Below are 144179 nucleotides of genomic sequence, written 5' to 3' on the forward strand. Positions count from 1 at the left end.
TTTAGATCCCCCCACTCCTACAGTGATAGCTAGATCATAAACATTCCATGGCTCTAGACAACAGTTTACTTATTTAGATCCCCCCCCACTCCTACAGTGATAGCTAGATCATAAACATTCCATGGCTCTAGACAACAGTTTACTTATTTAGATCCCCCCCACTCCTACAGTGGTCGCTAGATCATAAACGTTCCATGGCTCTAGACAACAGTTTACCTATTTAGATCCCCCCCACTCCTACAGTGGTCGCAAGATAATAAACGTTCCATGGCTCTAGACAACAGTTTACTTATTTAGATCCCCCCCACTCCTACAGTGGTCGCTAGATAATAAACGTTCCATGGCTCTAGACAACAGTTTACTTATTTAGATCCCCCCCACTCCTACAGTGGTCGCTAGATAATAAACGTTCCATGGCTCTAGACAACACTTTACTTATTTAGATCCCCCCCACTCCTACAGTGATAGCTAGATAATAAACGTTCCATGGCTCTAGACAACAGTTTACTTATTTAGATCCCCCCCCCACTCCTACAGTGGTTGCAAGATAATAAACGTTCCATGGCTCTAGACAACAGTTTACTTATTTAGATCCCCCCACTCCTACAGTGGTCGCTAGATAATAAACGTTCCATGGCTCTAGACAACACTTTACTTATTTAGATCCCCCCCACTCCTACAGTGATAGCTAGATAATAAACGTTCCATGGCTCTAGACAACAGTTTACTTATTTAGATCCCCCCCCACTCCTACAGTGGTTGCAAGATAATAAACGTTCCATGGCTCTAGACAACAGTTTACTTATTTAGATCCCCCCACTCCTACAGTGATAGCTAGATCATAAACATTCCATGGCTCTAGACAACAGTTTACTTATTTAGATCCCCCCCACTCCTACAGTGATAGCTAGATCATAAACGTTCCATGGCTCTAGACAACAGTTTACTTATTTAGACCCCCCCCACCACTCCTACAGTGATAGCTAGATCATAAACGTTCCATGGCTCTAGACAACAGTTTACTTATTTAGATCCCCCCCACTCCTACAGTGGTCGCTAGATAATAAACGTTCCATGGCTCTAGACAACAGTTTACTTATTTAGATCCCCCCACTCCTACAGTGATAGCTAGATAATAAACGTTCCATGGCTCTAGACAACAGTTTACTTATTTAGATCCCCCCCACTCCTACAGTGGTCGCTAGATAATAAACGCTCCATGGCTCTAGACAACAGTTTACTTATTTAGATCCCCCCACTCCTACAGTGGTCGCTAGATAATAAACGTTCCATGGCTCTAGACAACAGTTTACTTATTTAGATCCCCCCCACTCCTACAGTGATAGCTAGATAATAAACGTTCCATGGCTCTAGACAACAGTTTACTTATTTAGATCCCCCCACTCCTACAGTGGTCGCTAGATAATAAACATTCCATGGCTCTAGACAACAGTTTACTTATTTAGATCCCCCCACTCCTACAGTGGTCGCTAGATAATAAACGTTCCATGGCTCTAGACAACAGTTTACTTATTTAGATCCCCCCCACTCCTACAGTGGTCGCTAGATAATAAACGTTCCATGGCTCTAGACAACAGTTTACTTATTTAGACCCCCCCCCACTCCTACAGTGGTCGCTAGATAATAAACGTTCCATGGCTCTAGACAACAGTTTACTTATTTAGATCCCCCCACTCCTACAGTGGTCGCTAGATAATAAACGTTCCATGGCTCTAGACAACAGTTTACTTATTTAGATCCCACCACTCCTACAGTGGTCGCTAGATAATAAACGTTCCATGGCTCTAGACAACAGTTTACTTATTTAGATCCCCCCCGCTCCTACAGTGGTCGCAAGATAATAAACGTTCCATGGCTCTAGACAACAGTTTACCTATTTAGATCCCCCCCACTCCTACAGTGGTCGCAAGATAATAAACGTTCCATGGCTCTAGACAACAGTTTACTTATTTAGATCCCCCCCACTCCTACAGTGGTCGCTAGATAATAAACGTTCCATGGCTCTAGACAACAGTTTACTTATTTAGATCCCCCCACTCCTACAGTGGTCGCTAGATAATAAACGTTCCATGGCTCTAGACAACACTTTACTTATTTAGATCCCCCCCACTCCTACAGTGATAGCTAGATAATAAACGTTCCATGGCTCTAGACAACAGTTTACCTATTTAGATCCCCCCCACTCCTACAGTGGTCGCAAGATAATAAACGTTCCATGGCTCTAGACAACAGTTTACTTATTTAGATCCCCCCCACTCCTACAGTGGTCGCTAGATAATAAACGTTCCATGGCTCTAGACAACAGTTTACTTATTTAGATCCCCCCCACTCCTACAGTGGTCGCTAGATAATAAACGTTCCATGGCTCTAGACAACACTTTACTTATTTAGATCCCCCCCACTCCTACAGTGATAGCTAGATAATAAACGTTCCATGGCTCTAGACAACAGTTTACTTATTTAGATCCCCCCCCCACTCCTACAGTGGTTGCAAGATAATAAACGTTCCATGGCTCTAGACAACAGTTTACTTATTTAGATCCCCCCACTCCTACAGTGGTCGCTAGATAATAAACGTTCCATGGCTCTAGACAACACTTTACTTATTTAGATCCCCCCCACTCCTACAGTGATAGCTAGATAATAAACGTTCCATGGCTCTAGACAACAGTTTACTTATTTAGATCCCCCCCCCACTCCTACAGTGGTTGCAAGATAATAAACGTTCCATGGCTCTAGACAACAGTTTACTTATTTAGATCCCCCCACTCCTACAGTGATAGCTAGATCATAAACATTCCATGGCTCTAGACAACAGTTTACTTATTTAGATCCCCCCCACTCCTACAGTGATAGCTAGATCATAAACGTTCCATGGCTCTAGACAACAGTTTACTTATTTAGACCCCCCCCACCACTCCTACAGTGATAGCTAGATCATAAACGTTCCATGGCTCTAGACAACAGTTTACTTATTTAGATCCCCCCCACTCCTACAGTGGTCGCTAGATAATAAACGTTCCATGGCTCTAGACAACAGTTTACTTATTTAGATCCCCCCACTCCTACAGTGATAGCTAGATAATAAACGTTCCATGGCTCTAGACAACAGTTTACTTATTTAGATCCCCCCCACTCCTACAGTGGTCGCTAGATAATAAACGCTCCATGGCTCTAGACAACAGTTTACTTATTTAGATCCCCCCACTCCTACAGTGGTCGCTAGATAATAAACGTTCCATGGCTCTAGACAACAGTTTACTTATTTAGATCCCCCCCACTCCTACAGTGATAGCTAGATAATAAACGTTCCATGGCTCTAGACAACAGTTTACTTATTTAGATCCCCCCACTCCTACAGTGGTCGCTAGATAATAAACATTCCATGGCTCTAGACAACAGTTTACTTATTTAGATCCCCCCACTCCTACAGTGGTCGCTAGATAATAAACGTTCCATGGCTCTAGACAACAGTTTACTTATTTAGATCCCCCCCACTCCTACAGTGGTCGCTAGATAATAAACGTTCCATGGCTCTAGACAACAGTTTACTTATTTAGACCCCCCCCCACTCCTACAGTGGTCGCTAGATAATAAACGTTCCATGGCTCTAGACAACAGTTTACTTATTTAGATCCCCCCACTCCTACAGTGGTCGCTAGATAATAAACGTTCCATGGCTCTAGACAACAGTTTACTTATTTAGATCCCCCCACTCCTACAGTGGTCGCTAGATAATAAACGTTCCATGGCTCTAGACAACAGTTTACTTATTTAGATCCCCCCCGCTCCTACAGTGGTCGCAAGATAATAAACGTTCCATGGCTCTAGACAACAGTTTACCTATTTAGATCCCCCCCACTCCTACAGTGGTCGCAAGATAATAAACGTTCCATGGCTCTAGACAACAGTTTACTTATTTAGATCCCCCCCACTCCTACAGTGGTCGCTAGATAATAAACGTTCCATGGCTCTAGACAACAGTTTACTTATTTAGATCCCCCCACTCCTACAGTGGTCGCTAGATAATAAACGTTCCATGGCTCTAGACAACACTTTACTTATTTAGATCCCCCCCACTCCTACAGTGATAGCTAGATAATAAACGTTCCATGGCTCTAGACAACAGTTTACTTATTTAGATCCCCCCCCACTCCTACAGTGGTTGCAAGATAATAAACGTTCCATGGCTCTAGACAACAGTTTACTTATTTAGATCCCCCCACTCCTACAGTGATAGCTAGATCATAAACATTCCATGGCTCTAGACAACAGTTTACTTATTTAGATCCCCCCACTCCTACAGTGATAGCTAGATCATAAACGTTCCATGGCTCTAGACAACAGTTTACTTATTTAGACCCCCCCCCCCCACTCCTACAGTGATAGCTAGATCATAAACGTTCCATGGCTCTAGACAACAGTTTACTTATTTAGATCCCCCCCACTCCTACAGTGGTCGCTAGATAATAAACGTTCCATGGCTCTAGACAACAGTTTACTTATTTAGATCCCCCCCACTCCTACAGTGGTCGCTAGATAATAAACGCTCCATGGCTCTAGACAACAGTTTACTTATTTAGATCCCCCCCACTCCTACAGTGGTCGCTAGATAATAAACGTTCCATGGCTCTAGACAACAGTTTACTTATTTAGATCCCCCCCCACTCCTACAGTGGTCGCTAGATAATAAACGTTCCATGGCTCTAGACAACAGTTTACTTATTTAGATCCCACCACTCCTACAGTGGTCGCTAGATAATAAACGTTCCATGGCTCTAGACAACAGTTTACTTATTTAGATCCCCCCCACTCCTACAGTGGTCGCTAGATAATAAACGTTCCATGGCTCTAGACAACAGTTTACTTATTTAGACCCCCCCCACTCCTACAGTGGTCGCTAGATAATAAACGTTCCATGGCTCTAGACAATAGTTTACTTATTTAGATCCCCCCACTCCTACAGTGGTCGCTAGATAATAAACGTTCCATGGCTCTAGACAACAGTTTACTTATTTAGATCCCCCCACTCCTACAGTGGTCGCTAGATAATAAACGTTCCATGGCTCTAGACAACAGTTTACTTATTTAGATCCCCCCCACTCCTACAGTGGTCGCTAGATAATAAACGTTCCATGGCTCTAGACAACAGTTTACTTATTTAGATCCCCCCCACTCCTACAGTGATAGCTAGATCATAAACGTTCCATGGCTCTAGACAAGATCAGTTTAGGTCATGTAAATGATATGCTGGATCCTGTTGAGATGCATTCTATTGTACTTTACAGGAATTGTTTGTTTCCATTTGAGATTACGTTTCGCTTTTAGCCAGTCAGAGTAAGATTGGACTGCAATGTAGCTAACTAGAATTATTCTTTCTAGACATGGTAAACTACTGCACTGTGTTAAAAAGGACCCTTTCTCCTAACATATTTCATGACAAATTCCTGTTTTTAAAAGGCCCAATCTTGAATAACAAAACAAAATGATGTAACAATTTCACTAGAGAGAGAGAGAGTAAGGGCTAGATTCAATCCGGAATGTGGAAGTAGCGCGCTACAGCACGATTGAAATTTAAAGGCAATGTTCCCACGTTGCCAGAGGGTGTTTCTCAATATGCATACTACAATATGCATCCACACTCTCATGCTCCGAGTGCATTCTCTGACGACGTTCTCTTGAATGCGTTCTTGTGAGGACGAGAGTGTGGAGAACGCATAAAACATAACATTAGAGAAGCACTCACACTCCCCCTACTGTATTACCTCAGGCTAGACCTCCCCATTCACTGAACCTTCTTCTAGCCAGGACAATGGACAACAAAAGACTAAACAACATATACACAAAGCAACCGTTTTACTTCATAACTGTCAGTTAGCTGTATGTGAATCATAATAATGTAGCTAACCAGATAGTTTAAAAGGCAAAATGACCTAAAACTAATATTATGCAAGGTAGATGTAAATTCTTTGTGAGTAGCTAGTTAACAATTCTTCGTGGCTAGCTACTGTAACAGTAGTAGCTAGCCAGTTAGCCCTATTGACTTATTATGGGCTTGCGATCAACGGTACGTAGGCAGGTAAACATGCAAAACTGAACACAGCATGTATTCATTAACGTATCAAGATAAAATATTGTAGTCAGGCAACATATGAGATGTGAATAGGCAACATTTCATTTCAAAGTCAGAGTGTATTTTCTCTCGCTTCAACTCAAATAATGGCCGCCATTGATTTCAATAACATTTTGGTCCTTTTTTAAGTGGCTGCGTCATATTTCTTTGCATACTTTCCGTTAAAGTTTGCATCGAGGCATGATTCAAAATATATACAAACAGAGTACGTATTCGAGAAGTGCTCTCCGTGCTCCGTTTCAAATACTTTGGATTTGGACACATACTCCGACCCTCCCGTGCTCCAATTTGCATGCTCAGAGCACGATAGTGTGCATTTTGAGTAACACTCAGAGACTGCATTCATGGTAAAAGCTGCATACAGAATGTTGTCAGAAATTACCTTTACATTTCAATTGCACTATAACTCGGATCTTCCACGATCCGGATTGTATCCAGCCCTTAGTTTATCGTTTTTCCAATGGTAGATTTGCATCATTGTTGTTTATGTTCATGCCTTAATGTTCTTCTCCGTCATTCTACGAGCTAGGCTATGTGTATAAAGAGCTTTTTTCATTGGACAGTAGGCTACTGTGAAGTACCTCAGATGCCACTTGCGAGGAAATTATGCATGGTGTCTTTTATCTCCTTACAGGTATTGAGTGACAGACATTAATTTGTACATTCGGGAAGCATGATGACGGCGAAACAATAGTGGTTGTGATGAGTGGGCGAGGCTCCTCTCGTTGTCTAAGTAGAGCTACTCTCTCCTCTGTCTCCTCACACCACCACCGTGCCGAGCCAAAAGCACCCCACGATCCCCATAGGGAGAAACATGTGGAGGACAGCTTTGCAAGCCTTTCATACAATGAAACTCTCACAAGGTGTATCAAAGCACTACACTACTCCACCAACTGAGGACTGTACTTTGGTACACAAAGAGAAGATGTGTACATGCTTTGTATACATTTTTATCTGTTTTCATGACACGTTAGGTATCTTTGTCTTTCCACGCGGCATCTCTGAACAATGTTTGAAGGGAATTTAGGTTTTAATTGGTAAAACAACTATGAATTTGAGTCCATCAGGGCATACAGATGTTGGATCTTACTTTGATCACCCTGTTGCATGATAACTTTCTTGAAAATCAGGACATTTAAAACTTCCCTACAAAAATGTAATTGTTGCTGCAGGATTATTATCCTGCTGTAGAAAAATGGCTCAAATTAAGATCCTACATCTGTATGTACTTCTACATATACCAAAGTTGTTTCCACTTTGTCAAATCCAGTGGTAGATTTTTTTATTAAATTTGGTTTTACTGAGAAACCGAGGAGGTGTTTCCTAAAAGTATGATTGATATTGTGTGTTTATAATGTCACCTTCTTCTCCCCCCATTTTTCCTCTCAACCCTCTTGTTTAATCTCTTAGTTGTGCAGCCCTAGTTTCTCAAGCACACTGACTCAGCAGAAAAAAATTGCCTTAATAGCATGGACCCTAATTAAAAGGAAAGAACTTCTCCAAGCAATATCTGAAAGTTTGCTACACATTTAAAATGGAAAATGTTTAAAAGAGTTGCCAGAAAAAGATTTGCTTTTGTGTGCAATATAGTGATTAGCTAGCTAGAATATTTTGTTTGTGTTTATTTGGCAAATGGAAAGTATTATTTTTGCAAGAAATCCCATTTCTCCACCTCTAAGCATATGCATTCAATGCAGTTTCTTCATCAGAGTAAAACAAACACACTATTAAAACAGGCAGCAGAATCCCATTCAAATTTGATGATTTGATGCAACCTACCATTTTCCCCAAAGTAGTCAAACTATAAACAATCTTATTTATGACCCCGCATTTCTGTTCTAAACTGAACAGAGAGAGTAGTGCTAGACAGAAAGAATCATGTGAGGAATGAGAGAGTGTGCTCCGGGGACGGAGAGAGAGACAGAGGTTCAGAGGAAGACACCAGGGGATATCTGCACAGAGAAGCCTCAGTGGAGTGACTGGTGTGACTGGGAAACTGAGGCTCTGAGGTACGTGTTCATGCTCAGTGCTAGAACGGGTAGTATAGTTCTTACCTTGATTGAATCAATTGCTCTGTGTAACTAGCTGCTGCACCCAGCCTCCCCTGGGTGACAGGGAGGCCGGCAGAGAGTGAACCAATCCAGCCTGTCATGGCCGACCAGAAAACAGGGAAGATTAACAGTGTAATGCATCATAGCTGTGGGCGACCATTGATGTGTAGAAGACTGTATTTATTGACTCATTGACTGTATTGATTGTCTCAATTGATGAAAAGTCCAGAGACAGTAGTAAGACAGCAGACAGAAGCACACCAAGCTATGCAAAAAGGATGACGGTTCTTATTTCATGGAGTGAAACATAAAGTAACATTTATAGAAAAGCAGAAAAGGACTGTAAAACTCTGTTATTATAATCCGTGCCATGTATACAAACCTGGATGAAGATGAGCACAAGTGGGTTGCAATGCGATGATGTCCATAATGTTTCCTCAACAGGCAGACATATTCCAGTCAGATACATGATACTCTCAAAACAATATGGGTGATTTACTGGGTAAACCTGTGCATAATAACATTTTGTCTGAAGCAAATCCTCAATTTGACATTGACAATGATGTTCCAGGTTTACTTAATTAACCCATTTATCTCTTAATGACAGAAGACTGCGTGGCACCAGATGTTTGTTAACACCCTTCTGTTGGGTCCTCCTCTGTTGTTCTTCACCTCATCGACTTAACAATAACAGGAGAACCCCATTGGCTCGCAAATCTCACTGCACATTTTTTCCCTTAGTAGTTCTGTCACATTTATCATATAATAGCTCTATATAAAATAGTTTTTAGAATAGTTTTCCTCCATTTATAATATACTTTGTGCACACCTCAAAATACTGTTACTTCAGATTACTGGGCATAGGATACTTTGCATGGGTGTGACATTTACAGTAATCCCTTGATGTGTGTGAGAAATACATTTTAGTTGATACACCATATGCCAATTCCAGCTTCACAAATGATGATATACAGAAAATATTTGAAATATATGTACTGTACATTCGTTTAAAACATGTTACCTACGAGTGCAGGTCAACAAAAATATTGATTCTGAGGAAATTAAAGCTATGCTTTGGTAAACTTGGATTAACAAAAAAGGGATTGTCTCCATTTATAATACATACACGGACAACCTCAAATACGACATGAGTGTCACGTCAAGGGATAATTCTACTGTAAGATTCATTTCTTTTCTTTTATCTCTACAGAGTGTTGAAATAAATCATCCAGAATACTTCATGGCCTCAGTCATCTGGGTAGTATGACTGTTTTGTACTGTGCGCTGGTGGGTGTGGGTGAAAGGGCAACAAACTGCATGAAAAGTAAAGGGAGAAGAAGCAGGCAGAATACACCCTTAGGGCTCAGGAGGTAAGGACACTTAACTTATCGCATGCATGCATCGTCATAGTCGACATGATTCATATATCAGCTCTATGTTTTTAAAACAAAAGGAATAAAATCCTCTCCTCTTCACAAATATAAATATAATTTTATGTATAGTATGTACAATAATGTTTTAGTTTTGAGGGAGAGAATAGAAGCATATCGGTAAACTCTTTTTTCCTATGGATACAGACACTTTCTCAAAGACAGCCATGATTGATTGACGTACTCAAGCACTCTCTCAGAGGATGAAGCGGTAGGGACAGACAGTAGATGTGTTATTGAGAAAGGCTGGTGGTGTAGCTGTGGCTGTGACGTGGGGCAACAGTCTGTTAGTTCTGAGAGCCCCGAGAGTCACTGCCCTCTTCCAGCTCCCACTCAAAGTTCTGGCCAGTCATTTGGTAGAACATCATGTTAAAGGGTTTGAAGAATTTGTGCAGTCGGCGGATAACGTCCGGGTCAATTTTAGGGTGAGTTCTCCCTTTAGATTTGCCAAGACATCTCGGGGTGCTGCTGTCCTCTGGCTTCTTGAGACAAGGAAATCCCTTCGTTTTGTTGAAGTAAAAGTGTTTATCCGTGACGATCCGCTTGAGTCCCAGAAAGTCCTGTACCTTGCCCATCTCGCCAGCGGGATCAACAATAAGCCTCTCTCCACTGACGAAGTGCATCTGGGCGAGAGGGAAGTACTGCATCCACGTCTCCAAGTGGAGCGCGTAGATCCCTATACGTAGAGCACTCCACGACGCATCTATTAGGCCCAGCGTCCGGTTCTTAAATGCCAAAACCTCAAAGGTTGGGATCTCAGGTTTTTTGGACAGAGTCTGTGTGTAGTCTGAAATGGCCCTGGTGACAGGGTTGCGGACCACAATGATTAACTTGATGTCCCTGGCCATCGTGTGGATGCGTTTTGGGGCGTGGCTAGTCACAAAGTAGCTGGGTGTCTTCTCCATGGTGATTTGTCCCTCCAGCGTCGAAGGCATCAGATCTCTGTGAACACAAAGCCGCAGTTACCTCAGCTCTGTTAATACTGAACTCTCTGCACCTACTGCAACACAAATGAGGTACTCAAGGACAGGGTACAAGCAAATTTGGTATTTATGGAGCAATACATTATTTGAAATTACAAGTGAAAATAACTGTTATTATCACTGGACATTATGTAGCGAGGAGAAACATAAAGCTTATTTCATCCGTGGAGTAATATGTGCGAGATAAAATAAACAGAAGATGTAACGGCAAGTGAGCAAGTATGCTCATTGCCTAATTGGCTCCATCTGTGTTACTCCAGGAGCTGTTTTGGAACTTTAATAATGAGTTCACTGCATATCATTAATACCGCTGGTGCCTGGGGTATTGTTTTGTCATACATTTATTCGGTGTGCTCCACACTGTGTGCCTGCCTTGAGTTTCATTCCTTAGCATTCACTTCCACTTCTGCGTTGTGTGCAACACACTTATTCCTGCTCTTTCTTAAGGTTAGAGGCTGTTCATTGAAGGGAATAGTGATTAATTATACGATTCTTTGTGATCATTTGGAGTAGAACAGAAATGCCCCTGCCTTGGGAGATTTATCTCAGGGATAACAGGAAACCATTTGCCAGTGCCGCAAATATTATGTTCAACTTTGTCTCTGGGACTAAGTTGGGGGATAAATCAATGTGGAAGCAAATGTAATTCATACATACGAAAGAGAGATTAGTTCCTACAGTTTCTCTTTATTCCTCTATGGATAATTAGGCATTAAGTTTACCTCCAGCAAATCAATATTAAATGTTTACATTGTTTTTCATTGCAATCCATGTTCTATTTGTTTAGACATGATTACGGTCTAAATTGGCCATATTAAAAGCTGTTATAGCCTTTATATACTTACACCAAATAGAAACATGAAATGCAATACAAGTTTATGAACACTGTACTAAATGCTATTGATTTGATAATGTTTTACAATCTCCTTGCTGTATAAAAGTAATTATATTCTTAGTCATGCTATATTTTCTTTCAAATTTGTGAAATCTACATCTCATAATTATTCAATTCCTTCAAAATAAATGATTCCACTTTCACAGATACGGAGAGTACAATGTTTTCTCAATTTAGATTGTCATCAGCATAGACCTAAGATGGTACAATATAGCCACATCAATCGTTTGCATCCCGGACACATTCTATATGAACTGTTCTCTTTGCAAAGAATCCAATTTACTGGGAGAAACAAATCAAGTGTTTTGTATATACATATTGACTCCCCTCACACCACATGCACACACACATGGACACTGGCCCTCAAGTCTCACAAGTGGTCTGGTAATGTCATTTCTGTAACAGTATTGCACTCCCGATGGGTAATTTCCCCCTGGATTCTGTTTGGCTCAAGATACTATAGAGGCTGTGGCTATTTCTTAGGCTGTAATGGGATTTAAAACATACCTACAGATTGCATAGTGACTGGAAGGAGTATTAGTTTTCATTACATTCCATCAATGTTCCACACTTCCTCAGTGGGGTAATGAATGGCTAAAGATTGTTTTTCTCCCTTCAAGGTCTTCAGCTGATGGCTATTTAAAGTAAAGTCTAAAGCATGTTAGATGGTAGCGAGGGTGTGCCATCACTGTGTATGAGAACTAAAGGACAGAGAGAGGAAACTCAATAAAACGCACCACAATGAATCGCCTTGAAACAACATATGCACGGCACATCCTATATAGAACCATAAGCACAAAATAGCATGCCTCAACAGTAACGAGTCATGCCTCTTTGACGCAAACATCCCATTGACAGAACAGATAAATGATTCTCAAGGTGACCTCTTCTATATAAGTCAGCCACATAATACGCTACTGTCCTCATCAGGCTTAATTAAAAAAATATGGAGGTTGAACAAGCGCGCGATACCTTCATCTCTGATTGAGGTCGAACTCATTTTGATTGAGAATGAATCAGTCATGGATCGTGTACATCGGAAATGTCAGTGGAACAGAGAGGCGGAACAGAAATCACAATGCTGATAAACAAGCTAATTTCCCTGCATGCGCCAGGCAGATGACTCCTCTGGCCTTGCACTCTGGCGGAACTGAAGTAAACAAGAGCAGAGTTAACTCTCATTTCTCTACGCATCAGCTGTTGAGCTCAACGTGGGTCATTCAGGTGGGTAAGTAAATAAAACACAGAACGCTAAAGAGGCCCGGCGAACCATCTGCTGTTTACTCAGTCAGACCACATAACACATCTCTTAACATTTACCTCTGTACCATAACGGCAGATCCTCTAATTTATACACCAAGGGCTGGATTCAATCCCTATCGCTAATGTTCAGCGATATAGCGCGCTTGAAATGTAAATGTAATATCTGATTGAGCCAACATATGCAGCGTTTATCGTGAATGCAGTCTCCGCTAACGCGGGAACATTGTCTTTGCATGACAATAGGGCTACAATGCGGAACTTCGGCAATACGGATTGAATCCAGTCCTATCTAACATAAGTATAAGGACTTCACTTTTCCTGAAAGACAGTGAGTCACTCACGTCCTGCTCCTGAAGCATATGTGGATGCAGTGGTTATATGACAGAGTACAGTACATGGTGGTCGTGCTTGTATCAACTTAGACAGGAGAAAAAAACTATGACTACTATATATTATGACAACAAAGCTGCAGTTCTCAATATGAGAGGGTAGAAAAGGTCATTTCAATAAGTACTTTGAAAGCATGCTGTTCTGAAGTAGTACATTGTAAACAGGAAAACGTTTTTTTTAAATGCATTTTCATTTGCTGCTTTGAAGTTAAAAGCAATTGAATTGCTTCTCTTCATGATTTCTAATATACAGAGGAAAAAAAGAGGATGACAGCACTGATCATTTCTGTCAGGTGTTTCAAACTCATGCAAATGCAATGTCCTTTGAATCCTCCAACCAATGGAGAGCTACAGATGTTGGCCCAGACTCAGACAAACACCTATTGAAATATAGTTGCTTCGCCAGGTTGGGTGCCACTATCTGTGCACTGTGAACTAGGTATAAGTTCACCCCACCGACCATCATAGCTTTAAACCATTTCACATAGAGACAAAATGAATGCTAAATTCACACGTCTGGAGCAGTTACAAAAGATTCAGGAAATGCATATTTCCTTTCAATACGCAGACTACCAACAGTGCCATTTCATGACCATCTCTTAAACGCCTACTGAGGAAGTATTCTGCTACACTCACTGGACATGCCCATGCATTTTCCTCAATGAATATGTTTCATTACGCCCTGTCAAAACCATTAAAGAAGAAAATGTTGAGGCATGACGAGTTGGGGAAAATATTCATTTGCATCCCAGACACTAATAAGGCCAAGCTGTTTCTTGGCGTACAGAAAACATTGCTGCTGAGAGGCTTGGTCATTTCTAATAAAACACTGGCATAGTAATAAAAGCTGCTCCAATCTCTCATTTGGCTTCATCGTGGCACTGGTACTGAATCGAACTCACAAAGCCATGTCATGTCAATGGCATTTGTACATTCCCTGAGCAGTCCACACACTGTGGGTCCTATCCAGGGAGAAAACAACATTTGTTTTTTTCTTGTGAGGAATACTGTAAATGGACTTATTCTGTCTTTGTTGGTGGATGAAGGCATTCTTTTGAGAAGAAAAGCGGGGGCATGTTGCAGCTGTTTTCTGGCACACTTCCATCTCTCAGCTTTGGAATTTTACTTGGTACATGTAATGAGCACAACATTGGTGTACAATTTGCTGGTGAGAAAAGAGGGAGAGGTGAGTTTTTAATTAAAACATAACACAGCCTCCCCGCTGTAAATAAGCCCATTATACTGCAGAAGAACTGTGTGCTTCAATGGAACAGTTAAGGAGAGAACTGACAGCTGGTCCTGATCAAAACCTTTTCCCGCTCTCTTCTTGAGATCCCCTGAAGACCATTCCACTTCCAACAGTGGGGGAGCCAGGCACTTTCTCTACCCACAACAGCAGACTGCTGCGTTGAGATCTGAAGCAATGTTCACACTCTCTTTGGACATAGAACATCATGAAATAAAACAAAGGCAAGGGAAAAAAACTTTATGGATCCTTGGAACATCATAATAAACTGCATGATTAGGCCATTATTATTATACATTGGCCAGTAAATTAGCCTATTTTTCACAAGATTAAAGCCAGAGGAGGAGAATAGGAGCAATCGCATTTCAAGGATTCCAAAGATATTATCGGCAGCTTTCAAGTTCATTTTCTGTGTCACTCTTTTAAGTTCTGTGGCTTAGATCAGAACCGAAACCGTACTCTGCAGATCCATCCCTAAGAGAAAAATATTTTCAAACATTACTGTTTTTATCAGCACTCAAATACACAGGTCTACAATACTAAATGCCCCTCATTTGAATATATATGTTGTTATTTCTAAATGTTCCTCACTTGTGTTTGTTTATGTGCATTTGGATGAACTGATGAGAGTGCTTCAGGCTACACACATACAATTTGCTCACAATAGCCCTTATATTATACGATTGGTGTTGCAATTACAACAACAAGCAGATGTGATGGCCTGTATTCTGCTTCAGAGCACCACAGTGAATAGACAAGTACAAATTATCAGTCACCCTCATTGTCTCTCAATGTCATTTATTTACCTTACCCAAACACAGTCAAGAATATATTGGAATAAAATAAAAGTCCAAACAGTAATTGCTGGTCACACCTGAGTATGTCAGAAGCAAAGAGTGAAATGTGTATCCAGGGCATTTTTGCAGATCTGGTTCAGTTATGCAGAACCAATTAACAATATGACAGATTGAACTTGATAGATTTCCTATCCTGCATGGGAAAAACAGCTAGGAACACTCATCTGGCCACTTAGGAGATTTGGCTGCAGCTGACCATGGATGGAAGAATCTCCACACATCTCTCTCATACTAAGGCCTTTGCATGAGTGACGAGTGAAGGACATCTATTAGTGCGTGTATAAGCATGTGGGCATAAAATATATAAAACCACTTCACATCAGAGAAAGCCCCATATGGCTCACACCATCGTTCGAACAAAGTGACATAAAACCATCCATGGATAACATTCAATATGGGTTACCCATATTGTAAGACATTGTCATCAACCCAGAGTGCTGTTAGAAGGTACAGTGCACACTGTCATTGTACTATACAGTACATGTTTCACTACAGGAGGTTTTAGTTGGAATTCTTGATCCAGGAATCATGGAATCAAAAAAGCAAAGACTGAATGTTGATTAATAACTCAAATGGCTTTAGATTCTGAATTTGACATTTTAGTCATTTTACAGTTTGTGCATTAATCTTAAGATACTGTAGCTAGGTGGGACTAGGGCTGTGGCGGTCATTACATTTTGTCAGCCAGTGATTGTCAAGGAAATAACTGCCGGTCTCACGGTAATTGACCGTAATTAACATAAACACATTTAGCATCTCCTGACTTCCACGCATAGCCTACTGATGCAGATCTTTGGAACATCTACATTTTAAAAAGTCTAATAAATCAATGTAATATAGCCTACACCATCACAATAAATCCATGATTTATTTTAGACAGGTCTAAAGAATCATGATATGAAGAAAATGTAGTATATTTCAGAAGAACAGAATAGCATACTCTGCGTTGTCCTTATGTTAGGCCCTGATCTGGCTGTGCCATATGGCTGTGGGCAACACTAGTTCATTTAGCAGACAAGATTTGCTTAGAATTTCGTTGCATTATTTTCTATTATTTTATTGTATGAAGAAAACAATTGAACATAGCTGAATAAAATAGAAAGGACATTTTCTCCAAACTATTTGAGGGAGTGCGCACATGCGGCTATTCTGTTTTGAGCGGTTAACAAAGAAACAGGTACTCCTATATGCTTAATTTAGAGTTATTTAGTTGTGATACAAATGTTGGGCTATATGTTTGATTTTTAATACATTCTAAGGCTGCATGATGCAACTCTAATGAAGATGCATCAACTCTAAAAAGTTGCATGAAAGGCATGAGCTCTACTTTGTTTTTTGCACAGGCTGTATACACTTCATCAGTCTCTTGTTCACAATTTAACAAGCACTTGATAATGCCTCGAATTTCCCGGCTGAATCCCCTTTGTGTGGCCGTACTCCCCCTAAAATTATCCATGCCTTTTGCGGCCAGTGGCCGTTGTGCCCTTGGTCTGAATATAATAATTATAATTCCCTTCTCCCCACTGCGTTCTGAACCACCTCTCACTCACATGGCACTCAGTCACATGATCGGGTCTTTCTCACAGGCTACAAGTGAAGACAGACACATCTGGGACGCAACTGCGCACGTCCTTATCCAATTCCGAGACACATATTGAATATATTGGAAGAACTGTCCACATTTACTTTTTGTCAGCCAACAAGATAAGTAGGCCTAACGAACAGCAAAAGCACTAGCCTATGGCAATCCACTATCCCCCTTAGTACAAAAGTTGGCCTATTCTATTCTGTGGGAGAAATAAATATTCCAAACATAGTCCGGGACAGTTGTGGGAAGCGATAGAACCCAAATTAATACAACCACTAGCATCATAAAAACTGTTTTAAGCAATGAGCCTGACGCAACAGATGAGAACGTTTAGCTTTAAATGTTGATAAACTATTAGGCTATCACATTATAAGTGCAGCAATGTGCACACGGCAGTAGGCTATAAGCGCAAATGTTCCATTAGCAGGAAAACTCCATTCTTAAAAGTGACCACAAATGCGATTATACATGTTATGCTTTTATTATAAAGGTGCATTTTTATGGTGAAAATTATCTTCCCCAAACTTTAAACTCACGTGCTGCGTATGTATGCCAGTTAGGCTCTACACCCGCTGTAAAGCGGATTAATGCGTTTCATTTTAAGAAGTTATTTGGCCACTTTAGTTGTGATACAAACCTTATCAAAACATATAGGCTTATGGGATAGGCTACATGAGGTGTGCGACCATGATTTGAAAAAGTCGTAAAAAAAAGCATGCATTGCTTGCCTTTAGCTGGGCATCATTCACAAGTGATAATATATCATTTACAAGTGATAGCCTAATATTGTCACCCATCACACTATTCTTGATTTAATCTTGTCTTTACTAAATAATATGTGTGAGAAATTTGTTTTGATTTAGAATGGACGATTGTCATGCACCTTTCTCGAAACAGGGATAGTGGAAAAAAATACATGTAATCTATGCACTTAAATAGTGAATGAGGACGCTTTTCCCGGGGTTCATTTTCATGCCAGCTAGGTAGGCTATACTCCTGTTTTAAAGAGAAGCAATGTGCTTAATATTAGGAAGGTTGAGAAATAAATATAGTAGGCAACATGAGCTCATGGGCTCTCATGAAGTGTTTGATTCGATTTTCGATTACATTTGCATTGATGTCAGAGTGATTAGAGGAACAATAGAGTGCGGAGTACCAGGCAGTTTGCACGTTTGGTAGGACACTAATGACCATCAGCAGCATCAGAGCTTGGAGAAGCCTAATTACCGTGACTAAATGGTCACATGGAATTTGACTGCCATCATGACTCGTGACTGCCGGTGTGGCGGTAATGAGGTCACTCTAACAGCCCTAGGTGGGACAACCACATCTCAGTCATACTAAGTACTTTTTTTCATCAATAAAGTATCCATCAGCAAAGTCAGTGCCAGTAGGAAAAAGTCAAGTGTGAGTGTTAGCTCCCGATAAGCAAAGACTGAATGTCTTTTAGATTGTAGAATAACAATATTTTATTCATAGATTATTTATTTAACCTTTATTTAACTAGGCAAGTCAGTTAAGAACAAATTCTTATTTACAATGATGCCTACCCCGGCCAAACCCTAACCAAGACGACACTGAGCCAATTGTGCGCTGCCCTATGGGACTACCAATTACAGCTCGTTATGATACAGCCTGGAATTGAACCAGGGTCTGTAGTGATACCTCTAGCACTTAGATGCAGTGCCTTATATATATTAAAGTGCCTTATATATTTATATTTGTCCACAGCACTGCACTCCAAACTAGAATTTGGAGTTGGCCAAGACTCCACTCACGCTCTGTGACTGTCAATTTGTTGGTGTAATATTACCGATGTGATATATCCTCTCTCCCACAAACTTAATATCAAACACTTGTTTACTGTTCATAGTGTATGGATTTAATACAAACAATGCTGATGATATCCCTGACAGTATCTGCTTCAAGTTGCAGATAATTCTATAGTTATAAGTTTTGGATTTGTCATCATCTTCATCATCATCATCCTTAATCATCGGCCTTAATCATCGGCCTCCAATATACTGTACTGTCTTTCTTCCTTCCTTTTGTATTGTGTTGTAGTGGGTGTTGATGAGTGCTTACAATATAGAGGTTGCATTGCTTTGAATGTGAACCCACCAATGAATCTCCATTAAATTTATTTCTGACTTGTCAATTGTTCCCCCAGTCTTCAAATGAGCTCATGATTCAATGTACTTTCTTCGTCTGTGAGAAAAGAACTGGCCTGCAGGAACCTTCAGACATTTACCGTGTTGCTGAGGCATTATTTTTACGTTTAAGTTATGAAATCAGGACACGTCAAGTTAGAGAAGCTACTGTAGATTCCTTTCATTCGTGATCAATTTAATTGGAGGTCAGAATTTCACAGCATTTTTGTCAGTTTAACCTGGTTTATCCCTAATCTGACTCAATTTGTATAATCACACTCCAAGTATGATATTGAACCTCCAGTTTGCCTCTGGTCTCTTTCTGTTGTCGTTTTATTGATTACCCCAGGATATGGAGTCATTAATGGAATCACGCACATGGGACAATTCACAATACTCTTCCCTTTTTGGTGTCTGTGTGAAATCACACAGAGGTTTGTAGACACAAAAAGATCACGTAGAGTAAATGCCTGTGCAAAGAATGTGGAGATAATTCACTCACCTATCAATCTGCTCCATTAAACCAGCATGATCAGTTCAATAGAGCTCTGAATGACACTTGAAATATTGAAATCAAATCAAATGAGCATTATGAATAGGGTTTAAGTCATAGTTGTCTCTTTACTCTATTAGAGCATGTCATAAAACATTTAGAAATCCCTGAGTTTTGTATACATCATTTCTAAGTGTGGTATACTATAGCCTTCCCTTCAAAATCTTGAGCTCTTTTCTGCAACTATTTATAAAGTTACTCAGCAAAGGGCTGCCAGCAAGCCTTTAAACATGCAGTAGTAGGTGGTCACTTAGAATGAAAGCTATTTGCTGCAATCTGAAGATGTCAGTATGTGTCCACATTCATTACGGAATCTGAATAATATTTCAAAATCCTATGCCACTCACAGAAGCTCTTCATATGCAGGAGGCACTTCAAAAATATATGTTTGACTAAATTAAATATATGAATGGAAGGTATTTGTTTCTTAAGCAGTCCTGAGAGGAAGAGGGGTGAACCTTGGTCAGAAGATAATGACTTTTTATAATGCATTTCTGTTGCAGTGTCAAAACATGTCAGCACTGTTCAGTAGCTAAATCGCAATGTCTGCGCTTTACCTACCCACCTATTTACGTAGATTCTTCCTATATTATTTGTATTAAGAAAGTTACTTAGACATCTGTATGCACGGCTTAGTTTCCCTGTCACAAAAAGAGCACACCAGGCCTGGGTTTAAGGGGGAAAGCAACATGATTACACCCTGGTGTTTATTCCGGAACATCTGGCTACAAGGAAATAGGCTGCTAAGAATGTTATAATCATGTACAGAAGGCCTAAGCCGCTCCATTAAGGACTAAGCTGACCTATCAGTGGAACCTTTGCTAATCCAAATTGTGCTTTAGCTGGCACAGATTGCTCAATTCAACCAGTGAGCTGAAAATATCTTGAAATGGTGGACCAGGTTTGTGAACGGCTATAGCCATTTATGCAAATACTTATCCTTTCGATTATCTCTGTACACAAAGACCAGTCTTTTATCTTTTGATATACAAATGTTCTTTGATGGCATATACAGTCATTTCCAGAATTATTGGCAACCTTTATGAGCAAAAAGACTGCAATAAATAATACAAATACTGAGCTATATTGTATGCTAAAAAAATATATATATATATATTATTTTATACTAATACAATTGCTCAGATGAAAATATTTTGTTTAAAAAGCTCTATATTTTTTCTCTATAAATTATTGCCACCCCTGTTTTCAATACCTAACCTTGCGAGGACAACGGCACTGAGCCTTTTCCTAAAATGTTTTATGAGATTGGAGAACACATTGGGAGGGATCTTAGACCATTCCTCCAAACATAATCCAGCTCCATGATATCCTTCCTCTACACTTATGAACTGCTCACTTCAATTCAAACCACAGGTTTTCAAATCCATTTCAAGCCCGGAGACTGAGATGGCCATAGCAAAATAGGCTTGGGCGGTATACTGTACCATACACCGGGGTATTTGGAAAAAGCCATGGGATGTTTTTTTAAATACCGTCAATGCCGTCAAAACTATTTGACATTTGAATATTTGTAGCTACTTTTTAAGTTAATACCTGCAGTCAACTTGTGCAATACGTTAGGAGATAAAACAGATTGCGTTCATCATTTTACATTACGAAGCTTACAGTACCGTAGTCCCCCAGAACAGTTGAGCTAGTCGCATGTTTGTTTGTTAATAGAACAGCTGGAGAAAGCAGAAGCTAGTAAGTCCATAGCGTTCTATACAATATCTATCAGCGAGTCTCTGTTGTGCTGCGCATATGAGTTGATGAAGTTACACTTGAATGCAATTCACTACTACATGTTTGCCATAAGCTATCTTATACCGGCTTTCTGCCGTGAGAAGTCTGGGTGAAATATCTGTACACCTGCCATTTTTTCCCCTGTGCTTTTTTTCTCCTCCATTCTTCTCCCCTCTGCTCCGTGTACACATGCTGCTCTTCCTTCAGAAACAGCATGTTTTGTTCATTTGCACAATTTCTCTCATACACTTTCGCCTGTAAATGTCGACACTCATCGAAAATGACATCTGGTAGCGCCTAGCTATGCTTGTATAACTTTATGAACTGGATTCACCTGTCTTTGCAATTAGTTTATGTTCGCTTTCGCACGTTAGCATTTAGCTAACAACATCTATGTGATTTCGCTATTACTTGTGAGGATTTTGTTAGCATTGTGGTTAATAGTAGACCCCCAATAGGCTTCATTTTGTGTTTTTTAATGCCACCTTGTGTGCTGTCCGGCGGTAATACTGTAAATTCCGGGATAGCGGTATGATGTTATACAAATCTGAATACTGGCCAAGCCTATTGCAAAATGTTGATTTTGTGGTCAATTAACCATTTCTTAGTGGATTTTGATGTGTGCTTGGGGTTATTGTCTTGCTGGAAGATCCACTTGTGGCCAAGTGTCACCCTCCTGGTAGAGGCAACCAGACTTTTGGCTAAAATGTTCTGGTACTGGATAAAGTTAATGAAGCCGGTGACCTTAACAAGGGCCCCAGGACCAGTGGAAGCAAAATAGTCCCACAACATCAAAGATCCACCACCATATTTTACAGTAAGTATGGGGTTCCTTTCTGCTTATGCATCCTTATTTCGATGCCAAACCCAACACTGGTGTGCGTGGCCAAAGAGCTCTATTTTCATGTCATCTGAACATAGCACTGGTTCCAATCCAGGTGCCAATGTGGTTTAGCAAACTCCAGCTGTTTACATTTGTTGGATGACATGAAAATAAAGCTCTTAGGCCACGCACATCAATGGTGGGGTTTGGCGTCGAAATGAGGCTGCAATGCCCTATTATAAACTGCGTTCATTCATATAGACAATATTGCCGTAGTCAATAATGGGAATGAATGTTGACTGAATGATTTGTTTTCAGCTATTTAACGAAAGACAGAACCTATTCCTATAGAAGAGTTCTATAGGAATTCCTATAGTTTAATTCTTAATTTCTTAACTAAGTCATCAACATGCTTTATTGAAAGATAGTGTCAAGTCTACTCCCGCTCCCCCTCTCTGGCACTCATTGTTGCTAGTTTACTTATTACTACCCGCACCTGCACCCCATGAGACTCACCTGGACTCCATCACTTCTTTGATTACCTCCCCTATATCTGTTACACCCTTTGGTTCTTTCCCCAGGCAGTATTAGTTGTTTCTCATGTCCAGACGCTACTCTTGTTTTGTTCCATGTTTTTTTGTATTATTAAATTCACCCCCTGTACTTGCTTCCTGACTCCCAGCATCTGCGTTACAGATAGCTTTTTGTCAATTCAGATTCCCAGGTATTTACAGTATATGCGGGGACACAATCAATGAGGGCACCATACAAAGTGATTTGGAAAATAAGTATCAAGTATTGAAATGAAAACAAAGATTCACTAGAAGTTAACAAAACGTACATCGAGCCAGTTAGAGGCTGAGAGAAGGGCGGTCAGTCGATTGGCTGACTAGGGTAAATTAAATCTCCATTTCTTTCAAATAAAAAGCGGGTGACATCAAATGCTGATTAAAAGCATCACTTATCAAGTTTTTCTCAGTAATGATGCCCAAGTGTGACAGAACTTGCTTAGGCAGGGAAAGAGAGGAATTTCCATGCTTCAGTACATTAACTGTTTTCCAAAATGTTGATGGATCACCAGGAAAGTCTGAGATAGAACTTAGAAAGAATCTTGATTTAGCTTTCTTCATAGAGGAAGTGCCTCTATTTCTCAATTGCCCAAAAACCAGACAATCAGCTACAGAGTTTGTTTTTCTAGCGTGCGCACAGGCCTGATTTCTCATCATAACAAGATCTGAAAGTTCTATAGAGAATCAAGGAGACAAAAAAGTGTTACTTGTTAAACAAAATGTGTTTCTCTGAACTGTATTAGTATAAGATAATAGAATTTAACAAAAAAAATGTACATACAATACAGCACAGTATTTGTATTATTTATTTTATACAGTCTTTATAGCTCATCTATATCAAGGGTGCCAATAATTCTGGACCTGACTGTATCTATGAAATTTAGCATGCTATCATTTGGGCATTTCATAGTTCTTCCACAGCTGTGGTATAGTTACATCACACACGGATGTATTGAGCGACAGACCTTTCACAGGCACGATAGTAGAGTAAGTGAAGCACAGGAAATACATGCTTATATAAGAACGACAACTATGTTTACTTACATCTGGTTAGTGCAGGGATTGTTTTTCCTGGTAATGTCTGACAAAATGGTTTGAAATGGGTTTAAAATCATTCAATATGTATGGGCAGATGTGTTGTTGTACTGAGTTCTGGCCTGTCTTCAGGGAATAGTCTTATTACCATTACTCTATGTGGGTTGGTTTATGCAAGCCTGGCTCTTTATGGATGGGTTGATGCAGTGTTCAGTTTGAGTACATTTGAGTGAATATGCCACTGGCTACTTGAATTTTCTGTTGATATAATATAATTAATTGCAATCTGATCTCACAAAAACACCAGAGAACAACTTCATCTCAAAAGATTGCTTCTAAAGAAACCCTGTTTCTGATCCAGAATCTCTAAGGGAGGGACCCTTGTTCTACAACATAAGGCCAAGAGGGTTAACAACACTGTCAAAACAAACAACTCAAGAGAAAAAAATGCTATGGCCAGACCACTCAATTTAATGTCTCTCTCTACGCTGGACAGGGTTCACGTAACACAAATAGTGTTTTTTTCATTCTAGGTTATATTTTCATGTACAGTGCCTAGTGAAGGTCTTCACATTTTGACATAATGTTATGGGTATGCTTGTCACCGGCAGAGACTGTGGAGTTTATCAGGATCAAAATAAATATGAAAGGAGCAAAGCCTAGGTAAAAAGTGAGAGGAAAACCCGCACCAGTCTTCAGAAAACATTACCCTGGGATAGAGTAAAAATTTTCAGCGTGACAACTACACACATTTTAATGCCAAAGACACACCAGAATGGCTTTCCAAGAGGTGTTGAGTGTTCCTGAGTGGTCTAGTCTCAGTCCTGACTTAAATTGTCTTGAAAATCAGAGACAATGTTTGAATATTGCTGTCCATCAATGACTCCAAACAGAATTTACTGAGCCTGAGCAATTTTGACAAAAACAATTGATATATGTTGCCCTAAGAGTTGTGAAAAGTTTGTAGAATCTTATTCAAAATTATTCACAGCTGTAATGGCATCCAAAGGTGCTTCGACCAAGTAATTATAGTGCATTCGGGCAGTCTCTATGGGGGTACCACAGGGTTAAATTCTCGGGCCGACTCTTTTCTCTGTATATATCAATGATGTCGCTCTTGCTGCGGGCGATTCCCTGATCCACCTCTACGCAGATGACACCATTCTGTATACTTCTGGCCCTTCCTTGGACACTGTGCTAACTAACCTCCAAACGAGCTTCAATGCCATACAACACTCCTTCCGTGGCCTCCAACTGCTCTTAAACGGTAGTAAAACCAAATGCATGCTTTTCAACCGTTCGCTGCCCGCACCCGCCCGCCCGACTAGCATCACCACCCTGGACGGTTCCGACCTAGAATATATGGACAACTATAAATACCTAGGTGTCTGGCTAGACTGTAAACTCTCCTTCCAGACTCATATTAAACATCTCCAATCCAAAATCAAATCTAGAATCGGCTTTCTATATATAGACAGGCACACACCTGTCTATATAAGGTCCCACAGTTGACAGTGCATGTCAGAGCAAAAACCAAGCCATGAGTTCGAAGGAATTGTTCGTAGAGCTCAGAGACAGCATTGTGTCGAGGCACAGATCTGGGGATGGGTACCAAAATATTTTTGCAGCATTGAAGGTCCTCAAGAACACCGTGGCCTCCATCATTCTTAAATTGAAGAAGTTTGTAACCACCAAGACTCTTCCTAGAGCTGGCCGCCTGGCCAAACTGAACAATCAGGGGAGAAGGGCCTTGGTCTGGGAGGTGACCATGAACCCGCTGGTTACTCTGACAGAGCTCCAGAGTTCCTCTGTGGAGGTGGGAGAATCTTCCAGAAGGACAATCATCTCTGCAGCAATCCACCAATTAGTAATTTATGGTAGAGTGGCCAGACGGAAACAACTCCTCAGTAAAATGCACATGACAGCCCGCTTGGAGTTTGCCAAAAGGCACCTAAAGGACTTTCAGATCATGAGAAACAAGATTCTCTGGTCTGATGAAACCAAGATTGAACTCTTTGGACTGAATGCCAAGCGTCACGTCTGTAGGAAACCTGGCACAATTCCTACAGTGAAGCATGATGGTGGTGGCATCATGTTGTGGGGATGTTTTTCAGTGGCAGGGACTGGGATACTAGTCAGGATCGAGGAAATATGAACAGAGCAAAGTACAGCGAGATCCTTGATTGGAACCTGCTCCAGGGCGCTCAAGACTTCAGCCCGGGGCGAAGGTTCACCTTCCAAAAGAACAACGACCCTAAGCACACAGCCAAGACAACATAGGAGTGGCTTCGGGACAAGTCTATGAATGTCCTTGAGTGGCCCAGCCAGAGCCCGGACTTGAACCCGATCTAACATCTCTGGAGAGACCTGAAAATAGCTGTGCAATGACGCTCTCCATCCAACCTGACAGAGCTTGAGAGGATATGCAGAGAAGAATGGGTGAAACTCCCCAAATACAGGTGTGCCAAGCTTGTAGCGTCATACCCAAGAAGACTCGAGGCTGTAATCGGTGCCAGGGTTCAACAAAGTACTGAGTAAACGGTCTGTTTTTCAGTTTTTATTTATTTATACATTTGCAGAAATTTCTAAAAACCTGTTTTTGCTTTGTCATTATGAGGTATTGTGTGTAGATTGATGAGGGGAAAAAATATTTTAATCCATTTTAGAATAAGACTAAGGTAACAAAATGTGGAAAAAGTCAAGGGGTCTGAATACTTTCCCAATGCGCTGTATTATTGGGTGTGAAGACATCCACAATCAAGACATCATTATTTAAATACATAATCATAATTTATACTTTGAAAATGTGGAGTAGGTTGTGTAGCTCTATATGAAAACCTTCAATTTAATCCCTTTTTAGATTTAATTTTAAGGCAGTAAAATATGAAGAATCTACAAGGGGTGTGTAGACTTTCACTAGGCACTGTATATTTTATGATTCTCAGGATCAATGCCTAGCATCTGCAATCCAATTGAACTGTGCCCAAGTACCCCACTTGCAACCATGTTATAAAGAGAATCTTAGACAATATTCCATATTGGTAGAGCACTCAGTACAGATTGTTGTTGAAGTTCAGCATTGTGTCTCCCCAACAGAAAGCTGAGCCAACTCAATATAAAATCATTCTTTATCTTTGGGAAAAGGGACAGGGAACATGTCAGCTGTGAAATGGCCATCCCAAGTCATTGAGCAGACTCACTGGCTTGCAATGCTAAAGATGGGGGGAGATAGGTTTGTTATCCTGGAATAGATCTCAGTGCATCCCTCTGAGGCCAGCTTTGAGCCAATGAGCAGCACTTCCAATAAACCACTGTACACATCCTTAATCTCCTCAGCAGAGGTAGTCTGACACTGTGAGTGAATCTGCCATAAACACACATCGCAAATGCAGGATAATGTTTTACAGATATACAGATCAACTTGTGTAATCCGCACTGCCAAAGGGAGAGCTTAAAAAGGAACGTATCAAACGCTTATGGACAAAATAAAACCAAAATATTAAACCCTCATCTCAGCTCCGGGGGTTTTTCTTTCTCTTGTTGCTCTAATCTCAAATATTTTTCTCTTCTAGGAGTATCTGCAAGATCACTGACAAATCTTCTCCCTCTCAAGAGAACTGAAAATCTCCCTTTGCTGAAAAAGAGAGGAAAAAACGAATAGTTGAAGAACTTTACAGACTTTACCTTCAGTGTCCATGGTGACAAATGACTGTGATCCCGGGGTTAAAACAGTGCTAAGTATAAGCGGTGTTTCTCTGACCACAGCTGAAAGAAACTATTTAACAGCACTATTCACCAAGGTTATAGGGAAAAATGAGTGCTAGGGTAAATCTTTTCCAGAATGTCAGTGGGCTGGCTCACACTGCCGAGGCTAGACTGACTTATTCACCATCATCAGCAGCAGTGTTACAGTCTGAGATGTCGGACTATTATTCTAAATGCCTTTTGATGGATTTGAGTTGTGCCTAAATGTGCCTTTTTCACCAAATATTGCCGTTAAAAGGAAGTGAAGTGAGTAAAGCTAACCCAGCCAAGAGGATTTTTTCCCTAACTGGAAATAAGATACATCTCCAGACACTGATGGAGGATCCTGTCCTTCGATCCCCAGCTGCACAGCCAACCTTGAAAAATCTTCATTTAGCAGGCAGGGCGATATAAAATATTTGACTGCTAAACAACAGCCGACGTCACCTCAAAAATGCAGTGCTCCACCCAGTAAAATGTATTTTCACCTCAGAAATACATTTTACTGGGTGGAGCACTGCAGTGAAACAGAAACTTCAGGTGGCCTTCTGTACTAACGCAGATTATCTCTCATCCCAAAGTAGTTGCAGAAATACACATACAAATGTCTAATACTAAATGCGAACTGTTATGATTGCATGACTTTGTGGGCGGTGATGGTCCTGATTAGTTAAAGCAGGGGCATATCTCTGGCTCTGTGCCTGTGTGATGGAGTGATTGACCTGGGACGGTATGCAGCACAGTCAGAGCCTTTGAAGCTTGCCACAAAGAAGGCCTGCTCCACTTCAGAAATGGCAAGGATGTGGACTAAAAGGTATCTGGAAAATGAATAACCTCTTGGAGAGTTTACTGTCCTCACTTTTGTCCATATACTGCTTCAGTTAGATCACGTTTTCTACAGTAGCTCAGGAGAATAAAAAAAATAAAAAAAACTTTGAAGAAAAGTGAAATGGTACATTTACAATTTTCCATGACAGTTAGCTCCTTGAAAGGCTGGATTCATCTAGGAATGGTATAATAGAGGCAGCAGTTTTTTCTCCAAACGAGTATGAATTTGCTGTTTGTTTATTTTCCTCAGCTAGCTACAGTACATTACACAATTTCTATTTTATTGGCCTATATTCCGCTTCTGCAGATTTCTTTTTTTTACCTTAAAAACTGTTCCGAGTAAATGTGTTTCACCGATTACACGATGCAACTGAATGTCTGTACTTATCATCTGTAGAGTGTCAGTCCATGTCTTCTCCTGATATATACGGAACTTATTTACAAACTAACAGTTTAGCAACCAACCGCTGCAAATATTTGAGAAAATAAGACATCCTTTTAAATGAATGAAGATAAATTAGGAGGGGAAAGTCATCTTACTTGTGTGGTAATGAAATGATGGCCTTTGGCATCATTTCCACTGAGGCTGATTTCCCTTCCTATAATACATGCAGATATATTCCATGTAATAGTACAGCCTCCCTCTTATGCACCATTGTAGTTCCATCAGCCTCATTTTAACATTCGACCCTCAAACAACTCCCTCATGACCCACTTTAGTTTTCCTCAACTGCTGTGAGAGTCTCTTTTGTTTAAGGACGATCCACTGCCTGTCAATTAACCCGAGTGTCAGAATCACTGGATATAATAACAGATCTCAAATCTGACCAAAGATTGTTTAATGTGATCAAACATTATGAAGAATTTGATGACTTTACAAGTTTAAAAAAACCTATCCAAGAATTGTGGAAATTCTTTCTTGTTCATTACATTGTCTACCTGTGGTACTGAATATGTATAATTACATAATACCGCATTGGCAGGAATCATTCTGCTGATCAGATAAACCACTTCCAAAGCACTTCTGAATCATGGGGAGCAAGGAAGGTTCACTAGCAGCTTTATACTTTACACTTGGCACCTGAGAACTTCCTATAACCTCAGTCACCCCAGTGCCAGAGACGGTCCCTGGGCCCCATTAAGTTGAGCGAGACAGGGTACAAAAGGATGAAACATCCCAGTAAAGCCCTGGAAAGCTCCTGGGGACTGCTACCCGTGCTCCAGCTTGGTTACCAGAGAGCACTTAAGTGGAGGATACTCCACTCATCAGGAACATGTTCCCCATCTACACTATTGTTATAATAAGCCCCTGTTTCTGAGACCACAGCACATTGTCAAGACCTGTCATGCCGCGGAAGGTTAAAATAAAACATTTTGCATTCCATGAAAATGCAATAATAGTTCATCACCATACACCTCTGACTGTGGAAGGGCTGTTATGGAGGGTATCCCTCCATAATAATGATATCAGGCCTATTCCTCTGCAACCAAAGTATCTATCTATCTATCAATCACATTTATTTCATAAAGCCCTTTTTTTACATCAGCAGCTGTCACAAAGTGCTTATACCGAGCGGTACAGGGGGTTAAAGGGTTAAATGATCAAAATCGTTTGCTATGAACTGAACTGTATATTTGAATTACTTTGAATTTAGCCGGCTGACTATTCCTTGCTACCTGGTTCCTGAACAACATTCAATTAAGTACTGTGATCTGATGATTTGACACAGCAAACTGCATTGCGGCTTTCTGGTGTCTCCCCTACTGCGAGGAATCCTAAACAGATGTTATTTCAAAGAGAAGACTCTTTATAATGAGGGAGGAAGGAGGGAGTGGAGTCAACCTATATTGAGGAAGCATTTTCTTCTTTTCCCCTGTGAGAACTTGCAGACTTTAGTTCGGGATACATTTGGATTCTTCATTGAAGATTGATCATAATGAGGAATGGCAATACCACATTTCAACATGACATAGGGGGTGGTCTAGACTGTCAGCATGACTGGGTACACATTTGTCTGGTTGCGTTTAAATCTACGTGACCTCCAGCTAAACTATAAGACACATAGATAGGCCTACTCTACCTGAAAACAGAGCTACTCATCCTGAAACTCCCCATAAAAATGGCTTCACTGTCTATGTGGCTGAAAATAAAACACTCACTACAACAATGCCCCATGTCTTCATCAACACTACAGTAAGTGGTCCATCTGTACACGTCATTAACTGCTGGGCTTTTTACTGATTTATCATCTAGTAGAAACTATCATCTCAAAGCAACAGCCATTACATCAGCGGTAAGATGACCGGCCCTTGAACTCCTACTGAAAGCTGCATCTGACACAGGTGGTGTGTTGGATGCATTCCTGCTAGGAGAGGAATGAATAGTTGCTTTGAATAATTTGGTTGGGGCCATCGATCCATAATGCCTCACAGAAGCAACTGAAAATGTGGACCAACAAGGAAGTTAAAGGACATCTGCATAGCACACAACTTTGTATATTGATTGACTAGACTGCATTCGTTTGCTAGCAAAGAGTGGTGTGCAGCTAACAGCAAATAAGTGCACACACACACACACACACAAGTGAATTATTTAACCCAACAGTTAGCTAAGATGGTTAGCTAGCTTACTAAGTTGTGTACAGTTAGTTTCACAACCATTTTGCAATTGTGACACACATGCATGCATATTCACTTTCCATGTAATCAAAGTTTATCTGTGTACATTTTCGGCATCTGTGTACATTTTTCTTCAAAATTGGCTTAATTAATTCTGTCTTGACTCATATTTTGTATTGGAAACAGATCTCAAGCATTCACATCTACTGATGAATAACATTGGTGTTATTAATGTTTTTAATGGACAGTTTTTATATGTGAGCACAGCAGTTAAAAGCTTGTCGAAGGAATTTTCCAGGCAATTAATTCCCTGCTTGCTTATTTCACATGATCACATCTCAAATGAGCAGATTCAAAACTACAGGCAGAAATATCATCTGCTGTATACGAGTGGTAGTTGTTTGCACCGTTCAAGATGGAATCAACATACATAGAGCACTGTAAACTTGAATAATGTGTACATTGACTATCCAAGACCATGGTGAACAATTCACTTATGAAGAGGGTAGGAGGATGACACGTCCATGCAAGGCTTGTGAGTAAATGGCTTTGCTGTCCACCATGATGAGGTCCAAGCTCCTGATGGACTCATTATAAATGGTTTCTACATTAATTATTGCCTCACACAGGCAGTGAGCTATTACGAGCTTATTTTCTCCCTTTAACTGTTCATTATTTCCCTGAGCAAATGACGCCGGCATCTCACAGTCCTCCCAAGTGTCCTGCCTCCTCACATGTCCACAGCATGGTTAGGGTTGAAATTAGCATCATGCAGCTTGGAATTATTTCACACCATTATACCCAATGACCATGTGTAACGGAGTTAAGAACGTACCGTAGGCTCAGTCCACGGCTAGCTTGAAATGTCACCGAAGGAGCTATCGAATTAGATAGCTCAAAAAGTTGGTACGTTGTCAAGGAGGGAGATCACGTGTGTCTGCGAGCAGAGAAACACTGGTTTGAGTGCAGTATGGGGACAGGGACAGCGGAGGAAGCTCAACTGTTATCAGCACACTGACGTCCGTTTCACATGCAGCAATACATTACTTTCCATGGAAGGATTATCTCTCAGTGCGTCAGTGCTGCAATCTACACCAATATAGTGTCTGAATCTGTGGTTGTATTGAGGAGTTCGAATTCATAGAAATGTTTATTCAGGTGTCTTATTCAGGGCTCTAGCCTTTTGGGGGCCCTAACCGAGATTTGGTTGGGCCCCCTGTAATTCTACACATTTTGCCATAGGCCAGAGAGGATTTTATTAGAATTGTATGAAACATTTAGCCATGATTTATGCCATGCTAATGATATGAGTGAGAATGACTAACCAAAAAATTGAAAAATTGCTGATGCACAACCAAATATCGAACTTGCACCTTGTGTATTCGATTATTCTCTCTCAACAGTAGGTTTTTGGCTTATGCCTGGAGCTGGCTCTGTACATTTGTACCAGAGGAGGTCTGGTGAGAGGAGCTATATAAGGACAGGCTCATTGTAATGGCTGGAAAGGTATTAAATGGTACGTTATCAAACATATGGAAACCATGTTTGACTCGGTTCTATTTATTCCATTCCAGCCATTACAATGAGCCTGTCCTCCTATAGCGCCCCCCACTAGCCTCCTCTTGTTTGTACGGTACTCAAAGCCATTCTGTGATTTTATTTGCACATTACAACAAGAATACTGCAATGCGGGTTCGATGGCCTTAAAGACATTACTAGAGCAGCACGATACAAGCTCAATGGGAGGTCTGAATCTGCCTTTCATTATTGTGTGACAACAGCCCCAAGTTGAACAGTGATGAAATCAAGTTGCCCTAATGTGCAGCTGGTGATAGTCATACACAGTCAGACCTCACACATTCACTAGTGATGTGGTTTTCAAACACACAGTGGTGTAAAGCACTTAAGTAAAAATACTTTAAAGTACTACTTAAGTAGTTTTTGTGGGTATCAGGACCCCGTTGCATAAAACACTTTAAGGGGAATTTCCCCCTTAAATTAAGTGAAAAAGTTAAGGGTGCCCATGAGGTCCCTTAACTGCTTCACTCAGTATCGATATCAATGTAAAAAGCATTTGTGGAGGTGAATGTTGCTTTCATCTGATCTGGTTACAAAAGTAAAACCTCAACGAGCTAGCTACTTAGATAAACAATGGAAGGTGCACTATCCCTGGCTACAAAGATAGCTGGCTAGTTAGTTATACTGTAGCTACTCTGTAAGCTAGCTTGGTGTGCTAGAAAGTAATATAAACAAGTTGATAAGAAACATGGTTTATTATCTTCTGAAGCAATTTGGTTGACCTGTCTTGATTATATAAGTTCTATTTTTCCAATCTCACAAAACGAAAGAGGACTCTTTGAGGAGATGTTTAGTCAGTGAATCAGGCCATCTCCATGGTAGCCAGATACTCTTTCTGCCATACATGCTTTCAAACTACCGTAAAACCCCTTAAGTATGCCCTTACCTAAGGAAATATTTGAGGGGCTCTATGCAACGCCCTTAAACAATTCCCTTAGGTAAGGGAACATTATTTATTAAGGTAAACCCTTAAGGGAAACACTTTATATATTTTATGCAACCGGGCACTGTACTTTACTTTACTATTTATATTTTTGACAAATTTTGCTTTTACTCCACTACATTCCTAAAGAAAATTATGTACTTTTTACTCCATACATTTTCTTTGACAACCAAAGGTACTCGTTACATTTTGAATGCTTAGCAGGACAAGAAAATGGTCCAATTCTCAGACTTATCAAGAGAACATCCCTACAGCCTCTGATTTGGTGGACTCACTAAACACAAATGCTTTGTTTGTAAATGATGTCAATGTTGGAGTGTGGCTATCAGTACATTTTAAAAACAAGAAAATTGTGCCGTCTGGTTTATGCAATATAAGGAATATGAAATGATCTATACTTTTACTTTTGATACTTAAATATATTTGAGCAATTACATTTACTTTTGATACTTAACTATATTTAAACCAAATACTTTTAAACTTCTACTGAAGTAGTATTGATCCTCCTAACCGCACTCCTTAACACCTGCCCGCTTAACCCGGAACCCAGCTACACCAATGTGTTGGAGGAAACACCGCTCAACTGACGACCGACCTCAGCCTGCAGGCGCCTGGCCCACCACAAGGAGTCGCTAGAGCGCAATGAGCCAAGTAAAGCCCCCCCCCCAACCCCCTCCCCACCCGGCCAAACCCTCCGCCAACCCAGACGACGCCGGGCCAATTGTGCACCGCCCTATGGGACTCCCGATCACGGCCGGTTGTGATACAGCCCGAGATTAAACCCGGGTCTGTAGTGACGCCTCTAGCACTGCAACACAGTGCCTTAGAAAGCTACGCCACTCGGGAGGCCCTTGAGTCATTTGATATCAAGGTATCTTTACTTTTACTCAAGTATGACAATTGGGTACTTTTTCCACCACTGCACACACACACACACACACACACACACACACACACACACACACACACACACACACACACACACACACACACACACACACACACACACACACACACACACACACACACACACACACACACGCACACAGACCACATGCATGCACACATACAAGCTGTTGTCGCCCCATACTACCGCAGAGTGTAATTATTCATGCTTCTTAAGTGCTCTGAACCAGACATTGGAATCATTTGTTAGGTGGAACTTGCTTCAGAGAGAAAGTCAAGTGACTTGGGTATTTAGTTTCTCCATATAGTGAATACAATGGACTTGAAATTGCTGCTTGAGATGAGATCCAAAGAGAGAAACTGATTGAAAGAACAATTTTGGGGCACCTTCTCTTTTCTTCAAGCACCTGTTTAGCCTAAACATTTAATTTACCAGTCAGCCCAGACTCAAGAGCAGGACTGACTAAAAATATCCTATACAGATGTTGGATCTTCATTTTATCACCCTGTTGCAGGAGAATTTTCCTGCAATGACATTTTAAACTTGTCGTCTATTTTACATTGCCGTGGGAAATAGGGGTGTTGAGGGTGATGCAGCACCCCCTGCAAAATCTGAATAATACAAAAATATGTTTAAAAAAAAGAATTAACAAAAAAAAGACATATCTACATCACAAAAGTATTGCACTGGGCCTTTACTAGTATTTGCGGACCGATATAGCCATCTGTAGCGAGGACAAAAATATTTTTGCAGCACCCCCACCCCCAAACGTATCTACCCCTATAAAAATATCCATTAATTATAATCCACATAATAATTCACATTTCCTGTTGCTATAGGATTATTTTCCTGCTGTAGCAAACTGGCTCAAATTAAGATCCTACATTTGTAGCCTACATAGAACCGATTTCATACTCATTCTAAATCACAAACACATGTTCTGATAAAAAAAAAAAAAAATTAAAGGGAAAAAAACAACCCCACTTTAAATTGCAGACGCTTTAAATTTCACCAACATTTTATCACTTAAATAATATTCTCATTCAACAGCCTCACTCACAGGGACATTTCTGATCTGACAGCTTGCACGCATATTGCATAAACCAGCCATGGGCAGTTTGCTCATCATTGACCAAAGCCCCCATCTCACCCTCCCTCTCCTCCCTCCCCGCTCCCATATGAGATAACACCGCACAGGGCCCTATGGGTTCCTGATCCTGACACTGAAAGCTGAGTCACAGAAAACCCCAGCTCCTGTCTGCCTGGCTGGCTGTCACTGGCCCTGACGATGACAGAGAGGCATAAGGCTGTAGGCCGCTCACACATTCCCCCTGCACTGAGTCTGCTGCCTCAGACTGTGACAGTCCATCTCATGTGGGATGAGCTATGTTGGAAAGCCCTGGGAGCAACTCCTGGCTGTCTAAAATAGAGGTATGGGGAGTTTCTGAATACCTGTCAAGCTATGCCAAGCTGTGTGTCGTTCACTCTAGCAATTGTAACAACCCTAGACTTAACTAGCTGTATGTACAGCAGGGATCATCAACTAGATTCAGCAGCGGGCCAATTTTTTGTTGAGCGGATGGTCAGGGGTCCGGAACATAATTACAAATAAATAATTTGTAGACTGCAAATTGACCGCAAGAAGTCCAAACAGATATAATGTTTGACTAAAACATAATCATTTCAAACCTTGCTTACATTTCTATACGATCACATGTCTCTTTATTGTGCGTGGGAATACTTGGGAACAGATTTCTTAAATTAAAATAATTTGGAGCTGATTTCCTGGTGTTTTTACAGCCATTTATGTTCAACAACGAAAATGTACATTTTTTTTAAATTGTTTTTATTTTATAATTTTTTTGTTCAGAAATCTTAGGGGGGCAAATGAAACCACCCGCGGGCCGCCAGTTGGGGAACCCTGATGTACAGTAGGGTTTGGTCCCACACATCTCTATCCCATAATGTTGTTAGGGCCATTGGAGTGTCACCTGTGTTATTTCAAACAAGTTTCCTTAGTCCTGTTTTGCTGACAAACTATTAATAAAATATTTACATTCTATTTATTTTTGTCAGTGTCAGACACACAATACCCCATAATTTCAAAGTGGAATTATGTTTTTCTAAATGTCTACAAGTTAATTAAATATGAAAAGCTGAAATGTCTCTAGTCAATAAGTATTCAACGCCTTTGTTATGGAAAGCCTAAATAAGTTTAGGAGTAAAAATGTTCTTAACAAGTCACATAATACGTTTTATGGACTCTGTGTATAATAATAGTGTTTAACATGATTTTTGAATGGCTACCTCATCTCTGTACCCCATACATACAATTATCTATAAGGTCAAACACAGATTCAACCACAAAGACTAGGGAGGTTTTCCAATGGCTCGCAGAAAAAAGGGCACCTATTGTTAGATGGGTAAAAATAAAAAAGCAGACATTGAATATCCCTTTGGGCATGGTGAAGTTATTAATTACACTTTGGATGGAGTATCAATACACGCAGTCACTACAAAGATAGAGGCGTCCTTCCGAACTGAGTTGCCGGAGAGGAAGGAAACAGCTCAGGGATTTCAACATGTGGCTAATTGTGACTTTAAAACAGTTACAGAGTTGAATGGCTTTGATAGGAGAAAACTGAGGACGGATCAACAAGAGAGTGAAATGAAGTAAATCTGTACAGAATAAAACTATTCCAAAACATGCATCCTATTTGCATCAAGGAACTAAAGTAATACTGCAAAAAATGTGGCAAAGCAATTAACTTTGTGTGTTATGTTTGGGGCAAATCCAATTCAACACATTACTGAGTACCACGCTCCGTATTTTCAAGCATAGTTGTGGCTAAATCATGTTATGGATATGCTTGTAATCATTAAGGACTGGGGAGGTTCAGTCTGCTTTCCACCGGACACTGGGACATTAATTCACCTTTCAGCAGGACACTAACCTAAAACACAAGACCAAATCTACACTGGAGTTGCTTACCAAGAAGACAGTGAATGTTCCTGAGTAACCGAGTTACAGTTTTGGCAAGACCTGAAAATTATTGAAATTTGCAACAACCAATTTGACAGAGCTTGAAGAATTTTCAAAAATAATAATGGTTGCACAATCCAAGCGTGGAAAGCGAGACTTACTCAGAAAGACTCTCAGCTGTAATCACTGCCAAAGGTGATTGCAAAATGTATTGTCTCAGGGGGTAGAATACTTATCTAATCAAGATATATTAGTGTTCTATTTTCCAAATATATATATATTTTTTCCAAATGTTAGATTTGTTCTTCCACTTTGACATTAGAGTATGTTGTGTAGTCCTTTGACAATGAAATCCATTTTAATCCCACTTTGTAGCACAACAAACTGTGGAAAAAGTCAAGGGGTGCACTTTCTGAAGGCATTGAATATACAGTTGAAGTCGGAAGTTTATATACACCTTAGCCAAATATATTTCAACTCAGTTTTTCACAATTTCTGACATTTAATCCTAGTAAATATTTTTAGGTCAGTTAGGATCACCACTTTATTTTAAGAATGTGAAATGTCAGAATAATAGTAGAGAGAATAATTTATTTCAGGTTTTATTTCTTTCATCACATTCCTACATACACTCAATTAGTATTTGGTAGCATTGACTTTAAATTGTTTAACTTGGGTCAAACGTTTCGGGTAGCCTTCCACAAGCTTCCCACAATAAATTGGGTGAATTTTGGCCCATTCCTCCTGACAGAGCTGGTGCAACTGAGTCAGGTTTGTAGGCCTCCTTGCTCGCACATGCTTTTCCAGTTCAGCCTACAAATTTTCTATGGAATTGAGGTCAGGGCTTTGTGATGGCCACTCCAATAGCTTGACTTTGTTGTCCTTAAGCCATTTTGCCACAACTTTGGAAGTATGGTTGGGGTCATTGTCCATTTGGAAGACCCATTTGCGACCAAGCTTTAACTTCCTGACTGATGTCTTGAGATGTTGCTTCAATATATCCACATAATTTTCCTACCTCACGATGCCATCTATTTTGTGAAGTGCACCAGTCCCTCCTGCAGCAAAGCACCCCCACAACATGATGCTGCCACCCCCATGCTTCACGGTTGGGATGGTGTTCTTTGGCTTGCACGCCTCCCGCTTTTTCCTCCAAACATAACGATGTTCATTAAGGCCAAACAGTTCTATTTTTGTTTCATCAGACCAGAGGACACTCCAAAAAGTACAATATTTGTCCCCATGTGCAGTTGCCAACCGTAGTCTGGCTTTTTTTATGGCGGTTTTGGAGCAGTGGCTTCTTCTTTGCTGAGCGGCTTTTCAGGTTATGTCGATATAGGACTTGTTTAACTGTGGATATAGATACTTTTGTACCTGTTTCCTCCAGCATCTTCACAAGGTCCTTTGCTGTTGTTCTGGGATTGATTTGCACTTTTCGCACCAAAGTATGTTCATCTCTAGGAGACAGAAAGTGTCTCCTTCCTGAGTGGTATGACGGCTGCGTGGTCCCATGGTGTTTGTACTTGCGTACTATTGTTTGTACAGATGAACGTGGTACCTTCAGGCATTTGGAAATTGCTCCCAAGGATGAACCAGACTTGTGGAGGTCTACAATTTATTTTCTGAGGTCTTGGCTGATTTCTTTTGATTTTCCCATGATGTCAAGCAAAGAGGCACTGAGTTTGAAGGTAGGCCTTGAAATACATCCACAGGTACACCTCCAATTGACTCAAATTATGTCAATTAGCCTATCAGAAGCTTCTAAAGCCATGACATCATTTTCGGGAATTTTCCAGGCTGTTTAAAGGAACAGTCAACTTAGTGTATGTAAACTTCTGACCCACTGTAATTGTGATACAGTGAATGATAAGTGAAATAATCTGTCTGTAAACAATTGTTGGAAAAATCACTTGTGTCATGCGCAAAGTAGATGTCCGAACCAACTTTCGAAAACTATAGTTTGTTAACAAGACATTTGTGGAGTGGTTGAAAAACAAGTTTTAATGACTCCAACCTAAGTGTATGTAAACTTCCAACTTCAACTGTACATATCATGAAGTGTCACTCCCGGTAGACCTGTGCACATCTGGATTCATATCCTCCAGAGAGAAAGTTGCACATCTGAAGGACTCCCTAAACAATTAATTACCCCACAAACAAACTGACTTCATCCTCCCACATGGATAGAGGAACAATGTGTGTGTGTGTGTGTGTGTGTGTGTGTGTGTGTGTGTGTGTGTGTGTGTGTGTGTGTGTGTGTGTGTGTGTGTGTGTGTGTGTGTGTGTGTGTGTGTGTGTGTGTGTGTGTGTGTGCATGCGTGGGTGTGAACTAAGTTTACAACAAACAAAAGCTGGCATAAATGATTAATCGCAAAAAAAGCCTCATTGCGGCCATTTTCCAACCAAATAATGTATTTTGTGTCATATCTCTTGAACCAAACATGATAACAGAAAATGTCATGTCTACCCTTATGTTTTGATTATTCAGATTATTATATAATGGCGGACTGCCATGGTAAGCCATGGGAAGAAATCCATTGAAATCCCAGTTTCTGACAACGTACGCAATAGAATATTATTTCTGTGGCATACAGAGTCATACAGTTGCCTCCTGCTGTCGTCTTTCCCCTGGCTGTTAATGTGGATACTGGGTGACAATGTAAATTCATTGAACACAGGAAGGTCTTTCAAATTGTCTGGACACAAGGACTTGGTGATTTCATTGGCACATACAGTATGTACCTCAAGTGCATGTCGGTCCCAAATGCCACTCATCACCCCCTTAAAATGATGTTTCAGAAAATAACATTTCCATTTTGGAGCAATTCACAATTCTCTTTTATGATTGCACTAACAGTCAAGATAACATCAATCAAGCTCATTTTGAGATGTTCAAGAAGAAAGGATGAGAAAAGGTGCAGATCTTCCCACAAATGGAACTTTGGTGCAGCACATCAAAATCGATGAATACAAAAGTTATTTATATAGCCCTTTTCACAACAACGAGTGTCACAGAGTGTTTTACAACAACCTGGTCTAGACCCCCAAAGAGCAAGCAGCAGCAACGTTTGGAGTGCATATGACCATCTAGGCCAGACAAATTGTCAATTTAGGCAAGAGAGTACAGGTAAAGTATGTGACCATTAATTAACCAGTTGTTCATTTTTGGCAATATTCACGGCATGGATGACCATAGTATATCAGAGTGTACAAGACACTTTAGCCAGAGAGTTGTCCACATAGGCCGACAAACATCTCATATCCTAAATAGGCCTCAATCTGCTCAATCCACTTCATCCACATTGGGACATAAGTCCACAATGAGTCTAAATCTGGGCATTCTGAGAATGTGGTCAAGCCATCAGAGACATTTTGGCAACTGGTCTTCTTGTATAGCTTACTGTAGTGTATTTTATTTGTCCAGAAGACGCAGCAGATTCTCTTGAGACGTCCACTGCTAAAAGACTCCGCCCTTCTCATGTTGTTCTTGACAACAGGGCAACACTCCAAACAATACAACAGAACAGATTTGACATAACTGTTCTATTCTAGGTGGATATTTGTTTTGAGGCTGTTCTGCTAAGACATTCAAATCAAATTTTATTAGCCACATGCGCCAAATACAACAGGTGTAGAACTTACAGTGAAATGCTTAATTACAAGCCCCTAACCAACAATGCAGTTTAAAAACAAATATGAGTAAGAATAAGAAATTAAGGTAACAAGTAATTAAAGAACAGCAGTAAAATAACAATACAAGACTATACACAGGGGAGTACCGGTACAATGTGAGTCAATGTGCGGGAGCACCGGTTAGTTGAGGTAATATGTACATGTAGGTATAGTTATTAAAGTGACTGCATAGATGATAACAACAGGGAGTAGCAGCGGTGTTGATAGGGATAGGCGTCCCGTCAACAGGACAGTTGTAAATCATGCAGCGCCTTGTGTCACGATCGCAGATTTTAGAGAAACAACAAGTGTCGGTACATATAAGTGTCTTATATCGAATGAAAGCTTAAATTATTTTTAATATAACTGCACTGTCCAATTTCCAGTAGCTATTACTGTGAAGAAATGCCATGCTATTGTTTGAGGAGAGCTCCTAACAACAAAACACTTTTTTCACCGCGATAGGTTTGATAAATTGTGTACTTACATTCTGAAGTCTTGCTCTGATTTATCATCCAAAGGGTCCCACAGATAACACGAAGTGTTATTTTGGTAGATAAAATCCTTTTTCATATCCTAAAAAGGTCCATATAGCATCCACAATCGATTTTGTATTTCCACTCGTTCAATTTGCAAGAAAGGAATCTGTGAAAATCTAACCTTAAACGTTGTTTCAACCAGTGAAATCACGTTCGTATTTATTCCTCAGAGATCCTAGAACGTAACTAGACTTTACTATATCATTAGGGGTGTAGTATATCCTATAGGACACCAAATTTGGTCAGAGAGTGACGCCTTCATGGCACGTCGATGATGTGGGCAGTCTTCACTTGATCGACTGTAACTTTGTCAAATAAGCACCAATCAGGGTCAAACAAAGCTAGCTAGATAGCCAATGAGCTGGGCTGCTCAAAATGTAGCTGCTAACCTTGTGCGAAAGCAAGCCTTTTCCTTTTGGACAAAAATTATAAGAATATGGAGAGTTATGAAGTTATGAAAACTGGGTGTTTTGCAAATGTTGAACTTATAATATGGGTACTAATACTGGAAAAGCTAAATCAAAGTCCAAGTATACAGATTTCATGATATTCTTGCAGAAAAATGTAATGTGAATGTAAATGTCTCCTTCATGATTTGCCCAAATGTACCTGGGTGACTTCACACTAAATGTCATGTAGTTTGCTCATACTTCAAGTTATACGTCTGAACTTTGCACATACACTGCTGCTGTCTTGTGTACACCATCGGAATTACAACCACACCATCGGAATTACAACCAGAGTGATGGCTAAATGTGGGACATTTCTGTTGCATTTCAAAGATGTTTTTTTCAATGCATTTTCTTCTATCAGATCTATTGTTATATTCTCCTACATTCAATTCACATTTCCACAAACTTTTTTAGGTGAAAATTGGAAAAAAGGGGACAATCCCTAAGAGGGGGGGGGGGGGGGGGGGGGGGGGCAATGCAAATAGTCTGGGTAGCCCTTTGATGAGATGTTCAGGAATCTTATGGCTTGGGGTAGAAGCTGTTTAGAAGCCTCTTGGACCTAGACTTGGCGCTCCAGTACAGCTTGCCTTGCGGTAGCAGAGAGAACAGTCTATGACTAGGGTGGCTGGGTCTTTGACAATTTTTAGGGCCTTCCTCTGACACCGCCTGGTACAGAGGTCCTGGATGGCGGGAAGCTTGGCCCCAGTAATGTACTGGGCCATACGCACTACCCTCTGTAGTGCCTTGTGGTCGGAGGTCGAGCAGTTGAAATACCAGGCAGTGATGCAACCAGTCAGGATGCTCTCGATGGTGCAGCTGTAGAACCTTTTGAGGATCTGAGAACCATTGCAAAATCTTTTTAGTTTCCTGAGGGGGAATAGGTTTTGTTGTGCCCTCTTTACGGCTTTCTTGGTGTGCATGGACCATGTTAGTTTGTTGGTGATGTGAACACCAAGGAACTTGAAGCTCTCAACCTGCTCCACTACAGCCCCGTCGATGAGAATGGGGGCGTGCTCGGTCCTCTTTTTCCTGTAGTCCACAATCATCTCCTTTGTCTTGATCACGTTGAGGGAGAGGTAGTTGTCCTGGCACCACATGGCCAGGTCTCTGACCTCCTCCCTCTAGGCTGTCTCGTCGTTGTCGGTGATCAGGCCTACCACTGTTGTGTCATCCGGCAAACTTAATGATGGTGTTGGAGTTGTGCCTGGCCGTGCAGTCATGAGTGAACAGGGAGTACAAGAGGGGACTGAGCACGCTCCCCTGAGGGGCCCCTGTAATGAGGATCAGCATGGCGGATGTGTTGTTACCTACCCTCACCACCTGGGGGCGGCCTGTCAGGAAGTCCAGGATCCAGTTGCAGAGGGAGGTGTTTAGTCCCAGGGTCCTTAGCTTATTGATGAGCTTTGAGGGCACTATGGTGTTGAACGATGAGCTGTAGTCAATGAACAGCATTCTTACATAGGTGTTCCTTTTGTCCAGGTGTGAAAGAGCAGTGTGGAGTGCAATAGAGATGGCATCATCTGTGGATTTGTTAGGGCGGTATGCAAATTGGAGTGGGTCTAGGGTTTCTGGGATAATGGTGTTGATGTGAGCCATGACCAGCCTTTCAAACCACTTCCTCACTACAGACGTGAGTGCTACAGGTCGGTAGTCATTTAGGTAGGTTACTTGAGTGTTCTTGGGCACAGGGACTATGGTGGTCTGCTTAAAACATGTTGGTATTATAGACTCGGACAGGGAGAGGTTGAAAATGTCAGTGAAGACATTTGCCAGTTGGTCAGCGCATGCTCGCAGTACACATCCTGGTAATCTGTCTGGCCCTGTAGCTTTGTGAATGTACCTGTTTAAAAAGTGTTACACACATCGGTTGCGGAGAGCGTGATCACACAGTCTTCCGGAACAGCTGGTGCTCTCATGCATGTTTCAGTGTTATTTGCCTCTAAACTAGCATTGAAGTAGATTAGCTCATCTGGTAGGCTTGTGTCACTTGGCAGCTCTCAGCTGTGCTTCCCTTTGTAGTCTGTAATGGTTTGCAAGCCCTGCCACATCCGACGAGCTTCAGAGCCGGTGTAGTACGATTCGATCTTAGTCCTGTATTGACACTTTGCCTGTTTGATGGTTCATCGGAGGGCATAGCAGGATTTCTTATAAGCTTCCGGGTTAGAGTCCCGCTCCTTGAATGCGGCAGCTCTAGCCTTTAGCTCAGTACGGATGTTGTCTGTAATCCATGGCTTCTGGTTAGGGTATGTACGTATGGTCACTGTGGGGACAACGTCACTGTGGGGACGACGTCAAATGACTGAAGTGGTGTACTCCTCAATGCCATCGGAGGAATCCTGGAACATATTCCAGTCTGTGCTAGCAAAACAGTCCTGTAGCTTAGCATCTGCTTCATCTGACCACTTTTTTATTGATTGAGTCACTGGTGCTTCCTGCTTTAATTTTAGTTTTTTAGTAGGAATCAGGAGGATATAATTATGGTCAGATTTGCTAAATGGAGGGCGACGGTGGGCTTTGTATGCGTCTCTGTGTGTAAAGGTGGTCCAGAGTTTTTTTCCCCCTCTGGTTGCACATTTAACATGCTGATAGATATTTGGTAAGACAGATTTAAGTTTCCCTTCATTAAAGTCCCGGGCTACTAGGAACGCCGCCTCTGGGTGAGCGTTTTCCTGTTTACCTATGGCGGAATACAGCTCATTCAGCGCAGTCTTAGTGCCAGCATCAGTCTGTGGTGGTATGTAGACAGCTACAAAAAATACAGATGAAAACTCTCTAGGTAGATAGTGTGGTCTACAGCTTATCATGAGATACTCTACCTCAGGCGAGCAAAACTTCGAGACTTCCTTAGATATCGTGCACCAGCTGTTATTTACAAAAATACATAGTCTGCCGCCCCTTGTCTTACCAGACGCCGCTGTTCTATCCTGCCGATACAGCGTATAACCAGCCAGCTGTATGTAGATAATGTCGTCGTTCAGCCACAACTCTGTGAAGCATAAGATATTACAGTTTTGAATGTTCTGTTGGTAGTTTAATCTTCCGCGTAGGTCATCGATTTTATTTTCCAAAGATTGCACGTTTGCTAGCAGAATGGAAGGAATTGAGGGTTTATTAGATCGCCTACGAATTCTCAGAAGGCAGCCCGCCCTCTGGCCCCTTTTTCTCCGCCTTCTATTCACGCAAATGAAGAAGATCTGGCCCTGTTCCCGGGGACAAGTTTGGAAAATGCACAATGAGAGATTGTTGTCCAGAGATCTTCCAGCTGGGAGAACAGAGCCACTCAATACCGCTGGGTTTGTATGATTGGTTTTGGTCATGATCCAGTCAATGTTAATAAGGAAGAGGATAGGAGAGATGAGTGACCTGTCTCACTCCAGACTGTGCAGGAAACCACTTAGAGAGGGTACTGCAAAGAGAATATACATGAAGAGTTCTAGAAACTGCTTCTCTAATAGAAATCCTTCATCACGCTTGTAGGGATGTCATCGTTGGCTAGCTAAACCCATGCACAGAAACACATAATCAGGTCGGTGTCCCGCCGGTCTGCGCATGTGCAGGCCATCAAATCAAAGGCACTCCTTTGATATAAAGTTGTTTTTGACAAAAATGAAAATGTGTCAGTTTGTCACTTATGAGGTTGTAGTAATTGCATGTTCAGCTATTTGAGACATTGGCTTGAATCTAGGTTGTGCCTTCAGAGAAAAGTAACTACTGAGGAAGACAATTTCCATTCTGCCATTGACTCTCCTAACACCTGTCTGGTCTGTCGAGTCTGCTTCTCGAGACGTTCCCGGTAGTATTGGTCACTTGTAACTCTGGGTTTGAAACCTCTGTGATATTACCCTTGAGCTTCACTTTCAAGCATTATGTAAAAAAAATTATGTAATAGAATTTTCTCATCAACAACAGAAATAATACTATATTGGGTAGGTTGTCAGAAACGGCGATTTCATTGGATTTCTTGCTCTATAATAATCTGAACTGTTTATGGTGTTGTACGTGGTACCATTTTAATCTCTTACCATCAAAACATGGGGGTAGAAATAATTTTTTTTGTTATCATGTTTGGTTCAGCAGATACGATGGAAAATACATTGTCTGGTTATGGCGGAATAGCAAAATGGCCGACTGGTGTCATTTCTGATGTTGTGTGTGCGTAAAAGGACAATTGTGAAATGCTCAAGAATGGAAATGTTCTCTTCAGAAATATTATTTGACGAGTGGTGGGTCGCATTTGGGACCGACAAGCACTTGAGGTACAAATGTGCCCATGAAATCACCAAATACCTGGGTCCAGAAAATTTCTAAAACCTCCCTTGTGTTCCATAAATTTACACAGTGTCACACAGTATCCACATTCACAACCAGGGACAAGACGACAGCAGTAGACAACTGTATGGCTCTGTATGCCAAATAAATAATAATCAATAGGGTATGTTGTCAGAAACAACGATTTTATTGAATTTCATCCCATGGCTTAACTTGCCAGTCCACCATTAAATAATCATCTAAACTGTTTATGATGTTGTAAATGTCACGGTTGTAAACATTGACCATCAAAACAGAGGTGTAAACATCACCTTTTCAGGGTTATTATGTTGGGTTCAGTAGCTATATAAAGCAAAATACATGATTTGGTTATGGTGGAATGGAAAATGCCCAACAGGAGGCGTTTTTGAGATATGTGAAAATATTCAGGGCCCCATACTGTACAAGTGTACCAAGTTTCATGCTTTTATGAAAAAGTTAAATTTGGCACATATCGCCTGGACGACTATTTGGTACCATGCTGATTTTGGTGTCTCTTACTCTTTTTATTATCAAAGTCATACATGTTTATCTGGTGATTCTGTTCAACAGTCTTTAAGGGTGGAAATAGATTGTGGAAGAGCACTAATGATTTCTGCTCTCATAATTATGCTTGGAAATAGTTAGACACCATTACAGGTACAGTATACACAACCAGCTAGCCGTATAAATCATTTTGACATGTTTTCAATGGACTATTTAACAAATGTAGACTACAATTACAGTACGTGCACAGAGTAAAATGTGTTTAGCATGTGAGGGGAAATTGATTTTAGTCAGTATTATGGAAATGAAAGGATTACAGGATATTTCTGATTTGGGTGAATTTTTTGTCAAAATGTGAAAACACATGAGCACATGAGTAGCAATGCTTGTATCTACATAACTGACATCACTGCATACAATTGCCCTCTATGGATAGGAGAGAAATTCCTTGGTTTGCTTTCATCATTCTATGCTCAATACCATGTTATCTTTGCCTAATGTCTGTTGCAAATTATTGTACAGCTATTTCTAAAGCTTGCACAAAGAAGACTACTGCCAGAGGAAAAAGCTATTACCCACATAGGCAGAATTGTTTTGATGGGTGACTTGGTGAACTTGTGAAAACTTGTGAACAAAACTTGTGAATAAAATGGCAGTCAAAAGCAGTTAAATGTCATCTGAAAAAATGGCATAGATCAGGGCCCTAAAACTTTCTTGCGCCCAATTAAAGATAAATATGGCATGGATTGATATGAGAGCCACCAGGTTCAGGGCACTTCCATTTTACAGCAATTAGTTTGCAGAAGACTGGGAGCTTCTCCGACTGCTGAGCAGTTCAGCTTCACGTGAAGAGTTCCACAGACCTGTAACATGAAATCAGTTAGTTGGAATCAATGTCAATGACCTTTGCTACCTCCAATATTGCTGGCTTGTTCTGACAGAGTCCTTTATATAATTGTAGCGAGCACATATCATGGGTAGGGGTTGAACCAATGTGCCAATCTGCCAGTCAAGATCCCCCTTGCTCATTGCTGCCCTCCATGCCCTACAACACATGCCCTTTATAAACTGGCAAAATAAAGAAATGCCACAGATGAGCTTTCTGAGGCCTTGTCATGGACATCTAAATTGACCTGCAGACACTGTTATTCCTCTCGCCTCTTTTCTCCTGCACACAAAACAATTCCTTTCTGATGAGTCCCTTTCATATGCCACATTGCTTAGGCACAGAGAAGCAGGCTGGTGGGGGGGATGGGGGCCAGGAATTGCTCACATGAAAAGAATCACACAGATTGCCCCATGAAAAATGCACTTGATGTTGGATGAACTGATGCCAGAACTACCCTGGCTCAGGGTGGATGGCACTCTGGAGAAAAAGGAGAGACAGAAACAAACAATATCATTAAAAATGCATGATTTTCTTTTCTTCTAATATACAGTATTTGACCAAGTAAATGGTTCCTTTACATGGTAATCCAGAGAGACATAGAGACAGGGCTATTAAAGAGAAACAATGCACATAGAAGGAATACACAAGCCCTGGGAGAGTTGCAACTGAAGGAGAGCTACAAATGCATTTTAAGCCTTTACTACAACACAGGCATACTTTTGCAGTGTATCAGGAAGTTCAAAAAATGGAAACGGGTGATGAAAACATGAAATGAGAAGACCTTTTAGTCAGTGGGCTTCATTTCGTCTGGGGAAATGTAATGTCAAAAAAATTCAACTGAAATATTAGCTATACAGTATTATCAAGTCTACATTTCTGAGAACTAATCTGAGATTCTGTGCACAAACCTCAGGCACAAAACTGGGCCTCTCCGTCGCAATTCGCACAGCACACATTCAAAGTCACTTCTATAAGCCAGGTCATTTGAAATGCTACATCATTGAGGTCAGAATTCAATTTTCCTGCTTTGAAGGGAGTCAACTCTTGAATGGTTAATCAATTACAGTTGCTTTGCAATTTAATCCTCTCTACATAATGCTGTAGCTAACTGTCATTGCCTTCCTCCTCACTGGCACAAGAGTTGCTGAGCACTATGCGCATCCTTTAATGTCAGTGGGCAGCACAGGCTTTTGTTTGAAGAGGTTAGTTTATTTATTGCCACTTTATAGCCAACAATATCTCATATCCATTAATGCTAGATTTGTCAGCCATTACGAATCATAATTGTCGTCATCATCACCTTCATCATTATTAATGATAGCATATAGAACTAAACCTCACTATCATCCCATAGGAGTTAGTAGCTACCATCCAGTAGTAGCTACTTTGGTCATCTTCTGTGTTCTCCAATTTGCTGTATAATAATGAGACATGCTTGTTGTATTTTCCAATCAACTGCAGTTAAAAATACTCTTCCTCCTCATGTCATCTTTAACAAGCTTGACAGAAAACAACCTCGTCTCAATTAGTTTTGTCTCCTTATTTCTTGATCAACATTTTACAGTTGCACGCTATATGGCTTTTATATAAAGTGTTTCCCAGACAAAATCAAGCCTGGTTTCTTTCATCTCCGGAGGAGACATAACCCTTGTGCAGTCCTGCTTTCAGACACTGTCTGGAGTGTACAGAGCAGAGCTCCACAGAGCCGTGAGACGTATTTACTTCTCTCCTCCATCATCTACGTGTCAAAACCACTTTTCAACTCTTATCACTTCATCTGGGGAAAGAGAAATGAAATGGCGCTTCATTATGACAGCAGCGGCGAGCATGATAAAAGGCTGAGGAGCACACTGACATTTCCCTTGACAAGTGTGGCCTTGGAGTCAGCTAATGTTTAAAAAAGAACAATATACAGTATACTAGTTTTTTCCTGTATTTAAAGTCTCATCTCTACTGGGAGACAGAGAGCTATTCTGGGGACATGTTTACAGCAAACTTTCATCTGCTCAGAGTGGTCACCACGGTAATGATAAGGAGAGGCTCACATCACCAAAATATTGACCAGGATATCGGAAGAACTTAATCAAGTGGACCCAAAAACCATGGGGAAAGCAAATATAAAATGTGAGGTATCAATTAAATACGAAATGGTAGGACAATGACCACACAATAATCATAGTTTTGAATGTGTTTTTCTGAATACTGTTGATAAAGTCAGGTAACTGTGTGTCTGTGGTGTGTGGGTGAATTAGATTCAATAGAAGTATCAAATCTGTATTGAAAAGGGAAGCAGAGGCTAGTTGCGCAAACATGCTGTCAGTATGTACATACTGTACCATGTATGAACTGTAGAATGTATGAACTGTAGAAGGTTGCTAGCTATTGTAATCTGTAGAAAATTAAATGTATTGGAAAAAGGTGGGCGACTACACTGTCATCCTATGAATATTACCAACTAACAGACATATCTGCAATGACGCATGGTCATAGTCATGAACAGTCATGAACATTCTAAATGGAGGGATCTGAGAGCTGTGCAAATTATATACCATTTCTGGCAAAGTGCACCAATGCTCATAATAATTATAATAACATGTTTTTTTTAGCAGTGTTTGAAGTACAGTATTTCAATCAATTTCACTAACATATAATCAGACTACTGGTCACATCTTGAGCTTTTATCAACAGGTCACATGGACCGGCTCTTAAAGGGCTGAATAGGAAGCATTGTTTCTGGATGATGTAATATTATTTTAGTTTCAGTTTGAAGCAACATGGCTTACAATGACCATAGACGGGTTTATGGGTTTTTTATTTATTTATTTATCCGTTATTTTACCAGGTAAGTTGACTGAGAACACGTTCTCATTTGCAGCAACGACCTGGGGAATAGTTACAGGGGAGAGGAGGGGGATGAATGAGCCAATTGTTATGCAAGTGTGCTTTCTTTGCCATGAACCCTATTGATTACAGATAGAGTACCATTCTCATAATGCCTCTTGAACTAAGATACCAAACATATTTACTAGAATGAACAGGTTATTCCTAAAATTTGAATAGAATGCCTTAGGAAAAGACACCATATCGGGCTACCACTAAGTGCCTCTTACCTTGCTTTTGATTGAATACCCAATTTCCTACTATGAATTTTAATCAGGTTTAATGTGAAAATGTTTATTTGCTAATTGTGACAGTCTCATAAATAGAGCATCTGGCTGTTTATGCTTAAAGCAGAACAACAAATGTAAATTAGATTACTTATCTCTCCTGCCTCATTTGGATGATAGTGTGCTGACTTAATCTGGACCCCACAAACCAAATGACTAATGTGTCAAAAGGCAAAATGCTTAGAGGAATGGAAAAAGCTCTTTCAGACATGAGTTCTGCTGTTTCCACGCATGGCTGATATGAGGATGAGAATGCCGACCCGCAGGCCCCCCCGGCAGGCATAGCACTGAGTGAGTGAGTTCCCGTTGGTCACAATGAGTCGTCAGCAGGGGAGTTGAGTGTCTATGAAAGGCTTTGTAAATAAATAAAAACAAGTCAGCCTCTAATTAAGCTCGGTATAGCAGGGGTTTGTTCGGCTCAACTTGTACAGCTGACGCTAATTAAAAGTTAGCTCGCTGAACACATCGGATCCATTTTAATTCATGCACTCGAGTTATTTAAATAAAAATGTCTCCACAGCAGACATGTCATATGCTTTGAGTTACCGAGGACCACAACTCAAAATGAAGAGACTTAACTCTCCTGAAGATTAAAACTGGTCAAAACAGGTGATTCATATCTCCTGGAATACAGTAGCTATTCTTCAGCATGCATTCTGAGTATGTACAAAGAAAACTGTTTCAGCCATTAATTTAAAAAAAATCATATACAGTCGGAATGTATTTCAAATCAAATTTATTTGATAATAAAATCAAGTTTATTTGTCACGTGCGCCGAATACAACAGGTGTAGACCTTACAGTGAAATTCTTACTTACAAGCCCTCACCAACAGTGCAATTTTTAAGTAAAAAACTAGGTATTAGGTGAACAAAAGATAAGTAAAGAAATAAAAACAACAGTAAAAAGACAGTGAAAAATAACAGTACAAAGGCTATATACAGCAGCGAGTCTATAACAGTAGCGAGGCTATATACAGTCGGGCTAATTGAGGTAGTATGAGGTAGTATGTACATGTAGGTATGGTTAAAGTGACTATGCATATATTATAAACAGAGAGTAGCAGCAGCGTAAAAGAGGGATTGGGGGGGGGGGGGGGGTGCAATGCAAATAGTCTGGGTAGCCATTTGATTACTTGTTCAGGAGTCTTATGGCTTAGGGGTAAAAGCTATTGAGAAGCCTTTGGTCCATGACTTGGCGCTCCGGTACCGCTTGCCATGCGGTAGCAGAGAGAACAGTCTATGACTGGGGTGGCGGGGGTCTTTGACAATTTTTAGGGCCTTCCTCTGACACCGCCTGGTGTAGAGGTTCTGGATGGCAGGCAGCTTAGCCCCAGTGATGTACTGGGCCGTACGCACTGCCCTCTGTATTGCCTTGCAGTCGGAGGCCGAGCAGTTGCCATACCAGTCAGGATGCTCTCGATGGTGCAGCTGTAGAACCTTTTGAGGATCTGAGGACCCATGTCAAATCTTTTTAGTTTCCTGAGGGGGAAAAGGCTTTGTCGTGCCCTCTTCACAACTGTCTTGGTGTGTTTGGACCATTCTAGTTTGTTGGTGGACACCAAGGAACTTGAAGCTCTCAACCTGCTCCACTACAGCCCCGTCGATGAGAATGGGGGCGTGCTCGGTCCTCCTTTTCCTGTAGTCCACAATCATCTCCTTTGTCTTGATTACGTTGAGGGATAGGTTGTTATTCTGGCACCAGCCGGCCAGGTCTTCTAGGCTGTCTCGTCGTTGTCGGTGATCAGGCCTACCACTGTTGTGTCGTCTGCAAACTTAATGATGGTGTTGGAGTCATGCCTGGCCACGCAGTCGTGGGTAAACAGGGAGTACAGGAGGGGACTGAGCATGCACCCGAGGGGCTCCAGTGTTGAGGATCAGCATGGCGGATTTGTTGCTACTTACCCTCACCACCTGGGGGCGGCCCGTCAGGAAGTCCAGGATCCAGTTGCAGAGGGAGGTGTTTACTCCCAAGATCCTTAGCTTAGTGATGAGCTTTGAGGGCACTATGGTGTTGAACGCTGAGCTGTAGTTAATGAATAGCATTCTTACTTAGGTGTTCCTTTGTCCAGGTGGGAAAGGGCAGTGTGGAGTGCCATAGAGATGGCATCATCTGTGGATCTGTTTGGGCGGTATGCAAATTGGAGTGGGTCTAGGGTTTCTGGGATAATGGTGGTAATGTGAGTCATTACCAGCCTTTGAAAGCACTTCATGGCTACGGACGTGAATGCTACAGGTCTGTAGTCATTTAGGCAGGTTGCCTTAGTGTTCTTGGGCACAGGGACTATGATGGTCTGCTTGAAACGTGTTGGTATTACAGACTCAATCAGACATGTTGAAAATGTCAGTGAAGACACCTGCCAGTTGATCAGCACATGCCAGGAGCACACGTCCTGGTAATCTGTCTGGCCCCGTGGCCTTGTGAATGTTGACCTGTTTAAAGGTCTTACTCACATCGGCTACAGAGAGCGTGATCACACAGTCGTCTGGAACAGCTGATGCTCTCATGCATGCCTCAGTGTTCCTTGCCCCGAAGCGAGCATAGAAGTGATTAGCTCGTCTGGTAGGCTTGTGTCCCTGGGCAGCTCACGGCTGTGCTTCCCTTTGTAGTCTGTAACAGTTTGCAAGCCCTGCCACATAAGACAAGTGTAGGAGCCGGTGTAGTAAGATTCAATCTTAGCCCTGTATTGGAGCTTTGCCTGTTTGATGATTCGTCAGAGGGCATAGAAGGATTTCTTATAAGCTTCCGGGTTAGAGTCCTGCACCTTGAAAGCAGCAGCTCTACCCTTTAGCTCAGTGCGAATGTTGCCTGTAATCCATGGCTTCTGGTTGGGGTATATACAGTGCCTTGCAAAAGTATTCACCTCCCTTGGCGTTTTTCCTATTTTGTTGCATTACAACCTGTAATTTAAATAGATTTTATTTGCATTTCATGTAATGGACATACACACAATAGTCCAAATTGGTGAAGTGAAATGAAAAAAATTACTTGTTTCAAAATATTCAAAAAATTTAAAAACGGAAAAGTGGTGCGTGCATATGTATTCACCCCCTTTGCTATGAAGCCCCTAAATAAGATATTGTGCAACCAATTACCTTCACAAGCCACATAGTTAGTTAAATAAAGTCCACCTGTGTGCAATCTAAGTGTCACATGATGATCTGTCACATGATCTCAGTATATATACACCTGTTCTGAAAGGCCCCAGAGTCTACAACACCACTAAGCAAGAGGCACCACCAAGCAAGCGGCACCATGAAGACCAATGAGCTCTCCAAACTGGTCAGGGACAAAGTCGTGGAGAAGTACAGGTCAAGGTTGGGTTATAAAAAAATATCAGAAACTTTGAACATCTCACGATGCACCATTAAATCAATTATATATATTTTTAAAGAATATGGCACCACAACAAACCTGTCAAGAGAGGGCTGCCCACCAAAACTCACGGACCAGGCAAGGAGGGTATTTATCAGAGAGGCAACAAAGAGACCAAAGATAACCCTGAAGGAGCTGCAAAGCTCCACAGCGGAGATTTGAGTATCTGTCCATAGGACCACTTTAAGCAATACACTCCACAAAGCTGGGCTTTACGGAAGAGTGTCCAGAAAAAAATAAGCAAACATGTTTGGTGTTCGCCAAAAGGGATGTGGGAGACTCCCCAAACAAATGGAAGAAGGTACTCTGGTCAGATGAGACTAAATTGAGCTTTTTGGCCATGAAGGAAAACACTATGTTTGGCGCAAACCCAACACCTCTCATCACCCTGAGAAAACCGTACCCACAGTGAAGCATGGTGGTGGCAGCATCATGCTGTCGGGATGTTTTTCATCGGCAGGGACTGGGAAACTGGTCAGAATTGAAGGAATGACGGATGGCGCTAAATACAGGGAAATTCTTGAGGGAAACCTGTTTCAGTCTTCCAGAGATTTGAGACTGGGACAGTGGTTCACCTTCCAGCTGGACAATGACCCTAAGCATACTGCTAAAGCAACACTCAAGTGGTTTAAGGGGAAACATTTAAATGTCTTGGAATGGCCTAGTCAAAGCCCAGACCTCAATCAAATTGAGAATCTGTGGTACGACTTAAAGATTGCTGAACACCAGTGGAACCCATCCAACTTGAAGGAGCTGAAGCAGTTTTGCCTTGAAGAATGGGCAAAATTTCCAGTGGCTAGATGTGCCAAGCTTATAGAGACATACCCCAAGAGAATAGCAGCTGTAATTGCTGCAAAAGGTGGCTCTACAAAGTATTGACTTAGGGGGGGTGAAAAGTTATGCACGCTCAAAATTTCATTTTTTTAAATCTTATTTTTTGTTTGTTTCACAAAAAATATTTTGCATCTTCAAAGTGTTATGCATGTTAAGTAAATCAAATGATACAAACCAAATGATACCAATTGAATTCCAATTTAGTTCCAGGTTGTAAGGCAACAAAATAGGAAAAATGTCAAGGGGGTGAAGACTTTCGCAAGCCACTGTACGTACAGTTACTGTGGGGACGACGTCCTTGATGCACTTATTGATAAAGCCAGTGACTGATGTGGTGTACTCCTCAATGCCATTAGAAGAATCCCGGAACATGTTCCAGTCTGTGCTAGCAAAACAGTCCTGTAGTCTAGAATCTGCTTCATCTAACCACTTTTTTAAAGACCGAGTCACTGGTGTCTACGGACCGAGTTTATTAGCAAGTGCATCGGCAAATATTAAAACCTTCCCCAACCAGAAACCGTGGATTGATGGCAGCATTCGCGCAAAACTGAAAGCGTGAACCACGGCTTATAATCAGGGCAAGGCGACCAGAAACATGACCGAATACAAACAGTGTAGCTATTCCCTCCGCAATGCAATCTAACAAGCTAAGCGTCAGTATAGAGACAAAGTAGAGTCGCAATTCAATGGCTCAGACACGAGAGGTATGTGGCAGGGTCTACAGTCAATCACAGACTACAAAAAGAAAACCAGCCCCGTCGCGGACCCCGATGTCTTGCTCCCAGACAAACTAAACAACTTATTTGCTCACTTTGAGGACAATACAGTGCCACCGACACAGCCCGCTACCACAACCTGCGGGCTCTCCTTCACCGCAGCCAACGTGAGTAAAGCATTTAAACGTGTTAACCCTCGCAAGGCTGCCGGCCCAAGACGGCATCCCTAGCCATGTCCTCAGAGCATGCGCAGACCAGCTGGCTGGTGTGTTAATGGACATATTCAATCAATCCCTATCCCAGTCTGCTGTTCCCACATACTTCAAGAGGGCCACCATTGTTCCTGTTCCCAAGAAAGCTAAGGTAACTGAGCTAAACGACTATCGCCCTGTAGCACTCACTTCTGTCATCGTGAAGTGCTTTGAGAGACTAGTCAAGGATCATATCACCTCCACCCTACCTGGGCACCCCAGACCCACTCCAATTTGCTTACCGCCCCAATAGGTCCACAGATGACGCAATCGCAATCACACTGCACACTGCCCTAACCCATCTGGACAAGAGGAATACCTATGTAAGAATGCTGTTCATCGACTACAGCTCAGTATTTAACACCATAGTACCCTCCAAACTCGTCATTAAGCTCGAGACCCTGGGTCTCGAACCCGCCCTGTGCAACTGGGTACTGGACTTCCTGACGGGACGCCCCCAGGTGGTGAGGGTAGGAAACAGCATCTCCACCCCACTGATCCTCAACACTGGGGCCCCACAAGGGTGCGTTCTGAGCCCTCTCCTGTACTCCCTGTTCACCCATGACCGCGTGGCCATGTACGCCTCCAACTCAATCATCAAGTTTGCAGACGACACTACAGTGGTAGGCTTGACTACCTACAACGACGAGGCGGCCTACAGGGAGGTGAGGGCCCTCGGAGTGTGGTGTCAGGAAAATAACCTCACACTCAACGTCAACAAAGCAAAGGAAACGATCGTGGACTTCAGGAAACAGCAGAGGGAGCACCCCCCTATCCACATCGACGGGACAGTAGTGGAGAAGGTGGAAAGTTTTAAGTTCCTCGGCGTACACATCACGGACAAACTGAAATGGTCCACCCACACAGACAGCATGGTGAAGAAGTCGCAACAGCGCCTCTTCAACCGCAGGAGGCTGAAGAAATGTGGCTTGTCACCAAAAACACTCACAAACTTTTACAGATGCACAATCGGAAGCATCCTGTCGGGCTGTATCACCGCCTGGTACGGCAACTGCTCCGCCCACAACCGTAAGGCTCTCCAGAGGGTAGTGAGGTCTGCACAACGCATCACCGGGGGCAAACTACCTGCCCTCCAGGACACCTACACCACCCGATGTCACAGGAAGGCCAAAAAGATCATCAAGGACAACAACCACCCGAGCCACTGCCTGTTCACCCCGCTATCATCCAGAAGGCGAGGTCAGTACAGGTGCATCAAAGCTGGGACCGAGAGACTAAATAACAGCTTCTATCTCAAGGCCATCAGACTGTTAAACAGCCATCACTAACATTGAGTGGCTGCTGCCAACATACTGACTCAAATCTCTAGCCAATTTAATAATTAAAAATTGGATGTAATAAATGTATCACTAGTCACTTTAAACAATGTCACTTTATATAATGTTTACATACCCTACATTACTCATCTCATATGTATATACTGTACTCTATACCATCTACTGCATCTTGCCTATGCCGTTCGGCCATCGCTTATCCATATATTTATATGTACATATTCTTATTCATTCCTTTTATGTTGTGAAATTGTTAGATTACTTGTCAGATATTACAGCATGGTCGGAACTAGAAGCACAAGCATTTATCTACACTCACATTAACATCTGCTCACCATGTGTATTTGACCAATAAAATTTGATTTGATTTGATTTGGTGCTTCCTGCTTTAGTTTTTGCCTGTAAGCAGGAATCAGGAGGATAGAATTGTGGTCAGATTTACCAAATGGAGGGTGAGGGAGAGCTTTGTATGTGTCTCTCTGTGTGGAGTACAGGTGATCTAGAATTTTTTTCCCTCTGGTTGCGCATTTAACATGTTGATAGAAATTAGGTAAAACTGATTTAAGTGTCCCTGCATTAAAGTCCCTGGCCACTAGGAGCGCCGCCTCAGGGTGAGAGGTTTCCTTTTTGCTTATTTCCTTATACAGCTGACTGAATGCGGTCTTAGTGCCAGCATCTTTGTCTAATCCGAGGTGAGTGATCGCTGTCCTGATATCCAGAAGCTCTTTTTTGTCGTAAGATACGGTGACAGAAACATTATGTACAAAATAAGTTACAAATAACGCAAAAAAAACACATAATAGCACAATTGGTTAGTCGCCCGTAAAACTGCTGCCATTTCTTCCGGCGCCAATGGGGATTAGATTAGTGTTAATCAATTTCACCTCCAGTAGTTAATGATTTTACTGTACAGCCAGTAGAATGTAAATGATTGCATGTGGTACAACTGTTATCAGATTCTATGTCAAGGATTAGGCAGGGCATAGAGCAAGATTTATTATAGCTCATATTTTCTCCTAAATCCAAGTCAAATGTCTGTAATCCTTTTCCACTTGCCTGTTTGGGAGGTTTAAAGCAATGAACCCATGTCATTCAGCTGGCACATGGAATGACGAGTTACCCTCATACAGTATACATCATAAACTAGTATGTTTACATGCACACTAATCATTCACTATTAAACTGATTGTGGCAGTAGGCCCAATACAGCATTAGTCATGTAAACACCTTACTCTGCTTATCTTATCGGCATAAGGTCATCATCGAATTAAGCATACACAGATAAAACACCTAGTTTTCTGAGCAATCTTTCATATTATTAGGACATGTTAAACAGTTTAGAGTTCCAGCAGTGTATTTGTCCTGCGCATGTGCCAGCACCAGCAGCACAAGCCTCCCTCTTATGTCAAGTGAGTTTGGAAAAACTGAAAGTATGCATCTTAGAAAAAGTTTTCACATACAAACTTTAAATATCCGAAATAGGCTTCCCAAAAATAACAGTCGCTGTGGTAGAATGTTTATTTTGATAGATGTTTTTCTGCATTTATCCCATTAGTCCCATTAGGTAGCCTGATTTCAGATGTGTCCATGTAAACAGGATTATTAGGTAAATTATTCTTCTTCCAAAGCATGTAAACGGTTAAATCAAACTATTATATTAATCTGACTATTCACAGTAATCGTATTATTGTGTGCATGTAAGCATACTCACTGACTATCTAAGATATGAGTACTGATGTTCAGAGTAAACTCAGCAAAAAAAGAAACGTCCTCTCGCTGTCAACTGCATTTATTTTCAGCAAACTTAACGTGTAAATATTTGCATGAACATAACAAGATTCAACAACTGAGACATAAACTGAACAAGTTCCACAGACATGTGACTAACAGAAATGGAAAAATGTGTCCCTGAACAAAGGGGGGGTCAAAATCAAAAGTAACAGTCAGCATCTGGTGTGGCCACCAGCTGCATTAAGTACTGCAGTGCATCTCCTCCTCATGGACTGCACCAGATTTGCCAGTTCTTGCTGTGAGATGTTACCCCACTCTTCCACCGAGGCACCTGCAAGTTCCCGAACATTTCTGGGGGGAATGGCCCTAGCCCTCACCCTCCGATCCAACAGGTCCCAGAAGTGCTCAATGGGATTTTGATCCGGGCTCTTCGCTGGCCATGGCTGAACACTGACATTCCTGTCTTGCAGGAAATCCCGCACAGAACGAGCAGTATGGCTGGTGGCATTGTCATGCTGGAGGGTCATGTCAGGATGAGCCTGCAGGAAGGGTACCACATGAGGGAGGAGGATGTCTTCCATGTAACGCACAGCGTTGAGATTGCCTGCAATGACAACAAGCTCAGTCCGATGATGCTGTGACACACCGCCCCAGACCATGACGGACCCTCCACCTCCAAATCGATCCCGCTCCAGAGTACAGGCCTCGGTGTAACGCTCATTCCTTCAACGATAAACACAAATCCGACCATCACCCCTGGTGAGACAAAACCGCAACTCGTCAGTGAAGAGCACTTTTTTGCCTGTCCTGTCTGGTCCAGCGACGGTGGGTTTGTGCCCATAGGCGATGTTGTTACATTGTTGCCGGTGATGTCTGGTGAGGCCTACAAGCCCTCAGTCCAACCTCTCTCAGCCTATTGTGGACAGTCTGAGCACTGATGTGCGTTCCTGGTGTAACTCGGGCAGTTGTTGTTGCCATCCTGTACCTGTCCCGCAGGTTTGATGTTCGAATGTACCAATCCTGTGCAGGTGTTGTTACACGTGGTCTGCCACTGCGAGGACGATCAGCTGTCCGTCCTGTCTCCCTGTAGCGCTGTCTTAGGCGTCTCACAGTACGGACATTGCAATTTATTGCCCTGGCCACATCTGCAGTCCTCATGCCTCCTTGCAGCATGCCTAAGGCACGTTCACACAGATGAGCAGGGACCCTGGGCATCTTTCTTTTGATGTTTTTCAGAGTCAGTAGAAAGGCCTCTTTAGTGTCCTAAGTTTTCATAACTGTGACCTTAATTGCCTACCGTCTGTAAGCTGTTAGTGTCTTAACGACCGTTCCACAGGTGCATGTTCATTAATTGTTTATGATTCATTGAACAAGCATGGGAAACAGTGTTTAAACCCTTTACAATGAAGATCTGTGAAGTTATTTACATTTTTATGAATCATCTTTGAAAGACAGGGTCCTGAAAAGGGGACGTTTATTTTTTTGCTGAGTTTACATATGTGTGTATATAGTGTATGTGAAGCCTTTCAGTATGTGTATATATTTCTATGTTTTGTGTATGTACAGTATATGCCATTTTTATATTCAATGTGATTTTCATGTGGACATTGTATTTTTTTTACCCTTAAAGTCACTGTAGATTTTTCCATTAAGCGGGGTGTAAAGATAAAAGGAAACATTTACATGGCACTAACAATTAGAATAGGACCTTTCTCACTAATTGCCAGATTGTCAGTTTGGGAAATTGTTTTATCTCAAGACATGCCGTCAGAAGTCCCAGGTAAGACACACATCCATTTTTAGTGCATTATCAAAGCAGTTCGGCGGTGATATACCGTCATGGACATTGACGAGCTTCCAATTCAACTCCCCGGGAAAGAACATTTCCATAGATAAAGTGAAATAATCAGTAAAAACCACCCACTGACTAGGAGGCAGTAGGCATCAATCATTACAGCTGCAACATCTGGAAATGGCTGCGCACAACAGCTCTATTCTATTAATCCTCTAAAATCCACCAATTTCAGGGAATTTAGGACAATAATCGCCAAGCACGACCACTTTCATCCACTATTTGTCTGTATCTATCTGCTTTTACACAGCATTATGGTCCAACAGTGCTCTTAGCATCAGTAAATCCCAGTTCCATAGATCAATGCAGACCAGCAGGTGATGTGTGGCTAAATCTGTACTTGTTAACATTGTGCAACTACAACAGTTAATTCACTAGAGACCTCTCTCTCTACAGGCGTAATATTATGTCTAAACATTAGTGTAGAGGCTAGCTCTACAGCGAGGCTAGCTCTACAGCGAGGCTAGCTCTACAGCGAGGCTAGCTCTACAGCGAGGCTAGCTCTACAGCGAGGCTAGCTCTCTACAGCGAGCAATCATGATTTGATTTGACCATAAAAACAGACAATAATTATTATTAAAAGGAATGACAGCAAAAGCATACACTTAACTAATTGAGCGTGATGAGTATCCTCAAACCAAATGAGCTATGACTAAACGTCTCCTTGGAAATAGAAAGCTCCATTTACTAGGGCAAGCAAAGAGAGGCATGACATTGCACACCACATCCGATAATATACAAGGACATGCTGCTCCGTGTCAGTTCCATAAACACAGCAATCAGTGCAAAACTGGGTGCCAGGGAAAAATCTATGATGCTTAAACATGTGGTGCTACAATAGGAATTCTAAATTAGGTGTGAGTTGTGTATGCCCATCCTCTTCATCACTGTGGATGCAGTGGCTGGTGTTCAACTTTAAACAGCTCGAGCCATAATCAATCACAAGGAAGTTCCAGTAATGAAAATAAATGTGTCACTAATTTAGCGCCTGCTGTCAAACATCTGAGATGTGTCTTCTGGTACGAAAAATGAGACTGAATTGTTCGACATATTTTGAATGCTGCACAATGCTGTATTTTTTCTAACGATGTATTTGTTCTATCAATTTCACTCTTTGGCGACAATGAAAGGCTCTAAAAATAGACACAGCGATCAAAGGCACATCTGGGACTGGCAACCAGGAAAGAGAACTCATCATCAGTCAGAAAAAGAGGGTCTGTACGAGTCCTTTCAGAGAGCAGAGGAGAGAAACATAGCTGTTCCTCACACATCTCCTCAGAGAGGCAGGTGTTCCCATCACCTGAGGTCACCAACACTCTCCCTACATGGGCCTCCATGTTCTCTGCAGGTATTATCAATGTTTAAAAGCTGAACAAGAGGGGGAGTGAAAAAGCAAGGTGTACATACAAAACTAGAAGAAAAAAAGAGAGAACGCAAGAAGGTAATATAGTGGGAGAAAGAGAGGAAGAGGCAAAAATTAAGCACTCGAAAAGGAAGATGAGGGTGGTCAAATTTTTTCAACACATCTTATTCCAGAAATATAAAGTAGGTCATACATTTTCCACATTTTGCGTTGTAGAAATCTAGCAAATCAGTAGGCAACTTCCTCTCTCTCCATTTAAAAGCTCAAATTTGACGTAAGTATGAAAAATTGATGGCTTAAAGAACATAGCCATTCCCAGAATGCCATGCTTGCCCTTAGTGCCCCGAACAAAAAGCACCATACAAAGTGTCTCTTCATAGCCTGGACATTGCGCTAAAACTGACAAGCAGCACTGTGAATAACTAACTGCCTTGCAGTGTACAACTGCTGTAATTAAATACTCGGTCACTAAATATGCTCCCCAAAGCTGTGAATGAAGAATGTATTGCTAGCATTGTAGTGAGTTAGAATTAGCAACATTTTGGAGACTACCCTGCTATTTTGATGTGCAGTCAGACACAGTGTATGACAAAAGGCTGTGGATATGTGTGCTTCACAGGGGAGAGACACTGTGGATGCGTTTTCTTCACATAGGGTGTGTGTGTGTGTGTGTGTTGTGGGGGGGTTGTGTGTGTGCTTCGGAGAGGAGAGTCTGTGGGTGTGTGTGCTTCACAGAGGGATGGGGTGTGAGTCATAATTGAGATCCAGAGCCCTGTGGCAGCCGTCAAGTCAATCCCAGCCATCAGTTAAGAGCTGGCTTGGAGGCACACACATTACTGTAGACACATATAGTGATCACAATGGGCTCTGTATTCATGTCCAGCAGCTAACAACACACCAATGACACTATTGAGCTTGGAAAACTAATTTAAGACAATTGGAAAAATCAAGTTTAGATTTACAATGAGCAAAAGCTTATTAAAAAGGTCAACTATAATAGTTTACCGATAATGTAAAGAAATTGATCCTGTTATAACTGCGAGACAGTAAGTCGAGGTGTTAGCTTTAGTGTGAAACATAATAGCGTTGAATCATTGGAATCAGTTGTGGGTCAGTGACATGACATAGCCAACATAGCATGCAGCATGCAGCACAAAGCTCAACCCCATTTTAATTAACAGTTTCATTACAGTGCTACAGCACAGGTAGCGACATAGCATATCTCTTTCATGACAACTTTCCGAGCCCTCAAAGCAGGCTAAGTATAGAAGCACAGCATTGATTACATTACTCAAGGTAGATGTAACCCCGTTTACATCCAGTGGACATCAACATGGTCGCAATAGCTTCTCATCAAAAGCTGCCTCATTACCGGTGGTATCATTAAACTGAATGCTCAGACAGCAGCAGTCGGCCATGTGACAATGGTGCCAGAAACGCTAGGTGACAAGCTCATCCTTAATGACACATTTGCATCTCAAAACACAGGCAGGCCACTCTGTGGTTCGTCTGGAGGTGTTTTATTTATTTATTTATTATTATCGTTTCCAGTAGTTGTCAGTATTAGCCACATTCCTTAGCTAGCATAGCGCCCTGTGAGTGGAGCGGAGCACCCACTGTGGTGTAAACGAGATTAGATGAGTCCTGTTGAGAGGTGGCTGTGCAAGCTGTCCTCTTTTGTGTGCCGCTGACCTTCTAATGATCGCGTTACCGACACGGGACAGCACCCCTTGTCTAAAAATGCAACGCAGGACAGTGTCTGAAGAAGGAGATAAATTAGACTTAACTGCCGGTAGCCTACAGACTACTAATTTCATTTAGCTCTTTGCAAAGCTGATAGTGAAATCCGTTAGACATTGGGGAGGCGGTTGGCTTCCCCTCTTAATTACCTGAAAGAACTGCAAGCCAAACAGTACAGCTATACCCTCCAGATTCATTGATGGCAATCGCCGTCAAGTAGGCTAACCCCTCTAAACTGGCGCATGGATTTCTAACTAATCCGAGTGGGAGGGAAAAGCCTGATGGATAAACAGTGGATGGAACTGAGAAAAACATTTTAGCTGAGGCTTCAGTATGTCCTAAAGCAAACACCACCCCCACCCCAGAAGCAAGAGGGATGTTCATACACTTGTCTTTTCCTTAGAAGTGAAACTACCAGTGATTTCACTGCAGGCTGGGGGTATACCAGATATATGGTTTTTACTTATTCCTTGTGCTGTTTTAGTTGTTAAAGGACAGGAAACATCTTCACAGAGGGCACTTCTCATAATAGCCTGAAACACTCCGATGAATAAGCCTGGGCATTTCTTATGGAAATACTGTGTTCCGCCATGTAAGCAATATGCCCCGGTGAAAAGGCAATAAGCTAAGGTTTGCTCAAAGCTAATGCCTGCTCCAGAATATACCTAATGGCATGGAAACAAGTAAGGCCATGGCAGTTGTTTCTTTAGGGTGTTTGTGTTGGTAATGGTGGAGGGTCTCCAGTGGTATGGCAAGGAATTATTAACAAGGTCACAAACTCTCTTTATCCCTTTCCAGACTACCAGTATTCCATCCATCCTGACCTGATCGATGCAGCTTTAAAGTCCACAGTTTCATCGCTATAGCTTCTTCAATACTTTTTTGTTTCTTCGTTTAATGATTCTTATCTCATGAAAGAGGGTTGTTGTATTCCACTATTTTGGGCTGCAATCTGTATTGTGCACTTCTTAGTTGATGCGTTTTTATTTCTACTGTATCTGACTAGTATGTTTTTGAAACGTAGAGGGGTTTAAGTATTAGCGAAAGGTAATGATGAATGGCTCTGTGGAGGCATCCTATTTGTCTCCTTGATCAATGTCATCTTTAGTTTTTATGAGATGTTCCCTGCACTCCAGTCCTCTCGCTCCCCAGTAGTGTCGCACTTGAGATAATGTCACTGGAAGGGCATAGGCAGCACTTTCACCTCCCCTCTGTTCTTGAGACGCTCTTCTCTTTTCATCAAGCACCCAACCAGACATGGACAAGCATGTCAAAAGGTTATCAGTGGTCTTCACAGATCTCTATCAAAGATAACTCCCCTAGCAAACACTTTGTTCACAGAGAGATACAGCAAACACTTTGTACACAGAGAGATACAGCAGGGTGACATGGCAGTAAATGTACAAGAGACAAGAGGCAACAAAACAAACCACCTTCTGTTTCAAATCATAAGATGTCAGAATTCTTTCCAAGGAGTGTTGCTAATGCAGTAAACAATGCCCTCAAACCCTGACTAAACTGTTTTATTTTCTGAACCCTGAAACAAAATATCTCTCAGGAGATGGGGGAGGAAAAAAGAGGTCTGTGCTCATTTGATTTAGAGCACCGACTGCAGAGAAGAAACTTGAAAGATGTACATATACAAGAGTGAAGTAAGTTTTCCCCCGGCACACAGTAAATAATCCTTCTTACTGAAAAAGATACGTAGAACTAGAACCACCAAAATCCCCTTTGGGGGGCAAGTTGGACATCTGTGACACATAGCACAGTTAAAAGAAACCTGTGGTGAGAGAAGCTGAGAAGGGATATGAACATTGAGTGTTTTTATGTCAATAACAGTCCATCTGATGGCCTTCAAACCTGCACTGAAGACATATTTTCATTAACATACATACATACATACATACATACATACATACATACATGCATACATGCATGCATGCATGCATGCATACATACATACATACATACATACATGTACACATACATACATACATGCATGCATGCATGCATACATACATACATACATACATACATACATACATACATACATACATACTTACTTACTTACTTACTTACTTACTTACTTACTAGTACTATGCCCGTACATTTTTTTATAAAAGAGATTCTCAATTCTCAGTTTTTCACAATTCCTGACATTTAATCCTAGTAAAAATTCCCTGTCTTGGGTCAGTTAGGATCACCACTTTATTTAAAAAATGTGAAATGTCAGAATAATAGTAGAGAAAATAATTTATTTCAGATTTTATTTCTTTCATCACATTTCCAGTGGGTCAGAAGTTTACATACACTCAATTAGTATTTGGTAGCATTGCCTTTAAAGGTTAACTTGTGTCAAACGTTTCGGGTAGCCTTCCACAAGCTTCCCACAATAAGTTGGGTGAATTTTGGCCCATTCCTCCTGACAGAGCTGGTGTAACTGAGTCAGTTTTGTAGGCCTCCTTGCTCGCACACACTTTTTCAGTTCTGCCCACATATTTTCTACAGGATTGAGGTCAGGGCATTGTGATGGCCACTCCAATACCTTGACTTTGTTGTCCTTAAGCCATTTTGCCACAACTTTGGAAGTATGCTTGGGGTCTTTGTCCATTTGGAAGACCCATTTGCGACCAAGCTTTAACTTCCTGACTGATGTCTTGAGATGTTGTTTCAATATATCCACATCATTTTCCTACCTCATGATGCCATCTATTTTGTGAAGTGCACCAGTCCCTCCTGCAGCAAAGCACCCCCACAACATGATGCTGCCAGCCCCCGTGCTTCACGGTTGGGATGGTGTTCTTTGGCTTGCAAGCCTCCCCCTTTTCCTCCAAACATAACGATGGCCATTATGGCCAAACAGTTCTATTTTTGTTTCATCATACCAGAGCACATTTCTCCAAAAAGTACGATATTTGTCCCCATGTGCAGTTGCAAACCGTAGTCTGGCTTTTTTATGGCGGTTTTGGAGTAGTGGCTTCTTCCTTGCTGAGCGGCCTTTCAGGTTATGTCGATATAGGACTTGTTTTACTGTGGATATAGATACTTTTGTACCTGTTCCCTCTAGCATCTTCACAAGGTCCTTTGCTGTTGTTCTGGGATTGATTTGCACTTTTCGCACCAAAGTATGTTCATCTCTAGGAGACAGAACGCGCCTTCTTCCTGAGCGGTATGACGGCTGCGTGGTCCAATGGTGTTTACACTTGCGTACTATTGTTTGTACAGATGAACGTGGTACCTTCAAGCGTTTAGAAATTGCTCCCAAGGATGAACCAGACTTGTGAAGGTCTACAATTTTTCTTCTGAGGTCTTGGCTGATTTCTTTTCATTTTCCCATGATTTCAAGCAAAGAGGCACTGAGGTAGGCCTTGAAATACATCCACGGGTACACCTCCAATTGACTCAAACTATGTCAATTAGCGTATCAGAAGCTTCTAAAGCCATGACATCATTTTATGGAATTTTCCAAGCTGTCAGTCAACTTAGTGACCCACTGGAATTGTGAGACAGTGAATGATAAGTGAAATAATCTGTTTGTAAACAATTGTTGGAAAAATTACTTGTTTCATGCACAAAGTAGATGTCCTAACTGACTTTCCAAAACTATAGTTTGTTAACAAGAAATTTGTGGAGTGGTTGAAAAACTCCAACCTAAGTGTATGTAAACTTCCAACTTCAACTGTTAATAACCATAATTAGGTGAGTTGCTTACATTTCTCCACATTCTACATGTGGGTCACAGCCAGGGTCAGCCATTATCAACGGCAACCCTAGAGCAATTAGGGTTAAGTGCCTTGCTCAAGGGCACGTTGACAGATCTTTCCTCTTGTCGGCTCAGGGATTCAAACCAGTGACCTTTCATTTACTGGCCCAACGCGCTCTAACCACTGGACTACCTGCAATATTGATGATGAATTGAATATTGGTTTTAAAAAAAGGAGATATAGCACAAGACCTTCGATGACTGCTAAAATCAATATACACAATGGTTTCAAAGTCAGTACTAGGAGGTGAAAAGGCCTTTCCTGTGATAAATAAAGTTTGCCCTATCTGCTCTCTGACATGCAGTGACATGCTCCACGCTCCTTGCATTTAACAGTTTATACGGACTGTGGTTTCCAATACGTTCACCGAAGTAAAAGGGGAGAGAAAGAGAAAACCAGCCAAGCATTTTATAGGCAGAGCAAATGGCTTGGCCACATCGCGTAATGATCCCTTCCTGAAGTAGTGAGCACGTGTACGTGGAAAGTAGCAGTGCTTCGGTACACATGCGTCTCTGTTTTTATTTCAGCTGAGTCAGAGGCTGAATCGATACAGTTTGACAGGTGATGCACTTGGACTAAACCTGCTAAGAATGGCCTCCGGACACCTCTTGAATATTTGAGGTGTAGGGAGCCTGGGTTAGAGCATACAGATACCCACAGTGCTCCTTTCCACCTTGGTAAAGGTGGACTTTAGTACAATAGGCCTTCCATGTGAAAAAACAAATGAGGCAAGTGTTTGAACATCTAAACAGAAAGACAAAATTTATGTTCCAGGACAATCGTACCTATCCCGGCTCGAAAGACCAGTGAGAGCTGTAGAGGGCTTTTATACAATAAACAGCCACAGCGTATCCCTAGCTGATATTGCCCAATCTATTGTTCGCGCTTCACTCGTTGGCTCGATGCTCATGGTCTGTTGCATGCTTAATTAGATAGGCCATGTGAGTTAATACGATTTGTGATGAAGGCAAAAGCCATAGGTTAGGGGCTACTCTGTCCAATACAACTCATCTAATCTGAGGGTCCAATGGAGAAATTAATTGTCTTAAAATCATGGAAGCCAGAGTATTGTGTGGATTACACTAATCTACCTCGTACAGCTACTTTCAAATGTGATAGCGGGATGAAGGAGAGGCAGAATGAAGTAGTGTATAATGCGCAAGTCATAACACATGTTCATTACTCAAAATGATGCAGTGTAATTGAGAGTATTACGGTTTGTGTTCTGTGCTGGTGTAGTTAGAGTGCAGTCTAATTTCTCCAACCAATTCAAGTGAAAATAGGCATTGTAAAGGAACCAATTCAAAGGTACACAGATTGTCTCTAAATTGTGTTTCTGTCATGCCTTACAGTTGACATGATTTAATAAGTAGCATGTGCATATAATTACTTGAATTTGTAAAAAAATATATATAAAAAAATCACAGGATTTTAATACATCACCATTCATTATAAATATTCAGCACATGCAAATTATTTGGATATACCAGGGATGTATTATACAGTGCAGTGTATTATACAGCAGAACCGTGAACTATAAGCAGCACATACATCTGGTCATAAAAAGCATCAGTGCAACCAACCAACCGCACAATCTCTGCTTTGGTAAAGGTTGAAAAAGATTGTCTGTAAGCCTTGCAGTGACCTCACTTTGTGCAGGTTGCAGAAGTAATTTTAGAGGAATTCAAGTCTTCACAGTAGAGCAAACTTTGTTTCTCCCAGCCAGAGATTTAAAACACTAAATCTAAAACATCCTAAAACACTTTTACACTTGCTAGATACTATCTGAGACCAACCTCTACTGATGCTTAATTGATGATTACAAGTCTGGCATTTTGGCCAGATGGCATCTTTCATAATCCCAAAGCTATTGTGATCGTCTGAGAGTAACACATCATGTTATTTTTCCTCTGATAACAGTCGCCAAAGAATGGAACGACCCTTGCAATTACCAGATTACGCAACACACTTCACAATTTAAAAATAATAATAATTAGACCAAAACACATCACGGTGCCACATTGTTGACAAAGAAACATGCTCTCTTTAAACATCTCTGGCAGTGATTTCAACCCAAAGTGTTGCTTGTGCCATGGTGGGCGAGGGACTTAAGACTGCGCCTTGGCAACAGAGAGTAGGCTTGAGGAGGCTGTTCTAGACCAACCCATGAAGACGCTGCTGAACAACACACACAGCGATGGGACGGCAACATCAGTGCAGTCATGCCAGATGACAAACACTGGAGACAGCGTGTGCAAATAACCAAACAGCAGGAAAAACATTGAGAATCAAATTCAGCTAATCTTCCTGTAGATTGCTGTGAGGCAGGCAGTGCATGAGATTGCCTATCGTCTGCGAGTTTAATTAATTGTCTTAGAAGTCCCGACTTGTATGCTTTCCACACAGGACGAGAACAAAAGACCAAAGGATAGGAGGGGAGGGTTGTCTCTCCAATATTGCAGACCAGACTATGCCCTAGGAATCACTAATGACCTTCATCCAATTTCATTCTAATGGTTATCAGCGGTGATTTGATTCCTCCGGCCTTTGTGTGTAGTCATCGATTGTCCCGAGAAAGGTGGGGTGTATAGAGCCCAGTAAACAGCAGGTAATTAGTACTGCTGGACCTTTTGGCAGGATTATACTCAACACAGCTTTTATTAGCCTGCATGAATGGAGGAGGGCGGCATTTATTTCCACACGTAGAGAGATAACGCTTGCTTCCGTCATAAGTTCTATCATGACTTTCTTTCCAGGATGTATTGCATGACATAATTGAAATGACTGATCTAAATAAAACATATCAGAAGTGACGCGGACACATTTAGCCACGGGGAAAGAACATGAAAGCACTTGCAGTTGCATGCCCATAATGCTGCAGGGGAAAAAATACACATGATTTTAAGGACACTAAACATGTTTCTTGCTATGACTCAAGAAATCATACTTCATAGATGCCAATAGCATCAGTTCCATGCTTTGAAGAACAGTGGGGGAGACAGTGGTACTGGTATCTCTTTTTGTTGTTGTTCAAAGAATGTACTGCATCCATTCAAATGACTTTATCCAGTCTAATTTTACCCTGTAATTACATATCCCTGTATTAATAAACCTCATCAGCTGTCAGGGATGAGCACAGTTGGGTCCTGAGTAAACATTCCATCAATGTTTAAGCCTCACACACAATAATGCAAACACTGATTACTGAACTCACAGCGGGTGGCTTTCACAATGCACAGTTTGTGGAACCAGAGCATTAATTCACCATTATGGCTCTCACACAGTAGGAGCACATTAGTCACAGGGTTAGAGTGTCACTGAAAGCTCTGTTCTTAATGAGTGTTGTTTGGTGGGGGCGATGATGATAATGGTTATCTGGCAGGGTCTGTTGTTGTTTAATGTTTATGGTGGATGGAATCGTTGCTTCGATCTTCATCATGAAAACGTGTCCTTTTTAATGATAAACAATTTTCCACATGACTTCCCACGCAGTACAAAAGGGTGGGTTGATCTGACCTATGCACTTGGGAGCACTGGGGTCATGTCCTATGATTCACTGATGTCAGTGTACCTGCCTGTATCATGGTCATAGCAGGGGGCAGGATGCAAGGGTTAGAGGGAAGGCTGACTCATATGAAAGCTGATACTCTGTTAATGTCCCTCTACTGTGGTGCCGGATCACTTACTACAAATGTCACCTCAGTAAGCTGCCTGAGCCTGGCGCTCTGCCCCCTCCGGCCATACGACAGTCAGAGTCAGGCCAGGCAGGGGCACACTCTGTGGGGCAGCAGACACTGTGCCCTAGCCCCTAGGGCTCTACTAGCGGAAAGTGACTCACACCGTGGGAAGGTGGACAAACAAATACCAAGCCCACTGCAGGCAAGTACTTAACAAATAGATTGAATACAAATGTGGAAGCAGAAATCAATCTCACCAAACTTTACCCGCTGTATATCGGTGTCTTACTCAGACCAAGTAAAACAGACAGAGAACCTCCAACTGAACTCTTTCACCCTACCACTATAAAGTTCAATTTGAATAGCCACAGAATTGTGCAGAACTACACAATTCTTGAGTCCTTCGTCTCCAGCAGCTAAGAGAACTGCTGTACCTGTCCTCGGAGCAACAACTCCCACGCGCACAACTCAAGCCTCTAGTGGGGGCGGCTAAGAGGCCAAATCACTCCCCTGATGTCTCAGAGAGTAACAATGTTTTTCAAATCCACGGAGTGGAGAAGGCGAAAAATCTACCTTTCACCGTTCTACCTGATGCATTATTTAACCACATCTTAATGGCACTTAGGAGGCACATAGGATTGAATAAACTTCAACAGTGCACTACCTAATTAAAACAACCTTTTTATTTATGCACACGGCTGTTGAACTTTTACAAGTCCGGTGGAGATCCAGGTAGTCGTGGAGGCCGGCTCTGCCTGCCCTCCCTGATGGATAGCCAGCCTTTAGGCTCAGCTGTCTCCCCCTGACACAGGATGGCCCGATTGATTACGCCTGCTGCCAGTCTTCCTGAGAACTGCCAATACTCCCTATCAAGAGTCAGATGTGGAAGGCCATGCCAAAATAAAGGCATCAAGTGTGTATCTAGAATTACCAAGCCTACCTCCCCCAGACAGAGAGGCATGGCCAGCAGATGGATCCAACCGCTGACTGACAGAGGATAAGCCCTGGTTGCCTGAAATGTCATATGCTCTGAGCTCCACTGTTAAATATAGGCCTCATTTCCAATAGATTAAAGTAATCAGCAGCTCGATGGCGCTTTCAGTGAAGTTAAAAGGGAGACGGGAGATAAGCTGGCAAAGTGACCGGCTGATAAGGAGCTATCCATGCAACACAAGGAGGAGAAGGTATGGGGATAATTGTTCATCACTTTTTGTCCCCTGCTATGTTAGATGTGGGTTTAGACACAGTGTAGGAGCCTGATACTTGCGTATACTTCAAGAAATGAAACCGAGTTCATACAGCCTGTGTCTCTACCACACAAAGGAACGTTTCCACAGGGAAAATAGAGCCAGGTGATTGTTATTGAAAACTGAATATGAGGGACAATGAATCAGTCTGAATATGAGGGTCAATGAATCAATCTGAATATGAGGGTCAATGAATCAATCTGAATATGAGGGTCAATGAATCAATCTGGATATGAGGGTCAATGAATCAATCTGAATATGAGGGTCAATGAATCAATCTGAATATGAGGGTCAATGAATCAATCTGAATATGAGGGACAATGAAAAGTGAACAAAAGGAAAGTGTATATCGAGACAACATGCACCCCTTTTCTGCAATTAATTCTGCCACACAGCATTTACCATAGCATCTAAGACTACAGTGAGCAAATTGCTGTATAATTACATGCTAAAAGTTAGACAATTACAGCCATCCTGTCTTCTTTTTCTTCCACAGAAACAGCTGCATAATCACATGTAAATTAGCTCGGAGGTTGTAATCGCTGACATATTTGAATGACATTCTTAAAATCACAGAGGAGCAGTTTCAGTCTCACATCACTTATTCCAGCATTAAGAATAACAACAGATCAGGTAGAAATAAAAGTGTTAGGTCATTAATGCATCATGCAGCTTGGAAGACAAAATGCGTCTCTTGAGGTTGACAAGGAAATATCTGACATTTATTACAAACTCTGCAATGGATGTTATGGGGGGTATTATTTGAGTTAATCCCCCTTTGTGCTCATCCTTGTTTATATATATTGTGGTCTTAGCACTAGCATTGGATACTCACAATCTGTTCCAGGTGTCCCTGAGATTTTCTGCAGTAGGTCATGCGTATATTGTGAGGGGTAGTTGGATGATCAGTGTAGACATCCACCGCCAGCCCAGGTAATGGGAAACCATATGACTCATTGTAACGGGAGAAACTATGCCTAGACACAGCAGAGAAGTCTCCTTTTCCTGCTCCTTACTGCTGTGTCTCCTGGTGACGGCGTATCAGTAGGCAAATCAGCTTAGTCATTGACCCGGTGCCCTCTGGAGCTCATTAGGCCTAGCTCTGACAGTGATGGAGGGGTGGGCTTGTCCTGAAGTCTGCTACTGACACTGGAAACACAGGTCAGAGCTGGTGGGTGGCTGGCGAGATTAGCGTGCAGCCAGACAGCTCTCTGGTGTATCATGCCCCGGGCGAGCTTTTTGCCTTCTGCATGAGAGGCTGCTCTGGGACTTAGTCGGGAACCCAACACCACCCCATACTATCTCCGCTCTTGTTACCCTGGATAATGGAGGACAAACTAGAATTGGAGAGAGTGGCTACACAGAGTGATGTCATGTGGCTCAGGGAACCACTCAAGGCATTATGGGCCCAACGTGCTGAGTGCACTGAAATGAGAGAGAATCAACCGGAGCTATCTGGCAGTTTCCACAGCATGGGCACACGTTGGAATGGTACATCAGTACCAGAGTACTGGGACACACATCAAACAGTGATCTCTGAAATGCAATTTTTTACTGACTAGTCCTAGGCTAATCCCTGTTTTTATATAGTGCATACGACACTATTCACCACGATTGCATTACATGAAATTAAGCTCAACTGACAGTAGGGTAGATGTATGAAGTTTCATATGAAAGTGAGGGAAAGTTTGACATGGTGTGTTTGAACTCCTCCTCTCACTTTGAGGCTGCCATTCTATGCTTAGCAGTGCTACAGATTATGGCCCACTTTGATCTTATCATTTTAATATCATCCATTGGGGATAATTGGAAGTTGGCTAAAGAGCTCTCCCAGGGTGAAAACTAGCCGAGATCTTACCAAAAGTAATTGCATCATCTGGTACATGTGTGTGCTGTAAGCATTGTTGTCTTTAAATCAGCCTGAATAACTGCTGCCTTCTCATTGACAGTGTAAAAAGGGAGGTTACCCAATAAATCCAATGGCAAGTAGTGGCCAATGAATCAATCACTCATGGTAACCATGCCATTAACATCAGTTTCCTTATCTTTCTTAATTCCTAAATGGATATATGCTAAATCGTTAGTCACTGAGATGTCTTAGGTTGGCACATATCAAATAAATAAAGACACATTACTGTCATCACGATTCCTGCAACTTGAGTGAGACCTCAGTCAGGACTAGTGGGAGTTGAAAATCTGTTTAGTTTCACAGCAAGCAAAATTATTTTCAGATTCGCAAATTTCCCCCGTCTTTCCATGGATCCCACAAGGGGACTGGATTCACAGAGCTGATACTAGCTGCAGAAGCTGACGCATTCAGATGATTTTCCTCCCCCAGGTCTGTGCTACTGTTAACTGCACTTCTATAAATACTCCAACGTGCAACGTTAAGACAAAAGACAAAATACATTAGATGACTTGATTGCTTGCGATAGAAAAAAAAGGAAGAAAAAAACAGGACAGAAAGGAGACTTCAGGATCTAAAGAAAGCGTGCAGGAGGAGTCTTTCCTGGAATATGTGGGATGTGTGGCTAATTTCATTCTTTTCTAGGGGCGGGTGTGAACACTATGGAATGGTGAAGCTTCACCCACATACAGCAGTTTATGGGACGGAGCGGAGTGAGCTGGTTGGCTAGAGGCTCTTGTGGTATTTAATCAGGCTCCCCAGACCATTACCTCAGCGGGGTGTGGGGGTGCAAACACTGGGTATTGTCTTCACTCTAATTCCAGGCTATCTTTTATTAAACCGGCATGACAGACCGGGAAAAGGAATCTTTTTTTTGCAACATAGAAAGGAATAGCAAGGGAAAAGGAGAGGCATATTCAGAGCAGGTGCATAAACTGTCACGTTCTTGGAAATGAGCGGACCAAGGCGCAGCGTGAGTATAGTTCCACATATTTATTTAAGTGAAACTAACAAAAACAAATAACAAAACTTACAAAGACCGTGAGGACGTAGTGCCCAAACACACTAACACAAACAATCAATATCCCACAAATGCAGGTGGGGTAAAGCCTACCTAAATATGATCCCCAATTAGAGGCAACGATTACCAGCTGCCTCTAATTGTGAACCACCAACCTAAATCTATAAACTAGATAAACCCCATGCCCCCAGTCACGCTCTGACCTAAACACCATAGAGAACCGAGGACTCTCTATGGTCAGGGCATGACAGTACCCCCCCCCCCCCCCCCCCCCCAAAGGTGCGGACTCCGGCCGCAAAACCTGAAACCAAATGGGGAGGGTAGGGGGGGTGACTAGTGTCGGTGGCGGCTCCGGTGCAGGTCTTTTCCCCCCGCCCAGACCACGGGTCCGGCCATGGAGCCGGGTAGAACGCCGTGCCCAGACTGGGCATCGGCGCAGAGGAGGACCCCGGCCATGGAGCTGGGTTGGACGCCACACCCGGACTGGGCACCTGTGCCGCGGAAGGCTCTGGCCATGGAGCTGAGTTGGCCGCCGTGCCTGGACTGGGCATCGGCGCAGAGGAAGGCTCCGGCCTTGGAGCTGGACTGGAGGTTCCGGACTGTGAACCGTCGCCGGGAGGTTCCGGACTGTGAACCGTCGCCGGGAGGTTCCGGACTGTGAACCGTCGCCGGGAGGTTCCGGACTGTGAACCGTCGCCGGAAGCTCTGGACTGTGAACCGTCGCCGGAAGCTCTGGACTGTGAACCGTCGCCGGAAGCTCTGGACTGTGAACCGTCGCCGGAAGCTCTGGACTGTGAATATGCACTGGAGGCCTAGTGTGTGGAGCTGGTACAGGGGGCACCGGATTGGTTACATGCACTTCAGGGCAAGTGCGAGGAGCAGGCACAGGACGTACCGGACTGGGGAGGCGCACTGGAGGCCTAGTGCGTGGAGCCGGCACAGGTGGTACCGGACTGGTGACACGCACTTCAGGGAGAGTGCGGGGAGCGGAGACAAGACGTACCGGACTGGGGAGACGCACTCGAGGCCTGATGTGTGGATCCGGCACAGGTGGCACCGGACTGGTGACACGCACTTCAGGGCAAGTGCGGGAAGCTGACACAGGATGTACCGGACTGGGAAGGCGCACTGGAAGCCAGATGCGTGAAATCGGTGCAGATGGCACCGGACTGGTGTCATGCTCTTCAGCACACCTGTACGGCAGCATTCTCATCGCTACCACCTACCTAAAAAGCCTACCTAAATATGATCCCCAATTAGAGGCAACGATTACCAGCTGCCTCTAATTGGGAACCACACAAACCACCAACCTAGAAATCTATAAACTAGATAACCCCCCCAGTCACGCTCTGACCTAGAGAACTGAGGGCTCTCTATGGTCAGGGCGTGACAACAACAGGGATTTTAATTAGCAATTCAACTATTCAATTACAGAGGATTTGAATATCACTTATTTCTAATATTTGACCTTCTGTTTTAATTACAGGTGTGAAACCCATTAACAGAAAACAATTTTGTTATATCAAACTATATAGAGCATAGTAAAATACGGCTACAGCTGAGATCAACAATGAAGAATAAGGACTTTTTCAATTTAGAAAATTTCAGTTCGGACTTGCCAGCCAACCTGTTAATTTGGAGCTAAAAATCATCTCTTGGCAAGGTGTCTGAGGTTAAGTAGAACAGGCTTTGAGTGCTTGACCGGGTGTCACTGACTGCATCTGCATGTCTCTGTGGGAATGAGCTCTTACAGTGTACTTTAATCACCATGTGTATTTAGTGTACTCTAGTCTAAAGCAAACAATCAGTACATTGCCAATTGTAGTGATATTGGTATGGTGCATTAAAGGGCTGAGAATTTGCGTATTTTAAATCACTAGTAACATTCTTAGACCCACCATTACTTTTGGTGCATAGATGTCTAAATTGATTCTGATTTGACTCCTGAATAACAGTCTTTGGCCAGAACCACGTCTGCTGTGCCAGTAAAACTGTCAATTTTGTGTTATTCAGAGTGCCAATTAATATTGAAAACATGGGCCAACATCCAAGACAAACACTAAATATTTGTCTTTAACCTTGACTAATGCTTCTGAAGGAACAATTTGGTTTTCATCCAAACATTAATGACTCCAATGAAACCATTCAGGGAGGAAACATCATAGTTCACATGTAATGAACAAATTCAACAACCTAGAAACATGCCAACCAGAAAACATTTTCTTAGTCAGTTGGACCAGTTGAAAACATGTACGTTCCTAACTTAACCTACAGTGTGGCAAAAAAAACTATTCCATTGTCACGCATTTTCAGACAAGACTTATGACGGAACTCACTTCTGACAGATTAATGTGTGGCGTTTCGGCAGGTGTGAGCTCAACTCGGGAAAATGGCATCGGGTGAGATCTGGAGGGACTGGCATGGTAGACTCTCAGTTCTTTCCCTTAGTGTTGGGTTAATGCAGCTGTGCCACTAAAGCTGTCAGGACTTGTAATAGCATTGCAGATGTACAGCTGCCAGCACTAAAAGGCTATTACTGGTGCTACTGTGAAACTCAAATAAGTACAGCAACAAATATGATGGAGTGAAAGGCAGGGATACACCCAGAGTGACAGCCAAGATGTGATGGGAAAATATACAGCGACAGAAACGATGCATAATAATATACTGCAATCCATGTCAAACAAAACTAGAATTAGATTCAATAATTTACTGTACTTACGCTCATCTTGTCTGAAAGTAGAAAACAAAAACACCCCCTTACTTATCAAGCAAAACAATTGGTTTAATCTATATCTATTGTTTATCAATTAGTCTAAAGACAGACCATAATCTGAATGGGTTCCTTGTCACAACAAATGCTTTGATACGTATTAAACTTGACTTTCCTTAGTATTATTTCGTATTTTAAATCCTACAATCTTCACCCTCCATCCAAATAATTTCCACATACAGCACAATGCCACCAGCACCAATTATACAAACAGAGTTGCTTGTTAGCGTATATTAGCATTTAATTATCTTGTTAAGCACAACATGATGGAATATTAATTTGCAGGCTTAGCATTCTGAACCAGCGCACCACGCTCCATGACATCTAATTAGTCAAAGTCATTGTGCAGGTTAGTCAGGTCACACAAGTTTTAGAAAGGCTTTCATCATCGTTCTGTTGCTGATGCTAACCATGATCTGCTCTCCAGTCCAGACCTTCATAGTGGATAGAGGATACAGGAAGAATGTAATGACTTCAGGTCTGTTGTCATGTGAAGGGCGAAATGACTTCTGAAAGCTAAGTATCGTACTGTCAAGCTATCTCCAATATCTTATCTGAAAGTGGAGCACAATGCTTTTCCCAAGATATGCACACAGCTGAATGTTAATAGCATAACACGTAATGCTTTGTAGCTAGCTATTTCCATTTCCACAGCATAAAGACATGGTGAAATTGAATCATAATGGACAGGCAAAACCAGTCGAGGAATGGCAACATACCCTAGAGTGTATTTTCTTTCTCTAACCCATGCGTTTCTTTATTCCTTTATGTTCTAGAATCAGAGGCCCTCTGGGGAGAAGACAACGAGGACTTACTATATTCAGTACAATGTAGGCCATGCGCCTTCAAGCAAGGGTCAGGCCCCACAGTGGATAGATACTATGGTCATGCTCTGGAAGAGAATCAGAGAGTACCCACCAAACCCACAGAGAACAGCTTGGCCTTGTTATACATTGTTAAAGACACTCAGTAATAAAACAAACGCAACCATGTAAAAAGTCACAATTACATTAGGCTGTTATGTAACAACTATTTTTCAGAGTGTTTCTATTTTTTTGACGCTACTCATCTGTGCAGAGATGGAAAATGATGCTTCAGTTATTGTTTCATTTTTATTTACTGTGTAGTAGAAGTGTATTTAACAATTCCAAGAGTTATGCAATTTATTGTTAAACAATAAAGCACAGCAATCTTTTTATTGTTTCAAGTTGAATTATATCACCAAAACAGCAGTGAACCATACAATTAAAAGAGCTTGATTAAATTAAATGTAACATTGTCCTGTAAAGTCCACAGTAATACATTTAAGTATAATCATCTATTTCTAGCCAGCCTGATTTTAAAGAGCAACGCAACTATCTCCTAGTTGACAGGGAACGGTCAGAGCAGACTGACTGGGGGCTATCAGAAATGATGCAGCCGACTGACAGATTTCAACATACCAATGGTGAACCAGGAAGTCAGGCAGGGAATATTAACATCTCTCATTACCATACTAAGAGTGTGTGTTAGGACCTAGACTAAGCAACTGTCACAGACCAGAGCAAGGTGGGCGCCCAAGGTCAGAGTCTAAGCCTGATCTCCACACTGAATCTAAATCAATCTAATGAGAACATATTAGACAATGACATTTTTTAATGAGCAGAGTCATGATCACCATTAAAACGGTAGCAATCAAACAAGGATGACATGCTACTTGCCCTGCGCTCTGCAGATCCATCCCTGAGTGGAGAAGTTTCCAGTAGAGTAGGCTTTACAACTGGGACTGATAAATTAATAAGCCACACTCATATAAAGTTTATAGCCATGGCTGCGCCTTGTTTTCCACCGGTAGTCAGAGATTTTAGTGCTGGTGAGTTGTGTGTGACGTGGCATCAGCTTCTCCGTCCAATACGAGTGTGACTGAGCATTCACAGTATAGAACTAAACTATAGTAAAGGCCCTAGTAAACCATACATACATGTTGTGCAGTTATCATGACTCCCCAATCCGTTGGCAGTGTTCTACACACAGAGACCAACACAGTCTGATACTGTGACACTTGAGATGTGTAATGTCACTAAGGAAAACATTTTTTTGTTCTGGACGTTCAGTGCAATTCCCCTTTAGTGGACATGTTGTCATGACGGCCTGTCAGTTTGAGGAATGGCTCGCCATTGTCATGCCGATGGCCAGTGGGAATTGGTTGCACAGCTGGAGTTATGTTAAGCATAAAGCGAAGTGACAGAAATGCTAATCAAGTATCAAAACTGACACTGCATTCCCATCGGTGCACATCAGACTTTCAATGATTTATTAGCCAAAGTGAACGTGTGTCAGTGTTGTGAGTGTCTCGTGGGTAAAACCAGCCCTCGCCAAGGTGCACCACTTAGCCACTCCCCCCATTCCCCCTCAAGCATGGTCAGCACTCTTCACCGGGGCCGCTGATAGCACCGCTGAGGAGTAACTCTCAATATAGATGAGATGCACGCAATCTATCTACCTAACTCACTCCTTGTGTACTAAAAGGGGCCACTATGAGAGTACAAGGAAGTAGAGGGTGTGTGTATGCCCACCTCAAATGTGTTCCACTGCTGAATAAGTCTTTTTGACCTCTTCTCTCCCCTGTCTCCCCTTCCATTGGCTGTCCCTGGATCTGAGAGGGGGGAAGAGAGCTGCAGCAGACCCCAATTATCTCAGTGTTATTCACAATCCCTCATTCACCTCCCCAATCGCCGTCTACACCTGCATTCATTTTAGTCAGGATATTCCTTTCGGAGCCTTGGGGATCCGGAGGTGGAGAGGTTAAACACTGCACAGCTCAACTGAATTTGGCATTAGAACTGAGGGGATGAAACTTAAAAGACAGCTGGCTCTGCTTTTCCCATACTGAATATGATTTCCATCGTGGACCGAGTGAGAAAGGTGTCTGTTTGCTGTGTCTCCATTCTGTTGTTGCCAATTAATACTGAGCTTCTTTGTGATGATTCTGGAACGAGGCCTGGTTTGACGCATAAACAATGCTACTGTGCATAATTTAGATTGGGTGTTAAAAAAAAGGAAACATGAGATCCTTTTACTCTCCTGGTTGCCTCAAAATTCCTTGCTGTTGACTATAAAGCCCAATTCTAAATAATGAGATCACTTACCATTGAGCAGCTGAGAACAGTTTATTGGGATATTGTTATGCTAGCACAATACCGAACACTGCAAACCATATTTAAGGATTTGCATGAAGTGCAATTCTTAATACCCTCATATTTCATCCTTTAGCATCCATCAACCAAATGTATGCCTAAATATGTAACAGATATAATGACTTTGGCTTCCCCCATATGCATTAAAGAATATTCACACATAGTGATAAATATTGGAACAGCTGGTTTCTGCATAATTCATATGTCTTAACATCTGAGAGAATGGCCGCCCCCGCCAAGCCGTTTTATTGGTTCCCCCGCAAATCAAGACCAAGTCCCTGCTGCCAAGTTTTGCAGCCATAGTGGGCCTGTTCATTTTTAATAGCGAGGGGAGAGAAATAGAATTCATAATGATGTTGGTTATGTAGTGGGGCAGACCAACATGTTGCCTTTTTCCTTGAGCAAAGTATGAATCATCACAGACTTTCCACATTGAAAATATTCTCATTCAGCACAAACAAAAACACACAGAGAGACTGACACAAAACATAATGCATGCACACAAGCACTGACCCACGCGCACACACAACCCCCCCCACACATACAACCCCACACACACAACCCCCCCCCCCCACACACACACACAACCCCACACTGAATTCTCCAATTACTATTTTTTGTTGAGTCCGCCACTACCTTTGATGTTGATCACCATTAAAAAGGCTGCTTTGTTTATGTGTGTAATTAATACCAAGTCTTTGATTACTGCCATTTTTAGAACATAAGAGAAAATTGATAATCCACTCCTTGTGAAGTTCTCTTTCTCCACAACATAATCAAGTGATACAGGGATGGGCAAAATCTCTACTTTTCAATCGCACACAATACCGTCCTCCCTCGCTCCTGCTCTTTTGTGACAAGAGGGCTATACTGTTGAAATAGTCATGGTCTCCTGTGAGTAAGGTGAATGCTTTTCTGTGTTATGGACAGTGTGAACCATTGTTGCATGAGAGTAGCCCCGGGCAGTTTATTCTTCGTAAGGAAAGTGAAGGTGAGAATGCAGTGGGAGATTGGTGTATAAACAATATGGAGAAGGGTATAAGAAGAGGACTGTGCATTTCCAAGGCAAGTTTTGTAATTGGCAGGAACACTGTAAATCACAAGCTCTAACAGAGAGCTTGCTGAAAGGTTTTTACTCCCTAGAGTATCTGTTGCTCAAATATGCTACCTGCCCTGTCTAAATACAGACATCTGCCTCAGAGATTCAGCATTACTGGAGCTCTTTCTGCCTAAAAATCACAACCATCCCGGTTCTATACACCACAACATGATTCATTTACAATCACCGGCCAGTTCGTTTCATAGATTTTATAAAACTCTAAGTATATGGCTCTAACCCATAATGAAGGTCTTTAAAGATTAGCTACAGAAGGGTTAACAGTTATGTAGCTTTGCCATGTCTCTCTAAATGATTGTTGGCAAGTGTAGTGGCCAATTTCCAATAACTATTTTTTTTTAATGGGTTTCAGTAATTTTTTCAAAGGAGCTGTGCTCGTGTAACATCTACAGGGAAGGTTGGTTATGAAAGGCCTCTGAGAAACGCTTCAAAAACAGTCATGCCGGGCCTCCCGGGTGGCGCAGTGGTCTAGGGCACTGCATCGCAGCGCTAGCTGTGCCACCAGAGACTCTGGGTTCGTGCCCAGGCTCTGTCGCAGCCGGCCGCGACCGGGAGGTCCGTGGGGCGACGCACAATTGGCCTAGCGTCGTCCAGGTTAGGGAGGGTTTGGCCGGTAGGGTTATCCTTGTCTCATCGCGCACCAGCGACTCCTGTGGCGGACCGGGCGCAGTGCGCGCTAACCAAGGTAGCCAGGTGCACGGTGTTTCCTCCGACACATTGGTGCGGCTGGCTTCCAGGTTGGAGGCGCGCTGTGTTAAGAAGCAGTACGGCTTGTGCGGGTTGTGTTTCGGAGGACGCATGGCTTTCGACCTTCGTCTCTCCCGAGCCCATACGGGAGTTGTAGCGATGAGACAAGATAGTAATTACTAACAATTGGATAGCACAAAATTGGGGAGAAAAGGGGGTAATAAAAAATAAATAGTCATGCCTTTACAGTAAATGCACCCTGGGATCAGAGCAGGCTAGATGGAGGAGCTATAGGAGGACGGGCTCATTGTAATGACTGGAATGGAATGAATGGAACGGTATTAAACACATCAAACATATGGAAACCACATGTTTGACATTGTTTCATTTATCCTAGGAAACATAATTGATGATTCTCAAATGCTGTAGTCATGACAATACAAATATTGACTAATGAAGGCTTTGATATATACACCCTTGTGCTATATTTACAGCGTGAAATATAAGTAAAATGTTTAACATTGTGTAAGGAACTCATTATACCACTATTGTTGAAAATGATGTTGTGCAGTGCTCCTTAGAAATGCAAGGGCTTTGACTGCACTGGCACCTGAATGAAATGTGCTTGTTGGATCTAGTTGATTATTGAGGGCTACATCAAGATAAACACATGCTGACTAGAATAATAATTATCCTGTCTGACCATCATTTGATGAAAAGAAATCTATCGTCATACTGCTGCAAAGCCGAGATGTGATGGGAAGGAAAGGGCTGTCTGAGAAAAGGTTACTTCCAATTTACAAGCTTCGTTTTCCTGTATGGTGGTGACGGCTTCATATCGGGTATACACTACCGGTCAAGGGTTTTTCTTTATTTTTACTATTTTCTACATTGTAGAATAATAGTGAAGACATAAAAACTATGAAATAACACATATGGAATCATGTAGTAACCAAAAAAAAGTGTTAAACAAATCAAAATATATTTTGATTCTTCAAAGTAGCCACCCTTTGCCTTGATGCCAGCTTTGTACACTCTTGGCATTCTCTCAACCAGCTTCACCTGGAATGCTTTTACAACAGTATTGAAGGAGTTCCCACATATGCTGAGCACTTGTTGGCTGCTTTTCGTTCCCGCTGCGGTCCGACTGATTCCAAACCATCTCAATTTGGTTGAGGTTGGAGTATTGTGGAGGCCAGGTCATCTGATGCAGCACTTCATCACTCTCCTTCTTCGTAAAATAGCCCTTACACAGCCTGGAGGTGTGTTAGGTTATTGTCCTGTCGAAAAACAAATGATAGTCCCGCTAAGCGCAAACCCGATGGGATGGCGTATCGCTGCAGAATGTTGTGGTAGACAGGCTGGTCAAGTCTGCCTTGAATTGTAAATAAATCACAGACAGTGTCACCAGCAAAGCACCCCTACACCACAACACTTCCTCCTCCATGCTTCATGGTGCGAAATACATATGCGGAGATCATCCATTCACCCACACCCCATCTCACAAAGACACTGTTGTTGGAACCAAAAATATCTAATTTGGGCTTTCCACTGGCCTAATGTCCATTGCTCGTGTTTCTTGGCCCAAGCACGTCTCTTCTTATTATTGGTGTCCTTTAGTAGTGGTTTCTTTGCAGCAATTTGACCATGAAGACCTGATTCCCACAGACTCCTCTGAACAGTTGATGTTGAGATGGATCTGTTAATTGAACTCTGTGAAGCATTTATTTGAGCTGCAATGTCTGAGGCTGGCAACTCTAATGAACGTATCCTCAGCTGCAGAGGTAACTGTGGGTCTTCCATTCCTGTGGCGGTCCTCATGAGAGCCAGTTTCACCATAGCGGTTGATGGTTTTTGTGACTCCACTTGAAGAAACTTTCAAAGTTCTTGACTGACCTTCATGTGTTAAAGTAATAATGGACTGTTGTTTCTCTTTGCTTATTTGAGCTGCTCTTGCCATAATATGGACTTGGTCTTTTACCAAATAGGGCTATCTTCTGTATACCACCCCTACCTTGTCACAACAACTGATTCGCTCAAACACACAAATTAACTTAAGGCACACCTGTTAATTGAAATGCATTCCAGGTGACTACCTCGTTTAAGCTGGTTGAGAGAATGCCAATAGTGTGCAAAGCTGTCATCAAGGCAAAGGGTGGCTATTGGAAGATTCTCAAATATGAAATATATTTTGATTTGTTTAACACTTTTTTTGGTTACTAAACTCAGCAAAAAAAGAAACATCCTCTACTGTCAACTGCGTTTATTTTCAGCAAATTTAACATATGTAAATATTTGTATGAACATAACAAGATTCAACAACAGACAAACTGAACACGTTCCACAGACATGGAATAATGTGCCCCTGAACAAAGGGGGGGTCAAAATCAAAAGTAAAAGTCAACATCTGGTGTGGCCACCAGCTGCATTAAGTACTGCAGTGCATCTCCTCCTCATGGACTGCACCAGATTTGCCAGTTCTTGCTGTGAGATGTTATCCCACTCTTCCACCGAGGCATCTGCAAGTTTCCAGACATTTCTGGGGGGAATGGCCCTAGCCCTCACCCTCCGATCCAACTGGTCCCAGACATGCTCAATTGGATTGAGATCCGGGCTCTTCGCTGGCCATGGCTGAACACTGAAATTCCTGTCTTGCAGGATATCACGCACAGAACGAGCAGTATGGCTGGTGGCATTGTCACGCTGGAAGGTCATGTCAGGATGAGCCTGCAGGAAGGGTAACACATGAGGGAGGAGGATGTCTTCCTTGTAACGCACAGTGTTGAGATTGCCTGCAATGACAACAAGCTCAGTCCGATGATGCTGTGACACACCGCTCCAGACCATGACGGACCCTCCACCTCCAAATCGATCCCGCTCCAGAGTACAGGCCTCGGTGTAACGCTCATTCCTTCGACGATAAACGCGAATCCGACCATCACCCCTGGTGAGACAAAACAGCGACACGTCAGTGAAGAGCACTTTTTTTTTTACAAGCCCTCAGTCTAGCCTCTCTTAGCTTATTGTGGACAGTCTGAGCACTGATGGAGGGATTGTGCGTTCCTGGTGTAACTCGGGCAGTTGTTGTTGCCATCCTGTACCTGTCCCGCAGGTGTGATGTTCGGATGTACCAATCCTGTGCAGGTGTTGTTACACGTGATCTGCCACTGTGAGGACGATCAGCTGTACGTCCTGTCTCCCTGTAGAGCTGTCTTAGGCGTCTCACAGTACAGACATTGCAATGTATTGCCCTGGCCATATCTGCAGTCCTCATGCCTCCTTGCAGCATGCCTAAGGCACGTTCACGCGGATGAGCAGGGACCCTGGGGATCTTTCTTTTGGTGTTTTTCAGAGTCAGTAGAAAGGCCTCTTTAGTGTCCTAAGTTTTCATAACTGTGACCCTAATTGTCTACCGTCTGTAAGCAGTTAGTGTCTTAATGATCGTTCCACAGGTGCATGTTCATTAATTGTTTATGGTTCATTGAACAAGCATGGGAAACAGTGTTTAAACCCTTTACAATGAAGATCTGTGAAGTTATTTGGATTTTTATTAATCATCTTTGAAAGACAGGGTCCTGAAAAAGGGACTTCATTTTTTGCTGAGTTTACATGATTCCATGTGTGTTTTTTCATAGTTTAAATGTCTTCACTGTTATTTTACAATGTAGAAAATAGTAAAAATAAAGAAAAACCCTTGAATGAGTAGGTGTTCTAAAACTTTTGACCTGTAGTGTATATTTAGGTGATAGTCCCTAAACACAACACCTGACTCTCCAAAGCCAAGATGCACAATGTCAAATGTTCTGGACTGATATGCTTATGACTGTCACTGTACACATCTAGTCTTTTTACAAGGCACAATTAGCGAACCTCAATGACGAAATAAACCACTTGAGATTGAGCTTCTTGTTTGGAGGAAGTAGTCCTGTGAAAAGCAGGTCAGGATAAACAGGCTTTGAGTGACTCTGTACATGACTCTACATACAGTACACATCTTGCACAGACATATCATAAGGATCAGAGGATATGTGACGGAACACTAGCTAAGCTATCCTACTGGGAATAATACATTTAATTAGTGTTCACACAGCCCATGTTTTGGAGAGAGAGGGGAAAAAAACCTGGCTAGTCTTTTCTAGAGATATCCTTCTTCCCCATAATAAATCTGTCCACGTCTCCCATCCAAACAGCTCCGATATGCCAGGGAGAGAATTTACAGTGCATCTCTGATTTGTTTGCTGCTATTAATGGGGCAGTGAGGAAGGAAGTGGTCTGTGGCTGCCAGCGCAATATCTGACCTCTGAGAGTGCATTAAATCAAGCTATTAGGGGCCGCTGCAATAAAGAGGACAGCCAAGGAAGGCAGAGTGCTCTCTCCAAAACAAACATGCCCCAGCCAGACACAACACGAGGCTGGGATCACAACCTCAGGCTGGGCTGATATGGTTTTATAGCGGGTGCCTTGGTGACAGTCAGTCAATCCAGTGGGTTGTCAGTTCTGGTCGGGTGCAAGCCAGATAGATGAACCAGCACAGCGGGCAGCATTGTAGAATGTTAAGAAATGCGTGGTTGATGCTGGGGCCAGGAGTTTTCCAAGCCACGTGATATTATTAGGAAATATTCCTGTTCCTATTGAAGCCCTACTGGAACATGTTTCTGTATTAAAACATTTACTTTCCTTATAATAAAGAAATACATCATCATTGACAATTATTTCCATCTAGGAGTGGGTGAAGATGACTATTTGGTGTATCTTACACTTTGCCGCATGCACAGGTCCACAGGCATTTGAAATAATTGTGTCTGTGCCATAGGAGGAAATAAATTACATTCATTATCACACCAGGACTGCTCTGGTGAGTTTCACAAATTGACAGACCATGTGGTGGACTTTGCTGTGTCTTTCAGACTCAGATAATGGACAAGTCTGATAGAAAAAGGCCCTTGACTCGTGAAACAAAAGGAACTAAAATCGGGGAATGCCAGGGCCATGTCTGGCTCTGTGGGGCACCATTTATTTGAGTTGGAGGGCATGCCCTTTCAATGTCAAGGCTTGTCTGAACACTATAGTGTTTTTCACTGATATTCATTACCATACTCCTGTATTACTAGGGCTAGTCTTCGAATGCCGTTCTAAAGACGCTGTCGCAATATGAAAAAGTTATATTACCTACCTTCTCTTTTCCTGTTCAAACTTGTGAGGATAAGTCATTTTGACTTACACTGCAATAACCTAAACTCAACCTACACTTCAGCTGCAGTCTGACGGTGGCATGAGTGGACTGGTTTATGATAACCTGGATTTAAAGGGCCAATCCAGTCATTTTTATCTCAATATTAAATCATTTCTGGGTAAAAATTAAGTACCTTACTGCGATTGTTTAAATGAAAATGGTCAAAAATAAACAATTTCGCAAGCAAGATTTTTGCTAGGACTGTCTGGGAGTGGTTTGAGTGGGGGGGAAGGGAGAGCAAGAAGCAGCATCCAGTATTTCAACCATATCTAAGGGGATTTTACCAAAAAGTTCAGATATTTACAAATAAACTGGTGCACTCAGTCAAGCAAAGACATCTATGATTCAATTGTGAATGGCGTTTACGGTGGAATTATTATGTATAGGAACTTTGCTATATCAGAATGTGAACAACTCATCAAAAGACTATGGGCAAATCACCCGTCAGAACAATTTAGAGACACGGTGTGGCTAATCTGAGTGTGAAGGCTCCCGGTGAGAGCAGTAGTCCAATGGAGCTGTTTCATTAAAAAAAAAAAGGTGCCCAATGCCATCATGCACTGATGATGAAACACTTGAATACGGATAACTAGAATGTAGTAGAATGAAGACAATTGGGGAACTAATGCAGTTATCATTCAAGTTGAACCAAATGCCATACTGTATGTAAAATGCATGGAACATTTAATGAGATCTACAAAGACCTTTTCCGCTTCACAATATTTATAGTAAAGCGCACAAAAAAACTACAAAACAAGAGATGATGCAAGCTGTCTATATCTCATGAAAGGGAAAATAATCAGTTGTAAATTCAAGACTGATCTTCAAAAAAAAAGTCTGAGTGAGGGGGGGTGGGTGGTGGAAAACTGAAAAGGTTTGGAACTATCTTTATTTTAGTTATTTTATCTAATTTACCGCCTTGTGATGTCACCAGACTAGAGGTCGACCGAATATGATTTTTCAACGCCGATACCGATTATTGGAGGACCAAAAAAAGCCGATACCGGCCGATTTTTATATATACATTTGTAATAATGACAATTACAACAATACTGAAAGAACAACGAACACTTTTATTTTAACTTAATATAATACATAAATAAAATCAATTTAGTCTCAAATATATAATGAAACATGTTCAATTTGGGGTAAAAGGTAAAAGTGCAATATGTGCCATGTAAGAAAGCTCATGTTTAAGGTCCTTGCTCTGAACATGAGAACATATGAAAGCTGGTGGTTACTTTTAACATGAGTCTTCAATATTCCCAGTTAAGAAGTTTTAGGTTGTAGTTATTATATTATCTATAGGACTATTTCTCTCTATACCATATGTATTTCATATACCTTTGACTATTGGATGTTTTTATAGGCACTATAGTATTGCCAGCCTAATCTCGGGAGTTGATAGGCTTGAAGTCATAAACAGCGCTGTGCTTTAAGCACTGCGAAAAGCTGCTGGCAAATGCAGGAAAGTGCTGTTTGAATGAATGCTTACGAGCCTGCTGCAACCTACCACCGCTCAGTCAGACTGCTCTCTTAATTATAATATAATAAACACAGAGAAATATGAGCCTTTGGTCATTAATATGGTCAAATCCGTAAACTATCATTTCGAAAACAAAACGTTTATTCTTTCAGTGAAATACGGAACCATTCCGTATATTATCGAACGGGTGGCAACCCTAAGTCTACATATTGCTGTTACATTGCACAACCTTCAATGTTATGTCATAATTATGTAAAATTCTGGTGAATTAATTACGGTCTTTGTTAGGAATAAATGGCCTGTCAACAGTTCGCAACGAGCCGGCGGCCCAAGCTGCTGCATATACCCTGCATTTATAATCGGCCATGCAGATTAATCGGTCGACGACCCTACACCAGACAGTCCAAAACTGCATCCCACCAAAACTTCATGGGGATAGCCCCCTTTTTTCAAATTTTTGCCTAAAATGACCTCTCCAAATCTAACTGCCTGCAGCTCAGGCCCTGAAGCAAGGATATGCATATTCTTTGGTACCATTTGAAAGGAAACTTTGAAGTTTGTGGAAATGTGAATTGAATGTAGGAGAATATAACACAATAGATCTGGTAGAAGAAAATACCACCATCTTTGAAATGCAAGAGAATGGTCCCAGTTCCAGCCATCACTCTGGTTGTAATTCTGATGGTGTTCACAATATGGCAGCAGTGTATGTGCAAAGTTTCATACTTGAAGTATGAGCGAACTACATGACATTTAGTGTGAAGTCACCCAGGTACATTTGGGCAAATCGTGAAGGAGACATTTGCATTCATATTACATTTTTCTGCAAGAATATCATCGAATCAGTATACTTGGACTTTGATTTAGCTTTTCCAGTATTAGTACCCATATTATAAGTTCAACATTTGCAAAACAACCAGTTTTCATAACTTCATAACTATGAATATTCTTATACTTTTTGTCCAAAGGGAAAAGGCATGTTGTCGCAAAAGGTTGGCAGCTACATTTTGCGACATATACATGGTTTCCGGATACTACTGCAAAGGCCAGTTCATTGGCTATCTAGCTAGCTTTGTTTGACCCCGATTGGTGCTTATTTGACAAAGATACAGTCGATCAAATGAAGACCGGACATGTCATCGGCATGCCATGAAGGCGTCACTCTCTGACCAAATTTGGTGTCCTATAGGATATACTACACCCCTAATGATATAGTGAAGTCTAGTTACATTCTAGGATCTCTGAGGAATACATACAGACCTGATTTGACTGGTTGAAACAACGTTTAGGGTTAGATTTTCACAGATTCCTTTCTTTGTAAATTGAATGAGTGGAAATACAAAATCGATTGTGCATGTTATATGGACCTTTTTAGGATATGAAAAAGGATTTTATCTAACAAAACGACACTTCATGTTATCTCTGGGACCCTTTGGATGATAAATCAGAGCAAGATTTCAGAATGTAAGTACACATTTCACCTTCAGAGGTGAATTTATCAAACCTATCGCGGTGAAAAAAAGTGTTTTGTTGTTAGGAGCTCTCCTCAAACAATAGCATGGCATTTTTCGCAGTAATAGCTGCTGTAAATTGGACAGTGCAGTTATATTAACAAGAATTTAAGCTTTCAGCCAATATAAGACACTTATATATAACGACATTTGTTTTTTCTCTAAAATCTGCGATCGTGACACAAGGCGCTGCATGATTTACAACTGTCCTGTTGACGGAACGCCTATCCCTATTAAAGGGCATTATCATCATTTTCACAATTACAACCTCATAGTGTGGAAATGTATATAAAACATAAGAATATCACACTTTTGACTGCACTGGCCTTTAAGAGTGTTAGTCTCTTCATCTATGGGTGGTGCCGTGGAATGTCTAGCGCCTTTTTGGTTTGGCTTTGGACATTCACTCGTCTCGAACACACAACAACACACACCCCTCTCACAGCTTTAGAGTTGGGTTATCCCAACAGACAGGTGAGAGGGAAAGTGATCATATTACACCTGGGGTACCCAATAAGAGACAATGCCTCAGTCCTAAAAATGTACAATAACATCCACTAGAATGCAGACCGGCCCATCAAGCAGCCAATGGCTGACCGAGTGAACTAACCAAACACAGCTTCTTTGTTTTGATCGGATTCCGCCGTGAGCAACCATCAGTGGTTTGTAGGCAGTTTTCAGTGTTTTACACTGTCTTGCCACCACAAACCAAAAATCTACTGAAAGGAAAAACATCAAATGGGTATATTTGTGCAGATCCATCTGTGTGGAGGGAAGGAGCCAGCTAAGTGAGTCCCAAATATTAAAGAGCATGAAGAAACACATGCAACATTAGTAGCAAGGCAAATTAAACTATCTGTTATTAAACACAAGGAGTAAAATTCCTTCCTCTGGCATCGCACTGTTGGTTAACTAATTATTATGCCACATTAATTTTGAAACCCTGAAGCGTTTGTTGAGTTTACCCAAGGTGCAGTGAGTACGTGTTTAGCCCTGTAAAAAGTGGGTTTATTACAAAACAGATCTAACAGCGAGTGATTCATTGTGAGGCTGAGACGACGCAGAGCCAGAGGCTGCTGGGATTGCTTCATTTATATTCCACTGATTGCATCAGAAAATTGTAAGACTGTTAATTGGAGACAATGTGGCCAGAAACAGATACGGAGTGACATGTGACTACAACAATGGCATCAAAGATAATATTTAGCTAAAAGCCTGTGTTAATGATGACAGCAACAACCCTACCAAGCTGTTCTACAGAATTATATACCTTTAATCATTAGGAAAATACCAGCCCTCACAACTATCCCCTCAAAAAAACTTCAGTCGTGTTAGATATGCCCAATTGACCTTCCGTTGGTACGTCAACGTTTCGAATCCAGAAGCAATTGTTATTGCAAATGCTCCCTTGCATCCATCTGAGGACATGTTGACAAAGCCTTCATTTATGACCGATTCCCCAGCGTGACGTTGATTAGGTGGCTTGTACGAAATAAGCTTGAGAGGCCCATTTCACCGCAAACCTGTATTCATTTAGTTCTGCAGATTTATACTGGCCTGCTATCTCGGCAAGAAAATCCAGCATGACATGAGAGTGAAATTTGCCCTTTTGAAAAGAGGGTTAATCTTTCTTTCTTTCCCACTGCAACCTCAATCTCACTGTGGCCAGCATGCCTCCAATGATCTGGGGGCCACAGCCAGTAAATTAAATTAAATAAACCCATTAGTTACAGCACTGTTACCTTCTCACCTCTGCCCAGATGCGCTTTCATGGTAAGTTGTCCCATCATAAAAAAAACAAGGGACTCGGTATAGGATTGTGATGCCAAAGTCACCTTGACTCCAAAGACAGGGTGGTCTGTCCTCATTGTTCATCACAAAGATCAATTAAAATAGCCTGTTTTGCAATACAGCACGAGCCCAATATGTTCCGCAGGTGTCTGAAGGTAAATGTATGCTTATTTAAAAATCAATTCATACTTAACATTCTCCCTCCTCGAGTCGTGCAGATGTGAAACAAACTGGAGGTCGATGGGAGTGGAAGGCGACCGTGAGCAGAGTCATCCCAGGCATACTGAAAATGAATGGGATGAATAACCAAGTGTAGCTCACATATATAAAGGTAAACATCAGACAAAAAGAGAGTCTAATCCTGCTATAGCCCTGGGTATGGGTTGGCATGTTTTCACTCCTATCTTTTCATCCTGCTCTGAAACATATCTTGTGAATACACTGTAACTACAGTTTGGCATCTATCTTTTTTTGGAACAATAAAAAAGCTTCATAGCTAAATCCTGACATTCAACAGAAAAACAAGACCATGGGGAAACGTGATTGTACCTGTGATGTCTGACTGTGTACCCCTTTGTGCTTACCCCTATACATGAAGGATTATGGGATATGTCACTTTTCTTTTAAACACACAAGCATCTTTGACATGATTGCACCGAAACACATGTCCTCGTGTGTCGCCCTGCACACGTGTGTGTGTAGCTGAGCATGTTAAAGGCATAAAGAAAAACTATCAGCCACATTAACTAAGAGTTGGCTTCACATGGTTGGGAGGAGCTAATGGCCCCATTAAAACAGGAAGAGCACGTTAACTTGCAACTAAATCTCTAATGCCAATAATCCAAATTATCCAGGAAAAACAATAACCTTCTTATACACCAATTAGTAATTAGCATAATCCCTAAAAGCATCCTTTTGCATTTCATCAGTTTAGTCTAAGTCTCAAAGGAGCTTGGCACAATGCCACAGCCTCTATATAAAAATCACTTCCACCAGCCTATACAGAGAATAGAGGACAGCATTCTCATGGTGGAGGTCTGATTAATAAAGTATTCTTGATACAGATGGTTGAAACTCGAAAACCTAAATACTTATAAAAGGGTTTCAATAAACACAACTCCCAGTGAAGATTTCCTACTTGAAAAGCCCAATCAACACAGAAAGGGAAAGGGGGATACCTAGTCAGTTGTACAACTGAATGCATTCAACTGAAATGTGTCTTCCGCATTTAACCCAGCCCCTCTGAATCAGAATACCATCTCAATGTAAGGACTGTGTTATGCGTAGTTTACATGTCTAATACTCAGCTCTTTCATTGTTTCACACTGTGCTAAAATATTCTAGCGGAATACCCCATGGTGATTTCAGGCAAAGAAAGAGCATGAATAAATAAACAACTTAAAGCGATGAGAAACTTCAAAGGCAATGGGACAATCGCAGCAAACAAGCTCCTGGAAGCCAATGAATTTCTTTGTTTGTGACAGTGACTCAGGGGTGTAAACAGAGGAATTAGCTCACACCTCCGGAGTCTCAGCACATCGCACTGCCATAATTGAATTAAGCCTGTCAATATTGTTGTGAGCTGTGGATGGCGTCAGTGGCGTCAGTGGTTCTTTGGCAAGTCCTTGAAGAAAAAGACAATTGCTTTCCATGTCATCCCAGACTATATCTCAAGCTAATTCCTACATCTTGATACAGCCAAGCTGATGTATTTCCTATGAATAAGCTCTGTGTGTAATATGTCATGGGCATGCAGGCGGAATAATGCTACTGGTGGAGCGTGGAGGGAGAAGTTATGATTTCCACTCTCCCCACATCCCTCAGCTTAACACACTCCTGGAGTACATGTCAGGTCACGGCCACATATTTGAAACATGCTCCCAACAGCCCTTGCGTGACATCTTGGCTCCATGGCCAGCCCTGTCAGAGAAAATCCTGCTCTAACTGAACCAATGCATCAGCTTGCTTTTGGGTTTGTGTCATGAGACTGCATCACTCACAACCGATAAGGGGCATGTATACACAGCACCAAGTGCTCCAGGAGAGGCTAAAGGAAAATTGGAATCTTGACAAGTATGATTGACATGCTTATTTGTCCCAAAAGGAAGTCTTATTCGGAGAGATTTAAAGATGGCTGTAAAGCAGTATTCTTGCCGAATGGAATCATTGTTCCTTCTGACTAGAAGCACATCACGGCAATTCTGCGGCAAGTAAATAATCCCTGGGAGATAGGAATCCTTTCAAGCTTAAAATGACTTGTGTTTATACTTTATTTTTGGACCAAAATAAATCACTTAACAGGCGAGACTGGGGCTGTCATTTTCAGGCAATCCATCTATGACATGGAACTGAAATATGGGTCTAAGAATTCCCTGTTTTCCCATTGGCGATGGAATGGAGAAGAATGCAAGGCAGAATTACATCCAGTTCTATTTTGACAGACACAAACCTAAAGGGAGGCTGAGCCTTGATGGCAACCATGCCCCATTGCCAATTCATTGTGTTGGCAAATTGAATCAGCAAATTAAATTCTAAGCTCAAGTAAAGTCAACTTTACTGGAATTGGAGAATGATCACTTTATGTGTTTGGGTGTAGCTTTGTCCATGACACGGAATAGGAAATGAATGTCAAAGAGAGAGGGTAAGGTATTGCATGTGAATAGCAAGAAGGAGCTGGGGTAGAATGAAATTGTCTGCACTAACCCACTGCCAGAGTGATTTGTTCTCTCTCTAAGCCACAAAGGATGCAGCAGTGTTACTTCTTTCATAATTCTAGTGTCACAATAGAAATAGGCTAAGATAACCCCCCAAGGCTGACCCTAGAGTAACACAAAACAAATTCAATCCACATTCTCCCAACACAAAACACTGATTCCATTGCAGAAAAAAAAAAATCCCAGGCAGTGCAATGCTGTGTGGATGGTGTTCATGACTAGACTTATTTTGATAATACCTGCTGATATGGTTGATCTGGAAAGATAAAGTGCCGTGAATTGTTCCCACAGTTTCGCTGTAGAGACACATACACATAAGATAGCTATACACACCTAAATGTCTAGCTAGTAGACATTTAACTAGCTAACTTGTAACAGGTATCGTGCATGTGATTATACACAAGAGTAAATGGCTACACAAACCTGCCATTCATAGTTGTAGGAACTTGCTACAGAGTGAGTTACATTAGGCTATTTAGGTGTGATCCAATTTCCATATTCATCCAGACTGACAGTAATTGGTGGTGCAGCAATCTGAAGGTTCTGATTATTCTCCTTCATAAACTCATGTTTAACAGCCAGATAGAGATGACACAAAGGCTTTCTGGTGGGAAGGTGCCGTCTGTGTCATAGCGCTGTGCCATGTCTGCATCCAGTCAAAGGCGCTGGAACAGGAAATAAATATGTTTCTGTTGTGGACGCTGGTGGAATCTCTGGGCTCTGTGGTGCTTGGGAGTTTAATCAAGTGGAAAAGGGGAGGGGGGATGTTGAGACCAACCTGACTGCAGCGGTCCACTCTCTTGACAGGCACTGGGGCATGCTGCTAATTAAAAAGTTTAATTCCACGACTGCCGCGTTGGCATCCCAGTACCCAGAGGTGCGTCCTTGCGAGCCTTGGCGCCATCTTATCAGGCACAGACAGATTCCGGCTTGCCGGGGAGGAGCGGAGGACGTGGAGGCGCTGCAGAAGCAGCAGCACAGGCCCAGCTGGAAGATGGAGGGGATGGCATCCAGCCTGCTGCTCAGGGATCTGGCCCACCTCCCTCCATCCCATCTCCCCGCTGACTGGAGTCACGGGCCCCTAGTCTGGTGGCAAGACTCAGGGAGCTGAGCCGTGGAGCTGCATGCTGAGGTGGAAGCGCAGGGGTAAACAAGGGATAAACACAGGATTTAGACTCTCTGATGCTACTCTCAGCAATAGATCGCTGTCTCCGACACACACTTCCTGTCAGAGGGTCCTGTCTTACTACACTGAAGGTTGCGGATAAAGCTGGGGCTGGAATTCATGCTATTCTCCTCAGAGTCCCCCTGGGCCTGCAGCAGTGCAAAGACATGGTGCTCTGACATGGTCTCTACACTACTAGCATTTCGTATTTACTGAAAAAGAAGAAGCAGTAAACTGGAAATTCTTTTGTTAAGCTTTTTCCACCATTCAGTGGGAAACAGAGCCTCGATGAAAAAGTAGATAAAAGAATGAGAGCACTTCATTGCAAGGCCTTGGCAGAGTGTAGAGCCTGCACTGTGTGGGCTTCTGAGCTGTGTAGGTCCCTATTGATCAGAATGCATTACAACTCACACAAAGAGAGAAAGTCCTTGGTGATGGCAAGGCTGATTCTTTGGCATCTTTTTTAAAGGCCACCTCATATAAAAGCCAGCAGGCAGCAACCAAGACCTCCGCCTGAGGTGAAATAGCTTGGGGAAGGAGAGCACGTTCAGAACACCGTGCTGCACGTTATAAGCACCACTGTAAATTAACATTATTGTTTGTCACACTGTGCAACACAGGGCCATAGCCTTGCAAAGGTACAAAACAGCTCAAAAGATTTACAGTCACATTGCCTCAGCTTTTATCGCTTACAAGGCTTACAAAGTGTCATTCTCCCAACACAATGATAAGGGGCTCGGAGACCTCAGAGCCGCTTCAGAGCTATGCATTTCATTGACAACTCACACAATATGATCAGCATAGTAGTACAACCCAAATAATCTTCCTGGAAAATCAACTGTAACACAAGCAATAGAGTTGTTCCTAAATACCAGCTCAATGAATTGTCTGCTGTTTTGCAGCACCTATTTAAACCCGAGATAGGCTTCCAGGCAACGGCGTGATTCCTCTAATGATGGTATAGCTATTATGATCTGACACACAGAAAGAATGACCTGCTGGTTAAAGACTATAGCTTCTCCTCAAAAGCGGTAAGAAGTTTAACAAGGCATAAGGTCCTCCCCGACAAGCCTTTTAAACATTGTGTTACCCGGGTAAAACAGATGTCACCAAGGTGCTGCATCATATTTCATGAACAAGAAGATTAACTTACTCCTTGTGAAATATATGCCCAGCGGATGGGGTATAAAAATATGTTTCACTTGATATTTCTACCAGATGAATTCTGTATGCGTACCGGGATTCTGGAGCACCGTATAACTGTGGCAAGCACAGAATAGCTCTCTCAGTGCACACCTCTTCAGGCTGTGCATTTGTACTGGCTTCTTTTAAATCTTTTACAACGGTACCACATTCATCCTCTGCCAGTGTCTAACTCTCCAAGCCAACACAAAGTATGAAATGAGCCACCGCTGCACAACCAAATTGATTCAGTGCGTTTGACAACATTATTGGACTCAACCTCCTAAGCCAACGTTAAATTGTCGTGATCATGATTTCAGTCATAGGATTAGGCACACTGCCTACACAGTAGGCCTGCACACAGACGTGATGTAGTATATTTTTTAAAACAGCAACAATCCACAAAAATGACATGCTTTGTCTGTAGCATCAGGACGTGGGCAGATCACATAGCTCTGAGTGTAACCTTTTTTTCCCTTGTCACACTACAACACTGTTCAAATTTGGCAGACAGAACAGCCACATAGCTATATCGTCCCCATGGGTGTAAAAAACACCGCTACCCGATAGTTACATTTCTGCATACGTCATCCTGAGGTTAACATTACTCAGAGGACGAAACGCAGAAATAAATGTTAAGAGCGCTTAAGGGATTTGGTTGGCTCAGGGGCACTAAAACACACAAGCACACTTTGGTGTTATTTATGTAAGCCTGTCATCTTGTCGTCTAATGAGCCTGACACTGAAAGCGTAATGAAACGTCTCACATTAACACGGGCTAAATGAACAGCCAACAGCCGAGGACAGAGGAGAGCATAGCTCCCATCCACACTGCAATGAGTTGATGCAGATGGTCCCCTGTATACAAAAGCCCCGAGCCACTGTACTAGACTGGGTTCACAGGCACAGCAACTCATCCCTCTGGCACAGGCACAGAGTCAGGGATTCTGTGTACTACTGGCTGGCTTCATTTTCATTCTCTGCTCATTGAGTCCATTTGAAATCCAGCATTCCTCTGGTTAGTCAGACCATCATCTTGCTAGATGCTGGCGCCTTATTGAGTGAGTGCCACTGTCAAACAGAGGGACGGAAGAACCCTCAAACAGACCGTGGTTCAATGCCATGATTGTTTATATTTTAATAAACAGAAGAAAAAAAACACATAGGAGGCAGTGAGATGTACAGTGTTGGAAAACAAAGAAAAAGCATGACTGGGTGATGAACCTGACTGGGGGAATCTTTACCTCGAATGTATTGCATGTGAGAAGACATGGATGGCACAACACTCAGGATCAGCAGAGAAACATCTGGATTAGCTGATCAAAATGATGATCTCTCTACCCCCATGCAGTCATACAGCAAAAGCCTGGCAATATGGCTTTTAGATAGATGGACTTAAATAGGCCTTTAGCGACATGCATTTGGTTTCAGCTCTGTGTCAGATTAAATAGCTTTAAAATGACCACTTTTTCACAATTCCTACAATATACACTGAATCAGATATGGTGAGCGCAGAATGTTTTCATTTTGTTATCAAGCAACCAGACTTTTTTTCTGCAATGGTGGACATTACAAAGCATTTGCTAAATAAACGCAATATTGGGAACTAGCTATTATCAGATGGAAATAAACAAGGAAATACATTTTGTCTAAATGAGGCAAGATTGTCTATATTTGTGACACTATCAGAACATGTGGTACAGTATGAATAATAACTGGACATCACATCCCAAACCCAGAGTACACTGCTAAGGAACCAGGCCTGTTGCACAGGGGCAGTTCTGAACACTGTAGAAAGGTAATACCACAACTGTAGGTGGGATCTGAGTATTGTTCCAATGAATGCACTCGCATGAACACCTGTTCGACTGAATAGTTTGGCTATTGCTGCATGCTATGTTCATATACATGCACACTATGATAAAACATTGTATATTATTGCAAAACTAGGTTCACTGTACTTCAGAAGGAAGATAAAGGTGTACTGCATAAAGGCTACTTTGTTCCCTAGGTGTGGTTTCTAAGTGATATGAATATTTTAGTTTATCATCCAAATCAGTCTAGCTCTCATTTTGATGCAGTGGAATGGATAGAAAAATGAGGCTACCTGATCAACTGTTTTGTATCGTTGGATGTAAAACAAGTGGGGGATATTTTACTAGACTAGAAACATGTTTAAGCAGAATTACTTGGCAGATATCCAATCTAATAGGTAGGCAATTTTTCATCAGAGTTGTTACTTTTATTATGATTATTATGATTATAATGAATAATGGCATTGATAGTGGTATAGGCCTACTTATTATTAGTAGTATTATTAGAGGTAATCTAGTGCATTTTAAATATGAACAAATCGAGACTATCTACCAACACATGGTTTATGTTATGTGGGGTAATGAGACCTCTGAACCAGATAGGGTTATTAAGTGAGAGTGGATGCGCGCACCTGTACCAATCCAGCCCTTTCTCGTAGTTCCTGTCGAAGAAATGTGGCTCATTCCCAACGGCTCTGATGTCGGGATGGACCCTCAAAGCTTCGAGCAGAGCCCTGGTACCTCCTTTCTTCACCCCAATTATAATGGCTTGGGGTAATTTTTTCACCCCATAATCCGAGGTGCAGTTCACCCTGAGTTCGTTGTCCGTGGTGCTGAATTCCTGGTGCTCCCGCTCCAGAGCGGGAGATTGATACACCGCGGCAGTTTTAGTCGGAGCCGCCTGATTCCGAACCCAATCCAATGTTCTTTGTTCGGTCTCCACATTATCTTTGACAGTGGAAATTGCAACCGTTTTCTCGGCAGCAGTCACCTCTATCAGCTCCTCGTCCAAATAGCCCTGGGGTGAAGTGGAATAAAGTTTCTCCCTTAATGTTACGAAAGTTGTCTCCTCCGTCACCAGCCTACCTTGGTACACGTAGTTCTCTTGCAATGGGAACTGTAACGAGTTGTAACAGCTCATCAGGCTATAGAACAAGTAGGTGACAGAAAGGGAGAGGGTGAACATGAATAACATTTTTCGGGGCACTTTAGAGGTAAAAACCGAAGTGCTGGACCAAAATGCCATCTCTGATAGCAGTGATCCTCTCAAAGAAGTGGCCAGACATGTTTCCACCCCAATACTTGCATGGACACTCAACAACAATAATCTGTCACTATGAGCAAAGCTCCATTTGAAAATGTGAGTAGCTGAACCACTCCAGCATATCCCCAATTCGCATGGTTATAAGGACACAGGAAATAGATCGTTAAAATTCCGAAAGAATATCGCGTCCCTTTTTTGAGTAGCCTATCGATTTCTTATTCCAACGCTGACAGCCAATGTCACCATTTATTGGACTGAATTTGCAGATTAGCAAACCTGCGGTCTGGCGTCCTTCCAAATGAGCAGCCTGGTTTGAAATGTGCAGAATGTGATGGACGAAGTCTTGGCATTTTACGGAAAAAGAAAAAAGGGAACGCCAAAGTGTTTGAAGTAGTGTGCAAAGCACGTCTTCATCCCGATACACTGGCGGCCAATTACAAATCCGGTGGTTCTTCCCAACAAGGGTGAAAAAACTGCCACACATTGGTCCTCTCACTGCTAACTTTGTGCAGTAGAAAGTGAACAACCTTTGCATAAATATTAATTGACTGCGCTCTCTCAGTGGCCAGGATTGTTGCTTGCTGTCCTAATGCCTTCTGTTGATTGGTAGATACGATGTGCGCATCAACTCTGTGAGCTCACCCGCACCGAAGCACTATTATATTAGTAGGAGCACCACAAGCTCAGTAAGTGAACACCCACTTTTCGCAATCGGTGCCAGAGTGTAGGAAACCCAATGAGACGTCAGATACGACAGCCAGATAGCACTGAGATGGCATTGGGAAGGCGGGATGACTATTCCTCCTCCTCTCCTTTTTCTATGCCTTATGATCGGCAAAGATATTGCTGGATGAATGTACGGGTGAGTAGGGAAAAGTAGAAAGCGTTGTATTGCCCTGTATGCACTTAAGAAGAAATCTTGAAGATAATTTGCTCAACTAATGTAGGCTACATCTGAATTGCCTCAAATTATTTACTGAATAAAATGTGTCATAATTATAATAATATAATATATAATATATATAATATTATTATTATATGACTACTACTACTACTACTACTACTACTAAATAATTATTCTACAAGCAGCTCATGGCTGCTCCCTACTGGTGTTCTCTGGAACATTGCAATAGTTGTAACCGTGATCTTGGGAGATTTTACACAAGAAGGTAGGATGGATGGTTGGAGAATAGATCAATATTTTTTTCGTTGGAAATTATGTGTGATGAAAATCGTCGTTTCACTCCACCAATTCATATCAAAGAGGTTGTTGCTTCTTATGCATGCTGGTCTGATACAAAGGAGGGGCACATGACAGTGCTAGGGAGTACATTGTAAGTGAGCTGGAACGGACTAGGCTGTGCAGCCTTACTGAGGTATTTTGCATTGAAGATACTTATGTAGGGAGAACATATCTATACCACATTTATTACACAAGGTGACAGTCAGTATTGTTCTCTGAATTGAAAAATGTTGACACATTTGACTTATGCCCTTTTGGGAGGTAAAGTAAGAGATTCTAGATTGTGAGCCACTGAGATATGTCTCCTTTTATTAGAGAGTATCATTCATCATACTCCTCAAACACACCAGAAATATCTGCACCACAGCAATGCCTGGACAACAATAATTGGAGGGCTCATCGCTCTCAAAGCAGAATGGCAGAAACACTTACAGTATTAGCATCTGAAAGTATGAGAGAATGCTTATTTGGCTAAATTTCTCTTCCCATCACATCTCTAAGATCGTGTAACCAGCAGTTTGGCAAATCAAACAGTGGCTGAAATGACTGAGCAAGGAGGGAAAAAAAATGGAGATATTTTATTGCCAAAACGCGATAATCCTGGAGTAGTGAACAAAAAATCAAAGTGCAGCTCTTTTGCGTTAGACCTATGGCCTCCCACAGGACAGGAAATGCTGAACAATCCAATAGGACATCTCTTACACAGAGAAAGGCAGATAAATCACACCCTTCCTTTTTTCTTAGCAGCTGTGGTACATACTGTACAGCCACTTCAGCATACAGTATGCTTCGTTATAGTAAAGTTATGTAAAGGTAACTGCCAAAATAATGGAAACACTTGAGTAAATGAGGGATACAAAGTATATTGAAAGCATGTGCTTCCACACAGGTGTGGTTCCTGAGTTAATTAAGCAATTAACATCCCATCATGCTTAGGGTCATGTATAAAAATGCTGGACTGGCCATTATTTTGGCTACTATTGCTATGCCCCCATAGGATTACAATGCCCCCATCCACAAGGTACAAGTGGCCACCGAATGGTTTGATGAGCATGAGCAGCACCTTAGACAGCGTTTTCCACTGCCTTCAACAAAACACCAAATTATTGAATTTATTGTGAAAGAATGGTGTCCCTCCAATAAAGTTCCAGAAATGTGTAAAATCTATGCAAAGGTGCATTAAAACTGTTCTCAATCAATCAATCAATCAATCAATCAATCAATCAATCAATCAATCAATCAAATGTATTTGTAAAGCCCTTCTTACATCAGCTAATGTCACAAAGTGCTGTACAGAAACCCAGCCTAAAACCCAAACAGCAAGCAATGCAGGTGTAGAAGCACGTTGGCTAGGAAAAACTCCCTAGAAGGCCGGAACCTAGGAAGAAACCTAGAGAGGAACCAGACTATGAGGGGTGGCCAGTCCTCTTCTGGCTGTGCCAGTTGGAGATTATAACAGAACATGGCCAAGATGTTCAAATGTTCATAGATGACCAGCAGGGTCAGATAATAATAATCACAGAGGTTGTAGAGGGTGCAACAGGTCCGCACCTCAGGAGAAAATGTCAGTTGGCTTTTCATAGCCGATCATTCAGAGTATCTCTACCGCACCTACTATCTCTAGAGAGTTGAAAACAGCAGGTCTGGGACAAGGTAGCATGTCTGGTGAACAGGTCAGGGTTCCATAGCCGCAAGCAGAACAGTTGAAACTGGAGCAGCAGCACAAACAGGTGGACTGGGGACAGCAAGGAGTCATCAGGCCAGGTAGTCCTGAGGCATAGTCCTATGGCTCAGGTCCTCTGAGAGAAAGAGAGAGAGAGGGAGAAAGAGAGAGAGAGAGAGAGAGAGAAAAAGAGAGTGAGAGAATTAGAGAGAGCATACTTAAATTCACACAGGACACCGGATAAGACAGGCGAAATACTCCAGATATAACAGACTGACCCTAGCCTCCTGACACAAACTTTTGCAGCATAAATACTGAAGGCTGAGACAGGAAGGGTTCTGGCTTGTGGTGTCCCAACGCCCTATTGAGACGCTTTATGTTGGTGTTTCCTTTATTTTGTCAGTTACCTGTATATCCACTGCCATTCAAGTACTGTATCAGGGATCCTGCAGTCCACACATACGAGACATTTGGTTGTCTAGAAGTTACAATAACTGTTGATATAATATTTGTTGATTGGTAATTGAAGGTTGGTAAATTAAAATGATATATTACAACTGGTTGATAACACCTAACGTGAGATAATCACTTTTGAATAATGCATGTATTGGCGTCAACAGGAGAAAAGTTAGATAGTACTTTGGTACAGTGTGGGTTGTGGAATGTGGAGGTAGTTGGAGCTAGCCTAAGGGGATCACTATATCCAGGACTCATTGTCTCCTGGGTGCTTTTTCTTTTTCTGGAGGAAGACAGTCTGTCTCAGAATGTCTGTGTTTTAAGATTAGGGAGGGATTATTACAGTAAATCAATTTTGATTGCATTCGTGGCATAAAATGGAGTCCATGTTTCAAAATGAACAGTTCATTTTTAGTTCCTGTCTTAAACAAATTATATCTATGCATTCATTAGAATCTCAACTCATCAATGTGGCAAATCATTGTTTGAAGTCATTATGAGCTTACTGGAATTGATATAATTTCCCATCGATACAGGTGGTTGACATGAATTAACTCCCTGCATGTTTTAGCCTTACACTGACATAATGAGCTGATGTGTTGCACCACAAAAGCACTATATAGTTACACAGTCACAGATACAGTATGCAAAATAAATGCAATGACAGAAGCCATGTCCAAGATCAAAGTCATCCTTTGCCTTTAAATCGATTGAAATCAATTGATGATATAAATAATTAGCTAATGTCAGTAAACACAGTATTTATTGTAAACTATTACAAGAGGATGTCAGCACCGGGCTGTAGAGACATGCTGTCTGGCTAAGCGTCACTTCCGTGAGATGCTCAGAACACTTTGCTGAAGCCACATAGTTAGAAATGGCTGGAGTCTGTCAATGCGGAGGTGAAGTGATAGATATCAGGCCTTTATGTGATCGATAATGCTGTTTTCCCCCAATGTTGACCAGCCTGCCATTCTGTGAACTAATTAGATGATAAAAAGTGATGGATGTGAATTAAATTCAGCTGGCCCCTTAAAACAAGCTCCTTTGGGCTTTGGATCATTTCTTACTGACCTTTTACATCCCCACTTTATTGTATGTGAATGCAATTAAATCAATTTGTTGGATGTTTGCAATGCAGCAGTTGGCTCCAAGGTTGTGGCCGGAAAGCAGTTCCATTTCTAACTATGTGGCTTCAGCAAAGTGTTCTGAGCATCTCACGGAAGTGACGCTTAGCCAGACAGCATGTCTCTACAGTCTGTGCTTGAAAAGCCCACAGAAGACGGCAGAACAATTAAAGGTGTAAATATGATAAGGCAACACCCTACATGGAAAGCAGTTGGAAAATGGACAATGGGTATTTTCCTCTATTCCAATGTAATAAATAAAACAAAGGATAAATCTCTATTGATCCTCATTCCAAACGAACAAAATAATGAGGTTTTACAAATTTGCTCTGATAAAAAAGTAATTGTCTAGGACTGCAAGAAAAGAGACAAATTATCCACAGTGGGGTTTGTTGGGCGAAAGAATCCAATAACCTCAGAATGGGTCATACTGTATGTTCGATATAGCAACCAGTGAAGACCAAGAGACCATACCTAGAGGGAGGACAGCGGGGGGCTGATACTCACGCAGTACCAGAGTTGAGATGTACAGGTAACTGCCAAAATAAAGGAAACCCCAACATAACATGTCTTAATAGAGCCAGAACAGCTTCAATGCACCTTGGCATAGATTATACAAGTGTCTGGAACTCTACTGGAGAGATGCGACACCATTCTTCCATGAGAAGTTCCATTATTTGGTGTTTTGATGATGGTGGTGGAAAACGCTGTCTCGTACTGCTCCAGAATATTCAATTGGGTTGAGATCTGGTGACTGAGACACACATGCATGCACGCACACACACACACACACACACACACACACACACACACACACACACACACACACACACACACACACACACACACACACACACACACACACACACACACACACACTTAAAACCCCCTATGCTCCTTTGAGAACCCTCTTTCAAAGTCATTGAGATCTCTTCTTCTAGCCATGGTAGCCAAACTAATGGGCCACTGGGCAATTTTATACATGACCCTAAGCATGATGGGATTTTAATTGCTTAATTAACTCAGGAACCACGCCTGTGTGAAGCATCTGCTTTCAATATACTTTGTATCCCTCCGCAAGTGTTTCCTTTATTTTGTCAGTTACCTGTATTAGGCCTCTCCCACTGGATCACCATAGGGCCACCATCAGCAGGTCCTTGGGGGGCAGAACTTTTATCCCGGCTCTTGCTTCATTAAGGACTATGCTACGGGTTGTACTTCATCATATTGTTTCTGCCTGACAGGCTTCATGGCAATTTGCAATACATTCTGTATGGTCAATCTGTCTTTGAGAGACAGAAGCATAATACCATCCCTAAACACCAGCAGACCTTTACAGTATTAAGGATCTGGCACATTGGTAAAACAGCAGGAGAGGATCAAGAAGAATGTTGAAAGAGACAATGGGCCAGAGATCTTTAGACTCATTTGGTCTGTTGATCCACTTCATGTGTCACTTAACATGGACTTTTTTTGAATGGTTATAGTCCTTTTTAGAGAAATAAGGTTGATCCAGAATTGTTCAGATGAAATAATTTCCTTCTCTTTCTCTTATGCTGTACATTGTGGTACTATTGAGCTATCTTGGGGTCATTGGGTGTGTCGCTGATGCAACACTTGTCCTGCGGAGCACTGTGAATTAATGGAGTGCCATTGGAGCAGTAGTGAAAATGCACTGCACCGTTCGAAGCCACATCACAAGAAAAAAAAAGCTCCTTCAAAGAGTCTCACATTCAGAGAGAAGACCCTGTGAAATCACTTGGCTCCTAATGACCTATCATTGTGACGTCTGGGATTGATGACTTTATATTTGCCCTTTCCGCTAAGTTCCACCTGGGGATCATGTCCCACACATCAACTCCTCTCTGGAGTGGTGGCATCAGGAAACACTGTCATCTCTCCCAGGGCGCTTTGGAGCTTCTACTTCCTAGTCCAGCATTAGGCTGTGGTGAGACGAGAACAATCTGTAAGCTGCTGCGATGGCTCCACTCCTCCTGAGTCCCAGCCAGTCAGCCATCCCTGAATCTGCAAGACGTCCCCACGGTGCGGTGCGACCCGGTGCCTCCCAGGTGTGGCTCCCTCAGCATAATTAAGGCGGGATCTGCCAGTGCTTCTGGGCCAGGGTCATTCATCAACCAGATCACCTGCAAGATTAATGTGCCCTCGCTGCAGCGCTGCAATGGATTGCTGCCACTTGCTGAGATCATTAGCGCTGGCCTGCCGTACCACTGCAGAGGCACACCCGATCAGTGGAGAGAAAGATTTGCAGCTTTGCATACTAAATGAACAGTCCATCATCGCCTAATTAAGGTATTATTGGAGACACTTGTGTCCAGTCCCCCGGACAGTAAACCATAACTGAAGGGCAAACAAGATAGATTAACTCCACCTGCTTAGTAGCGCATTGCAAAGTAATAAAACTGCTGACAAAGATAAGCTACAAAGGAGAACTTGGAGGAGGGAGGGTGTCAACAACACACAACATTTAAAATCCCAAAGGATTCAGTGACACTATTTAATAATCCACTGACTCTCCGTACAGCAGTAGGAATCTGGACTCCAACATTTTCCCCGGACTACCACATAAACAGGCTTAACATTATTCTTGCAGGCGCAGAAGGTGACCATAGTGCCCTGTCCATTCTTAATGAACATGCTTGGTTTTGGAGCACCGGAGGTAAGACAGGCTAATTATTATTCTCAGACATGAAGTGAACAGTGTATCTCACATACAGATCTCCAAGGTGCTCTGCAGCCTGTATGGGTACACACCCCTCATTAAAGAAGAATGGGCCATGGCAGTGCTCAAAAGACCAATTGCAGTTTTGCTCAGAGCTACATGCGAATTGAATACTAAAGATGAGGGATAAGTAAGGGTTGATTCCGATAACTCATATTCAAATCCTCCAGATAATTGCTTGCATTCAATTCTCACTCGAGATCAATTCAATCGGCTTACATTAATTAGTCACATTTGGAATGAGTTCTACCAAATCTATTTCTTCAACATCATCAATTCCATCCTTTCAAACACCCCTCATTATTTTCATATTGAGAGTTGACTCATATACCAACAACATAGGGTGAGGGTTGGACCTGCTATGCAACAAATCATGACTTATACAAATTATTCTTATTTCATATGAAATGGAAAATGGCTCATATTTTCCACTGAATTAACCTCTTGCTCTGAAGCTTTGATGAATTCCAGTGAAAACTGAAGATAACCCCAGTTTTGACATGAAACAAAACAACAGAGAAAGAGAGCATCCACTTCTTGCGTAAATCATCACAGCTCCAACATACACAGTACAGGGAAGGCAAGGAGGGAGGGTTGAGCATGGCTTTGCCGGCTGTAAGCCTCCCAGTGTATGAGGCTCGTTTTTCATTGACTGTGTCAGGAATCAAGAGGGCTAATCCCTCTGAGAATTCAGATGAAAGTTTCAAAAGAAATAATGAAAGGCACACTGCCTGAGGGTGCATATCAGGGTGAGCATACAGCAAGCTGGAGTGAAAAGCAGCAGCCACGCACAACAAGCATACAGCAGAAAAGCGGAATATAACCAGCTTCCCCTGCCTGCCTGCCTGCCTCCCACCACCCCCACTACCAATTAAAAATATACATACTCACAATATTTCTCCAAGACATAAACAAATATGCACATCAAAAACTTGGCATGCTACTCCACAAAAAAAATCACAGCTTGTTTGCTCTCTCCAAACGCAGCATGAAAATCGGGATATGACCCTCAAGTTGTCGAGCCAGTATAATGAAAACATGGGATAATTGGCTGTTACAATTAGCTATACACCAAAAAGATGATCTTCCATCACATGCTTGTAGTATACATCTCATGCATGTGATATTATTACAAAGACTCTTTGTAGCAGGAGGAAAAATAGCAACTGAGCAGCTTGTGTGTAGAATTTCATATTTACATATCTTACAGAATTTGTACTGTTTGTATGAAGTTGAAAGATTCACCAGTGTCTGGAGGCTATGCTTTATATCTATGCATCACAGTATGTATGGTATAAGGGCACTGAGATATATCTTTTTTTGCGGGCGATATTCCCAACAGACCCTTTGCAGAACTCCATGAAGCGCTTCACTTTGAACTTCCAGAGCATGGCCTCTGACAACTACCATCCTCTCTGAACGTGTCTTATTTATCAGAAACACCATGCCAGTCTCGTTTTCCCCCTCAGATAGTGAGCACTGAGCCATGTCCACTGTGGTTCTCCAGTCTATGTCATTTACACAGCCTCAGTAGGCCACAGCATTATTTTAGAGGGGGAGTAATGGGCTGCAGAATGTATGGAGGTGTATGATTCATTGGGCATCTGTGGCCCTTTCAGGACCCCAGGCTAGGAGTCCTATAAAATGGTGAGTTCCACCTGGCCTTTTTATCATTTCTCATGTTATGTTAGAACTACAAGGTGAAAAAGGTTTTCCTGGTGAGGAAGATGTATCGTCCTGAACCACCCAGAGAATCGACACCAGAGATCATCAGCATTATCATTCTCTAGCAGTGATCATTTGCAGTCGGTGTTAAGACATTTTTAACAGGGAAATGATCTCTGTGACCTTAGAGGGCTCAGGAGGGTCCCGATGACGATGAGACACAGAACGCTTCATTTCTTCAGCAGAGCAGATGCGTTCGGGCGCAGATTTAGAGCATTACGTATCATATGCTGCAGAATTCCATGAGCGTAATTCTCTTTGACTTCCAGGGAAACAGAACGTTGTAGTCCCTGTTTAAGTATTTAGTATGGATAAGACATGCGATATACAAGGGGCTATTCATCAAACACTAAGCGTACAGAGATAGAGTACCTTTTCATATAGAGCCGTTGTATACCAGGCGAGTGGGAAGATACACATTTTCAGACGGCGAACTAAGAAATATGATCTTGCCCACAGGAGTCGGATAACATATGGAAGGAGGTGGTGAGTTTATCGTTGTGAGAAAAGGTATAACGATTAAGCTTTCGTTTTTCCATTTCTACCCAGGATATATTGAGTTCTTATCGTTGAACTGTGACATTTTGTGATGAAGAAAAAATGGTTTTACCATTTTACCAAAAACCAGACAGTTATTCTAAAAACAAAGATAAACAACTATTTAAGCAATAATGCCTGAGGGCTTTTATAAAACGGTTGCCAACATATTTATACAAATATTAATGACAAATATTAATTTAAATGAGTAAATAGCTATTTTCTCATTTTTTGACCTAGTCGTTAATTCTAATAATTAATTCGATGTTGCTATGCTAAAAAAAACATGATGTAGCTGGCTAGCAGAGATTAAATGATAATGAGAGACAAGAACCTCAATAAATAATAATTTTATAAATATCTAATCGGCCTAAATAGGCAACAACTATTATGGTTGGCGAGTCAGAGCTAACCAAGCTAGTTAGTGATGTTAATAGGGACTTTTCCATTGATGGCACATGAGTGTAAGAACTGTCCATGGTCCGAGAGCTGGTTGGTGACAGCCAGTGCTTGCCTCTTCTTTGCTGGTATGGGAGAGATCGCATTAGTCAAAATATACATTATCACACAGGTCGTAGAGGCAGACAGATAGGTTTATACAACCCCCAACTGTTGCAAACCAAATAGTAACATTGAAAAATCATGTGTAGATGTTTTTTTCCAGAGGGAGAGGAATTTCCTGCCTGGGCTGCGGGACAGTGGAATTATGAGATTAACACGTCATGATATTGTGTGTGAGTTGTTGTCAACCAATCAGCATCCAGGAACCAAACAACCCCTTTCATATTTATGATTATTCAAAGAATGTTGTTTGATGACCCTATTGTGAGTACTCAAAAAGCTACATCTCTGTTTTGAAAAATAAGCCATTTTTAGAGTTTCCTATTGATCAGTTCAGGTAAACACCCACTCTTCCCTCTAGCCCACAACATCAGGAATAATCCCTTCACTGAGAAGAAACACAACAACAAGTGTCATATTGCTTCCACTGCCTGTCGATTCACTTTGATTGCTCTGCTTTAGGAGTTACAGCCTATTGCTGATGGTCAGTGAATATGGCATGGAAGAATGGAGACTGTTTTGGGGCCGTGATACTATACTGGACCATGACGTTTTCAGCCGGGTCACCCGTGATACAAGTCAGTATTCGACGTCCATCCATGTCTGAGGACGTTGGGAGATGACGTGGAAACTGGCACGAGGGGCAACAGTGAGCGCTTTTACCTTCAAGTAGGTTTCGGTTTTGCAATGGCATTGTGTACTGGGATAGTGGACGGGCATACGCATCTGCCTTTGATTCCAAAGGTTGCAAGTTTGAATCCAGTTATAGAAAAGTTGTTTTTGAGATTTTTGTTTTAAGCCTAAACTTAACCTTAAACATTTGATGTTTGCAACAACTTAGAAATGTGACATTTGATAAACATGGATGAACATCTAATTCAGACGTGAGACTGAGAGCTAGTTGGGCGTTTTGGCAATGTGAGCAGCTGATTGATTCATGGAAACATTGGTTCACAACAACATTAATAGAACAAGTATTGCCAAGCTGTTCTACACAAAGTTTATTAACAGCCAGCTTTAATGACAGAATAAACCCTCCATAATGCTTATCCACTATGTATTAAGAATTGCATTTCATGCTTTCAATGATGAGAAAATATTCATACTTTTAGAAAGCATCATTATGGCAGAGACAGGATGGGACTTATTAAAGACCAATGTACTGCTTCCTCTTACTGCAGTCTTTATATTGGCATTGATTTGACCATTATTGACTACTTTAGCGATGACTCAAATCGTTCAGAGAATTCACATTCAGAGTGTCACCATATTCCATCCACGCGCCATATCGGTATGCATGTAAAGCCTCTTTTGTCATTGTCAAAAGGAGACAAGGAAAAGAGAAGAAAAAAACGAAGAAATATTCCACAAACATCCCCAAGGTCACACAGAACTCAAGGAACCTGAGAAAGACCTTTCATTCATTAATTCCGTCCACATCTTAAATGGAAAGCAACACAAGCCATATCATCAATTCATGAGCCTCTCGACTGTCCAATTAGCCTTATCTGTGCTTTGCAAGAACAAAAATGTGTCATTCAAAAGAGAAATGTGATAGAAATGTGAGAATGTAACTGTCCCCAGAGTCAAGATCAAAATGTATGACCTATTTAATTCCTAATGATATAATAATTCCAATGCACTGCTTATGTCAGGGACTGTTTTATACTGTGGAAGATACTCCAAATGACAAACGAAGATTTCAATTAAAGATGGCTTTTCATGAATGAAAATGAGCCTGCTCTGTCACAAAGCCTCAGTGTCAAGGACCTGTAGGTGTGCTCCTCCATCTTTTTATGATTAACAGCAGTATCGGGGAAAGAAAAGTGGTGTACATTAGAAAGTAACATACATTAGAAAGCAGCAGACATCGGAGGCCATAGTGGCCATGGGCACTGATTGGAACACTGCCCTGCAAAGGGTGCTGTCCTTCAAACTTTTAAACAAAGATCTACCCCAATACGCTTGGCAATACGTGAGTTACTACAATTAATGAATAGATGAAGAGGCCCATCTCAGAGCAATGTGTTCATTTTGGACATCATCATAGTAAGTAGGTAAGTACAGTGCATTCGGAAAGTATTCAGACCCCTTCACTTTTTCAACATTTTGTTACGTTCTAACATGGATTCAATAAAACAATTCCTCATCAATCTACACACACTACCCCATAATACTTTCCGAATGCACCGTCAGTAAGTAAACCTTATCTCAGCCAGAGTGGTCTAAATCATCATACTTCCATGGAATTCCTACTGTCAATGTTTAGTTGGCAACACATTCAATTCCATGTGCGTTGAGATCTAGGGGACTGTATGAGATTGGGCATGTGATCCACAGTTCTGGCTCTGTGGTGACAAAATACCATGGCACTTATTGTAAAAATCAAGGTGTTGACTCTGGTGTGCTGGCTAAATTCCCAACCTGGCTCCTCCAATTTTCATGGTCATCTAATCATCTCCAGATTCAATTGCTGCAATCATTCCTCACCTCTTCCCTGTCATATGTGGTAAGTCACATTTGGTGGGTGATTTACATTGGTGGTGGATGGAAACATTCATAATACCTGCCAAGCTTCCTTAGGCATGAAGGAAACATGGGAAACATCCCCCTCGGCAGGTGCCGCTCGCTGTGGGAAGTGTATAAACCCTCCCCGGGAAGTCTGTCAGGCGTGTTGACACTAGTCATAAACACTGCTGACCTGTGGCCATGCCTCTCTACTTCTTCATCAGCTAGCTTCACCTGGACAACCACAGAGGAAGGTTAAGAGCTGAAGTCATCCACATTACATCAGTACTGCAGCTGAGCACACACACTCCCTGGTCAACACAGACACAGCTCAAAGTACTATACGTGAATGATTGGATTCCACTGACCAAAATAAACATTGACTTGTTTCAGCGATCTTTGCCTCAAGAAATACTGTAGTGTTCTCGTGCAGAATGATAAATATACACTGAGTGTACAAAACATTAGGAACACCTTCCTAATATTGAGTTGCACCACCTTTCCCACTCAGAACAGCCTCAATCCGTCGGGGCATGGACTCTACAAGGTGTTGAAAGTGTTCCACAGGAAAGCTGGCCCATGTTGACTCCAATGCTTCTCACAGTTGACAAGTTGACTGGTAGTGAATCTCTACTCCGAATAGCTCGTTCCATCTCATACCACAGATGCTCAATTGGATTGAGATCTGGTGACTGGGCAGGCCACTGCAGTTAGCTGAATTCACATTCATGTTCATGGAACCATTCCTGGACAATCCTAGCCTTGTGGCATGGAGCTTTATCCTGCTGAAAAAATCCATTCACAGATAGATACACTGCTGCCATGAAGGGATGCACCTGGTTGGCAATGATGTTCAGATATTCTGTGGCATTCAAATGTTGCTCCACTTTTATCAAGGGGCCCAATGTGTGCCATGAAAACAAACCCCACACCATCACACCATCACACCACCCCCACCAGCCTGCAATGTTGACACGTGACATGATGGATGCATGTGGTTTTCTCCATACCTTAGTCCTCCTGTTAGCTTGAAACAGCAGGAATCAGGATTCATCAGACCAGGCAATGTTTTTCCAATTCTCCAGTGTCCAGTGTTTTTTGTTCCTTAGCCCACTGCAACTGCAGTTTCTTGGTTTTCCTGAAAGAAGTGGAACTCTGCAAGGTCGTCGGCTGCCATACCCCATTCGTGTCAAGGTACGATGAGTTGTTCATTCTTGTATAGGTCTTTGGGCACTAATGTTGTTACGGAATGTCAGTTGACTAACTGTAGCCCGTCTGTTGCTCTGCACAATTCGTGTCAGCCTCCTTTGTCCTTTGGGTGGTGGACCATTCTTGATACACACGGGAAACAGTTGAGTGTGAAAAACCCAGCAGCGTTGCAGTTCTTGACACACTCAAACAGGTGGGCCTTGCACCTACTTCCATACCCCGTTCAAAGGCACTTAAATATTTTGCCCATTCACCCTCCGGATGACAGATATACACAATCCATGTCTCAATTGTCTCAAGGCTTAAAAATGATTATTTAACCTTTCTCCTCCCCTTCAACCTACACTGATTGAAGTGGATTTAACAGGTGACATCAATAAGGGATCAAAGCTTTCACCTGGATTCACCTGGTCAGTCTATGTCATGGAAAGAGCAGGTGTTCCTAATGTTTCGTACACTCAAAAAATTACACGTGACACTTTAACTAAAAGTTATTTACCTTGTCTGTTAGCTCGTTGGAGCTGTTCTTGAGCGGTTTGAGAGCTTCAAGTTTCTTGGCGTCCACTAAGGACTTAACATGGTTGGTCCTTAGCATGGTTCACACACAACCGCACAACCCCCCCCCAGGAGGCTGAAAAGACTTGGCATGGGTCCTAAAATCCTCAAAAAGTTCTACAGCTGCACCATCAAGAGTTGCGTCACCACTTTGTATGGCAATTGCACCGCCCTAGACCGCAAAGTGTACAAAGGGAGGTGCGGACAGCCCAGTATATCACTGCTGCCGAGCTCCATTCCATTCAGGACCTCTATATCAAGCGGTTTCAGAGGAAGGCCCGAAAAATTGCCCCCCCAAAACATTTGCTGACTCTGCTACCGTCCGGCAAACGGTACCGGAGCATCGGCTCTCGGACCAACAGGCTCCGAGACAGCTTCTACCCCCAAGCCATAAGACTGCTAAATAGCCAGACTGCTAAATAGCCAGACTGCTAAATAGCCAGACTGCTAAATAGTCAATTAATGGTACTCAGACTATTTGCACTGACACTATGCACACTCACTAGACGTTATATACACACCATATACACACTCACTAGACTTTATATACACACCATATACACACTCACTAGACTTTATATACACACCATATACACACTCACTCACACACACTACACTGTTACACTGACACAAAACCCCCATAAATTCACAAACCCTACATATGCACACACACACATAACACACACACGTATACCGACACAACACAAACACACATACATACACACATGCACACTCACACACTTTTACAATCATCATTTGCTGGTGCTACTGTATTCTTCATTTTACGCTTATTATTATCTATCCGAATGCTTCGTCACTTTGCCCTGCATTCATGTACAAATCTACTTCAAGTACCTCATACCTCTGCACATTGATCTAGTACTGGTACTCTCTGTATAGAGTATAGCTCCATTCTTGTGTATTTTATTTTATTCCTCTTGTGTTAGTTACTATTTTATTTGTATTATTATATTTAAACTCTGCATCGTTGGGAAAGGTTCATAAGCAATTTCACTGTAAAGTCTACACCAGTTGTATTCGGTGCATGTGATAAAGAAGATTTGATTTGACTTGAGATGTATTCTGTACCATGCACTGTGACACATGCTTTTTTTGTTGCTATATAGGCAACACTGATTGGATTTCTCTAGTGCCGCTTAATATTTCACATAAGATTACTGTCATTACCATTGTAAGCACAACCCTGAGTCGACAAAGTTGCACTCAAGCAGGTTAATTATCATTTGGCACAGCAGAGCGAAAATTTTTCTGTAATGGAATTCTATGCTAGAGAGTTTAAAAAAATGCATTATGGTATGTATGCTTTGCAGCAGAATATTGTAATACTGTACATTTGGTTACGTTGAGATGAATGGGGTGTGGCCAGGTTTATCTGGAGAATATGGCTGAGCTGAGGCAGGTTAGTTTAATGAGGGCCAAATAGACTGGATTATTTTGTATGTACTCTCCTAATCCCTCAGAGAAGTCCCGGTCACTTGCCAGCCAACCGTTGTCTTCTGAAAATGAACTCTTAGCTAAATAAATAGGGAGGTTTTAAGTTCTCTAGGTCATAATTTATTGCTGGACGGCAGCAAATGTCTGATCGCTTGTTAAAAGCCTCCAAATGTTCAGACCCGGGCGATGACATTCATTATTTTCATCGTTTCCTCTTGTACTAACCATTTGATCTCAAGTACATACTTTAATAACTTTTCCATAAAAATAAATGGGATGGCGATTGTGTTAGCAGCAGTCTCTCTTTCCTCGGGGGCATTAGGGACAAAACGCTTGTGATTAATAATTCATATTTCCTATTTGATCCCCATCATCATAGAAATCGTTTCCTCCAGCTTTATCCCCTTCGGTCCAAAAAACTGCAGTCTCCTGAGCCCTGCACACCTCGCCTGTCCTGTAAATTAACACATTAATAATGTTTCTATTGCCCTTGCTGTCATTGATATGTACTGCAGTACGTAGACCCATGTGTTGTTGGGAGATGGGAAATGGAGAAAAAAAACACACCATTTGCGAGTGCAGATAGACTTCAAGTACCTGGATTAGATATCATCTAGCAGTGTTATTACCGAGAGCACCCTCCTTGTGTGAAGTCATTGAGCTCAGGAGGGATCTGCCTTAGCAGAATGAGCCCAGGCCCTGACCATGGTTCACTTCATAACACCTAGGTGCCCTTAACACACCCTCAAGGACAGATGATCCAGGACAAAGTGGTGAATCGAAATGGAATGTAGAACGAAAAGCAAAGGTTGCGAGTTCGAATCTCATCACGGACATATTTAGCAATTTTTCAACTACTTACTACTTTTTAGCTACTTTGAAACTACTTGGCATGTTAGCTAACCCTTCCCTAACCCTAGCCTTAACCCATTTAACTAACCCTTCCCCTAACACTAACCTTAACCCTTTAACCTAGCTCCTGAACTTAAACTTAACCCTAAACCCTAGCCTAGCCACCTAGCTAGAATTCGTAAACATATAAGTTTATCAAATTTCAAATCAAATCAAAACAAAGTTTATTTGTCACGTGCGCCGAATACAACAGTGAAATTCTTACTTACAGGCTCTAACCAATAGTGCAAAAAAGGTATTAGGTGAACAATAGGTAGGTAAAAAAATAAAACAACAGTAAAAAGACAGACTATATACAGTAGCGAGGCTATAAAAGTAGCAAGGCTACATACAGACACCGGTTAGTCAGGCTGATTGAGGTAGTATGTACATGTAGATATGGTTAAAGTAAAAAGAGGGGTTGGGGGGAGGCACACAATGCAAATAGTCTGGGTAGCCATTTCATTACCTGTTCAGGAGTCTTATGGATTGGGGGTAAAAACTGTTGAGAAGCTTTTTTGTCCTAGACTTGGCACTCCGGTACCGCTTGCCATGCGGTAGTAGAGAGAACAGTCTATGACTGGGGTGGCGGGGGTCTTTGACAATTTTTAGGGCCTTCCTCTGACACCGCCTGGTGTAGAGGTCCTGGATGGCAGGCAGCTTAGCCCCAGTGATGTACTGGGCCATACGCAATACCCCCTGTAGTGCCTTGCGGTCAGAGGCCAAGCAATTGCCGTACCAGGCAGTGATGCAACCAGTCAGGATGCTCTCGATGTTGCAGCTGTAGAACCTTTTGAGGATCTAAGGACCCATGCCAAATCTTTTTTTGTTTCCTGAGGGGGAATAGGCTTTGTCGTGCCCTCTTCACGACTGTCTTGTGTTTGAACCATTCTAGTTTGTTGTTGATGTGGACACCAAGGAACTTGAAGCTCTCAACCTGCTCCACTACAGCCCCGTCGATGAGAATGGGGGCGTGCTCGGTCCTCCTTTTCCTGTAGTCCACAATCATCTCCTTAGTCTTGGTTACGTTGAGGGATAGTTTGTTTTTCTGGCACCACCCAGCCAGGTCTCTGACCTCCTCCCTATAGGCTGTCTCGTCGTTGTCGGTGATCAGGCCTACCACTGTTGTGTCGTCTGGAAACTTAATGATGGTGTTGGAGTCGTGCCTGGCCATGCAGTCGTGGGTGAACAGGGAGTACAGGAGGGGACTGTAACATATTGTACGTTTAGCAAATTCGTAACATTTTGTACATTTGTAAATTCGTAACATATAATGCGCATTGTAATTTGTAACATATCATACAAAACGGGTGATGGGCATACACAAATGGATACATATCATACGAACATTAGATATCTTACTATATGGAGTATCTCGGCTTTACAGACAGAATAATAAGAAATGCTCTGAGACCAGGTTGCATTATGAGGCAAAGCCAATCCATATCACAGCCTTCCTCTTTCCTCAGCTAAAATCCATGGAAACAATCAGTGATGTTCTTATACGTCTGTCCTTATGCTAGCGGGGCATCCATCACTTAATCCAATTAGAGGGAAAGTTTCATTCTTTATGTTAACTAATTCAATTCCATGTATTTACAGCCTTGCTGTATTTAAGGCATGGCTGAGTGGCACACAGATGTCTGTTTAGGACTCTTGCTCCTGTGATGTGCCAGGTTCCTGCCTGTCTTTCAGAGCTTAATGGGAAACCCTAATGGTAGGGCAGAGATTGGAGATTAAAACAAATAGTTGCATTTAAAAAGCTATCTGAAAAAGGTTTGCAGCACATTGGTCATCTCGTATTAATTTGAGGCCCGGTTGTTATAAACCTCAGAGGAAATTATGCTTCAGAATGAGAGTGCTACATTTTTACAGCAAAGCATGACTGTATTGGTTGGTGTTCTACGCATTTAATCAAGACAGAATATAATTCAAATTGTCAGGGGACATTGATAATTGCAGTATATCTCATCTTCTTGAATTATGAGGCTTTTAACTGAGTCAGGAAGGTAAATATACATGGGGAGATACGTGATAATGGATGGATGGATGTTAATATCCTCGTGGCAATGCTGTAGTCTTCAGATGTATCATTTGGGGACTATTGAGAGAGATAAAACCATAATGTTGAGGCCACATAAAATCCATAGTCACCAAAAAGTATACAGACGCCATGTTGTTTATGACCATACATCTGTTGCCTATAACAACACATTTCCTAACACAATAAAGCTGTTTATTAAACACGTCCACGGGATATAAATTCAGACTAACTGATACTGAGATGATTCGAAATATATACGTCTAGGATGACATTCCCTCTGAAAAGATATACCTCAGCTGGACACACGTCCACAGTAACATGCCAATCAAAACAACCTCTTCTATTTCACCATCATAAAACATGGATCGATATCAATAATATAACCTCCTGTACAAATACCACCATTTTGAATGTGCAACATAGTTTATTCCAATTATGAGATTCCCATCAGGCTTCCCAGTAAAGTCGGTGCAGTTAATTCAACAAAAGCTCAAATCTATGACTGCCCTTACGTCTGTAGCTGACCTTCAGCCCTGGCAGTTGTCATCTTTGTTCTGTCCACATCGAACATCTGAGTAGTTCTGAACACTAAAGGCTTCTCTCTAACCCAGTTGGAACTTTATTCTTTAAAGACACGCCGTGTTTGATGGTAACTGGCAGATGTGCTATCTCCTTCATTTCTGATGATCAAAGGGATGCCTTGTGATACATGTTCACATCACATTATCAATAGATATTGGTGGCAACTAGGTCTAATTGAACTGATTAAGTATGCTGTCCGTTCCCAGCACACAGCTTTGGTAGAGCTCCAGCTGTCCCTCCCTTTTCATGTAAAAAGGGATTTTTTTTTTTTGTTAATTGTGGAAGGAACACAAACTTTTGAAAGCAAGATTTTTAATATGATTGATCTTAACTACTTAAAACAGAGTGCATGCAATTTACGCCCCTGCACACTGAAATTAACAATTTGCTTTGAGAATTCCAGAAAATAGCATATGCTTCTCTCTCAGAGAAACCCATGCCAGGCAAGCTAAAATAAATTGAGTATTCCCGGAGTCAAGGAAGACTAGTGATATCTGACAAGCAGAGTTTTGAGAGAAATAAGTAATCCGTTTTTGAGAATGTTTTCAATGCATCGGTAAGTAACGGCATAGAGAAACCACCTGTATTGCATTGTGAATGTATTTGTAATCATGTATTGAACTGTAAACGCTGCTACAATATTAGGAGTTGTGAGCTGTACAAAATGCTTATTGCATTGGTGCATTTACAATGAATGGTGATATGTCACATCAGTGTGTTACAGAGGCATCGGAGTTCACTGCAGATGAGTCTATAAGCCTGCCCACTGTACCAATCTACATAACACAGAGTATCATCGTTAGCCTCTACAGTAGGTATGAAATATTGCAAGTGGAATTCCCTAGCATTATTGATATTTGTGCTATAAACATACATCTGAGCTGGTAATGACTGTCATTAGGGTCCAGACAGTGTAATGTCATAAGGAATATTAGCAAAAATTAATTGTTGGTGTTTTTCAGCACCATACTATCATCCTCAATAAAAATGAAACGATATGATTGAGAAATGAATCAACTTCTCAGCGGTCTACACAAGCATGTCTAAAAGAAACATAAGCTTGTGCCGCTAATGGACTAAAGAATGTCTAATGTTGTAATCTTGAGCAGAGAGACACAACCTGAACAAAGTATTCTTAACATATTGCTAGCATGACACTAATGACATGAAAACACAGTGTGCCTACTCTCTCGCTACTCTTTCTCTACTATTGCTATTCTCTCTCGTCTCTCTTTACTTTCTCTCTCTCCCTCTCTCCCTCTCTCCTTCTCTCAGACAGGATTAATTCTAGAGTCCCCTGTGCAGACAAGCCGATTGGGGATTTGCCACACAATAAGCTCAACCCTTTATAATTGCCTTTGGTAACAGAGAGAACCATGTAATATGCAGGAAAGAATCTGGACAGAGGGTCTGAGTCTGAGGTATCCAAAGGACCAAAGAAAGAAGAAGGAAATAACACTGGTGAGAGCTCAAGCCTATATGTTTCTGTCCTGCTGTGCACATAGCAGGCTGCGGGTACAGTACAGTACCAGCCTATCCAGTGTTGAGCCTCTGTGTGGATTCTGCAGGGACATGATGCAGTTGAGCAGCGGAGGGGAGCTGACATGCACCTTTATCACACGGCTTAGGGAGACTGAGGCTGCACATAGACAGGGCCCAGTGATGGATGTGCTGCAGGCCTTGCCTCCCCTCTTCCTCTGACAGAGCTGCTGTAATCTGTTACAGTGGAGCCTCCATTAACTTCCTGACACATGCGCAGCTGCACTCACCGTCACTGACCCCGCACTGGCTCCTCTGCATTCTACAACTCCATTCAGGCTCTGATGGAGAGGAGATAAAGACATCTGGATATGTGCATGCAACATGCAGGCTTTGTGTAATTAGTATAGAGATCCTGCAACCATGTCTATCCTCCCTGCCGGTTAAGATGGTATAGAAGTGCACTTCTAGTGGAGATACCTGAGATCCAACCAATGGTGACTTCTAACATGAGGTACTAGTGAGAACCTCCAAATCATTCCAAATGACTCATAAAGGGCAGATAACATATCTTTGTGTTGACTCGGGAAACCGTAGATTATGTTCACTTCTATGTCTAGGATCAAAGCTATATATAGAGATCTCTATCGGTTGAAGCCTGCTAATCCTTTCCTCTTCCAGGTATACATCAAACGTGAAATATCAAATGAACTGAGACCTGTTTCAGAAGTCCATAATAGCAACGGTGTAAAAGGGGTCCTGTAGTCAGAGCTTGCACATGTCCTGGGTAAAACCCGATCCTTGGTCACTGCACCCATCCATGACAGCTCAGTAGGCAGCAAGTGAGTCTTGGAATCTGTCCAAGCTGTGTGATCACTGAGACAATGTGGTTCATACCTATACTTAGCGCTATGCACAGGCAACCCTAATGACTTCGGAACACTATTCTAATGATATAACATCAGATGTCTTGCTACGAAAGGAGGACACTTGTAGGGGTGACGGATGGAAAACGATGACGACATAGTAATGGTGGTGTCTGAAACCCAGTCTGATGGTTAGGCTCTAAGGCAGGAAAAATACATCCTAACATTTAATAGCTCTATAAAAAGGGACAGCATTTCTATTGACGCACTCAGTGAATTGCGTTGGGATGCTACCCTTAGATCAAGAATTGATAATCACTCGTTTATGTATGCAAAGCCAGACGATTTACTTCCACCCTGGGTCAACCTAATCCCCAATGCCTATAATTGAAGTCAATCATGGGCAGTAGTGGCAATAGGCTTGTGCTACAAAGACCACTACCTGCATTTATTTGAAGACACAAACTCAATTAGCCTGAATCTGAGTTTGAATTCTTGAACTCATTCTGTGTTACTCAACAATGAGGCATGCATGGTTGGTGGGATGTGCCACAGAAGCCATTCAATCGCTGATTTTAAAAAATCCACTATAATTTTGATTAGGGGATGAAAGACAAAGCTCATTTTCATTGAAATCCCTTAAAATCAGGGATTACCGTGTTTTACCCTCAATCCCACGCTGACCTTTCTGTACCTTCATGTTAAGCACATCCCAATGAACGTTTCAGCATATGTGAAAAGGTCATTTGAGGTACGGCTATGGCATGGGATTTCACTTTGATTAAACTAAGCCAACATGATGACAATGTCATAACGATTAATAATCTACTTGATCATTTTTCTGTTATGACAGTAAGACACAAGATTCATTTGAGATATTCATTAATTTCATAAATCTATTTCATGATTACAGTGCATTACAATCGCTGGCTTTATTTTCTCATTGCCGTATGACAAAGACTAATGTTCTTATTAGGCTCAGTCTACTGAAAGTCAACTACTATACTATTTTTACTTGGTCTAAAATATATTGATATACGAGGTTTAGACGGTCACAGTTTCTCATAGGCACTATAAATGTACGCATAAAGATGACGGACATGTCTATCCCCCACTGTTTCAGCCGCGGGCCACACAGGAACACTGAAAATCGATTTAACACCCCATGGTTTATGATCTTCCCTCACCAGGAGTGCTTATACAGCACATGACCTCTGACCCTGGACTGAATTTTCTACACTTGCTCCCTGCTCTTGTCTTTGATGTAGTCCTGAAAACCCTTTAGGCCAAAACATCACTGGACAACTGAGGTCACTAAATATCCTTCACTTCTTTTTCTCCCCCATCCAATTTTCACCACAATCAAATCTCAGATGCAGCCGTACAGTAGGGCATCTGGACCCTGAGGGGGTGGCATTCAACAATCCAATAATAACCCTGAGCATCCTGTAATGAATCGTTGTCACTAACAATGTTGTGTACTTCCTTGCCGTACCAACAAAGGTGAGAGTTCATTTGTTTTCATGAGTTGTATCCAGGGGAGCAGCAAGACAAATTGTAGACCTGTGTGGGAGCAGCAGTGCTATTTGGCTGAATGCCTTGTCCTGCTGAAACCTTCCCCAGAGTGCCCTGTGCTGGCATCAGGTTCCATACAGGGGAAAGGAGAGGGGCTATCGGCTCCTGCCCACACAAACACAATATAACATGCAACATACTTTACTGAAGCAGGCTGCTCAAGTAACTCAGTAATCTAAAACCCAGCATTGCTGGCACATGATAATTAAGGTCATCCGCTGGTATCTGTTTGCCAGCCAACAAAACAATTCTTTCAGGGAGATAATGATATGGCGCTGTGTCCATGGTGAGTGATCTAGCGAGGAGGCATTTGACAGAAATGGAGACCTTTGGCTGGGAAGGAATAAATCTTTAGATTGATCTATCACATTAATCTCTCGCACTCTGGCTTGTCAAATGTTTTCACAATCTGTCTATTTGTTGGTTGACCCCTCATTTGTTGCTAGAGGCTGGAGTTGGAGTATCAGGTCTTCAGTTCATACATCCTTTGCAATACAATTAATCTGTTCTTTGTTGTTCATTGTTGACAATTGCAGAGTTACTCTGTATCTTAAAATTATACTCCAAATTGCGACAATATATTGTATTTCCTTATATTCCCATGTTGGATTTCATATTGAACTGCTTCCATGGGTATCGTTCGGAAATGAATGAGTGAATGAATAAATTCATGAATAAATCAATGAAGTACACGCGTACCTAGATGCACAGTACATTTACAGCCATGTAATGGAGAATTCTTAATGGCATGCCCAGTGTTCTTGTATAGCAGCAGCTAGTGTTTTCTCTCTTGTCAGACGGAGGAAGTAGACTTTTATGGAAATGAGGAACTCTGCCACAGGGGTGCACATGGTGAATGAGGCACTAGATACAGTCAATCTATATTTGCTATTCATCATCTTTTTTTTATGGCCCTGTTTTGAGTTCCAATTTCAACATTCTTCGCTTCTGCCTTTCATCTATCTTGGAGTTGCTGCAATTCACACTTCGTCTTTCAATTCATTCCTGTCTGATGTAGTCCTTGGTTATCAGTTCACCTCATGCTTTTCCTCCTCACTCGCACATCTAAAAGGTTGAGAGATGACTCACAACTCCACTCACTTCAGTGAGAGCCGAGGCAAAGGCCTTTTTCTATCACCTTTCAAAACACCCTCCTCTTATTAAATGCCCACACATACATTCTATTTCATCCCGAACAAGAAGCAGGGGGCATTTTCATGCTGTTAACATCATAAATCTGAACTAGATTAAAAAGTGCTACTCTAGTGTTCGGGTGGGTTATACACCGTCATTATTCACCTTGGTGGAGTGGATGGACCATCCAGCCTCAAAGAAAAGAGAGCATAGATAGACCAAGCTCAGCTCTCACTCATCCCTGCTCCGCCAGTGCCATCTGCTGTTCACCGAAAGCTTCGCCACATCTTTCCCTCCCTCACTGCACTCCTCACTATTCAATTACTGGCTTTGCGAATCTACTCTGGCTCAGTGATCAACACCTATTTTCTGCAAATGTCAACAAGCATTGTGTTTACCGCTCAACAATTACAGAATACAATAACTAGTTTTCAGACAATGCATATGAAGCAGAAAAGCGTTAACCCCCAGTATGTTGATGAGACTGGAAACGGAGAGTAAAAACAACAAATAACCCCGGTTATTCTCATTTACTGTGTCAGGCCCTGGGTAAATGATCAGTGTACACTGAAACGAAGAGACATGCTCTCTAATGGTGTGGTGAAAGAGGACTTATTATAGGCCTTTCCTTGTGCAGAGCAACACGGTGATGCATTATAGATACGGCCTGCACACTTGATCACATCCCACATTAAATGGCGGGGATTTGGTGCGGACAAATCACATTTCATCTGGGGAAAACTAACAAGCTCAGATAGCAGATGACAGTGGCGCGTCCTCTCTTCTTCAAGAGTCATGAGAAATGTAAGACAATATAAATGTTCAATTTATATTCTGTCTATCAGACAAATTGAAATGGAGAGGTGCAACACCACTAAAGGGAGACATGAGTCAGAATAACTGAACTTTAAAAAAAATTATAACAAAATGTTTTTGAAAATAAAAGACAATGCTGTTTAAAAATAACATAAAAAGGGGCTTTGTTAAAAAGTGTGTGTGGGGGGGGGATGTTATGGGGGAGGTTAACAAAACAATGATTCTGTGAAGGCCTTGTCAAATAAAATATAATAAAACAAAACATCTCAACCATTATTAGCAGATTGTCCAACGGTAATGTTTCCATTGAGGTGCAACAAAAGGTCTGTTTCTGATGTCTCTGATGTTGATGCTTTTATCCAAAATGATTGTGGGCACACAACCACTTCTATGAGCTACGTGAAAATATGAGTCATATTCAGTTGAAGTGTCTACAAAGGCCATTTATGTACAATTAACTTAATGAAATATGACTCAAATGCTCAGTCCGAATTTCCACTATGACCACAGCTCCCCTTTGCTTTAAGTATCTAAGGTAGTAGTTCCCTGAGTGTACATAGCTACCATACATGTATTTCATGGTCATGGTCTAATCCTGACATCGGGACACCAACATGGCATCTCTGACAAGTCCTGTAGCTGTGCCTTTAACCCCTCTGGCCTGGTAGCTCCTGGGGAGAAGCTCTTCTTCCACATGTAATCCCAGATTCCAGACTGAAGACCGAGGATCCCACTTTGTTCACAGACACACTGTGGCTCTGACAGCATAACATTACATTCTAGCACCTGGCCCTACTCTCCCTAATTTAAAAAATGATCCCTGTATGAGACGAGGTAATTGTCCACTCTGAATGACAGTCTTCTTGGGCAATGCTCCCGTGATCCTAAATCTAGATTATATGAAAAAGAGATGGGGAATATCTATTCAATATGGGAGGTATTTCACCATCTCCAATATTTAGACATATCTTACATTACTTGGTCAAACCTCCTTTGCTTAGATGTGGAAAAAATACATCAAAAAAGGTTTAAATAGATAATCAGGTATATCAAATGCTGCATTTGGCCAAAACTCCACCAGAGCAACGCATTCATTTTGACCTCTTAATTTGACTCCATTGCAGTCCTCTGTCTGGTGTATACTGGAAGATTGAAAGCGTATGGTCGGTACCAGTAATTATACATTTACCTGGAGGTGTCAGCATTGAACTTTGTTCCTTGCCAGATTTTCCAGCCCCCCCCAGATTTAATAAAATGACCTGGCTCGTGCCAACCCCTGCAGATTGGAGGAACAAGCACCTGCTGTGCCAGTCTGGGAAGGCGACAGGCCTGGCAGCTTGTAGATTAAATAAAGCTGTCTACTATGTGCCAAGGTAATGGCTTGTCAAACATCAGTTAAATGGAACACTGATGCCATGTCAGAGTTGCTTTGTTGGATAGTTCTCTACGGGGCATTGGGGGGTGGGGGGCAAAGACTGTTGCTGCTGGACAGGCCAAGGCTCACGATTACACTGTTAAATGCATGAAAATGCTAATGTTATGTTTAAAAATACAGCCACATTCTTTTGATGTTTACGGTCACAACTGGGTGGCATCTTGATAAAGATTTTCAATCTGTCAGAGAGATGACATTTTTGTGGGAATCCATTTTGTTGAGATAACATAATTTTGTATTTCACATCCACATACTGGTATTGATGGTTCCCATGACAAAGAATCAATCCTAAAATGTAACAAATGGGTTCAATTCATAGAAGGAAATAGTTCCCATTTGCCCCCAGCTGTTCAATACACATTTGAGGCCCAGTCAGGGGCTGTGTAATGAATGTGTGCTGGCTTGTTTACCCAGAGAGACAGAGACATAATTTCAGACTCCATGTTTCTGGCTTGTACTTTGCCAAGGCCTCATGCCATGATGCAACAAAGCCTGTTTCCCGGGAAATATTCTGGGCTGATTTTCACAGCTGTCAGGCCTTTCTCTCTGGCACTGCACGTTACGTCCCTCACCAGGTTATCAGTTGCAGATAACCACTGCAGCCATGATTCAACAGCAATACTGGCTTGCTCTGTTCTAAAGGGCAATGTTAAGGAATCTCACGCCACACATACAGTAATGTTAACAACCTGCATCTTAGTATACATGATGGGCATGGGATAAATACTGTTTGTTAAAAAAAGTTGGCAAATAAAGAGATTGAAGCACTCCCTTCACATAAAAGCATTTAGGCCCAGTGAAGGAGTTCAAGGACAGGGACAAATTCATAATCGATAATGGTTAGGAATCCTAATTCAGAGCATTATTCATCTTGACTACTTTGGCCCACAGTTATTGATTGATAGACAATGTTGTCGAAATGACAAAGATGAATGGAGTCAAGTAATATGATGGAGAACCAACAATAAATCTATATTTTTTGCACAGATATTAGTTTGAGTTATATTATTAATTCACGTAGACTGGTTGCATAGGCGTGCTGATAGATAATATTGATTTGACTTTAGGTTTGGATGTTTGGGGCTCTCCTGTACAGATGTCAATAAGCATCCATTTCCAAGGGCATTCAGCAAATTGAGAAGAAATTCAATTTGCCATCCTTCATCCAAAAGTGTGCTGTTGTGTGGGATTTCATGACATCTTCCATCAAGAGAAGCCAATGCCGTGGAACTCAGAGGGAGACTAAGGGACTTGCAGTGCATGCTAGACATGTTGATGGCTATAACCATTCATCCAAGGAGGTTTCCCCTCTAGCAGTGTTTAGGGCTCTAAACATACCTTCAGGGGAATAACATCATTTTAAACTCAAATAATGGACATTTACATATACAACTACAATTTTACTTTCCTTAAGTAATCCTGTCAACTATACCAAAATGTGAAGTGTTTGATAACTTTAGTCAGTGTTTCACTGATTCAAGATGTGATATCCTTGCTGGTCTGTAGGGGGAACTATATCAACACGAGCCCATATATTTAAATGTGCAAGCTGAGACAGGTAGCTGGATAATTAACATGAAATGTCATCCTGCATTTAGCTCACTGTCCCTCTGTATGACCTTTAGTGTATATAGAGACAGGTAAGGGGGAATGTCACAGTATCCTTAGTGCTTCACTAGTGCCCATGCAAAGACAAAATATATTGATTGAGTCTATTGATGTGCTCAAGGACAGCGCATTGTCAATATTCATTCCACATTTTGTTACTTCTATCAAGAAACACTGTATTCTACTGTTTTGTTTCTCACTATATTCTAATTTGAATGGATGCAATGATTTAAATTGGAAAGTTATCTCATACCTAGAGTAGGTCTAGTGCTCCCAATCAATCAGATCATCATCAATATCACACCCTTTGTACTCTTCACACACGCACACAAACACACACACCTTAACACCAGGACACATCATTTATTACTCACCAGAAAGTAGTTCATTTTATTTCCATCAACGTTATCCTGTCGAAAGTGATCACCCATTAACTTCAGCCATTTCTCATACAATACTTGAGAGTTCTAATTCCTAATTCTATGGTGAGAACAACCCCACTTTCTGTTTATGCAAATTTTCTTAGGTTGTCAATTTGCAACGTTGGTACAGTAGCTAGATAGATAGCTAGCTAACTACACTAGCTAGGTAGCTACTAACATATTCCAAATCTATAGCTGGCTAACATGAAATGTCATATTTATACAATTTTATGACACTCACAAGCTCCCTAGCTAAAGTAAAAGTAACTCTATGGTTGATTCGAGTGTCAGCGGAGTGTACCACCAACTACATCGAGTACCTCCCGGGTGGCGCAGTGGTCTAGGGCACTGCATCGCAGTGCTAGCTGCGCCACCAGAGTCTCTGGGTTCGTGCCCAGGCTGGGCTGGGTTCGCGCCCAAGCTCTGTCGCAGCCGGCCGCAACCGGGAGGTCCGTGGGGCGACGCACAATTGGCATAGCGTCGTCCGGGTTAGGGAGGGTTTGGCCGGTAGGGATATCCTTGTCTCAGTATGTAAAATGTATGCACTCTACTGTAAGTCGCTCTGGATAAGAGCGTCTGCTAAATGACTAAAATGTAAATGTACTATCAGTCGAAACTTTGAAAAATGTCAATTCTTAAACACTTACCGTACACCTATGTTTTTCCTGTGCATCAGCATTCCTTTCTGTGGGTGCTGAAACCCGTAGTTTTTTATAAAAGTATAATTTTACGAGACCTCTGCCAAGGGAGCTGTTGTTTGTTAACGGAGAAAGAGCAGACTGTCATTACACAGAAGTTAAGTTTTGTCAGGGGACACATAAAAAGCAATCTCTTTTTTTTTTTTTACTCTGGATTCCAACTCCAACATAACATAACACAACATTTAGGACAAGCACAGGTACACATTTAAGCATTAAATAATGGATATTTATAGAAGTATTGAGTTGTAGTGCATGTTTGAAGTCACTAACTTCCTATTCCATTGGACAACAGAGGATTATGGGACGCAATTTGACAGAATGTGTTTTATAAAAGTTTTATAAAAAATTACAGATTTCAGCACCCAAAGAAAAGCTTGCAGTTACACAGGACAAACATAGGTACAAGGAAAGCATTAAAGAATGAGCATTTATACAAGTATTGACATATAGTGAGTGACTCAATGTAGATGGCGATACACTCTTCTGGGCACATCACGTCATAACCCTGTATGGAAGATATCCACACAGGGATATAACTAGAGCTACAAGTGCCCATGCTCTATTCTGCTTTGTTTGCCAAAAGCTAGAATCCTTAGTTGCTACATCCATTTTTGGTCCAAAGATGTGCTCTGACCCACAACTGTCTGTCATATGAAACAGGAAAATAGATCATGCTGCAGGCAGCATACAGTAGAGAAGAAAATACATGTTTATAACTAATAATTGATCATATGGTGCAAAAATGAATTCAGTGAATTGATTATTGAATGTTATGATGGACACAGGTTTGTAGAACCAAAACATTTACAGCCTCTGCTCAACCGAGTCAAACTCAAGAACGAATTGTTTAGGGGGGTGAAATTCTCGAACAATATTGTGCTTATCATGCTCAGTCGAGCAATGCATCTCATCAAGAGTTGTTCACAATCTAGTCCAGTCGCAGCCCCAACTAGACCTTCAAATGTATCAACAAATGATCATATCTGTATGCCTAGCAATCAACAAATGTCCATTGTTTAAATCACACCTTTACAAGTCTCTGTCACAAATGACAGCTTCAATAAACCCCCTATGGTGAACAACATGTGAGCTAGAGGCTTGTAGAATGGCTATTTAGATTTTTAAGTTCATCGTTCGCCGTTAGGGGGTCTTGCCTGCCGCCTATGGTGAACGAGAGGCTTGTAGAATCATGAGTTTTCAGTTCATCGGTCGCCAGCAGGGCATGCTCTGGGCATTACTGACTCAAATGAACAAAATGAGTCATCCTGACCGTTTGCTTCACCGCCTGGTATGGCAACTGCTCGGCATCTGACCGTAAGGCGCTACAGAGGATAGTGCGAACGGCCCAGTACATCACTGGGGACAAGCTTCCTGCCATCCAGGACCTATATAATAGGCGGTGTCAGAGGAAAGCCCATAAAATTGTCAGAGACTCCAGTCACCCAAGTTATAGAGTGTTTTCTCTGCTACCGCACGGAAAGTGGTACCGGAGCGCCAAGTCTAGGACCAAAAGGCTCCTCAACAGCTTCTACCCCCAAGCCATTAGACTGCTGAACAATTCATAAAAATCGCCACCGGACAATTTACATTGACACCCCCCTCCCTTTTGTACACTGCTGCTACTCGCTGTTTGTTTGTTACCGGTGCCCCCTGTATATACCGGTGCCCCCTGTATATAGCCTCGTTATTGTTATTCTTATTGTGTTACTCTTTATTATTACTTTTTATTTTAGTCTACTTGGTCAATATTTTCTTCGTCTTGAACTGCACTGTTGGTTAAGTGCTTGTAAGTAAGCATTTCACGGTAAAGTCTACACTTGTTGTATTCGGTATTTTCACTGAACGAGTAACACATACTGTCCACATCAAGGAAAGTAGTATAATATACATTAACTTAATATGGCTAAAATAATTTAATATTTTCATTTAGGATGATAGTAAATGAAAATAATGCACAGATTTTTTACAAAAATCACATATATTTCTCACTACTTTAACCATTTAGAGTTAAAAAATGCTCTTATGCGCAATTTAACTGGGAACTCTACAAAGAGTTCCCATAGTGACTGCAAAGGTCAGTGTTGCCAATTTAGCAACTTTGTCGCTAAGTGAGTTTTCAGACTATTCCAGTGACTTTAACTGGTAAAAGAGTGGCGCAGCGGTCTAAGGCACTGCATCTCAGTGCTAGAGGTGTCATTACAGACACTGGTTTGATTCCAAGCTGTATCACAACTGGCTGTGATTGGGAGTCCCATAGGGTGGTGCACAATTGGCCCAGCGTTGTCCAGGTTAGGGTTTGGTCGGGGTAGGCCGCCATTGTCAATATGAATTTGTTCTTAACTGACTTGCCTAGTTAAATAAAGGTAAAAAAATGATTCAGATAATTTTCAGGCTGCCTTTAGGGAGTTATGATTTTGAGTATTTCTATGGGGGGGGTTCCACTCAATTCTGCCATAAACGAGAGTGAGAGAAGCTGTCTGTGCAACAGAAGTCACAGCAACAGTGCACAACTTCATCTAGCCACTTCTAGCGATAAATTAAGGAGCCAATAGTAATTTTCACTGAACATTTGTTGACAACACTGGTAAAGGTTGAGTAAGTTGTTTTAGAAGATTGCAGGATGCATTACTTACCAACAACAGCTGCAAATCCCAATAAAACTGCATAATGTTTTGAAGTTTAATTTCCTTGCTTTGTCTAACAACATTACAATGAAACTAGCAAATGCGTATTGTGGTTCAGAGTGCAGTATTTGTTACGTTTTATAGGACAAACGTTTGCTAGCAAGTTTCTCACACTGGCTTTAGCCTGGGGAGGCTAAAGCCAGTGTGGGCATGTACAGGGGGATGCCTAGCACCACATGCCTCGGAAGGGTGGCAATGTCTGCATAGCACGTCAAATTTCCATGATTCTATGCAAGATTCAGACCTAACAATCGACCCTTTGCTAAGCCCCGCCCCAGAGTTTTAAGCAACTAATCGTAGCACTTTGGTGGAAAGCAACTGTCGACAAGTCTGACACCTCAAACCAATGTAACCCAATGAGGCAATGGCAAAAACAATGTTTTTATAAAAAAATGTATTGTTTAAATGTCTAAATAATTTGAACAGTGCACAAGGGGTAGTGCAACTACGATACCTGACATACAGAGCCTGTTGGAGAGTGTTTTGAAGCAAAATTACACTGTTGCATTGTTTGCTAGCTAGCTGGTTTGCTAGCATTCATTGAAAACGTTGCTAAGGCTAGATAGCTAGCTAGCCAGTTAGTTAATATAACTTGTTTTCTCCAAATGTATCTACGTCGGCTATATTAGGAATATAATTCTCATCTGCTGTCGACATCAGCAAACGATTTGAGAGCAGTTGTTAGCTCCAAAAGTGGTCCGTAGCTTTGACTGCATGCACAGTGCATTCAGATCCATCCAGTGGTTAGCCACACTACAAACTTCATTTGACCAGTTCCCGTGAAGCAATTGTAATGACAGTTCACCATAATCTACACAGGACCATCTAATCTGCAGGTTTTGCATGGGTGGAGTTTCATTTTACCTGGTGACCTCACCAGGCGGTAAATTTGCTAATAGACCAATAAGAAAGGGAGTTCCAAACTTCTCTACCAATAACAGACAGTTTTCAGTTTCCTCGCCACTCAGACCATTCCCAGACTGTCCTAGAGAAAATCTGTATTGAGGAATAGTTTTGCTAAAATGGAAAACTGTTACAGTTAATGGAAAACTGTTACTGTTAATGGAAAACTGTTACAGTAAGGGACTTAATTGTTACCAATACATTATTTGATAATGATATAAAAATGTCTGCTTAGGGCCTTTAATGGTTGTTTTCTCTGCTTCTTCCTCTGATCCAGCAAGATTGTGTTCAGTCTTTATCCACTGAGTGTCTCCCTTCTCAACCTTTCTAAATGCTGTCTGAAAAACAGCTGTGATATCCAAGAAACACTAGATATGAATGCTACTACCTGCCATACTGTAATGACAGTGACAGGACACTGATTTGAGAAACAAAGTTGTCTTGAGTGCTTTTTAATAGGCTAATCGAATACCCTGACTGTCCTCTAACCAAAATGTTGGTTAAAAGAGGCTCACAGTGGAGCATCAGCAGAGAAAACATTACTACAAATAAATTAATGGTGAACAAAAACTTGCACTTTTTCCCCCCTTGCTAGATCTGACTTTGCTGATAGCTACTTTCTTGAGGAAAAATGTACTCAGTATGACTGAGATATGTGGTTGTCCCACCTATCTACAGTGCATTCAGAAAGTATTCAGACCCCTTGACTTTTTCCACATTTTGTTATCTTACAGCCTTATGCTAAAATGGATGAAATTATATTTTCCCCTCATAAATCTACGCACAATACCTCATAATGACAAAGTGAAAACAGGTTTTTAGAATTTTTTGCAAATGTATAAAAAATATTTACATAAGTATTCAGACCCTTTGCTATGAGACTCGAAATTGAACTAAGGTGCACCCTGTTCCCAAATCAAATCAAATTGTATTGGTCACATACACGTGATTAGCAGATGTTATTGCGGGTGTAGCGAAATGCTTGTGCTTCTAGCACCGACAGTGCAGTAATATCTAACAAGTAATATCTAACAAATTACACAACATATACCAAATACACACAAATCTAAGTAGGAATGAATTAAGACTATATACATATGGACAAGCAATGTCAGAGCGGAATAGACTAAGATACAGTAGAATAGTATAGAAAACAGTATATACACATGAGATGAGTAATGCCAGACATGTAAACATTATGTGACTAAGATACCGTAGAGTAGTATAGAATACAGTATATACATATGAGATGAGTAATGCCAGATATGTAAACATTATTAAAGTGACTAGTGTTCCATTCCTTAAAGTGGCCAGTGATTCCTAGTCTATGCCTATAGACTAGGAATCACTATAGACTAGGAATCACATATTAGTCTATGCCTAATATGCTAGTGATGGCTATTTAACAGTCTGATGGCCTTGAGATAGAAGCTGTTTTTCAGTCTCTCGGTCCCAGCTTTGATGCACCTGTACTGACCTCGCCTTCTGGATGATAGCGGGGTGAACAGGCAGTGGCTCGGGTGGTTGATGTCCTTGATGATCTTTTTAGCCTTCCTGTGACATCAGGTGCTGTAGGTGTCCTATAGGGCGAGTAGTTTGCCCCCGGTAATGCGTTGGGCAGACCGCACCACCCTCTGGAGAGCCTTGCATTTGCGGGTGGTGCAGTTGCCGTACCAGGCGGTGATACAGCCCAACAGGATGCTTTCAATTGTGCATCTGTAAAGATTTGTGGGGGTTTTAGGTGACAAGCCCAATTTTGTTAGCCTGCTGAGGTTGAAGAGGCTCGGTTGCGCCTTCTTCACCACACTGTCTGTGTGGGTGGTCCATTTCAGTTTGTCATGCCCTGATCTGTTTCACCTGTTCCTGTGATTGTCTCCACCCCCTCCAGGTGTTGCTTATTTTCCCCAATGTATTTATCCCTGTGTTTCCTGTCTCTCTGTGCCAGTTCATCTTGTATGTTTAGTCAAGTCAACCAGCGTGTTTTTCCCCGTACGCCTTTTCTAGTCTCTTTTTCTAGTCCTCCCGGTTCTGACCTGTGCCTGACTCTGGACTACTTTCCTGCCTGCCTGATAATCCTGCCTGCCCTGACCTTGATTCTGCCTGCCCTTCAGTACCTATTGGACTCTGATCTGGTTTTGACCTTTTTGCCTGTCCACAACCACTCTCGTGCCTACACCTTTGGATTAATAAACATTGTAAGACTCCAACCATCTGCCTCCTGTTTCTGCATCTGGGTCTTGCCTTGTGCCTTGATAGTCAGTGATGTGTATGCCAAGGAACTTGAAGCTTTCCACCTTCTCCACTGTGGTCCTGTCGATGTAGATAGGGGGGTGCACCCTCTGCTGTTTCCTGAAGTCCACGATCATCTCCTTTGTTTTGTTTTGTCATCCTTGAGATGTTTCTCCAACTTGATTGGATTCCACCTGTGGTAAATTCAATTGATTGACATTATTTAGAAAGGCACACATCTGTCTATATAAGGTCCCACAGTTGACAGTGCATGTCAAAGCAAAAACCAAGCCATGAGGTCGAAGGAATTGTCCGTAGAGCTCCGAGATAGAATTGTGTCGAGGCACAGATCTGGGGAAGGGTACCAAAACATTTCTGCAGCATTGAAGGTCCCCAAGAAGACAGTGGCCTCCATCATTCTTAAATGGAAGAAGTTTGGAACCACCAAGACTCTTCCTAGAGCTGGCAATCAGGGGAGAATGGCCTTGGTCAGGGAGGTGACCAAGAACAGGATGGTCACTCTGGAGCTCCAGAGTTCAATGCAGGAGTGGCTTTGGGAAAAGTCTCTGAATGTCCTTGAGTGGCCCAGCAAGAGTCCGGACTTGAAACTTATCGAACATCTCTAGAGAGACCTGAAAATAGCTGTGGAGCGACGCTCCCCATCCAAACTGACAGAGCTTGAGAGGATCTGCGTAGAAGATCGGGAGAAACTCCCCAAATACAGGTGTGCCAAGCTTGTCGCATCATATCCAAGAAGACTCAAGGCTGTAATCACTGCCAAAGGTGCTTCAACAAAGTACTGAGTAAAGGGTCTGAATACTTATGTAAATGTGATATAAAAGTGTTTTATTTGTAATAAATTTGCTACATTTCTAGAAAACTGTTTTTGCTTTGTAATTAGGGTGTATTGTGTGTAGATTGATGAGGGGAGACAAAATGTGGAAAAAGTCAAGGGGTCTGAATACTTTCCGAATGCACTGTAGACAGGTGTGTGCCTTTCCAAATCACGTCCAATCAATTTAATGTACCACAGCTGGACTCCAATCAAGTTGGAGAAACATCTCAAGGAGGATCAATGGAAACAAGATGCACCTGAGCTCAATTTTTAAGTCTCGTAACAAAGGGTCTGAATACTTATGTAAATAAGGTTTTTTATTTTTTTATTTTTTTATACATTTGCAAACATTTCTTGAAACCTGTTTTTTTCACTTTGTCATTATGGGGTATTGTATGTAGTGTGTGGAATGTGGAAAATGTGGAAAAGGTCAAGGGATCTGAATACTTTCCGACTGCACTGTATCTTAAGATGAATCCACTAACTGTAAGTCGCTCTGGAAAAGATTGTCTGCTAAATAACTAAAGAAAACCAGAATACCAGTGTGTTCGAGTTCTGTTTCATAATTATTCTGTACCTGGAACTGCAACGGGCGTGCAACTGTATCCTTTCTGAACTTAAAGGTATACAGTTCAGGAATTAACTGACCAATACATCCTCTCCCAGCTGCCCTCGTCAGTAATTGCCCCAACTAATAAACCTTGTATCGAACAACGAACAGCATAGGATTTCTATCAGAAAACAAATAGCAAATTAAATGTAAATTCACTTTGGCCATGAGCAAATATCCAAGTGCATAATTCAGTGTGCTCAGGTCAGAATGAACAAACAGCCGACACAATAGAGAAAACAGATGGTTTGCATGGGACCCACATCCTCTGCTGACCTTTCTTGATTGAGTTTAATAGCATACAGAGCAAATGCAAAAAGGTCACTGGTACAGACAGCTTTAATAGTATAATTGGCACTTTTTTCCATGGAGATGGTTCTGTTGCAGGGAGCTAACTGCTTGCTTTCGAAAAACATCCATAACTTATTCAGCGCATAATGACAGCGGGCCTTTGTCATATCCACGTGAGCTGTGCTACCTGGTAAATCATGGGGAGTCATTGTTCCAACATGGCATAGGATGTGGAGGAGAACGTGGAGGAGCTGCAACCTGGACTCGTAGCATAGTAAATGTACATCTGTCTCCCTCCATTTAGTATGATAGGTTACCAATTGCAATTAGTACAATATGTTACAAATTTGCCATACGTATGATATGTTACGAATTCCAATTTGTTTTGTCTGACGTCAGCTTAGTGGCTAGGTTTAAGGTTAAGGTTAGCGTTAGGAGTTAGGTTAAAGGGTTACGATTATGGTTAGGTGTTGTACTTGTAATGCTAAGTACTTGCGAAGTAACTAAAAAGTAGTGAGTAGCGGCAGGTAGCCTAGTGGTTAGAGTGTTGGGCCAGTAACCGAAAGGTTGCTGGATTGAATCCCCGAGGTGACAAGGTAAAAATCGGTCATTCTGCCCCTGAGCAAGGCAGTTAACCCACTGTTCCCCGGGCGCTGTGGCTGTCAATTTAGTCAACCCCCTGCACCTCTCTGATTCAGACGGGTTGGGTTAAATGCAGAAGACACATTTCAGTTGAAGGCATTCAGTTGTACAACTGACTAGGTATCCCCTTTCCCTAGTTGAAAAGTTGCTCACCTCCTACATCTGTGTGAAAATCTCCGTACCATCTCCCAATTCTCAATGGATTAAAGAAAGATGTGCATTTTAAAAGTCAGACAACTAACCCAATAGTATACTGTATACTGGAAACTATAAAATCGCATTAGGACCAAGTAAAAAAAAGGACTCTAGCTGGGGGGCCATGCAGATTTTGGTTTTAATTCAAGTAACATGATATTTTCAGAGTTACGTATAACTGCAAAAATGTACTCAAAATTCCATTATAAGCATTTAAGCGTACTCTGGTCAATGGGCATCCCCACACTATTGGACAAGACTTAACAGAGAAATGGTTAATATCACAGCAGAGACTCTTGAGATTACACTACAATAACAGCAATGGTTGCTGTTTACTGATGCCTACTCCCAGAATGTTTGTACAGCCCTCAGGCCATGTTGATCATTCACAGCTAGGTCACAGACCGCATTACAAGTGGTCAACATCTGTATGCTTTACCTCCTTCATCTCATATTAAAATACAGAAAATGTGTTTGCTTCATTTGTTTATATTTTTGTCAATTCTAAAAAATGTGATATTTACATTGTCATCCAAACAAAGACAGACAATGAAGCAAATCTCTCATATTTCAAGGTGGCTTGCTTCTCACACCAGCTAGGACAGCTTCACAGCAACACTTCCCCAACAGAAATAATATTATATTATATTAATGGAAACAGTAGGTGGTAATTACCTTCACAGAATATGAATAATTGGTTTAGTTCATTGGATTATTTGTTGTGGGGCATGAATATACATTCTAATTCATGTAAATGGGTGAATGGGAAGACATGATTGGAAAACATCATCATATGATGTGGCAGGATGTGCTGTGACTGTTAAAAAAGATGAAGCTAATATAATCTCGGCATGGTAATGTGCTTGTGTTAAACAGTGCGTCTTAGTATGCTAAGTACACTTTTCAGAACATACTGTATGGACATTGTATGACGGGTTGTACTGTATGGACAACACATGGAGGGTTGTACTGTTTAAACAACACATGGAGGGTTGTACTGTATGGACAACACATGGAAGGTTGTACTGTATGGACAACACATGGAGGGTTGTACTGTTTAGACAACACATGGAGGGTTGTACTGTATGGACAACACATGGAAGGTTGTACTGTATGGACAACACATGGAGGGTTGTACTGTTTAAACAACACATGGAGGGTTGTACTGTATGGACAACACATGGAAGGTTGTACTGTATGGACAACACATGGAGGGTTGTACTGTATGGACAACACATGGAGGGTTGTACTGTATGGACAACACATGGAGGGCTGTACTGTATGGACAACACATGGAGGGTTGTACTGTATGGACAACACATGGAGGGTTGTACTGTTTAGACAACACATGGAGGGTTGTACTGTATGGACAACACATGGAGGGTTGTACTGTATGGACAACACATGGAGGGTTGTACTGTTTAAACAACACATGGAGGGTTGTACTGTATAGACAACACATGGAAGGTTGTACTGTATGGACAACACATGGAGGATTGTACTGTATGGACAACACATGGAGGGTTGTACTGTATGGACAACACATGGAGGGTTGTACTGTATGGACAACACATGGAAGGTTTAACTGTATGGACAACACATGGAGGGTTGTACTGTATGGACAACACATGGAGGGTTGTACTGTATGGACAGCACATGGAGGGTTGTACTGTATAGACTAAACATGGAGGGTTGTACTGTCTAGACTACACATGGAGGGTTGTACTGTATAGAAAACACATGGAGGGTTGTACTGTATGGACAACACATGGAGGGTTGTACTGTATAGACAACACATGGAGGGTTGTACTGTATGGACAACACATGGAGGGTTGTACTGTATGGACAACACATGGAGGGTTGTACTGTATGGACAACACATGGAGGGTTGTACTGTATGGACAACACATGGAGGGTTGTACTGTATGGACAACACATGGAGGGTTGTACTGTATGGACAACACATGGAGGGTTGTACTGTATGGACAGCACATGGAGGGTTGTACTGTATGGACAACACATGGAGGGTTGTACTGTATAGACAACACATGGAGGGTTGTACTGTATAGACAACACATGGAGGGTTGTACTGTATAGACAACACATGGAGGGTTGTACTGTATGGACAACACATGGAGGGTTGTACTGTATGGACAACACATGGAGGGTTGTACTGTATAGACAACACATGGAGGGTTGTACTGTATAGACAACACATGGAGGGTTGTACTGTATAGACAACACATGGAGGGTTGTACTGTATAGACAACACATGGAGGGTTGTACTGTATAGACAACCCATGGAGGGTTGTACTGTATGGACAGCACATGGAGGGTTGTACTGTATAGACAACACATGGAGGGTTGTACTGTATAGACAACATATGGAGGGTTGTACTGTATGGACAACACATGGAGGGTTGTACTGTATGGACAACACATGGAGGGTTGTACTGTATAGACAACACATGGAGGGTTGTACTGTATGGACAACACATGGAAGGTTGTACTGTATGGACAACACATGGAGGGTTGTACTGTATGGACAACACATGGAGGGTTGTACTGTATGGACAACACATGGAGGGTTGTACTGTATGGACAACACATGGAGGGTTGTACTGTATAGACAACACATGGAGGGTTGTACTGTATGGACAACACATGGAAGGTTGTACTGTATAGACAACACATGGAGGGTTGTACTGTATGGACAACACATGGAAGGTTGTACTGTATAGACAACACATGGAGGGTTGTACTGTATGGACAACACATGGAAGGTTGTACTGTATGGACAACACATGGAAGGTTGTACTGTATGGACAACACATGGAAGGTTGTACTGTATGGACAACACATGGAGGGTTGTACTGTATGGACAACACATGGAGGGTTGTACTGTATGGATGCTGAAGTAATTGTGTTTTCTGAAACCTGGCTCAGCAAGTCTGTTTTTGATAAGGATATTTGTATAAGTGGTTACAATGTTTATCGCACTGATCGAGTTAAGAAAGGTGGGGGTGTGGCTATATATGTAAAAACTAAATTCCCTGTAAGTGTGGCAAAGTTTGAAACTATTTGTAAACAGTTGGAATTTCTTGCGTTGAATATTGAGGTTTCAAAGGGTCTCTCTATAACTGTGATTGGTTGTTATAGACCTGCCTCTGCTATCATTTTCTTCTTTGACGCAACTTATGTCTAAACTTCTTTACAGTGAAATGATCTTGATTGGTGATCTCAACTGGTGTTGGTTAAAGCCGGTGTCTGATGATTTAAAAATGTTTTGTAATTTTATGAATCTTACCCAATTGATTAACTCACCCACTCGCCCAAATCTTAAATGCCCAGATAAATCCACCCTGATTGATTTGATATTGACAAATGTTCCACATAAATATTCTGCGGTTGGTGTTTTTTGTAATGATTTAAGTGACCATTGTGCTGTTGTTGCTGTTAGAAATACTAAGGTTCGTAAGACAAACCCACGTTCTATTCGTAAGAGAAATTTGAAGTGTTTTAATGAGCAGGCTTTCTTTCATGATTTGTTTTATTTTGACTGGAGCAAGATTGAGCTTATCCCTGATGTGGAAACTGCCTGGAAATTCTTTCATGATGGTTTTTTCCAAATAGTAAACAAACATGCCCCATTCCGCAGGTTCAGAGTTAAAGGGCGGTGTAATCCATGGTTTTCTTCTGAGCTGTCTTGTATTATTCACGAACGTAATCTAGCCTGGGCTAAAGCAAGGAAATCATGTTCTGATGCTGATTGGCTTATTGTTAGGCAGTTACGAAACAAGTGTTCTTTTCTTCTCAGGAAGGCCAAGTCTGAATATTTTATGTCTGTTACCACTGATAACCTGAATGACCCTAGAAAGTTTTGGAATGCTATTAAGTCTATGTCTGGTAACAGTAATGTTAATAAATTACCATCATGTGTATTGAAGGACTTTGTTGCTGTATATGACAAAACTGAAATGCTGAATTGTTTCAATGAGCACTTTGTATCATCTGGTAGGCTGTTTGATTCAGTGTCCTCTGTCTCTGTACAACCCTGTGTGGATGAACCAGTGAGAGCTGGTCAAACTTTTAGCTTTTTGCCATTCTCAGTGCAGGTGGTACATAAAGCCCTGAAATCCTTAGATCAGAGAAAGCCTGCAGGTCCTGATCTTTTGGATCCATGCTTTTTAAATCTGGCAGCTGATTTCATAGCTGAACCACTTACATATCTGTTCAATCTAACCCTGGAATGTAATGAAATTCCAAAGATCTGTAAATCAGCATTTGTCCTACCACTTTTAAAAGGGGGAGATCCAACTCTTTTAAATAATTATAGGCCAATCTCAAAGCTGTCACCCCTGGTGAAAATACTTGAAACCCTTGTGGGTGAACAGCTAAAATAGTTTTTATTTACTAACTCTATTTTATCAATGTACCAATCGGGCTTCAGGAAGAAGCATAGCACAATTACAGCAGCCATGAAGGTTTTAAATGATATCACTGAAGCCCTTGACAAAAAGCAGCACGGTGTCTCACTTTTTATTAATTTCTCTAAGGCTTTTGATACAGTTGATCATGCTATACTAAGGCAGAGATTGTCGAGTGTAGGTCTTTCAGAGCATGCAGTTGCATGGTTTGCTAACTATCTGTCTGATAGAACTCAGTGCACTCAATTTGATGGGCTTATGTCTGTTAAATTGTCTGTCTTTAATGGTGTGCCCCAAGGCTCTGTACTTGGTCCTCTCTTATTCACTATTTATATAAATGATTTAGACAAAAATGTCCAAAATGCGCAACTTCATTTTTATGCTGATGATACTGTTATTTACTGTTGTGCCTCGTCTCTTACAAAAGCTTTCCAGAACTTGCAAACTGCTTTTTATACTGTTCAACATACCTTGTGTCAATTGAAGCTTATCCTCAATACTGA

At 41.8% G+C, this 144179-nt stretch overlaps 1 protein-coding gene across 1 annotated transcript; it reads right to left on the minus strand.

Annotated features, from left to right (window-relative positions):
- Nucleotides 1-9922: 9922 nt before the first annotated feature.
- LOC120044545 (heparan sulfate glucosamine 3-O-sulfotransferase 4-like) lies at nt 9923-101510 on the minus strand. Its single transcript, XM_038989202.1, has 2 exons — nt 100897-101510; nt 9923-10577 (listed from the first exon to the last, which is right to left on the minus strand). The coding sequence occupies exons 1-2, from the start codon at nt 101508-101510 to the stop codon at nt 9923-9925; spliced, it is 1269 nt and encodes a 422-aa protein (XP_038845130.1).
- Nucleotides 101511-144179: the final 42669 nt, after the last annotated feature.

Source organism: Salvelinus namaycush, chromosome 3 (genome assembly GCF_016432855.1).
Source record: "Salvelinus namaycush isolate Seneca chromosome 3, SaNama_1.0, whole genome shotgun sequence".
Classification (NCBI taxonomy): Eukaryota; Metazoa; Chordata; class Actinopteri; order Salmoniformes; family Salmonidae; genus Salvelinus; species Salvelinus namaycush.

What these genes read in the sequence shown, in the direction of transcription:
- LOC120044545 (XM_038989202.1), bottom strand. Translation starts at nt 101,510, where the DNA reads ATGGCATTTTGGTCCAGCACTTCGGTTTTTACCTCTAAAGTGCCCCGA. An exon ending in AAAGGGCTGGATTGGTACAG is followed by an intron (nt 10,578 to 100,896) that starts GTGCGCGCATCC and finishes TTGTGTTCACAG; the next exon opens with AGATCTGATGCCTTCGACGC.